The sequence below is a fragment of the Cnephaeus nilssonii genome (assembly GCF_951640355.1).
Source record: "Cnephaeus nilssonii genome assembly, chromosome: 7".
Lineage (NCBI taxonomy): Eukaryota > Metazoa > Chordata > Mammalia > Chiroptera > Vespertilionidae > Cnephaeus > Cnephaeus nilssonii.
Window position 1 is genome coordinate 101,545,349 of NC_137078.1, and position 127,500 is coordinate 101,672,848.

General features: G+C 62.8%; 6 protein-coding genes and 1 long non-coding RNA gene across 13 annotated transcripts in view; 3 read left to right on the forward strand and 4 right to left on the reverse strand.

Annotated features, from left to right (window-relative positions):
• The first annotated feature begins 42,405 nt into the window (after positions 1-42,405).
• Positions 42,406-50,111, forward strand: LOC307103203 (UPF0688 protein C1orf174). The gene is made up of 4 exons (XM_079777339.1): positions 42,406-42,525; positions 47,863-47,973; positions 48,899-49,339; positions 49,663-50,111. The coding sequence occupies exons 1-4, from the start codon at positions 42,511-42,513 to the stop codon at positions 49,768-49,770; spliced, it is 675 nt and encodes a 224-aa protein (XP_079633465.1). The 5' UTR covers positions 42,406-42,510; the 3' UTR covers positions 49,771-50,111.
• A 1,351-nt stretch (positions 50,112-51,462) lies between these two features.
• Positions 51,463-59,906, reverse strand: DFFB (DNA fragmentation factor subunit beta). Its single transcript, XM_079777337.1, has 7 exons — positions 59,661-59,906; positions 58,139-58,265; positions 55,500-55,688; positions 54,574-54,653; positions 53,912-54,082; positions 53,089-53,189; positions 51,463-52,722 (listed from the first exon to the last, which is right to left on the reverse strand). The coding sequence occupies exons 1-7, from the start codon at positions 59,778-59,780 to the stop codon at positions 52,488-52,490; spliced, it is 1,023 nt and encodes a 340-aa protein (XP_079633463.1). The 5' UTR covers positions 59,781-59,906; the 3' UTR covers positions 51,463-52,487.
• Positions 59,907-60,042: 136 nt separating this feature from the next.
• On the forward strand, positions 60,043-86,604 carry CEP104 (centrosomal protein 104). Of its 4 annotated transcripts, none has more exons than XM_079777325.1 (22): positions 60,043-60,200; positions 62,149-62,278; positions 66,633-66,806; positions 67,069-67,207; positions 68,184-68,246; positions 68,519-68,595; positions 70,772-70,940; positions 71,346-71,501; positions 72,266-72,478; positions 73,082-73,225; positions 74,439-74,606; positions 75,188-75,361; positions 76,793-76,969; positions 77,412-77,618; positions 77,942-78,058; positions 79,160-79,196; positions 79,418-79,484; positions 79,975-80,083; positions 80,768-80,906; positions 80,997-81,064; positions 81,991-82,075; positions 82,762-86,604. In XM_079777325.1, exons 2-22 carry the CDS (start codon positions 62,166-62,168, stop codon positions 82,875-82,877), a joined length of 2,712 nt encoding a protein of 903 aa, XP_079633451.1. In that variant the 5' UTR covers positions 60,043-60,200; positions 62,149-62,165; the 3' UTR covers positions 82,878-86,604. The 4 variants fall into 4 exon arrangements, with proteins under 4 accessions (XP_079633451.1, XP_079633450.1, XP_079633449.1 ...); XM_079777324.1 differs by having other exon boundaries at positions 60,044-60,200; positions 73,031-73,225; positions 77,942-78,049; positions 82,762-86,601; XM_079777323.1 differs by having other exon boundaries at positions 60,050-60,200; positions 62,152-62,278; positions 73,031-73,225.
• A 500-nt stretch (positions 86,605-87,104) lies between these two features.
• LRRC47 (leucine rich repeat containing 47) lies at positions 87,105-94,067 on the forward strand. Of its 3 annotated transcripts, none has more exons than XM_079777330.1 (7): positions 87,105-87,741; positions 90,138-90,587; positions 91,487-91,603; positions 92,219-92,334; positions 92,814-92,916; positions 93,129-93,218; positions 93,310-94,067. In XM_079777330.1, the coding sequence occupies exons 1-7, from the start codon at positions 87,124-87,126 to the stop codon at positions 93,550-93,552; spliced, it is 1,737 nt and encodes a 578-aa protein (XP_079633456.1). In that variant the 5' UTR covers positions 87,105-87,123; the 3' UTR covers positions 93,553-94,067. The 3 variants fall into 3 exon arrangements, 2 of the variants coding, with proteins under 2 accessions (XP_079633456.1, XP_079633457.1); XM_079777331.1 differs by having other exon boundaries at positions 93,299-93,483; XR_013813793.1 differs by lacking the exons at positions 93,129-93,218; positions 93,310-94,067 and having other exon boundaries at positions 92,219-92,743.
• Positions 94,068-96,744: 2,677 nt separating this feature from the next.
• LOC307103204 lies at positions 96,745-98,811 on the reverse strand. 2 transcript variants are annotated; one of them, XR_013813795.1, is made up of 4 exons: positions 98,710-98,811; positions 98,398-98,458; positions 96,982-97,166; positions 96,745-96,836 (listed from the first exon to the last, which is right to left on the reverse strand). It is a non-coding gene; the product is annotated as an uncharacterized lncRNA (long non-coding RNA). The 2 variants fall into 2 exon arrangements; XR_013813796.1 differs by lacking the exon at positions 96,745-96,836 and having other exon boundaries at positions 96,898-97,166.
• Positions 98,812-101,448: 2,637 nt separating this feature from the next.
• CCDC27 (coiled-coil domain containing 27) lies at positions 101,449-114,622 on the reverse strand (the record flags this gene model as incomplete). The annotated part of the gene is given in 12 exon segments (XM_079777890.1): positions 101,449-102,067; positions 103,449-103,553; positions 104,757-104,967; positions 104,969-105,228; positions 106,708-106,838; positions 107,357-107,687; positions 107,915-108,007; positions 108,998-109,168; positions 111,511-111,650; positions 112,128-112,238; positions 113,528-113,660; positions 114,365-114,622. Coding segments are annotated over 12 exon segments (2,070 nt in total). The 3' UTR covers positions 101,449-101,941.
• Positions 114,623-121,779: 7,157 nt separating this feature from the next.
• Positions 121,780-127,500, reverse strand: part of TP73 (tumor protein p73) — a 29,397-nt gene continuing 23,676 nt past the window's right edge. The window contains exons 6-12 of the mRNA XM_079777329.1: positions 127,161-127,303; positions 126,822-126,910; positions 126,061-126,182; positions 125,429-125,577; positions 125,059-125,197; positions 124,712-124,805; positions 121,780-122,245 (exon numbers count right to left, since the gene is read on the reverse strand). Of these exons, the coding sequence (XP_079633455.1) occupies positions 121,910-122,245; positions 124,712-124,805; positions 125,059-125,197; positions 125,429-125,577; positions 126,061-126,182; positions 126,822-126,910; positions 127,161-127,303 (1,072 nt within the window). The 3' untranslated portion in view covers positions 121,780-121,909. The remainder of the gene's footprint in view (positions 122,246-124,711; positions 124,806-125,058; positions 125,198-125,428; positions 125,578-126,060; positions 126,183-126,821; positions 126,911-127,160; positions 127,304-127,500) is intronic.

Here is a 127,500-nt window from a genome sequence, read left to right on the forward strand (position 1 = left end):
GGCTCAGAGGCCAGGAGCCGCCCAGCAGCCCGGGTCTCGGCCACAACCCCACCCTCACCAGCTCCCCACTCAGGGCACGCTCATCCACAGCGGGGTGGGCACTGGGGGCCCAGGACAGCCACCTCTGGCCCTCGGCCTGGAGTTTGGACCACCCACCAAGGCCCACGTGGCCTGGGTTCGTCTCATCGGCGCCCATCGCCGACAAGGAGGTGCCCCCGGGGTGGGCAGAGCTGCCAGCCGCACGCCGGTGGGGAGGCGGGAGCAGAGTGAGTCCGCGGCCACACGGCGAGCCCTCCCGGGCGAGGGATGAGCGCAGGTGGGAAGGGGAGCGACGGGCATTCGGCTGCCCCATCGGGAGGCGGGAACGTGTCCTTTTTCAGAAAGACCGCGGCTTCCGGGCTCGCTCAGGGCTTCTTCCGCCTTAGCCTGTCATATGTGAAAAGTCCTGGGGCCTCCAGCCGAGCTGGCCGGGCCAAGCCCTCCAACTCCAAAATGCATCTCCTACCTGCCTCGCGTTGCCGTGGCAACCATCCTGGTCCAAGCCTCCCTCCCTCTTTCCCGGGCCTGCCATGGAAGCCAGTCAAGGCTGGTCCTACTTCTCCGGCCTCCTCCCCCGCCACCACACTCCCCCCTCCATCCCTCCTGGATCCCTCCAGTGGGGTCCTTCTAAAAACAATCAGACACAGCTACTGCCCTGCGCAAAACCCTTCCTGGGTCCCATCCCACTCAGGGCAGGCTCCCCGACACGCCGTGTGGCCTCCCTCCGTCCCTGCCTCCCCCTCACTCCCTCGGCTCCCCCCACTCTGCCCCCTTCCTTCCGTAAGCTCAGTCCTGCCTCAGGACCTTTGCACGTGCTGTTCCCTCTGCCTTCGAACAACGGGCTCCTCGATCCCCTCAGCTGAAATGTCACCTCCTCGGGGAAGCCTACCTTGATCACCGACCTCCCTCCTCCTGCCTGGTCTCTCCTGTGTATTTGGGGACCCCTTTCCCGTCTCCGTTCTGTGAGAGTCAGCACGCCCCCTGCAGGCACAGACGGGCTCTGCCTTGTTCCCCGCTGCACGCCCAGCACACGGGCAACCTGCAGGGAACCCAGCAGGTGCTCGGCCGCCGGAGAGCAGGGAAGAGCCGGTGCTGCGGTTCAAGTCACAGGTGTTTGCGGCAGACCCGCCTCTTCCTCGGGGAAGGGCGTCTTTTGCTCAGCTCCGGCCTCCAGCTGGTAAGGTGAGGCCCGCCACGTCCAGGAGGGCCGTCTGCTTCATTCCCAGTGCCCAGGGTTCAGGGTTAACCATCCACAAACACCAGCACAGAAACATCCAGAGCAATGTTTGGCCACGTGCCTGGGCAGCGTGACCCGGACACACTGACAACAATCAACCATCACAAACCCCACACGGGATGAGCCCCAAGAAACCCAAGCCGACGTGTGATCGTCGACCTTCTGAAAACCCAAGACAAAGACACGCCTGGGAAGCAGCCAGAGGAAGGGCCCTTGTCCACAGGAGGAAACTCCGCAGGAGAGCAGTTTCCTTAGACGCCGCGGGGGCGGACGGACCCTGGTTCTCGTGGGCTCAGCGCAGAGAGCTGTCAGCCAGAACCTCACAGCCAGACACTGTTCCCTGGGGACAAAGGCGACGGCAGACCAGCCACGTGCCCTCGGCGTCCGGGGACCGGCTCCCGCTCCGAGTGTTGGACGGAGCCAACCCAGGGACCCCCTTCTTCCCGCCTCCCACCTCCCTCCAGCGTCTCACCCAGTCACCTTCAGAGCCACCTCACTCCATCCATTCCAAGACCAGCCGACGCCGTTTCTCCACCGTAACCCCTTATTGTGGAACAACCGCGAGCTCCCAACTCCCCCGCCTGCGTTCGCGGCCCCTGCACCTACCTCTCCTGGGCTTCTGTCTGCACCGCCGACGCCGGCCCTGGCGGAGCGGGGGTGGGGAGGGGGGCACCTCTTCCGCGAGTTGGTGGAGCAGCAGCTCGGGGCTCCCAGCGCCTCTTCCAGATGCAAACCCAGCGGGTGGCCGCTCCCTCCAGGCCGCGCAGGAGCCGCCCGGCGAGAGGGTGACACGCACAGCGCGTGGGCCGGAGGAGCCTGACCCAGCCCTTGCCGACCTGCACGCCGCGGTCCTGCCCGCGCAGACCCTCAGCTCTGTGACTTCCTGCAGAACCACTTCCGGGTGAGGAGGTGAGGCTCACGGGAAGAGGGGCCACACCTGGCTCCCCTCCGCAGGCTGCCGGCCCCCAGGCTGGGTTGGGCGAGGAGCTCTAACAAAGGTTCCCCCTCAAGCAGGACTCGGAGCCTGTGGAGCCCAAAGGCCTTTGGGGGGCCCTCTGCACCCCCTGGTGTCTGGCTTTCGCCTGAGTCTCATCCCAAAACCGCTGGAGCCCTCCCACGCGTTGGACCACGTGCGAACACGGACGCTTTGTTTCGTGGAAGGAAGAGCCGCAGCGCAGGCCCAGGTGGGAAAAACACGGAACCAGAACCCACCGGCCCCCTGCAGAAGGGCCCGAGTTCTCTAGACAGACAGACAGACAACGTGAGGAGAGGAACGGGAACGTGAGCGGCGAAGGACAGACAGACGGAGCGACAAGGGGAAGAACAGGCGGTGGTGGTTTGCAATCAGGTTCCCAGTGACATGCGAGTCCCAGCGAAGCTCCGCCCTGTGGCTGGGCACTCAGGTGTGGAGGAAACACGACCACCGACCGTTATGTCGTGAACGGGGAGGGGGGGGGGGCGGCGAAGGGGCCTCGACCAGGAAGGCCTCTACGCTTCGGCCAACTATGGAAGCGACCCCGCCGGCTGGAGTCCCTGGGGGAGCCGCCAGAACGCGCCCGTGGAGAGGTGCCCCGACAACGCAACAAACCAGCCAGGCGGCACCGGGAGCTGTTCCAGGACGGGGAGGGCGGCGGGGGGACGGCGGGGGGATGCAGAGAACGGCGGGGGGACGCGGAGGACGGCGGGATAAAGCCACACACGGGAAACAAAAGCAGGACAATCAAGCATGAAACTTAAGTCCTAACATGTAACTAACGGCAGGAGCAGAGTAAAGACAGAGATCCCAGCCCGGCCGCGTGGCTCGGCGGTTGAGCATCGACCCAAGAACCAGGTGGGCACCTCCCTCACCTGCAGGACGCGAGACCCCAGGAGGTCTGACGCATGTCCCCAAGAGCGTGCAGGACAGACAAAGTCAGCACACGCCCAGGCGTGAGTCTGCGACAGAGGCCGTGGGCAGCGCTGCCCTGGGGCCGAGGACGAGAGGGCTTCTGGTGGGTGATAGGCCACTGGGGACAGGAGCCAGCGGGGGCAGGTGGCAGCCCACTGCAGAGAGAGTCGTCGCTGGAGGGTGCCTGGAGCGGTGGCAAGTTGGGAGCGTCTGTGTGGAATGGGCGGCTGCGTGCCCTGGGGTTCTCCGCAGGAGAGCGAGGAGCAGGCTGGCCTCCATCATGGGCTCCGGGCCGAGGGCCAGAGAGCAGGACATCTCCAAGCCCATCCAGGACTCTTCGTGACAGATGTCCTTCTCTGCTAAAAGTTCACCTCAACATCTAGCCTCCAAAATGTGAGAACCCATTTCTGTTGTCTGTCACTCGTGTTTATACTTTTGGGGGACAGCCCTAGTGAACCACAGCAGGTACAGCCCCATCCCCTGATCCTTCAGGAGTGGACAGTCCAAGCATCACAGTACATGGCAGGCTGGTACTTGGTGTTTCTTAGGTGGGAGGGCAGGTAGGAGGATGGATGGATGGATGGATATATGGATGGATGGATATATAGATGGATGGATGGATGGATGGATGGATGGATGGATGGATGGATGGATATATAGATGGATGGATAGATGGATGGATATATGGATGGATGGATGGATGGATGGATGGATGGATGGATGGATGGATGGAAGAATGGATGGATGGATGGATGGATGGATGGATGGATGGATGGATGGATGGATAAATGGATGGATGGATGGATGGGTGGATGGATGGATGGATGGATAAATGGATGGATGGATGGATGGATGGATGGATGGATGGATGGATGGATAAATGGATGGATAAATGGATGGATGGATGGATGGATGGATGGATGGATGGATGGATAAGTGGGTGGATGGATGGAAGAATGGGTGGATGGGTGGATGTGGGTTAGGTAGATGAAAAGAGGAACAAATGAATAAATGAATGAATGAACACACAGGGCAGCTACAGATGCTGCGAGGATCTTGCAAAATACAGCCCCTGTCCACAGTGCCCCCCTGCCCGTCCAGCTGTGCAGCTGGAAGGACTGCCTGGCGCCCACGGGTTCCACAGAAATCAGTGCCACCTCGACTCCAGCGGAAAATAGGGAGCCTTCCCTGCAGAGCCGCAGGCACTGCCCGGCCAAGGACCGCACCACCTGGTTTACCTCACGCCCCATCTTCCTTCCTCACGCATAGCAAAGGGCCTCGGAGCAGGAGGCCGGAGCAGGGTTTGCTGCAGGGGGACTGAGTGCACCTCCGCAGGGAGGTGACCGGGCAGGTCCTTCCATGAAGAACGACGTCCTGCCGAATCCCGCCGCCAGGCAGGTGTGATGAGCAGGGAGGAGACGCCAGCCCGCAGGCACGCTGCCCTCCCTCCGAGGGAGGCACCTCCGTGGCAGGTGCTGTTCTTCCGACGTTAGAGGGTCTGACCACCAACTAGAATTAGATGGCTGCCCAGCTGGTGGGGCTCAGTGGTCGAGCGTCGACCTGGGAACCAGGAGGTCACGGTTCGATTCCCGGTCAGGGCACAGGCCCGGGCTGTGGGCTCGGAGGGGGCGTGCAGGAGGCTGCGATCAATGATTCTCTCTCATCATCGATGTTTCTGTCTCCCTCTGCCTCTCCCTTCCTCTCTGAAATCAATAACAATACAGACTGAGATGGCGGCAAGGCCCCGGGTCTGTCAAGGCACAAGTGCAGGCATTCGCGTGGTCACCAGCACACCCTCCCACCACGGCCACCTGGAGGGGCAACGGTTCAAAGGCCCGGCTTGGAGACGTGCCGCCCCGTTGGCTTGACCAGGGCCAGGGAAGCAGGTGTCCGGTGGCTCCGGGAGAAGGGGCAAGCGGGAGCAGGGCCTTGGAGGAGCCCCAGGAGCCAGCTGCCTGGAGACGGGCCTGCCCTCCTGTTTCCGGCACGAGGCCTGCATCTCATGACCCTCGGGCCCGGGTGCTGCGTGGCTGAGCCCCTGAATGAAATGAGCCAACACAGTCGGTGTCGGGCTGCCGGGAGACTCCGGGCGCTCGGCTCTGCCTGTCCCCATGGCACCTGCCCCGGGTGTCTCTCCCCAAAAAATATTAACCGGATAAAAAGAAGCCCTCGGGCCCTGAGAACTCTCCGGGAGCCGCTGCCAGAGCAGCGTGGATTAATCCACTCCTTTCTGACGCTCCGGACTCATTTGGCCCGGCTTCGGGGCGCTGGTTGCCAGGCAGCCTCGGCTGATAAGTAATTAGAAGATAATTAACATTTGTAACATACAAGGGGAAACAGCTGGACCTGCTGACTTATTAAAACCCAGGAACCTGATTAGACCATTGTGTGGCGGGTGGAAAACAGGCTCGGTTCGCGGATCCATCAGCTCTTTCCGCCCTCCCTCCCCCCACCCTCGGGTCTCTAAGTCTCTGACACTCAAGTGTGAACTCTGTCCATGCAGGGCACCCCCCCTCAGCCTCCCATGCCCGCCGCTCCCCCGCGTTGTCTTCGAAGATCAGAGGGGAGCACAGACCCAGTCCTCTCCCTCCGGCCCAAGTCCCAGGACCAAGAGAAAGGCCAGGGACCCGGGTGGGGTGGCACCCAGGTGCCCATCCATCCCCTTCCCTCCTGCTTTTCCTTCTCCAGACAGTCCCCGGGGGCTTGGGGAGAGAGGGAGCCCTCCGTGTGCCCCCCTGAGACCCACCCACACACACAGGAAGGCAGAAATAAACCAGAGCGCCCGGCCGGAGTGGCTCAGGGGTTGAGCGCCGACCTATGAACCAGGAGGTCAGGGCACATGCCTGGGTTGCAGGCTCGATCCCCAGTGGGAGGTGTGCAGGAGGCAGCCGATCCATGATTCTCTCTCATCGTTGTTTCTGTCTCTCTCTCCCTCCCCCTTCCTCTCTCTGGAATCAATAAAAATATATTTTTTAAAAAAAACACACAGCAAAGCACCCCTGCAGCCAGGACCCCGTGGGCGAAGGTGTGCGGGATTCCGCGGCAGGCAGTGCCCCGCGCTGGTCTCCGGCCTGTGGGCTGCCCCTCCCGCCCCCGCCCCCCCCCCCCCCCCCGCACCGCAGCAGCAGGGCACACGGATGTGTGGAAACATGGGCTTGAAGAGGCTGAACGCTCTCCCCGAGAGCCTTGGTTTCCAGCCAAGAACATTAGGATGTTGCTCTGCCAGCTAATCACACTCCCTCCCACAGGAGGGGCGGAAATAAACGCGGGTGTTTCTGTGAGCGTGGAGGGGAGCCACTCCAGCTGCGGCCTTGCTCGCTCGCGGGGAGCCGGCAGAGCGCGATCCCAGGCTGTGCTTCCAGGAGTCTATTCTTTGAGACACTAGGCCCCCTCCTCCCCCTCCTCCTCCCCCCCCCCCCACCTCTGCACCTCCTCTGTCCTGCCCCTGGCAGGGCCCAATCGCCCAATGTGGGTGGGGAGTGTCCCTCAGCACTTAAAACCTGAGGCCAAGTGATTGGTCACTGGGTGGGCATGTGACCTGAGCTGCCCAATGAGAGGCCTGTCCTGGGATTTTTCTCCCTCAAGCTAAGGACAGAGGCCTGGAGGGTCCCCGGATGGGAGATTGTGAGCAGCCCTGGCCCCTGACCTGGCACAAGACCAGCACCGGGAGGCACAGGTGGGGTCTGGGACGGCTCACCGCACCCCCACTTTCCTTGGACCAGCTCCGGCAGGATGCTGGTCTCCCCATCCCTCCCCCTCCCACGGGGAGCCGGCCCCGGGGCGTGCCCTGCTGGGCAGAGGCCTTGAGGAGGGGAAGCCCCACGTTCCAGTCCAGGAGCCCGTGACTCCCTTGTCCTGGCCTCAGGCAGCTTGGGGTGAGTCCCTGCAGATACCCCGAGTTGGTCCCCGTCATTCCTGGGAAACGCTTAGTCGCCGAGGAGGGATGGGCTCAGAAAGAGAAGAAAGAAAGAAAAGGAAGCAGATAGGAGGGTGACATTTAGCAAGTTCGTGTGACCCACAAATCAGCCGGGGAAAGATTTCCTCGGCAGGCGCTCCCCGACGTACAATGGTTCAACTTACAATTTGCCAACTTTACGATGGTGGTAAAGCGATAGGCGTTCATTGGAAACCATACTTCGAGACACCCCACCAACACCACCACCACCACCACCACCCCTCCCGCTAGCAGCTAGCTGTACGGCGCTCTCTCCTGGCGCTGGGCCGGGGCCACGAGCCACAGCTCCCGCCGGCCACACAATCACGGACACACACCCCACACTCTGCAATCACCGTGTGGCCGGCGTGCTGGGATACCGCTGAGCTCAATAAATCGCATGCGATAGTCAACACTTGAACACTTGGTTGTGAAATGCGTGTTGTGCCGGATGGCTGCCGGCGGGAGGCTGGGCGCGCTCCTGGCACGGCTGAGGTGGGCGGGGCTGAGCTGCGACGCTCCCGGGGCAGGTGTGTCCGTGCGTTTTCACTCCCGTTCACCTCCCTGTGGGTTTACCGGGACGGGGCCCCACCACAGGTCCGGAGCGCCCGTCCTTAGGAAAGCAGCCGTGGGAGGCTCTGACCCACGCTGTCCGCTGCAGACGGCCCAGTGCCCTCGGCGGACCCTCCTCCGTGGCCGTTTGCAGACACCTGTCCTGTCCCGGCGCCTCCGTGGCACTGGTTTCCGGCAGGTTCTATTTTTACGGCTTTTTGCCTGGCTTCCCGATAAAGCGGCTGAAACAGGCGTCTCCCTGGGGAGACACAGGCCCGTGGAGGAGGGAGAAGGTGCGCGGCCAGCGGCCCAGCCCCAGGACTCGGGGAGCGAGAAAGCCCCTCCCCTTTGGGGGGGCCAATGCCGCCCGCTGCCGGCCTAGAACCCAAGACGCAGCTGAGTGAGCCGCGCAGCCTGGGCAGACGCCATCCCGGGACCAGAGCCGCGTGTCCCGAGCCCTGCGTCTGCCCTGGACCCTTGTCGCTCCCACCAGCACCCAGAGGCGTGGGGCCCGCTAGCCGGTCACAGGTGGGGAGCTGAAGCTCGCTGCGGGGCGCGGGGCCAGGATTCGAACTCGGCCCGCCTGGCTTTCACTCCTGTGTTCCCTCTGCCACCTGCTGGGATCACTGCTGGGTCCTGGCCCCGGCCTGCAGCTCGGCATCAGGATCCCCTCCTCAAGGCCTCTGCCCAGCGGGGCACGCCCCCGGCTGGCTTCTGGCAACCAGCCTGGCAGGGCGATGCTGGGAGGCGGGGCAGCCCCACGCCAGCCCTGGGGAGCCTCTCCAGTAGAGGAAGCTCGGTGGTCACTTAGGGCGCACACGCGCCGGCAGCAATTTGCAGAGAGCTGTCCTCGCGGGTGCCCAGCGCGGTCTGCACGGCGACGCGGGTCCAGCAGCCTTTAAATGAGAGGCGCGTGTCACTCCGTCCGGGGCTCGCCGTGAGTGACAGCCCCAACAAACGCGCTCCTGCCCGGCAAGTGGCATCGCCACACGGGGTGCTCGGGAGGCATGGAACTTCAGGAGGAAATAAAATGAAAATAAAAATAAAGCGGCTCTCGCTCCGGACGCACCGTCATTATTGCAGGTGCGGTGGGAGGAGGGGGGAGTGGGGGGAAGGATGGAGTGGAGGAGGGGGGTGGGGGAGGAGGGGGGAGGGGGAGGGGTGGGAGGAGCAGGGCCCATCGAAAATAAAGATCTCATCATCCTGTCCAGCAGCGTGGCTCAGTGGTTGAGCGTCGACCTATGAACCAGGAGGGCACGGTTTGATTCCCGGTCAGGGCACATGCCCAGGTTGTCGGCTTCATTCCCAGTGGGGGGTGTGCAGGAGGCAGCCGATCCATGATTCGCTCTCATCATTGATGTTTCTCTCTCCCTCTCCTTTCCTCTCTGAAATCAGTAAAAAAAAAAAAATTTTTTTTTAAATTAACTAAATCTCACTGTACTTGGCAGAGCGGGCATGTGGCAGGCATGGGGAACCTTTGTCCCGAAAGGAACGCCCTGAGGTGCCACCTAGGGCAGCCTCCCCATTCACAGATGGGGAAACTGAGGCAGGGGTCACACACAGGTCAGGGCAGTGGGCCAGAAGGTGTTCGGCGGGCAAGCACATGACAGCACCCAAGGAGACAGCGTGCCCTGACCCAGGGGGCATTCCGGGCCTGAGCCCACCCCGGCCTGGGCACCCACCGGCTGCTGCAGGTCTGTGTACGACACGGTCCGGGCCCCGGAGAGTGGGGGGCGGGCACGGCTGTGTCCTGTCCCCTTGTCTGACGTGTGGCCCCAGGAGGAGCCGCCATCTCTCATCCTCCTCCCAAACCGCCCGCTCCAGCCTCGGAAACCCCGTGTTTATTTATTCTTTTTTTTTTAACTCTCACCCGAGGATATTTTCCGTTGATTTTTAGAAAGTGGAAGAGAGAGGGAAAGACAGAGAGAAACATCGATGTGAGAGAAACACATTGATGGGTGGCCTCCTGCAGGAGCCCCCCGCCCCCAGGGCCGGGCCGGGGAGGAGCCTGCAATTGAGGTCCGTGCCCTTGACCGGAATCGAACCCGGGGTCCTTCAGTCCTCAGGCCGATGCCCTATCCCCTGAGCCACACTGGCCAGGGCTGAAACCCCCTGTTGAAATTGCCAATTGAACCAACCGGCACTGCCCTCCCTGTGGCCAGGCCTCCGTGCCCACGACGTGATTCCGGATCGACCGCTCGGCCCTGCCCGCTGACTGGCCTCGGAGTGAAGGGAGTTAGCGTCGAGGCCCCGCCTCTGCCCCGCGGAGGGCAGGGAGCTCCGAGCAGAACAGCCCGGCCACCGGGAAGATAAGGCCCCCAAACCGCCCGGTGCCAGTTCCTGGTCTCTGGAACCTTCCACGGGGCTCCGGGGTGGCTCTCGTGACAGTGGCTAACGCCACTGAGCCACCAAGAATAAACCCGAGACGGGTGGGAAATGGACGCACATCAGCTCACGGGCCGGGCGCCCCGCTCCGGGGAGGACAGACGCAGGGGCCCGGGGCTCCCGCTCAGCCCCTGACGAAGGGGCCTTTGCCCCCGCTGGGGGGTTTTCGGTCGCTAGCACCTGACAGATGTCCCGACCGGGACGGCGCTGGGGGGAACCATCCCGGGCCCAGCGGTAAAGACTGACCGCGCCTCCCCACGTCAGGAGCCTCCCATCTGCCAGCCGGATTCACCGGCCGTGTCTCCTCAGCCCTCCTGACATGCCAACACCCCGGCTTGGCCAGGAGGGAATTTGAAGTGGGGGGCTGACTGGACCCCCCAGCTGCTTGCCGCCTGGCCCAGGTGGGAACGAGAGTGAGGCAGGTGACGGGTTTGCACAGACTCTGACGAGGGAAAGTGCACCCCCCCGGGTCTGTCCTGGCAGCCGGGTCCCCCCAGAGGAGGCGAGCTGGGGCCCGTGAGTCCCGCGGGTGAGGCCTTGGGGGCCACGCCGGCACCTGCTCTGAGCGCTTCCCTGGAGAGGGGAGGGGGCAGGGCGAGACTGCATGTGAGGACAGCACGCCACGCACGGCCCGCGCATTAATTAAAACCTGAAAATGGCGCTCAGAATTTCATTAACAAGCCGCCGAAGAGCAGCTGTTTTGTGGGTGTTGTCCTGACACGTCCACCATCCCTCATTCTCAGCCGGGACGCAGATCTCCGCACAAGCGATGAGCAATGAGGCACAGGGCCCTCCAGGGCCCGTGGGGCTGCGGTGCCGGGCCCGGAGCGGGTCCCAGCCGGGGAGCCGCGAGAGGTGCCCATCCCCACCGGCAGGACGGAGGGAATGAGGGAAATCAGTCGGCAGAGCCTCCCCAGTCCACCACGCCTGTGCTCCTCCCCGGCCTCCCCCCTCCCCCCCCACAGCGGGACGGGGCGGCGGAGGGGGGCAGAGTGGAGAGGAACGAGGTGTCCCCCTGAGGCAGGCACCGCCACTGGCGCCTCTGGGCTCCGAGCGGAGGGAGCAGGGAGAGGGCTCAGCAGGCGCCGTTCCCCCGCGGGGCCGCTCCAGGCTCCGGGCTCCGGGCTCTGGCCTCGGAGAGGCACTGGCTCCGCTCCAGGCGCCTGTTCAAGGGGCCGAGCCGCACACACCTGGAGCCTGAGAGACCGGGAGCTCCAGGCGGCGGCGGAGGCCCCTGCCGGAGCCCACCCACCCGGAAAGATCGGGGTCCCCAGCGGAAAGGCACCCCTGCCCCCGCACGCACAGCCCCTGGCGCCCAGGGCCACACCGTGGGGACCGAGATCAGGAGCCCGTGCCCCCCAGCTGTGCAGCGGGAACTGCTCCAGTCCCAGTCCCGGCCTGGGGCCCTGGGCGTGTCTCAGCTGCAGCCGCAGCCACAGCAGGGGCAGGGGGAGGCGGCCTGTTAGCCTGCAAGGAGATGGGGGGGGGGAAGAGGCGGGGGGGGGGGGACATCTCTGGCCACCCCCATTGCTGACACTCGCCCCCGGTCTCGGGCAAGAAATAAGGGCAAGCCCGGCCAGTGTGCTCCGTGGTCGAGCTTCCACCAAGAGCCAAGAGGTCAGCGGTCCGATGCCTAGTCAGAGCGCACCCCGGACTGCGGGCTTGATCCCCAGGAAGGGGCGTGCGGGAGGCAGCCGATCGGTGATGCTTCTCTTTCATGACATTTCTCTCTCTCTATCCCTCTCCCTTCCTCTCTCTCCAAAAATCAATAGAAACATTTTTTAAAAAAAGAAAGTACTAGTAAGAAGCACAGCGAGGCTTCGATCCACACTGAGCACCACCCGCTCCGACGGCGTTTCTCGGGCTGTGCCGGGACCCCTGCAGCTGACAACCACCGGGGCGGGGTTGCGGGGTTAAAAGCCAGACCAGGGGCTCCACCGCTTCCCTCCAGGGTCGCCCTCTGGGACCTGGGAGACTTCACTCCAAGCAGCGCCCGTGTCAGCTCGGAGGGTCCCCCAGTGTCTTGTGTGCACGTGCCATGGCCATGGGGGGGGGGGCGGGGGTACACGGGGCTACCGCAGACCTGCAGTGCGACGCGGAGCCCCAGCCTCTGCCGGGACAGCCCGAGCCCTGGCCCTGCCCGGCGCCCAGACGTGAGCTGGCACAGGCCCTGCCCCCACCACGGCCCATCCTGTGTTTGTTCCATTTTCTGCCGAATCCCCCCCCCCCCCCGCCTAGAAGAACGCCTGGCACACAGGAGGTGCTTGGAATTATGGGAGGAAGGGAAGGGAAGGGCAGGGAGGGGAGGGGAGGGGGGGCGGAGGCAGCGCCCGCCAGAGGGAAGAAGGGGACGGGGCAGGGGGCCAGGGCCACATGCTCTTGAGGGCGAAGACGGGTGGGGGCTCCTCAGGCAGATCCCAGGGGCCCGGACAGCCACGCCCCCCGCAGCCACCCCTCTGCGCTGTGCCCACCGGCCAGACCTTCCCCACAGGGTGGGCCTGGCAGCGGGTCCCGTGGGAGCGGGGGAGGAGGGGGTGTGAAGGAGGGGCCCGCTGAGCGTCCTGCCCATCCCGGAGAGCTGGCAGGTTAGGGTTCCGGGGGACAGGACTCGAGGCCGGGGGTCGCTGTGGAGAGGATGCGCACATCAAAGTGAACTCAGTGAACCCTGACGGGAGGAAGCAGGCTGAGCACCGGGACCAGGGCAGCAGGCGCCGACGCCCAGCCCTGCGGCCGGACAAGCTGGGAACCCTGCAGGCTCAGAGCCCTCAGGGGAGGCCCGTGGGGACCCCGCAGGCTCAGAGCCCTCAGGGGAGGCCCGTGGGGACCCCGCAGGCTCAGGGTCCTCAGGGGAGGCCCGTGGGGACCCCGCAGGCTCAGGGTGCTCAGGGGAGCCAGGGAGGCGTGTGGAGGTCCATAACCCTGGGGCTCCAGGGGATCAGGTGTGGGCTGAGCTGTCCGACCCCCCCACACACACACACACACACTAACCACAGAGATGGAAATGACAGCGCGGTTCCTCTCGGCGGGCCAGTGGAGAGGCTTTCTGAGGAAATTGCGAAGATGCTACCCGGGTGAGTCGGGGAGTCAGACTCGGCAGCACCGAGGACGGCCGCACACGGGCACGGCCATCTGGAACACAAGCTGTCGCTCCGCAGCCGCAGCCAGGCGGGGCCCGGTGTGCGCCGAGGAGCCCGGAGCCCAGCGCTCACAGCAGCCTGCGGCCCCGCCCGACCGCGCCCAGCCGGCCGGCCGCTGTGCTGGGCAGGGGGGCCTGTGCGTCCTAGCGGGGCTCACGCGGACCCAGGGCAATGGGCAGGAAGCACCTAGCACGCTGCCCCTCTGGCAGGAAAAGGGCCCGGGAGGCGTCGCCCTGGCGGGCGCTCTGGCTCTGCCATCACCTCCCGGGGCCCAGAGCGCAGTCATGGGGCGCCGTGGCTGCAGGGGAGGCCGGAGACGTCCTCGAGTTGCTGGCCAGGAGGAAAGGGGACAGTCGGTAGCCTGACTCCCCATCGCCCCGGCACTCTGAGACGACACCCTCACCCACGCACTGCGGAGCCACGTGGGACCCACCCACTTCCACCGCTGAGCTGCATGGCTGCCCCTCGAGGGCCAGGGGGGGCTGAGGGGGGACTCACTGCCTCCATGGGGGGCTGAGGGGGGACTCGCTGCTCCATGGGGGGGGCTGAGGGGGGACTCGCTCCTCCATGGGGGGTGCTGAGGGGGGACTCACTGCCTCCATGGGGGGCTGAGGGGGGACTCACTGCCTCCATGGGGGGGGGGCTGAGGGGGGACTCGCTCCTCCATGGGGGGGGCTGAGGGGGGACTCACTGCCTCCATGGGGGGGGCTGAAGGGGGACTCGCTCCTCCATGGGGGGGGCTGAGGGGGGACTCACTGCCTCCATGGGGGGGCTGAGGGGGGACTCGCTGCCTCCATGGGGGGGCTGAGGGGGGACTCGCTCCTCCATGGGGGGGGCTGAGGGGGGACTCGCTGCCTCCATGGGGGGGCTGAGGGGGGACTCGCTGCTCCATGGGGGGGGCTGAGGGGGGACTCACTGCCTCCATGGGGGGGCTGAGGGGGGACTCGCTGCTCCATGGGGGGGGCTGAGGGGGGACTCGCTGCCTCCATGGGGGGGCTGAGGGGGGGACTCGCTCCTCCATGGGGGGGGCTGAGGGGGGACTCGCTCCTCCATGGGGGGGGCTGAGGGGGGACTCACTGCCTCCATGGGGGGGGCTGAGGGGGGACCCGCTGCCTCCATGGGGGGGCTGAGGGGGGACTCGCTCCTCCATGGGGGGGGCTGAGGGGGGACTCGCTGCCTCCATGGGGGGGCTGAGGGGGGACTCGCTCCTCCATGGGGGGGGCTGAGGGGGGACTCACTGCCTCCATGGGGGGGGCTGAGGGGGGACTCACTGCCTCCATGGGGGGGGCTGAGGGGGGACCCGCTGCCTCCATGGGGGGGCTGAGTGGGGACTCGCTCCTCCATGGGGGGCTGAGGGGGGACTCGCTGCCTCCATGGGGGGGCTGAGGGGGACTCACTGCCTCCATGGGGGGGCTGAGGGGGGACCCGCTGCCTCCATGGGGGGGCTGAGGGGGGACTCGCTCCTCCATGGGGGGCTGAGGGGGGACTCGCTCCTCCATGGGGGGGCTGAGGGGGGACTCGCTCCTCCATGGGGGGCTGAGGGGGGACTCGCTCCTCCATTGGCTGGTGAGCAGCAGCACCCATGAGCCACCGGGACACCCCCAGCCCAGGTGTCCCATCCCCCAGCCTGCACCACGGCAGTGACAACAAGAGACACGCGTGTCTCTCCATGCCCAGCACTGTGTCTGTGCAGGAGGCGGGGACATTAGAAGACAGGGAGACGGGGTCTCCACTGAGCGCCTCCCGGAACCCCAACCAGATTCTCTGTCTGGGGTTCAGCTCAGGCAACTGAGACACACACAGAGACACACGGACACAGGCATGCAGAGACATGGGCACAGACACACACACGGACAGACAGACACAGAGACACAGAGACACACGGACACAGGCATGCAGAGACATGGGCACAGACACGCACACGGACAGACAGACACAGAGACACACGGACACAGGCATGCAGAGACATGGGCACAGACACACACACGGACACAGAGACACATGGACACAGGCATGCAGAGACATGGGCACAGACACACACAGAGACACACACACAGACACAAAGACACACGGACACAGGTATGCAGAGACATGGGCACAGACACGCACACGGACAGACAGACACAGAGACACACGGACACAGGCATGCAGAGACATGGGCACAGACACACACATGGACAGACACACACACAGACACAGAGACACATGGACACAGGCATGCAGAGACATGGGCACAGACACACACACGGACACACACACACAGACACACACACAGGCAGACACAGAGACACACGGACACAGGCATGCAGAGACATGGGCACAGAGACACGGGCACAGACACACACAGAGACACACAGACATAGGCATGCACAGAGACATGGGCACAGACACGCACACGGACAGACAGACACAGAGACACACGGACACAGGCATGCAGAGACATGGGCACAGACACACACATGGACAGACACACACACAGACACAGAGACACATGGACACAGGCATGCAGAGACATGGGCACAGACACACACACGGACAGACACACACAGACACACACACAGGCAGACACAGAGACACACGGACACAGGCATGCAGAGACACGGGCACAGACACACACACGGACAGACACACACAGAGACACATGGAGACAGGCATGCAGAGACATGGACACAGAGACACATGGACACAGGCATGCAGAGACATGGACACAGAGACACACGGACACAGGCATGCAGAGACATGGGCACAGAGACATACGGACACAGGCATGCAGAGACATGGGCACAGAGACATACGGACACAGGCATGCAGAGACATGGGCACAGAGACATACGGACACAGGCATGCAGAGACATGGGCACAGAGACACACGGACACAGGCATGCAGAGACATGGGCACAGAGACACGGGCACAGACACACACACAGATCTATATACAGACACACACGACCCAGGACACACAGACGCGGACACACATGCAGGCAGGGACAGACGCGCACACCCCTGTGCCGCTCCAGAGACCGCAGGGCCGGCCGCCGCCCAGCACATCAACCCCCCCCCCCGCCGCCCCCGCCTGGCTGGACGAGGGCCTGGAGGCCTTTGCTGGGGAGACCGAGGTTGCACGCAGAGACCCACCTCCCCCCACCCGGGCCGCTCTCGGGCAGCGCCTCCCCCAGGGGAGAGGGTCCCCCGCAGAGGCGACCTCGGCGTCGCATCTGGCACCCACCCTCCGCCCCCCTCCCCCAGCTGCCAGCTCCGGCCCGCGGGCGGGACCCACACAGACCCACACACGTGTGTACATTCCGGGGAAAGTCGAGGCCCCCTCCCGTTGCCATGGCAACCCACCTCGGAGCTGCGGCGAGAGCTTTAATTGGAAATGCTTATTTAGCTGAAACCCCAGGAATCGTCAACAGGAGATTAGGGACATTACACGCCGGCAGCGCCACGGGTGGCAGGAGCCACGGGCGTCCTGGCGGCAGAACCTCTGGGAACTACCGACGGGAACAGTGACCGTCACGATGCGTGGCAGCACCACGCCAGCCATGCTCAGCGCTGAGTCCTGCCATGACCCTCCACCAGCCTCCCCTTGCACAGACAGGGAAACTGAGGCTCCGACTCAGAGCCGCTCAGAACGACTCCAGAGGCCGCCAGGTCCGGAAGCACTGTCCCCAGAGCCACCAGGGTGGGGCCCAGGACCCCCAGAGCCGGCAGCTTTATCAAGGCAGCCGGTACCTCCGGCTCACAGCCGCCCAAGCCCACAGCCCGGCTGCCCAGAGGCCCGGCAGGTGGCCCTCCGCAGCCTGCAGCCCGGTTGTTGCTGGGTTCTCCCCAGGCTGCGGGCCCCCTCCACCCACCTCCGCTGGGCCCTCCACCCCCCTCCGCTGGCCCCACCACCTCCCTCCGCTGGGCCGCCAGCATCCACCCTCCAGCCCGCCGTGGGTCTGGTGACCCCTGGTGGCAGCCATGGGGCACTGCACCAAGACATGGGCTTTCTCCCAGATCCCCAACATGGCAAGTGCTGGCCCAGGAGGCCCCTTGGGACAGGAGAGGTGGGGGAGCAGATGGGGGAGAAGGGCTGTCGGGGCAGCTTAGCCAGCTCCCAGCACCTTTTCAGGGGGTCGGGAGTGAAGAGAGAGGCAGCAGCAGGCGGGAGAAGCCAATTTGCACCCAGGCATCCAGTGGGCACCTCGACGCCACCCCAGTCCACCAGTAATTGGGCTGCGGCTCAGGGTCCCTCTCAGAGGGCAGCAAGTGGCACCTCAGACACTGCCCAGGACACTGCCCAGGCCCACCCCTGGCCGGGCCCCGGGTGCCCGCAGGCAGGGGCCGGGCCTGACCTCCGGTCTCAGGCTCAGAGCTGCGCTGATGCCCGGGGCTCTGTGGCAGCGACCCCAGCACCCCGGCCACCAGCCCAGGATTCTAGAACCAGCAGAATCCACTGGCAACTCGGACCAGGAGCCTAACCAGCCAGCCAGTGTCCTCTGAGCACCCACAGCCCCAGACCTCGCTCTGCGGGGGGAGGGGGACCCAGCGGGGTTGAGGGGCTCCGTGAGAAGGATCTCCAAGGCGCTGAGAACTGGGACGCGGAGGCGCGTTCCCAGGGGAGGCAGCCCGGGCTGGGGAGCGGTTTCAAAACCAGAGCGAGTCGGAGGAGCTTCAAGCACAGGCAGTGCCGGGTCACCGAGCTGTTTATCTGGATTATTCTAAGTAGGGCCCGCGCCTGCCGCTGGGATCCGGCCGCTCCGATGGCGCGCATGTCCGTCACAGAGAAGCGGCAGGAGCTGCGGGGGCTGCGGGGGCTGGGGGAGCGTGAATATTTGCAAATTCCACGCAGATGCGACTCTTCTCCCCACAAACCAGCTACTTACAGAGCCCGGGGAGAGCGCGTTGCCATGAGAGGCGGCCGTGGCCTCCATTCCAGGGACGAGAGCTCCCCCCTCTGTCACCGGCCGGCCACAGCGGCAGCTGCACCCGAGCCCAGAGCCCAGAGCCCAGAGCCCAGGCTTCAGTGTGAGGCCACAGCGGGTGGAGGCCGGGTCCCCCAACCTCCCGGGTAGGGGAGGTCAGAGTGGGCATGTGGAGGAGCAGCGGGAGTGAGAAAAATGCCGCTGGAAACACCGCACACGGGGACCTCGCCTTCGCCACGGCTCCCACGCCCGGCCCGGCTCCCTGCGGCCCCGAGAGAAACTCCAAAGGCCACAAAGCGCAGGGACTCTCAGGGACCCCAAACCCAGCCATCTTTTTTAATGTATTTTTATTGATGTCAGAGAGGAAGGAGAGGGAGAGAGAGAGAGGGAAACATCAATGGTGAGAGAGAATCATGGACCGGCTGCCTCCTGCACGCCCCACACTGGGGATCAAGCTCACAACCCAGGCCTGTGCCCTGACAGGGAATCGAACCCTGACCTCCTGGTTCCTAGGTCGATGCTCAACCACGGAGCCAAGCCCAGCTGGGCTCAAACACAGCCATCGTTAAAGTTCCTGTTTGAACTTGCAAGTTCAGGCTCATTTTGCATTTCACTCCTCATCTATTCATACTTCTTTTTTTAAAAAATATATTTAATTGGTTTTTTACAGAGAGGAAGGGAGAGGGAGAGAGAGTTAGAAACATCGATGAGAGAGAAACATCGATCAGCTGCCTCCTGCACACCCCCTACTGGGGATGTGCCCGCAACCAAGGTACATGCCCTTGAGCGGAATCGAACCTGGGGCCCTTCAGTCCGCAGGCCGACGCTCTATCCACTGAGCCACACCGGTCAGGGCCCCTTTTCCACAGTCTTCACTGGGGCCAGCTCGCCCCCGCCCCCCTGCCCCCCACTGGTCCCCCACTTTCCGAGGGGCATTTCGGGAGATGAAGTCACTTCGCCAGCGTGACCGTGATCTCTCCCGCCAGGAACCAAGGTGGCAGCGTCTGATGTCCCCGCCGCCAGCGTCCACCCCTGGGGACAGGAAGCCGACCGGTGCGCTTTCTTCTGAGCACCCTCCGGCCTCTGTCAAAGTTTCCCAACAACAGGCTGGCCGGGGTCCCGACTCCCCCGCGCACGCTGGCCCCAGGGGAGTGGCAGGGCCGTCTGTTCCCTCAGACAAGAAACTCACTGCCAACGGGAGCAGAGGCCACGGCTCGCCTTCCCTACGGGCTCGGTCTGAGCGGCTCCACGGCGCAGCCAGCGCCAGCGCCCACAGGCACGGAAACTGCCCCGGGCGTGTTTCCACGTGTAGGAGAGGCCCCGTGGCCGGAGCGCCGGGGCTGGACCGCTGTGGGGACCCGGGGCGGTGAGCTCGACGTCTGCACATGCCCAGAGCGGGTGGCACGCCCCTGTGGACACACGTGCCCAGGGCCAAGGGAAGTTGGACTCAACTCCCAGCCGCCAGGAGGAATCGGATTCACTCAACACTCACTTATCGGATGAGGTGGGGGTGGCTGCGCCCTGAGGGTCCAGGGGTGGCCCCAGCGGTGGGCTCTGGGCGGGAGCCCTCTGAGCCAGGGAGCCACCCTCAGTGAAAGCAGGAGTTGGACTACCTTCGCGTGCCCCAGGGTCACGTGAGAGCGGGAAGTCACCACGTGCAGGATGTGCTCAGCACAGCACCCGGGGCGATGACGGAAGCCCCCCCACAGGCTGGGCCGGAAAGGGGTGCATCAGCTTCCATGATTGGGACCGACAAGGGGTGGGACTGGCCTGGAGGGCTCCAAAAAGGCCACTGTGTGTGAGTGCACGTGTGTGCGCATGTGTGCATGTGCGTGTGTGTGTGTGTGTGTGTGTGTGTGGATGTGTGTGAGTGCCTGTGTGTGCATGTGTGTGCACACGCATGTGTGTGCACCTGTGTACATGCTCACGTGCAAAGTCTCTCTCTCTCTCTCTCTCTCTCTCTCTCTCTAATTATCTCTCTCTCTCCAGCTCTCTCCAATCTCCCAGCTCCCCATTCCTCTATGTTGGCTGCATTTCCAGGCAGGTTCTCCCCACATGGCAGCAGGATGGCCACCGGCAGACTAGGAGGTCCTGGTGTTTACTGTCTTATGGCTGCTGATGAGAGAGCGAGAGAGAGAGAGAGAGCGAGAGAGAGAGAGAGAGAGAGGGAGGGAGAGAGACCAGGTCTTTCCCCCATTACTCCAGATAAGATCCCAGATCTGAATCTGATTGGCCCTGCCTAGGTCATGTGTCTTCCCCTGAGCCAATCCCGGTGACTGAGGGACCACATTCTGCCTCAGCTGAGGTCTAACCATTGGGCACCACTGCCTGGCCCTCGGTGCCTAGGTCCCGACTCCCCCCGGCACGCTGGCCCCAGAGGAGTGTCAGGAGCGCGTGGGGCTGTGAGGTTCCGGAGGGAGAGCCGGGCTGCGTGCCAGGCAAGAGGCAGCTCTCCCTTCGTGTGCGCCTCTTCTCTGCACACCAGTGGGGGAACCGGGGGAAAGAGACGGGGCCCAGGGAGCCCAGCCCCCCGTGAAGTTGCAGGAAACCCGCCCCGTCTGCCTCTGCCTCACGTGCCCCCAGCACCACCTCAAAGAGTGATCTGTGAGACGCACGCTCGACGCAAGCCGTCCCCTCAGGTTCCAAGCGGGCGTCTGGCGCCAGATCTGTGAATCGTCACAGGATCAGCGGGCTCGCGGGCGCTCCACGGCTTCGTGCCCGCAAGGCCAGCGCCCACGGGAAGGAGCCCCAGCGGCTGGAAAGCCGAGGACCTGGAAGCTCCACCGACAAGAGCATCCACCGTCCTGCTTATCGCCGGACAGACAGGTGGACGCTGTCGGGGCCGGTGGGGGAGGGGCTGCAGGAGCCCAGGCTGGGCCCCGGTGGGGATAGTGCGGACTGAGCCCTGGCTTCTCCCAGAAGGTCAGTCACTGAGGGTCAGGCCACCCATCTCTGCACACCACCCGCCTCCCACCGTCCCAGACCATCAGGGTTGTCCAGAGCCCGGGACCCAGCACCGAGCTGGACGGAAACCCTGGACAGCTTCAAGCCACGGACGCTACAGACGGGTCAGAACCAGGCGAGCCGAGGGCCTGGGTCTGGGATACAGTGACATGGTGGCCTGGACGCTACAGACGGGTCAGAACCAGGCGAGCCGAGGGACTGGGTCTGGGATACAGTGACATGGTGGCCTGGACGCTACAGACGGGTCAGAACCAGGCGAGCTGAGAGCCTGGGTCTGGGATACAGTGACATGGTGGCCTGGACGCTACAGACGGGTCAGAACCAGGCGAGCTGAGGGACTGGGTCTGGGATACAGTGACATGGTGGCCTGGACGCTACAGACGGGTCAGAACCAGGCGAGCTGAGAGCCTGGGTCTGGGATACAGTGACATGGTGGCCTGGACGCTACAGACGGGTCAGAACCAGGCGAGCTGAGGGACTGGGTCTGGGATACAGTGACATGGTGGCCTGGACGCTACAGACGGGTCAGAACCAGGCGAGCCGAGGGACTGGGTCAGGGATACAGGTGAGTATGTGCCAAGGGTTCAAGTCTCAGCTCTGCCACTGCCTCCTGGATGACAGTCAAGCATTTCATCTCTCTGGGCCTCAGCTGCATCATCTGTGAAATGGGGTGAGGGGGCTGATATGGGACCCGCATCCCGGGTCCATTGTGAGGATGGATGAGTGAGTTCGGGTCCAGCACGCAGGGCAGCGCCTGCCCAGGAAGCCCACCCGCGTGCTGGCTGCTGCGGGTACATTCTAACTCACGTCGCATCCTGTTATGTAGCACAATTGCTATGTTGTTCGTCACATTATTATCATCTAAATCATGCTATCACATTATAATTGTTATGTATTGCAGTGTTACAGCATAAATTATGTGCTTAACGATAACTGTAATACACAAAGTTATCACCACTACCATGTGGCAGACAGGAGACTAACTGTTTACACGAATCAGGATCTCACTGAGGCCTCCCTACAACTCTGAGAGGCTGGGAGCCAGAGCCCATTGCGCGGGTGCAGACTGAGGTTCTAGAAGGTCTAGGGATGTGTCCTTGGTCTCATCCACGGCTCTCGGCAGAATTAGACTCCAGGCGCAGGCCATCAGATTCCAGGCGGCTCAGCTTCACCCCGATTCCACTACGGAGAGCTGAAATCTCATAGGCATAGAGCCGGCCACTTCAATGACAGGTCAAGGCCAGATGATAACATGCAACAAACATGGGCTCCGCCTTGGGGTGCCATGGGTCAGTGACCGCATGTGAACCAGAGCGGGCGTCCAGTGGGGAGGACACAGCTGTTTCTCAGGTCAGGTAACTGGGGTCACGGGGGACACAGGCCACTGTGGCCAGACCTTCCTTTTTTTTTTTTTTTTTTTTTACAGAGAGGAAGGGAGAGGGATAGAGAGCCAGAAACATCAATGAGAGAGAAACACCAATCAGCTGCCTCCTGCACACCCCCCACTGGGGATGTGCTGGCAACCAAGGTACATGCCCCTGACCGGAATCGAACCTGGGACCTTTCCGTCCACAGGCCGACGCTCTATCCACTGAGCCAAACCAGTTTCGGCCAGACCTTCCTTTTAACAAAAATATAGACTTTGTTTTGGTTTGTAAATGCTGGAAAACTATTTGAATTTTTAAAAACACAGAATGACATATATATATATATTATACTAGAGGCCTGGTGCATGAAATTTGTGCATGGCAGGGGTGCGGGTCTCCTCAGCCCAGCCTGCACCATCTCCAATCCAGGACCCCTCGGGGGATGTCCGGGGATCGGGCCTAAACCAGCAGTCGGACATCCCTCTCACAATCCAGGACCGCTGGCTCCTAACTGCTCACCTGCCTGCCTGCCTGATTGCCCCTAATTGCCGCGCCCCCCCCCCCCCGCCAGCTTGATCACCCCTAACCACCAATGCCTGCCAGTCTGATCGCCCATAACTGCCCCCCCCCCTTGCCGGCCTAGTCACCCCACGCAGCCTGCTATTGAGTCATTTGGTCATCCTTCACTAACCCCCCTGCCAGCCTGGTTGTCCCAGGCAGCCTGCTGGTTGTTACTGTTACTGTGACGCATCCTGGACAATTTGCATATTCCTCTATTATTAGATATATACATATATGTGTGTGTATGCATATGTATGTATGTATATGTATGTATTAAAAGGCCCCTATGGGTCAGGCTTGGCACTCAGACCCATAGCCTGGGATCCCTGCAGTGGGAGAGACGCCAGGGGACCCGAATCCCCACACACAGGGCCCCCGGCTGTGCCCCCCTGGCTCTCTGAGGAACCCCTGAGAGAAGCCCAGTTTGCCTGGCGGGAGAGCCTTGAGCTGCAGCTCTAGCCTGGAGACGGGCCACGCACCCCTGAGTGCCACCCCTCGCTCCCCGCACTTCTGCAGGAGCAGCGCCTGGCCCAGCCCCGGCCCCCTGCCCCCAAGGACCACGAGTGCCCGCAGGGCAGGTGGGCAGTGGGCAGCCGTCCACCCAGAGTCGGCGAGCAGGAGGGACGGGCCATCTGCCCCAGGGCCTTGGCGCGTGCTCAGTGTGCTGGCTGAACTGCAGCTCGAAGCTCTGGAAACCTCACGGGACCCACAGAGCGGGAGTGTGAGGCCCACCGCGGCCCCGCCCGGAGCCCTTAGCTCCCAGGGTCCTGGTTTCTGGTTCCCCAGGGTCTGCTCCGGCCTCTGTGGGCACAGCTGTGTCTCAGGCATCAGGGTCCTCCCTGCCCCCCAGGCCTGGCACTGGGTCAGCACAAAGCTGAGACCCTCGGTCACCAGCCGCCCACGGCACAGATGGGGACAGGGCCAGGGAGGAAGGTCATGGCCCAAGGTCATACAGAGGCACAGCACAGAGCACCCCAGGGCCACAGAGCAGGCGGCCTGGTCTCGCCTCCTGGCTGCAGGGGACTGAGCGGCCCACACCCTCCTCCAGGAAGCCGACTGGACTCCACAGTGCCCACCCCCCACCCCCACCCCACACACACACACAGGCCAGCCGTCACCCCGCCAGGCTGCCCTGCAGACTCCAAGGAGACGCCGCTCCGTATCAAAGACCATGGCAGCGCTTTGAACATTTCCCACTTTGAAGCCGCCTCGGACTTGGTCCAGGCCCGCAAACATCTGCAGGAAAGCAGCCTCGGTTCGCCACGGCGCGTCTGACATGCGTGTGCGGTCCCTTGATCCGCCTCCGGCCGACGACAGCTCCCCGGCTTCGCTTCCAATGAGAACATCCACCAGGGCCAGGAAGAGCGGGCAACGTGGGGTCACTTCACAGAGAAAGAGCTTCCATGAACGGAGACAGATCCGCCCGGAAACGGTGCCGGTGCCCAGCCGGGTGACCGTCCACCACCCCGCGGCTCCCACAGCTGACGACAGGCCTGACGGGGCGGCGGGAAGGAGGGCGGGGCCACGGGGGCGGGGGTGGGATTGGGGCCCTTCGTGCACAGGTCACTGGTTTTCACTCGGCCCAAACGCCCCGTCACTCAGAGTCGCTCTGCCCGGCTGCTGAGGAGGGGCGGGCAGGCCGGGCGTGGCCGGGAGGTGGGGACACGGAGCTGGTCCCGTGGCCGCTGCGGGGAGGCCCACGTGCAAGAGGGTGGACCGGGGCGCCTGCCTGGAGCGGATGTCGGTGAGGGCAGGCCCGTTTCACTCTCCGTTAGCTCGCTACTGCCTCCACTCCACCTCGATGGAGTCCAGACGGGCCGGGGTCCCAGCCGCCCTCCCCTCACAGGAACCTGGGCACCTCAGCATCTGGCCTCTGCCCGTGTCTCGGGGCGCGGGGCGCTCCCAGGTCTGCCAGCCTCACTCCCCGGTGAGCCCGGCCGCGAAGCCATGCGCCCACCGGCTCAGGCTGCGGCCAGCGGCACGGCCGCTCACTCGGGTCAGTGGCTGCATCCCCCTCCTCCCCGCCCCCCCCCCCCCCCCCGCAGGATGGTGCTCGCCTTACAGAGGCGGCGGCTCCGATGCGGATACAGAGAGGTGCGCCCTGAGGACACTCTGCCCGGTGAACAAGCCAGACGCCCAAGGACAGGGTCTGCTGATGCCCCTCACCCGAGGTTCTTAGAGGCGTCAGACCCACAGAGGCGAACACAGGTGGTGGCCCGGCCCACGTGGCTCCGTGGCTGAGCAGTGACCTCTGAACCAGGTCCATTCCAGGTCAGGGCACATGCTCAGGTTGCAGGCTCGATCCCCAGTGGGGGGTGTGGGAGGCAGCCAATTGATGATTCTCTCTCATCATTGATGTTTCTATCTCCCCCCCTTCCTCTCTGAAATCAATAAAATTATATTTTTTTGAAAAGGAAATAGATGGTGGTACAGGGGCTGGGGGAGGGGGGAGCGGAGTGAATGTTCAGTGAGACCAAGTGTCCGTTGCCGATGATGGAAAAGTCCTGGGAGTGGGTGGTGGTGCTGTTCGCACAGCCGCGTGCATGTGTTTAACGCCAGAGCCGTTCACCAACAACGGTTAAAACGGCAACGTTCACATGCTGGGCATTTGCCACCATCTTAGCCGCTGCCGGCTGCTGTCACAAACATCACAGGTCCGGCTGCCGGAGCCCGCGGGCAGGTGGAGACCGCGGGACCTCTGTGCTCCGGGGCAGGGCTGGGGGCTCTCAGGGTCCCTTTCCCAAGGGCACGAACCCCATTTATAAGCACCCCGTCCTGTGACCTAACCTCCTCCCAGACACCTCACTTCCTCATGCCATCACCCTGGGCAGGAGGGGGGGACGTCAGCATATGAACTTGGGGAGACACAAACACTCAGACCACAGCAACCACACACATGGGCACGCATGGGCACGCACGCGCGCGCGCGCACACACACACACACACACACACGTGCCTTTCAGCACCTGGACCTGGGGCCTCCCTGCCCTTCATGTCCCCCAGCACTGTGTCCTTTCAGTCCGTCGCTCAGTCCTTCGTTAAACAACCGCTTCTTTTTTTAAAATATATTTTTATTCATTTCAGAGAGGAAGAGAGAGAGAGATAAAAACATAAATGATGAGAGAGGATCATGGATGGGCTGCCTCCTGCACACACCCCACTGGGGATGGAGCCCACAACCCAAGCCTGTGCCCTGACGGGGAATCAAACCGTGACCTCCTGGTTCATAGGTGGACGCTCACCCACTGAGCCACGCCAGCCGGGCAAACAACTGTTTGGTTTTTTTAAAATTCTTTATTGTTTAAAGTTTTACATAGGTCTCCTTTCCCCCCATTGACCTCTCCCCAGTCATTCCTGCCCCCCCCCCACCCCAGCACATGCCCTCACTCCCCTGGTGTCTGTGTCCATGGGTTATACTTATATCCATGCCTACAAGTCCTTTGGTTGATCTCTCACCCCCCATCCCTCCCCTCTCCGCCTTCCCTCTGAGGTTTAATGGTCTGATCGGTGTTTCTCTGTCTCTGGATCTATTTTTGTTCATCAGTTTATGTTGTTCATTATATTCCATAAATGAGTGGGATCATGTGATATTTATCTTTCTCCGACTGGCTGATTTTGTTTAGCATAACGCTCTCCAGCGCCATCCATGCTGCTGCAAATGGTCAGAGTGCCTTCCTTTGTACAGCAGCGCCGTGCTCCGTGGTGTAGATGTACCGCCGGTTTCTAATCCTCTCACCGCTGATGGGCACTCGGGCTGTTCCCAGGTCTTAGCTGCTGTCAGTGCTGCTGTGATCCTAGGGGGGCACAGCCAGCCATTTCTTAAAGCCCCACGCGTGCTGGGCGCTCTGCCGGCACCGGGGCTGGAGGTGCCGTGACTTCTGCCCAGAGAAAACCTGCCGCTCGGAGGGAATGGCCTGCAAACAGCCGCTGGCTGTGGCTGCGCCGGGGGCTGGTGGGAGAGGGCCCGGGGCCGGGGAAGGGCAGCAAGGCTCGAACATTTGAGGCTATAGACAGCTGCGGGCGTTTCTCTCCATTTTCCCCGGGGCCTCGGGGCTGCGGGGGCAGTTACAGGTGAGGCAGGCCCGCCTGCCTCCGCCGCCGGGTAAGCTGTCTTCACCTGGGACTCTGGAGCGAACCGCAGGCTCTGGGGCAGTGAGATGTGATGCTGACTCACCCCTCCCCCCCTCCTACCCCCCCCCCCCCCCCCGCCATCCCTCACGCTCCATCCACATGAACTGGCAGGAGAGACGGATGGCCGGGAGGCCACCTCCTGCGCCCTCTCCCGTGGGACCAGGACACGCACCGGAGCCTCACTCCCGCGTGGTCCAGCTCGCCCACGTATCCTGACACGTCCGTGTGCGGCTCTGTCATTCCCACCCCGGGGCGTCTTTTTACTTTTGGCAACTTGTCGAATGCGCTCTTGGTTCAGCCGAGATTTCCTTTCCGGGGCCTCAGTCCGGCTGCGATTGGAGCGCGTGACAGAGCGTCGTATGGTTGGGCCCTGGTCTGCTCGTGGACCATTTAATCCAGGACCCATTGGGGGGCCGGCCGCACCGCAGGCGACAGGGCCACGTGGATACCCTGGCACTTTTCCAAACATGCAGGGCGTGCCCTCTGGGGGGGGGGGGGGGCGGGCCCGTGTCACCCACGACCAGGGGACAGCCACCAGGTCAGAGACAAGGGGTCCCCGCACCACCTTCCAGCTCAGGAGGGTGGTGGTAACATGTCCGGCGTGGCCATGGACTTGGCCCGAGCAGACCCGCTGAAGCCAGACCCGGGACAGCTACGGCCGGGCCCATCACGGTGCACAAATACCACCTGGACTCCGAGGCTCCCGATGAGCCGGTCGGTGCTGCACGTCTGCAGACCCTGGAGGGTCTTGAGTCGAGGGGGTCACACCGAGGAGCGTCCAGACCGTGGGGGGTGGGCAGCCGACCCACCGTGAAGGAGCCCAGAGCCTCAGCCCTGAGTTGGACCGTCAGTCACTCTGAGGGTCTTGCAAACGCTCTCCCATCAATCCTGCTGCCCGAGAGGCAGGAATCATGGTCCCCTCCGGGCGTTCCCCCAGGAGCCAAATCTGGAATGATTTGAGCAGGAAAATAATGACAAGAATGGATGATAGCCCACTGAAAAAATAGGTAAGCCATGAGACCGTAACATATAAATCAATGAAAAAATAAATGAACTACATGAAAATTTTATAGATGGCATAAACAGATTTAATAACTGCTAATGTGATCATCTTAATAAACTAATGGGAGAGACAAGAGAGCTCTCTTCTTCATGGGAGAAGGCCTACTACTACGTGTAGAAGGAATGCTGGCATTAGGAAGCATCGACTCAGGCTGAAACTAGAGAGCCCTGGCCGGTGGCTCAGTGGTTAGAGTGCAGCCCATGAACCAAGGGGCCGAGGGTTCAATTCCCAGTCAAGGGCACATTCCCCAGTCAGCATGTGCAGGAGGCAACCCATCCATGTGTCTCTCTCACATCGATGTTTCTCTCTCTCCACCACCACCACCCCTGCCCCAGCCCTCGCCTTTCCTCCCTTCCACTCTAAAAATCATGGAATAGCCTCAGGTGAGGATTAACAACAACAAAAACCTAGTGGCTATAAAGCTTTGTCTGGAAGTACAATACTTACCTGTCTCAGAGTGTCTCCCCCAAATGGCCTGTGAAGTATAAAGGGGAAGGAGTCACTTACAGGAAGTAATAAAAGACCTAGTGGGTACCAAAGGATCGAGGTCAACGTCACCAAGGCTGAGGTCGTGTGCCTCCGCTGTGGGGAAGTGAGAGCCCAGCATCGACTCAGGAGTCTCGGCCCAGAAAGCATAGCCCAAATCCAAACACGAGGAAAAGGTGGGAATCCCAAATTTAGGGGCATTACATCACCACTGGCCTATTGTCTTTCAAAATGTCAAGGTCAGCATCCCTGAGAACTCAGCCAGGTGGAAGGGGACTAAACAAGACGGTGACCAAATGCACTGCATGAGTTAGACTAGACCCTGGACAATGGAAAATGAAGCGGGTCTGAAGGACATTATTGGGACAGTGGAAAGAATTTGAACATATATGTCTATATATCTAGGTAGGTAGGTAGGTAGATAGACAGATAGATGATGATGATATAGATAGATAGATAGATAGATAGATAGATAGATAGATAGATGATAGATAGATAGATAGATAGATAGATGATAGATCAATATAGATGATAGGTAGATGATAGATGATAGATAGATGATAGATAGATAGATAGATGATAGATAGATAGATAGATAGATAGATAGATAGATAGATAGATAGATAGATGATAGATAGATGATAGATCAATATAGATGATAGGTAGATGATAGATGATAGATAGATGATAGATAGATAGATAGATAGATAGATAGATAGATAGATAGATAGATATAGATGATAGATAGATGATATATAGATGATTGATAGATGATGGATAGATGATCAATAGAGGGTGATAAAGCCAAAATGGGCAACATGGGCACAAGGGTGGCTTGGGAGGGAGAATACAAGAACTCCTGACTGTGCTTGCACCTTTGGTAACGATTTGGAATGGCATCAGGATTAGACGTTACCGGAATCTCTCAAGGTTCTGCCCGCCCCCAGAGGCACGTTGCTTGCGGGGGGTCTCCGACTGACCTCAGGTTCAACGGTTTTCCAGGAGGATTCGCAGAGTTCAGAAAGGGTTCTTTCTAACGGGAGGAAGTGGTTCGGTTTCCTAACATCGCCTCCGGAAGGAAGGAGGCTCGAGAACCGAGGTCCCGCTGCGCCCAGGGATGCTCTGTGGAGAGCAGCAGGGTTCTCTTCCTGTTCCCAAGTGCACGGGGGGGGGGGGGGGGGGGGGGTTGCCGGCCGCAGGCTCGCTGCGGTTATGCTGCTGACTTGGGGACTTTTGTCGCATGCATGGGAATGCCAGGCCCAGTGCTGCATCCAGAAGACACCGGCTGGCGAGAGGAACAGGAAAAGTGCCTTTTCCAGTCATGAAAACACAACCCTCGGAGTTCCTTTGGAGCCGGCTCAGGGATTTGGAGGGCGTTTAGCTCACAGAGTGAAGCGTCCTCTTAAATTAGTAAAGGGGCATATCCAGGTTTCTCTGAACCTGAAACATGAAGTAATTATGGAACCAGAACTCACAGCAGGAGATGTTTTATGGAACCTAATTAAAGCGAGGCAGGAGGAGCGAGTTATTAGAACCATGGGAAGGAATACGCCGTGGGGCATGGGGCATGGGGCATGGGGTGCCAAGGGAGCTGAGCAGAACCAGCCAGCAGGAGGTGGCCGATCAGAGACAGGAGCCGGTCTACCCATGCAGACGGCACATGGGGCAAAGATTCCAAACCTGCCTCAGTCACTTACTAGCTGTGTAACCTCGGGTAAGTTACCTACCTTCTCTGTGCCCTAGATTCCTCATCTATAAGTTGAAAGTGATGATGATGATAATACCGATTTCACAGGGTTGTTGTGGGGATGCCTTAATATTTATAAAGTTAGAAATAAATAAATACACTCTCTATGAGTTTCTGCTTTCCCATCTATAAAAGCATAGAACTGTCCTGAGACACAAATGAAGTGAGGTATGGTGATTATTGAGCACAATCCTTGGAACACAATCCACAATAAAGAGTAACTACAACCTAACATCATCATCACCATCATCATCACCCTCCTCACCATCATCCCCCCATCATCATCATCACCATCATCATTGCCATCATCACCATCATCATCACCACCATCACCACCACCATCACCATCATCCCCCCATCATCATCATCACCATCATCATCACCCTCCTCACCATCATCCTCCCATCATCATCATCGTAGCCATCTCCCTATTCATACGCATTGGGGACAGTGGTGTCTTTCCCAAGTACCTCACAGGGCTTAAGGCCACTGAAATGAAAACCTCACAAATGCGTTGTTTTTATCATTTCTAACCCAAGAAAGTTGAGCTGTGTTTCTTTCAATCCCTTCTCAAAACACAGCTTCTCAAAAGCAGATTTTGAAATCCTGCATCACTGTTATTAGGATATTCTCCATTCAGTTCTCAGCTCCATGATCCAGAAGTCTCACATCTTCCTCAATGCAGGGTGCACTACCTCTCTGTCTTGAAGGGCTAGGGGCTCATCTGTTCCCCAGGATCCCGGCATACAGCCCCAGACCCCAATGGGCCAGAACCATTCCCCACCAAAAGAAAACACCCATTGTCGTGACTGAGCCCCTGACCGCTAAGCATTCAGTCTTCCTCCACCCCCCACCGCCGTAAACTCACACATGCATGTGCACACACACACACACACACACACACACACACACACACACACCACCCCTTTGGTCAAGGAGCTCAGGAATAATTAGAGCCATAACCTAACATTTCATGTTGTCTCTGGCCTGCCACAACCTAACGCCACCCAAGTCTCTGACCCCTCCGCAGTGAACACCTCCTGTCAGTGACATGCACGTAGACATCAGCTGGCACCACATGATACTTCTGAAAATGCCAAGGTCCTCAGGTTAGACGTGAACAGTTTAAGGGAAGCTGAGTGAGCCTATTCAGAAGCCCCCTTCTCTGCTGGAGCCTCCAATGAGCAGAGGCGGTTGCCCTCCTCAGACAGCGGTCAGTGCTTATCAGGATGCCAACAGCTGAGCCTCCTCAACCTCCGGCAAGCACTTTCTCAGAGCAAAAGAGAAATAATGAGAGGGGCAAGAGTCAAGGACGTCAGGTTTTCATAAGAACCTTGGGGTATAATACAGTTACTATAGTCCACCAAAGAAGTCATTCCTTCTTTCCACCCATCCATCCATGCATCCTTCCACCCATCATGCACCCATCCATCCATCCATCCATCCATCTATCCTTCCTTCCCTCTCAATCCATCATCATCCACCAATTCATGCATCCTTCTCCTTCAATCCATAATCCATCCATTCATCCATCCATCCATGCATTTTTCAATCTATCAACCATCCATCCATCCATTTATGCATCCTTCCTCTTCTATCCATCCACCCATCCTTTCACTCATTCATCATCTTTCCATTTCTTTGGTTCACACAGAATCTTTCCCCAAGGTTTTGCATGCAGACTGGAACTTCCCACAGCACCCCTGGTCCTTGTAGGAGATTCACCCAAATGTAGGCAGATATCAACCTGCTATCTGTACTTTAGACTTCAAGCTGCAAATGGTTCTAGAGAGCAGTTTTAAACAGTGGTAAAAAAATGCAAAACTAGACACTGGAGTTTCCTTTTGTAAAAAAAATAAAATAAAAGAGAGAGAGAAATAGAGACTATTTTTTTTTACATATCTCAACAATAAAAGAGTTGTTTGGAATAGTCCCACGTTGTTCCTATTTGACCCAGTTCTTACAAGATTAGCACTGTGTTTGGAACAGCCTGGGGGCAGGTCATTCAGCAAATGCTAAGATTTGCTCAGAAACCTCATCCTGTTTCCAGCAGCGGACCCGAAGACCTCACTCTCACTGGGGCCCCTTCCTGCCGCTCCACACACGACCTGCACCCCAGCATTGTATTCCTTCAAATGAGACCATCTAACAGCGTCAACATGGCTTCCCACCTGACCTTGGCGAGGCAGCCCATAGAGCAATTCTAGGTCGTGAGGACATTGAATAACACCCAGTCCCAGTTTTCCCCTAGGAATACAGCAATAATTTAAGCATATTAGGAAATGAGGTGTCAAATGTTTCTATGTGTAGATTTTTTAAATTCTGAGGCTAGACAACCAAGTTTTCATATATCTTTTAACCAAAAAAAAAAAATCAACATAGGTATATTTCAGGTTGCCTCTCTACATCTTGGCAGGATGAATATCAAAATAAGCAGAGCTTGGTGATGCCCCATTCCATATGTCACCTCGGAGAAAGAGAGATCAATTTTAAGAGACCAGAATTATTGAAAGAAACCCCAAAACTACCCTTATTTTTTATGATGTACACCCTCTCCCAAACTTGGCAAAATTAGCTGGCCTGAATATTTTTTTTTACTACATTCATCTGTCTTCCTGCAATTTGGATCGACTTCAGGAACCTTTCAGAATTCATTTGATGAAATGCTGCTCTGTGTCATTATTGATTTTAGTTCCCGTGTAAAACAGGAAGTTTATGTCCACATTTCGGACATAAATACAACCACGCTGTCTAAATGTTATACCTCCCTGTCACAGAGCGGCAGTGAAAACATAAACATGCTTTTAATTGACCTTCAGGCACCTGAAGTAGATGGCATGCCTGGACACGCCAGGGTTGGAGTCTCCTTCCATCGGCAATGCAACATCCTCTGGCTAGGAACGCGCTCTCAAAGCCATTCCTCTTCATTAAAAAGCAGAGACATACGGAACCCTCCCTCGACAAGAGCCACCTCCGCCTAGTCGCTCTAAGAAGCCTGGAGAGGCGCTGAGCATAAGTAGTGTGTCCTCCCACACCAAGCGCATGCGGGTTGGTCTTCACCTGCCTAGAAATCCTCGCTTCTCTCCGGTTAACAATGCTTTCAAGAGTGAAGGCCAAGCGAGTTCAGTACCGTGGACAGCGCCGAGCTTTCTAGGGGTCGTTCAGGACCACGGACAGCGCCCCAGGTTGCAAGGGCGTGCGGACAGAGCACTGGATTCCCCCAAGTTTCCTAAAAGAGAGTTTGAACTATTTCCCCCGCCCCCCACACACACACAAAAAAAAAGAGGGGGAAGTTAAATCTAAATTACACACTTTTTCTTTCAATGCTTTAAACCCGAAGGCAACAAATGTTTTCTTAAAAGACCAGATGTAAATATGTTGGCTTTGCAGACCAGACGGTCTCTGTCAAAACGACTCAACTCTGCCTTGTAGCCCAAAGCCGCCAAATTAATGGGTGTGGCTATCTTCCCCCCAAAAAAATGTAATTTACAAAAGAAGGCGGATTTGGTCTGTGGGCTATAGTTTGCTAACACCTACTTTACGTTAGAAGTGAGGTGCTGAGAAATGGGTGAGGGGCGTCAAACAGCTGGAAATCGAGGGGTGTCTCTGGTTGTGTGGTCAGATCACAGCTCCCCAGGAACTTCCCAGTAAGAAACCAGCTTTGTACGTCAATAAAGGGTGTGTGTTTTTAGTACTCCTGCGATTTGACCTTCGTAAGCTTTGCTTTACATCCTTGACAACTAGAAGAACTGAAAGAATAAAGAAGGTTCGAGATACCAGTGAGCATCTCTCTCTCCCCAGGCAGTCTTCCTGGGGCCACAGGGAGCCCCCGGAGGAATGGGAGACAATCCCCAGGGACTGACCCCTCCCTGGCATCTTGGGATGGAGCAGCTCTGACACCCCCACTCACCTCCCAATGGCCCCGGTCTAAACGGGGGGCTGGTAAGGCAAGCTGTTCTTTGGAAAACGGGACTGGGGGGGAAGACGGGAAGAGCGGGCAGGACTGAGCTGAGATGCGGCGTTCGGAAGGCTCTGCTCAATTATAGATCTGAGTGCTTCTCTCCTCCTGAACACATTAGCTGCTAATTGGCTTCAGCAATTTAAAGAAAAAAGACTAGATTCAATTTCCACTCCCTTAAAATGCAATCTAGACAATTTATGAAAAGCAACCAAATATACTGCAGAGATGAATAGACCTTTTTTTTTTTTTGGCCATAACCTTTCTTAAAAGCACTTGAAGAGGTAAAAATATTCTTAAATCAAAATGAATGCCACACTTAATAAAATGCAAGTTGGCATAATTAATCGAGCGGCTTCTTTATTAGAGAGGACAAATAAAGAGTCCTGTTTCCAGCCGTTAGGGCTCGTCCTAGACGAATCCATTTAGAACGGGCAATTATGAAATGAAGAGGATCTGGCTGCTGGAGATGTGCAGGCCCCATAGAAGCTCCCGCCACTCAGACAATGCACACGACCTTGGCAGGAAACGGCCCTGGGAGGGAGCAAGGCTGAGAGGAAGGCCTCGGGAGGAGTGGGGAGAGGCAGGGAGACAGTCACTGCGGTCCGGGAACTAAGTGCAGAGCCGAGGTGGAAGTTTCCAGAAGAGGGATAGAAGGCCTAGCCACAGGAGACGGAGGCACTGAGGGAGACGGTGAGCGGCGAGGAGCCACACACATCCCCCCGCCCCCAAGAATCCCCACGTAGATAGGAGTTCACCTGTCAGTGACTGAACATGCATGCACAAAGCTCAACCAAGGCACACACAGAGCCAGGGAAACACGGGCAGACACACACCTCACACATACACACGTACACACACACACTCCCTGAAAAAGCAATGGGAAAAAATATCCTCAGGTAACGAAAATAACAAAACCAAAGGCAAATGCCCAACACCGTCCCCTCCCCCCAGCCAGGCCTTCTTTCTCCATTTCACAACAGCTCTGTGAGGTGAGATGCTCAGATCCCCCTTCCCTCCCCCCAACTTTAGGGGCTGGCCCAAGGCTCTGAGCAAGGAGCAGACCGAAAAAGATCGAGGGGCTGTGGGCGCGCTTGGTAAACTCCCCAACACCATACAAAAGCCCTGCAGCTAAAGACGCCCCTCGCTCAGAATCTCAGCGGTTAGCCGGAAAAGCAAGCAGTTTCTAGGGGAGCAAAATCAGAGGCCGGGATCCGAAATCGGTTGAAAGAATATGTGGGAACATTTCCCTCATTCACCATGTGGCCTCCATTCTCCCACGGCCCTGAGCCACGAGAAGCTCCTTCTGAATGCGTATGAGCTCCGAGAAGAGGGCCTCCAGCAGGAAACGGGGGCCCTGGTTGCTCTGAGCGTGGACTTTGTATGGGAACCTGCTGCTCCAGGAGGGAGGGAGCCGAGACTCCGAGGGCACCTGGGGTTGGGGGACGCCGGGCCTCCTGCAGCGCAGGGTCGGGGTGAGGAGGGTGGCGAGGGGCTCACCACAAGGCCGTTCCCTCGTGATGTCCCGGGAACAGGCTTTGGAGGCCGCGTGTTAGGTCACGTGCTTCCTACTGGGGTCGCGTCCACCTCAGTGTAAGCCCTTGACCCATAGAGCGCTGGTCAGTTCCCCTCACAAGGTCCCCTCCACTTACACGTGGCCGCTCTGAACCGCCATGTGTTCCCTGGGCACTCAGGGGGCTGCAGGAGGACCTGACAGGACAGGTAGAGGGACCCCCCACCCCGGTCACCCTTCAACTTTCCCACAGGCTGACAGCGCCTTCCTTCACTTCTAAGCCAGTCCCAGGCCTGCAGCTGCTTTTCTGTGGTGGCGCCTCGATGGTCTTCCCATGCTTCACACACATGCGCGCTCTCTCTCTCTCTCTCTCTCTCTCCCCCTCTCTCTCTCACAACATAATACCATGTACCCCAGGCCCACATCTATACACACATTCTCACACTCACACTTATGCATGCTTTCACACACTTATACCCATACACACTCACATACATGCACATGTATTCTCACAGTCACATACACAACTCACTTTCACATCCACATGCACACGCTCACACACCCATATGCACACTCTCAAGCACTCACACCCATACACACTCCCACACTCTCATACCCACATGCACATTCTCTACACTCACACACATATATGCACACATACACTCACACCCATACACACTCCCACACATTTTCGTACCCACATGCACATTCTCTCACACTCACGCACACATATGCACACTCTCACACACACTCACACACCCATACACACGCTCACACACACACATGCACGCACACTCTCACACACACACACGCGCACTCTCACGTCCATAACCACACTCTCAGGTGCCAAGGCGCAGATGCCGTGCAGACGAGCCCCTCCCCCCGGAACAAGCAGCACCGCCAGGTCAGGGCTCGCCCGCCCCTCAACATGCCTGCAGGTGTTTCTGCCCGAAGAGGACTTGGCAAGGGGAGGCCTCCTTTCTCGCTGCACGGCGTGTGCACGGAATTGCCTCCTCTGGAGCGGGGCTGACCTCACATAAATCAGGCGGCCCCGCCCAGCGGGCACAGGGGCCAGTTCTGAATCTGGGGAGGAAGCAAGAACCATCTTCCTGCCATGAACACCCACTGACTGCCTGAACCCGCACCGCGAGTGTCTGTGCCAGGCGCTCCGCCGCTGCCGCCTCCCCCGGGGTCCCGGACAACAGCCCACCGGCTGGGGCCTCGGGAGCAGTGCCGCTGGCCGCTTCCCAGCCATCAACCCCTTTCCGAAAGCCAGGCTCCCTCCGGCGCGGCAGGCGCCTCTGGAATGTGCCAGGTGGCCGCTCAGAGGCGGAGCGGGGCAGGCGCCGTCAGAGCTGACACTCTACACACCATCTGCCTGCACCTGCCTGCCCGCCTGGTGGGGGTTCCACACCCATGTCCACGGGAAGGAGCCTCGGGAGGGGTGGGGTCGCTGACTGGAGCCACCCACACAGGGACTAAGACCCCATTTCCCTCCACCGGGTCAGAGGGGATAAGGACACGTTTGCACCTTTGAGTTTGGGAAGTTAACAACTTTAAGCCAGGCCCGGCCGGTGTGCCGCACGCACCAATTCCCAGTCAGGGTACATGTCGGGGCTCGATCCCCAGTAGGGGGCGTGCAGGAGGCAGCCGATCAATGTTTCTCTCTCTCATGAATGTTTCTATCTCTCTCTCCCTTCTTCCTCTCTCTCTAAAAACCAGTAAAAACATATTTTTAAAAATGTAAGTCAGGTCCACCTGAAAGGAGAAATCAGTGATGCACAGCTGTGAGCAGCACCTGACCCAGCCCCAGCCATAGTCTCACTATCACCCGGGGTCTCCCGGGGCAAACTCCGGGGGCCTGAGAACGAGGCCGTCCCATGGGAAACACCCTCGGAAGATGTTTTGGGTGGAGGTGGGACGGCGCATCGATCGCATCTGAAATTCGGCGTCATCAGCTCCCAGGACGCCAGGAAGGGGGGGCTTTCACAGGGAGCTGACGCCTCCCCTCGGAAATCCAACCTCAGGTTGGCTGAGGGCGGACTCGGGTTCCGGAATGATCCTGCCCACCCGGGGGCTGACGGTTCTCCATCAGTTGAGAAGCTATGGTGACACTTTGGACCCCAAAGTAGACGCCACATAAAATACAACAGTCTGGGTTCTCCGGGACCCTTTCCTTCAGTACCTCCTCCCCGCTCCTCCTGCCTCCGCGCAGGCCCCACCGGGCCGGCCACTGGCACTCACTGTTCTTCCCTCCAAAATGCCTCCGCGGCGCGTCCAGAGGAAACGGATGGCTATATCCGGCAGGACGGCGAGAAGGCGGGCCTTCAAGGGGGCAGGCGTGTGTCCACACCCCAGCGCCAGCTCTCTGTCTGTGTAAGCCTCACGGGGTCCTCGTGTCCTCGCCTGCAGCGTGGAGGTGTGAGCGCCACGTCTCCTCAAGTCGTCCTGGAGATTAAATAAACTGATGTGAGTGTCTCATCTAGTAAGTGCCACAGAAGCAGAGAGAGACAGCAATTTGAGAGCAAAGCCTCAATCAGCTTCCACCCTGACCCGGAACCAAATGATGCCCAACTAACACCTGCCAGCGCCACCTCCCCTGGGTCCTAGCGGGAGAGGTGACTCCCTCCCTCTGTCATCTCCTGTGGAGCCTGGTCTGGCCTCCCTGAGTAGGTCTGATGCCCGGTGGCTCCGCGGCCCGTGCTGTGACTCCTCCCATGTATGTTTGTTCCTGAGATGATTCCACCGACGCTGGTTTCTCCCCGTCACTGGACAACAGCACTGACAGGCCGGCCCGGAGTCCGGCTGGGGCTCACTGCCGCCATCACCCTGGGCCAGCTGGAGCCAGGCACATGGGGAGCTCAGCACGCGTGCTGAGTGAGTGAATGAGTAAACCTGGGAGAACAGAGCCAGCTGCTCCCATGTCCTGAAGGGAAAGTGCCGAATGGTAAGAAAGTGAAAGTGGCCCTGACCAGTTTGGCTCAGTGGATAGAGCGTCAGCCTGCGGACTGAAGGGTCCCAGGTTCAATTCCGGTCAAGGGCATGTACCTTGGTTGCGGGCACATCCCCAGTAGGGGGTGTGCAAGAGGCAGCTGATCGATGTTTCTCTATCATCGATGTTTCTAACTCTCCCTCTCCCTTCCTCTCTGTAGAAAATCAATAAAATATATTTTTAAAAAGTGAAAATGGGCAGATTTCATTCTGTGTGTGTGTGTGTGTGTGTGTGTGTGTGTGTGTGTGTGGTGGGGAGGGGGAATCTGGTAATGCCCCAAGGACACGAACTTAAAGCTGAGTTGAGGTCTGAGGAATGGATTCCCCAGCAAAATGGGGCGAGAGAGAAGGATCCCCAGGCAGAGGGAGCAGTGCATGCAGGGGCAGGGGCTCTGTGGCCGCGCGGGGCAGCGGGCACAGAGTGCAGAGAGGGAGGGAGAGGGCAGTGGGGCCAGATGCGTCAGGAACTCATGGAGCGCCTGCTGCGTGCCAGGCACCGTGCTGGGCCTTCAGGTCATGTTGCAACCACTGGCCTTGACCCTGGAGGCAGTGGGGAGGCCTAAGGAGCGTCAGCAGGGGTCAGGCCACCACCCACAAAGGACCAGCCGCCTCCACGGGCACTGGAGTGGGGGGGGGGGGAGGGGGGGAGGGGGAGAAAGCAGGGACTTTGCGGTCCAGGGTCAGCAGGGGAGGCTGCTGATTGGACACGCCCACTGACACTTCAGACCTGGTAGCGGATGCTCTTTTCTCTCAGGCTCACTCACGCACTCAGTCAACATGTTTGCTGAGCTCCCGTGTGCCCTGTACGAGCTGGGGAGACGGGGGGGGGGGGGGGGGAGAGGGGGGAGAGAGAGAGAGAGAAGGAGGAAGGAGGGAGGGAGGGAGGGAGGGAGGGAGAGAGGCCCGCAAATTTGAGTGTCAGGCCCGAGCAGCTGGAAATACACTCAGGTTCCTGGGACGGGAGGGGGAGCGTGGAGCAGAGGGTCCCTGTGGGCAGAGTCAGGAGCCGCTCAGGAGGCTGAGCTCCGGGGGCCCCGCCAGGCACACTGCGGCACAGCCGGGCACTGCCATAAACAACGTAGCGCACAGCTGCCCGCTGGCCGCCGCGCTGGTTCTGAGAACTCCGAGCTCTGGAGGGCCCCAAAGGGAAGCCACTGCGCCCAGCGGCAAGGCCAGTGCGAGCGGCGGGTGGCGTTAACACGGTTTCGCTTTGTTTTTTCTTAGCAGCCAGCAGTCGACTGGCTTCTTATCCGATGGGTTTCCTGCCGGCCACAGCTGTCTTCTCCCCCCAGGTCTGCGTGGGAAACAGCACGGAGAAGCAAGGCCCGGTAGGGAGAGGGTGCGACTGCCAGGGAGGTGACTGTGTCCATGTGCGTGTGTGCATGCACAATGTGTGTGCATGTGTGGGGATACACATGTGTCATGCCTGTGTGTGTGTGTGCATGCGGGGGGAGGGGTGTATACACGTGTCATGTCTGTGTGTGCGAGCATGTGTGTGCATGCATGTATGTGCATGCGGGTGTATACACGTGTCATGCCTGTGTGTGTGCGCACGCGCGTGTGTGCATGCATGTGTGCACACGAAGACTGCACGTGCCCTCACTCACTGCCAAGAGCGACCCCACGTGCCGTCTAATTGCAGGCTCTCTGCCGGGGGAAGAGCTGGCGGGTCCTCAGGTGCCCTCACTTGCTCTGCACTGAAGGGGCCTCAGCTGTCTCCGCCGGCTCTGAGGGAGTCATGCCACGCGAGCAGCGAACATTAAAGCTTCCAGGGAGGACGTGGCAGGAGGAAATGAGGCGCCTCGCCTCCCATTGAAACAATGCGCAGAGGGACCCTCCAGCAGCGCCCGAGGCCGGGGCACGACACAGACCATGTTCCAACCTTCACAGCTTTACCGGAAAGCTGATGCTTCTGACAAAACGGCCTGATTCAAACGTTCTCACCTGCAAGAGAAGACAGCAGCAAGGGCAGCCAGCTCTTCTGTTTGCAAAGCACGGCTGGTTCCCGGAGCAGCAGCAGCTGCCCGCGCTCAGTCAGGGCAGGGGGTCCTGCAGCCGGGACAGGCTCTGGCGCCCGCTGTGTCCCTTCCGGAGGCACGTCCCAGAGCCCAGGGGCTGGAGCTGGGGGCCTGGGGTGTGCGGGCAAGGCTGGAGGCTCCTTTGTAAAATGTCAGCGCTGAGAAGCACCGTCCCTGGGCTGACAGGAGCCAGCACATCGCCAGGGGCTGTGGAAAGGGGGCCCTGAGGGTCAGGAGGGGTGAGGAAAGGGACGTGGGCGAAGGGGTTAGGTCCCCTCCTGTAAAACATAATGAGCGGAGCCTCTTTAAAAATGGAAAAACTGCCTTGCACGTCTTGTGCCTCAAACCTTTGGGATGTTAAAACGGAGCAAAATAACCTTTGGACAGGGCTTAAGCCCGTGTCCCAGAGAACTGTGTGCAAAGATGACGACCAAACAGATATGATGACCAAGGGGGCTGGTGGCTCCAGGGCTGAGATTTAAAACATTGTCTAGAATTAGCGTCACCCCGCCAGCATGGCTCAGTGGTTGAGCGTCGACCTATGAACCAGGAGGTCATGGTTCGATTTCTGGTCAGGGCACATGCCGGATTGTGGGCTTCATCCCCAGTGTGGGGCGTGCAGGGGGGCAGCCAGTCAACGATTCTCTCTCATCACTGATGTTTCTCTCTCTCTCTCTCTCCCTCCCTTGCTCTCTGAAATCAATAAAATTGTATTTATTTTAAAAACACATTAGCATCACCGTGTCAGCTGATCTGCGCCTGCAGAAACGCCTCCCTCGGATAGATGCCATTGTCCCCCTTCCCTTCTCACAAGTGAGGGCCCCGGCCTTTGTCACTGAGCGGCCACTCAATCCGTGTCTCCCAAATGCCATTCCTTGATCTCATATAAATGCTGGTCCTCTTCCGCTTTGAAAGGTCTTTTATTTTTTTAATATATTCTTATTGATTTCAGAGAGGAAGGGAGAGGGAGAGGGAGAGGGAGAGATAGCAACGCCAAGGAGAACCGATAGGCTGCCTCCCGCACGCCCCCTACTGAGGATGGAGCCTGCAGCCCCGGGGTCAAACCGGAATCTCAGTGACCCCCTGGTTCACAGGTCCCCCTCCGCCACTGAGCGCAGGGAGGGGGAGGTCTTTTACGTTCAGGTCCACACCGGGCGGGGGGATGGCCAGGAAGGGCCGCTGCCGTCCTTTTCCCCAAAGGCAACGCCAAGGGCGGGCCTCACTCCCGCAACCACACGGGGGTCCTGGGCCGGGTCCCGCCAACAGCCCGCTCGGCCCCCCAGGACCTCGCCTGCCTGCGGGAAGCCGGGCCCGAGAGGCCGTCGCGGCCACCCCCGCCCTCCTCCAGACATGGGCCCGGGGGCCGCAGGGGGTGCCCCTCACAAGCATGGCCGCGCCCCGCTTAAACGTGGCGGCGCAGGGGCGGAAGTGACGTCACAAACACGGCCGCCGCCGCCCGCTCCGCGAAGCGCCAATTTTGCGGGGTCACGTGCCTGCGGGCCCCGGGCTGTGATTGGCCAATCCTCTGGTGACGTCAGACGTCCCCGCGCGCGCCGAGGGCTGGAGCGTGGCCGCGGCGCCGGGGAGCGTTAGGCGGGAGCGAGGGGCTTGGCGGCGGCGCCTGTCACACTCATGAGGAGCCGGAAGGTGAGGCCGAGCCGGGCGGGAGCGGGTCGGTGAGGCGGGGCCCGAGGCGGGAGCGGGTCGGTGAGGCGGGGCCCGAGGCGGGAGCGGGTCGGTGAGGCGGGGGCCGAGGCGGGAGCGGGTCGGTGAGGCGGGGGCCGAGGCGGGAGCGGGTCGGTGAGGCGGGGCCCGAGGCGGGAGCGGGTCGGTGAGGCGGGGCCCGAGGCGGGAGCGGGTCGGTGAGGCGGGGGCCGAGGCGGGGGCGCCGCCGCCGGCTGCCTGGGGAGCTGAGGAGGGACGCCTCGGGCCGAGGGGCGACCTCTGCTTGGGCCCGGTCCTCCGTGAGCTCGCGGGCCACGCACCCTGTGGGGCGGAGGGGGCTCCCAGACCACTCACCCCGGAGGGGGGCTCTCAGACCACTCACCCCGGAGGGGGGCTCTCAGGCCACTCACCCCGGAGGGGGCTCCCAGACCACTCACCCCGGAGCGGGGGGGGCTCCCAGACCACTCACCCCGGAGGGGGGCTCCCAGACCACTCACCCCGGAGGGGGGCTCCCAGACCACTCACCCCGGAGGGGGGCTCCCAGACCACTCACCCCGGAGGGGGGCTCTCAGACCACTCACCCCGGAGGGGGGCTCCCAGACCACTCACCCCGGAGGGGGGCTCCCAGACCACTCACCCCGGAGGGGGGCTCCCAGACCACTCACCCCGGAGGGGGGCTCCCAGACCACTCACCCCGGAGGGGGGCTCTCAGACCACTCACCCCGGAGGGGGGCTCCCAGACCACTCACCCCGGAGGGGGGCTCTCAGACCACTCACCCCGGAGGGGGGCTCCCAGACCACTCACCCCGGAGGGGGGCTCTCAGACCACTCACCCCGGAGGGGGGCTCCCAGACCACTCACCCCGGAGGGGGGCTCTCAGACCACTCACCCCGGAGGGGGCTCTCAGACCACTCACCCCGGAGGGGGGCCCTCAGACCACTCACCCCGGAGGGGGGCTCCCAGACCACTCACCCCGGAGGGGGCTCTCAGACCACTCACCCCGGAGGGGGGCTCCCAGACCACGCCTCCCGGAAAGGGCTTCTCAGACCACTCACAGGGTGGGGGGCCTCCCAGACTAAGCTTCCCAGAGGGGGGCTCCCAGGCCACGCCTCCGGAAAGAGGTTCGCATGCCACGCCTCCGAGAAGGGGACTTGCGGGCTCCATCCCAGAATCTGGACCCCGGGCGTTTCCGGTGCTGCCAGGCCAGGGGTTCCTGTTTTTCTGTTGCCAAGACTCAAGCCTGGGTGACCTGCAGCTTGGCCCCTATGATCCCGTGTGAAACGTGGGGTGACGTGGAATCCACCCCGAGGGGGGAGGATGGCCGATGCCAGTCCCTGGCACTCGGTGACCAGTGCGGTGTGTGAACTGAGGCGAGGGCCTGGGACACAAGTCACCCCTGACCCCGGGGACCCGATTGGGGGGCCTCCAGCGGAGGGGGCGCTGCACCTGGGCTCTCCGGGTTTGCTCAGGAGCGGATCCCAACTCCTTCCCTCCCCTCCCCCCCCCCCAGCGGCTTCGACCCTGAGGCCCCCCCTGCAGACGGCATGTGGGTGGGTCCCGTGGGCATGGCTGTGGTCTCCAGGCCGCCCTGTCTGCTCCTGGTTAAGCTGTGCAGCACGTTCACGTGTAATGTTAGTGGGGTACTTGGATGCACATGCCTATGCCATTTCACTTTGCTCTCCTTATGTGGCCTCTGTTTTGTTCCGTTCCTTATTTAAATGGGTTAAAGTGAACGTTTTTTATTTAAAAATGTTTTTATTGATGTCAGAGAGGAAGGGAGAGAGGGGGAGAGAGAGAGAAACATCAATGATGAGAGAGAATCATAGATCAGCTGCCTCCTGCATGCCCCGTCCCCACTGGGAATCAAGCCCACAAATCCCCATGTGCCCTGACAGGAATGGAAGCGTGACGTCCTGGTTCGTAGGTTCACACGAAACCGCGGAGCCCCACCAGCTGGGCAAAGTGAACGTTTTTTAATATAACTAATGATTTTTCCCCTGGTTTAAGAAATTTCTTTTCCAGTGGTCTTGTAGGTTTCATAAGTACTTCGTAACAGCAGAATCCACTTGGGATTTGTACCAGCTTCATTCCAAACACACAGAAGTGTTAGTCCTGTATAGCCCCATTCCTTGACCTGCTCTCATGGTGTGTTGTTATGAATATCACATTCCTTGTTACAAACGCAGTAGCACGATGTCATGCCTGCTTTTCCATTTGTAGCCATTTTCTTAGTCCAGTACAGCCTTGCTCCCACTCACCTCCTTTACGCTGTTATTGCAAACTAGTGACCCGGTGCATGAAATTCATGTACATTAAAAGGGAATTAATTAGAGGAAATATTTTAATATTGCTATTTGCCCTTTCTCTAGAATAGAAGTGTCAGAGATGAAAGAAAATTAGTAAAATGTATATGAAAATTTTCCTTCTGTCAGAGTCTGGGGCGCACCACGGGGACCAGAGTCAAGTCCCCGCCCACCCACGTGCTCCTCAAAATCATGGGAAACCTAGACCTGGCCGGCCCCACCCCCATTGGGCTAGATCCAGGCCCAGCCAGCCCCACTCCCATCAAGCCTTGCCGGGCAGGGGGTGCAGCCTGAGGTCCCCCATCAAGCCCTGCCGGGCAGGGGGCGCAGCCTGAGGTACCCTGCCCCAGCCCAGCGCCACGCAGCCTCAGGTCCCTGCTGATGGCTCATTAAGGCTCGTTACAGGAACTCAGCCTCCACTGTGGGCGAAACCATTTTGTGTTATGGGATCCCCACCTCCGCTGTGGGTGCAGCCATCTTGTCACAGTGGACGGTCCATTTGCATATTCCCGCTTTATTATATATGCTAGCACGTTTCTGTGTATGTTGTGTGCATGTTATTGTGTGTGATTGCTGTTTAAATCAGGTCAGAGAAGGACTGGTATTCACTTAGGACACAGGTACGGTTACTGCCTTGTTTTCCTTTGATTTGCCATCCAGATCGCTTCCTCCCAGCCAGAAGGGCTTGGTGTAGTGTTTCCTGTGCGGTGGGGGTGCTGGCAGCAGGTTCTCTCGGTGCTTGTTACCCGAAAGTGTCTATTTTGCCTTCATTTTTGGAGAATAGCTTTGCTGGATTATAGGCCTCTTGGTTGACAGTGTTTTTTTCTCTGAGAACTTTGAATATATTTGAATGTACCCACTGTGCTGTGGCCCCCCAGGTTCCTGCTGATACGTCAGCAGCTTGTTCCCTTGTAAGCCAGGTGTCATTTCCCCTTGCTGCTTTCAAGAACCCCTCCTTCTTTTTCACAGGGACGTGTGTGTGGCTCTCTTTACACTTACCCGACGTAGAACTCCATTCTTGGAGACTCCTGATGTGTAGGTGGTGGTCTTCAGTCCTGTGGGGCATTTCCAACCATCCTTTCTTTGACTAGCTTCCTGCCCCTCTCTGTCCTTTCTGGGACGCCCATTACACGTATGTTGTATGCCCAATGTTTCTCTAAGATGCTTCGTTCTTTTTTCTCTCAGGGTTGCCTATCTATCGTCAAGTCTATCGTCAAGTTTGCTTATTCTGTTCTGCCAATTCATACCCACTGTTGAGCCTCTCTAGTGAATGTTTTATTTTAGTCAGACTTTTCAACCACAGAACTTCCATTTGGTTCATTTTTGTAATTTCTATCTTTTTATTGGCATTTTGTATTTGATGCAACATTACATCAAATCTTTCTTTACTTTTTAAATCATGGTTTCTCTTATCTCTTTTTCACATGTTTATAATGGCTACTTTGAGTCTCTCTCTGATAAATGCAAGATCTGGTCACTCTCACAGGCAGTGTTGTCTGCTTTTATTCCAGGGCCTGGATCTGCTTTCTTGTTTCCTTGCATGCTTCATAATTTTTTGTTGAAACTGGGTATTTTAGATACCATATTGTAGCTCTTCTGGGTACTGATCTCCCAGCTTGCTGCTGTTAGTGTGCTGTTGGTTCAGTGACTCGGTGGGTGGTTCTGTTAGAGTCTGTCCACCCGCCCCCCCGCAGAGCAGCACTGGGATACCCACAGTCACCCCAGGAGGCCTGCTTCTAGGACTGCCTTCCTGTCCGACCACTCCCAGCTGGTAAACCGCTGATTGCTCCGTTGTTTTCACCTGTGACCTGGGGCATCCATTGCTCCTCAGACTCACCCACTCACATCTGGCTTCTCTGAGGGAATGGTTTCTAAGCGACTGTCTGATGTTTGTTCGGGCCCCAGGGGCTCTTCCAGCTGCTGCTCCCACCCCCCTGCGAGGACCCCAGCTGCCAGTGCCCTGGGAGCCCTGAGGCTGCGCTGCCCACTGTGCGCACTGAAGTCAGCTCCTCTGGGAAGAGATGATGAGCTCTGCTTGGATGCTGCCTGCCCAGGCAACGTCTCTGACCCGGGGCTCTGTTAGCCGGACACGGACAGGCCTGGGGCCGGAGCTGAGGGCTCAGGGAGGGGCGTGGCGGCAGCCGGGAGCCCTCGGGAGCCTGGGCGGGATGGATGAGAGGCCCCTGGAACAGTTTCTAAACTACCTTCTTCCTTCTGAAGCTCTTTTCCTCTTGAGTGTGTGGCCTTTCATCTGTCCCCTGTGGGCTCCCAGGGCGTGTGGTGAGGACAGCTTTCAAGCCTGCCGCCCACAGTGTCCCTGGGTTGCTCCCTTCTCTTTATCACTCACGCCCATCAGCTCCTAAGTGCCTGGGCCAGAAAAGGATTCACAGGAAAAGCTGCTGCACCCCAGGGAAGCCAGCAGCTGTGGGGACAGGTGTGCGTCAGTCAGGGCGGCTGAGGGCAGCGCACAGGAACTCCCTGTACCAAGGCCTAAACCCGCTCCTAAGTACAATTCTTTCAACTTTTCATTTTAATTAACTTCTCCTTGTTATTAGAAGGCGTCTTCAGCATTCAGAGTAAAATGGAGGCGGACCCGTTTCTTATGGTCGAGGGGTTCAGGGTCCGGGGGTGGGGGTGGGGGGCTTGTTCATGTTACCTTTCATCCAGAACTGGCACCACATGCAAGGTGGAGAACCTTCTGAGGAAGCTGTGCGCTGCTGCTTCGGAACAGTTACCTCATAAACAGAGGTTCCTAGAGACGTGTTAGGGACAAATCACCCCAAGTTTCCAAGACGGTGGGAAGAGGAGGTCTTACATCTTAAACCCAGAATCGTTTGGATTCGCACACTGAGGCCACCAGTGTCCTTCCATAGCGATGGAAAGTGGGGGGACCGTGCCCAGTGTCCTTCCATAGCGATGGAAAGTGGGGGGACCGTGCCCAGTGTCGTCCTGGTTAGGAAGCCCCCTCCGCGCCCACATTTCCGGGCACAGCCTCTGACAGCTTTGCCGCCTCCAGCTCACAGGGGCAGTGCGGTCTTCGGAGCGTCTGCGAGCCCGGAGTTGCTCAGCCAGGTTGACCTCTGCCCAGGAAGTCAGGACCGCCACGTCTGGCAGGACAGTATGTCAGGTGAGCCTCTGCCAGGGAGACACGGGGTCCGGGCTCGGGTGTCTGCGTCTACACAGCGTGCGTTCTGAGGTGTGCTGATTGGGAACCGGAGCAGGAGGTTGGGTCCAGGGAGTGTCTGGCCGTCAGCGGGCCTGTCTCAGGCCCTGTCGCCTTTGATGCAGCCTTTTTTTTTTTTTTAATCCTCACCAAGGAGCGAGGACTTTTTTCCCATTGGTTTCAGAGAGGGGGCGGGGGAAGAAACAGAAACACCAATGTGAGACACATTGGCCTGTTGCCTCCTGCACACACCCAGTGGGGAGGGAAGGGGGGATCGGACCTGCAACCCAGGTACTTGCTCTTGACCAGGAATCGAACTGGCAACTCTCCGGTGCGTAGGCCGAGGCTCTAACCACTGAGCACGCCGGCCAGGGCTCAGTGCAGCCTTTTGAGTGATGGTGGCATAGTGCCCTCCTGTCCCCCTCTAAGGCTTCGAGAGAAAGGCAGAGTGGCTGGGGAGAGGACCCACCGTGTCTGCGTGTCCGCGTTCCGTGCAGTGCGACGGCAGCACCCACAGTCTCGCTGCCCCGTGCGGCTCGTGGAAGCCGGGCTGAGCCACGTCCCTGCCCTCGGCTGCTCGCCCTCCAGCGGACACGAACGGAAAGTGGCTTCTCTTGCTGCAAGTCTGTCAGGACGGGCTTCTGAACTTGCTCAGAAGTGGGCAGCCTCGAGCACACGGCGTGTGGGGACGGGTTGGGGTTCTAGGTTCTTCCCGGCTGTCCCTTGGGTGGCGGCAGTGACCTGGGCCGTACCCAGCCGTAGAAGTGGGGCTGCAGCACGTCCAGGTTGGGGTGTGAGGAAGGGGCCTCGGGGTTACGACTGTTTTGTTTGCCGTCCGCTTCATAATCCTAGACGGGCCTGCTTTCCCGGCATTTTTCTTCCTCGACAGACTTCCTCACACAAAGCCACGGACAGGCGAACTTCCAAGAAGTTCAAGTGTGACAGAGGTCAACTTGTGAAGTCAGAATTACAGAAACTGGTCCCTAAGAGCGAGGGTGCTGCCCTGCCCCGCGCGCCGCCGGAGCCCCCCGGTGGAAATGAGCCCCTGGCGCTGGAGGAGGACGGCCCGTCTCCCCCGGGAGAGGAAGCCGGCATCTCTGCTCCACGGGGGACCGCAGGCCTTCCCTTCGGTCACGGCCGAGTCGTGAGTGACGCGTGCTCAGCAAGGACTGTCGACGGCCTGCCCCGCGCCCTCCCCGGAGGGGAGTCGGACAGCAGCTCGGCCGCGGGGGGCTCCGTGCTGCAGATGGACGGCAGCGCCCTCCTGGATGACGACAGCAACCAGCCCATGCCCGTGAGCCGGTTCTTCGGGAACGTGGAGCTCATGCAGGTGAGTGGGGCGCCGTCTCCCCTCTCAGGGGCTCCAGGGGTGCATGTGAGGACTGCCTCAGCCCAATAGCAGGTGCACCGTCACCTTTCAACCCAGGAGATGATGGGCAGTTCCTCACTGGGCACGCCCACCTGTCCCCTCCACCGTGATCCTGGCTGCTGGGCGGTGTCCCCGCAGGGCCTGCACCCCTGGGCTGGTTTCCCGCCTTTCCTCCATGTGGACTTAGTGGTCCCACTGTCTGCAGGGGGGGCTACGCTGAGGCCCACGCAGGCGCTGAGGCAGAGGGTGGGGTGACTGACGAGGGCGTGTTCTCTCCCCCCAAGGACCTGCCACCAGCGTCTTTGTCCTGTCCCTCCGTGAGCAGACGGGAGTTCAGGAAGATGCATTTCAGAGCCAAAGATGACGACGACGAGGAGGACGCAGAAATGTAGGAATAAAGTACACACGGTGACTGCCTTGCATGTTCAGTGCCCTCACAGGTGACAGGTTAGGTTACGGGACTTAGGAAAGTGACCCTCGGGAGGATGTGTCCTTAAGCAGACTCCCTGGGGGGCTCCGCTGGGAGCCAAGCTGTCCTTGCGGGGGGAAGCTGCTGCTGCTTGCATGAGGCGTCTGGTCCCCATCTGGACAGATGTGAGGTGGTTTGAGGCAGCCGCGGGCCGGGGTAAAGGAGAGAGGTTTGTGAAGGAGACGCCCCGGGAGTGTTAGCCCTTCACGGGCTGACTCGGGCGGTTCCGAGAACTCGTCTCTGTGAGGCTGAGGTTGACCTTGGACGTTCTGCAAGAGGCACGTGGGAAAATAAAATATATTTTGAAAATATTTTAAAGAAGTCTGTGTCCCTGAAGCTACTCCTTTCTGAAGTGTTTGGGACAGCGGGCCCTGCCCTACCTGGCCCCGAAGGCCGGGTCAGCCTCTTCACCCAGCCAGCCGCCCAGCCACCGGCTGCGGCCAGGCCTGCAGTGCGGCCCAGAGGCCAGGCGGCGGCCTGAGGGCTCCTCCTGCGGGAGGGCTGGGGCCTGAGGCGGGTGAGCAGCACATTCCTCACCTGTGGTGGGGAGCTGCCATCTTGTGGTTTATAAGAGCTTCATCCTGGGCTCCCGCTCACAGCTCTGCAACCCCTGGAGTTCCCTAACTGCTTGAGTGTTGTCGGTTAACCAGGTGGCTTTGGGACCCTACGGGTGGGGTGGGGCTCCGGGGAGAGGAGAGCCTGGAGGTTGAATCTGACCCAGGGGCCAGGGACTTGGCCGGTCGGGACTGTGATGAAGCCACAGTGAAACCGGAGGGCCGCCAGCTCGTAGGTCTTTTCTCGGAGACCCTCCTTGGGCGGTGAACACGCCGAGAGCCTGGTGAGCCTGGGCAGGGCCGGAAGCCCCACCCGGATCCCGCCTCCCTGGCCCTGTGCACCTCTTCCTTGAGCTGCCGGAGTCTAACCCTTACAATAAAGCAGTAGCATGTTTCTCTGCGGGGGCGGCCAGGGCCGCGCAGCAAGGGCTGCGCTATCCGAGCTGGCCTCCATGGTGTAGCGAGTTACCAGGCACAGCTGCCCCCCAAGGCTACACCTAGTCGCCTGGCCACAAGGAGCATCTTCAGATGCATTCTTGCCAGCGGAAGGAAACGCTCTAAGACTGGTCTTTGCAAAGTGATGTACAGGCACACATGGAGCCCGCTGCGGTAGGGACGCAGCCCTGTGTGTCCAGCAGCCGGGCAGGCCGCAGGGTCACTCATGCTGTGTCACAGGAGAGGCCATCCGAACACCTCTCCTAAGACCACCCGCCGCCAAGGAGGCTGCTCACACTGACACGCAGGAAACCGCACTTCTGTGACTGGAAATGGAACCGCCGCCCCCAAAACCCGACCTTCCCTCCATGCACAGGCCGGGAGGGGACGCAGGCGCCCTGTCCGCACTGCCTGACGGACAGGGGCGCTCCGGTGCGATGCGATTGCCCCTCCCCCACAGGCCTGGCTCAGCCCACGGCGCTCATAGGCGTATTCCAGTGAGGAGAGGGGGACGATTTGGGTCAGGTTTTTGAAAATCACTGACCCCTTTTTTTATCCTCATTTCTATCATTGTCAGTGAGTGCAAACGTTTTTGACATGTCTATTTGTGAAAAACCTTTATTGTTTTTCCTGGTTCTACAACAAGTGTGAAAATTCAGATGTTACAAAAGGTAAAAAACTAAATTTTAAAAATTCTGAAATAAATGCTCATTTTAAAACTTCAAGTATAGTTGTTCCTCAGTCCCCACGGGAGACTGGTCCCAGGAACCCCCACCCCAACACCAAAAATCTGAAGATGCTCAGGCCCTGATATAAATGTGGAAGACAGCCCTCCACTTCCCGAGGATTCCAATCGCGGTGCGAAGCTACGAGGGCCAACTGTTCTAAAACACGGCTTAGAACATTAGTCCTTTGTAACTGTTGCAACCCACTCTGTCCCCACTCACGGCCCGCATCATGGGCGCTTGTGCACAACGAGCTGCCTCACTAGCACGTGTGAGACACACTCATGGCCTCAGCGTAGGCCACTCACTGGTGCATTTAACAGGCAGCTCCCGTGTCGTCACAAACACCTGCGTTGCTGCACAGCGTGACCTCAGTACGCGTGGCAGGTTGAACCGTGAGATCAGCGACACCTGACCGCTTGGCCTAGAAGCCAGCGACCTCCTGGGCTGAGCGCGGTGCCACGATCACCACGCCCCCCTGACAGGCGTGGGAGGCCGCTTCCAGCCGTAATGGCACAGCAGCGAGCACCCTTATGCTCCTTGTGGGGTGTGAGCATTTCACCCCAAAAAGGTCACAATCCCAGCATTTGGAAGAATCCAGAGGACAGAGCTTCGGTGTGGGGAATGGAGACCTGGCAAAGCTGTCCCTCAGGCAAGGGTGGCGGCTTTGGCCATGACGCCGTTCAGTGTGGCAACTGTGCCACACAAGCAAGCAGGGTGGATAAAGTTCGAGAACTCCGGTCCCTGACCCGCCGACCAGGCACCAGGCCCCGGTGTCCGCAGCTCACAGGCGCAGGAAACGCGTGCTGAAACATGCCGAGACCAGAAATCTGCAGGGAGACTCTAAACGTGTTTTTTCAGAAGCTGTCACGGTGGCAAAAAAATAGCACCTGTTAAAATTCCGCACGCACCAGGCGCGGCCCGCGTCACGGGCGCTTGCGCACAGCCCGCCTTCTCGTGGGCTTGGCCCGGGGCCTGTAGATCCTGCGCGGGTCGCAGCTGAGCCGGTGGACGGTCTTCTTGTGGCAGGCGATGTGCACCAACTTGAGGTTCTCGCAGGTGAAGAGCAGGCTGTAGAAGTACTCCCAGTCCACCCGCCTCCCGTCCTGCTCGCCGACCGCCTCCGCCAGCGCGGGGATCACCGTGCGCTTCTTCTCGATTCTGCAAGGGAGGGGAGGGCCGTCGTGCCTGCTGGCGCCCCAGAGGCACAGCCTCTTCTAGCTCAGGCAGCTCCAACGGAGCAGTGCGTGGCCGCTCGCAGGAGAAGGTGATGGGAAGTGAAGATTTCAGAGGAAACCATTCGGCCGCCTCCAGGAGCTGGGCAGCAGCGCCAGGGGGGAGGCTCGGAGCTGTCGCGGGTCGAGACTCGGGGACGTCCCTTCACTGACTGGACCCTGAGCCGCACTGAGCATGGCCACAGCTGCAGGTCAGCTGCCTGGCAAGGCCTGATGGTGGCAACTTGGCTTGTGTCACTGGGTGGTGCCTGTTTTTGTAAACACTGGAGAGCCCCCTCACCCGCGGACTCACATGTGGTCCAGGTTCCATGTGCTGAAGAGGACCCGGCTCTCCCGGCTCCCGTAGGGGTTGATGGAGTGTCTGGACGCACAGTCGGCCATGTCGAAAGGACCCTGCACCGAGAGAACAAAGTGACGTGACGCCGCGGAGTGAGCCGTCCCCTCTGGTCTGGGTCAGGAGGCGCCACCTCAGTCCCCGCCCAGCTCTGCAAAGCCTAGGTGTCATCGGCACCTGAGGCCAACCACACCTGACACCCCACAGAGGTGAAGGCCAGGACGGTGGTGGGACGGAGCCCCCCGTCCTCCCGAGGGGTGGCACCTGGGGAAGCAGTGCCCCGGGCAGCCCGAGGCTCCTGCAGTGTCTGCCTGCGCAGCTCAGTGCCGGCTCCGGCCAGGGACTCGGGCTTGCCCAGTGCCCGGGATGTCCCAGTGGCCACAGACCCTGACATCCCTGCGCGCTGTCACCGAGGAAGCTGCCCAGGGCGACAAAACGCTTCCCAGAGGCTCCTGGTGTCCCTCCTCGGCCCAGCCGCCCCACCACCACCACCACCACCAAGGAACGGGGTGCTCCCAAATGCTGGCGAGAGCTCGGCTCAGCAGCTGTGACCCCCCCTCAGCGGGAGGCCCCGACCAGCAGGAGCGCCACCAGAACTTGTCAGAAATGCAGGTTCTCAGGCCCGTGCCACTGGAGCAGGCGCTCAGGGTGGGCCCAGTGGCCTTTCAGCAGCTCGGGGTGCGAGGCCTGCTGGCCGAGGCCCAGGGCGTTGTCCCGCCACCTCCCTGGGAGGGCAGCTCAGCACCCGCCGGGTGGCCCCAGGGAACGGGCTCCCACTCACCTGGCAGGAGAACCAGCCTTCGGGCGTGCAGAGCCGGCCGCCGGCCTTGGCGCTCCTGTCGAAGTAGCTGCCGTTGTACTGCGCGGCCCTGAGCTTCTGGGCCATGGCGGCCACGGCCCGCGCGTACTCCTCCCGAGCCTGCGCGCCCACCACGGACGCGTGCGAGCTCACCTGGAGGGCGGCAGGGACGCGGCTGGGGCTGGCGCGCAGTGGGTGCCCATCCCAGGCCCCGGCCCTCGGAGCTCAGACGGGCCCTCGTGTCCAACCGGGAAGTCTCCGCAGACGGAGCTTACGTCACAGGCGGGCGGACACAACTCGGGCTCCGGACACCCTGCCCACCCCCTGGTCTCGCACTGGCCGCTGCTGCCGGGGGAGGCTGAGGGGAAGAGGGCCGACCAGGAGCTACCATTGTGCTGCGGCCCCGCCCACCCGCCCGCCCGCCACCCCGCGCGCTCAAGCACAGGTGGAGACTGGCCCGGGTGCTCCAGGCTGTGCCCAGCACCAGCGCCTTCCTGAGCTGCCCCAGGCAAAGGCACCAGGCCCTGCGGGGCTGGGGTCCAGTGCTGCCCCAGGAGCTCCGGGAAGCCCGGCGCAGCCCAAGTCCTCGGCCTCACCTCCCACCGCGGAGCCCCACGTGCCCGCCCTCTCGGCGCAGGGCCCACCTCTCTCAGGTAGGTCCGGATCCTGCTCGCACAGCTGAACCTCAGGTAGGCGGACTTGTTCCTGAACCGGGACTCCAGACCTGCAGGGGGAGCCAGGCAAGGGCCTGCATCCACGCCGTCCTGGGCGGGAGGGGGGAGGTGGGGGACCCTGGATCCATGCCGTCCTGGGCGGGAGCGGGGCCGGAATGGGGGTCCGGGCTTCGTCTGAGAAATGTTCTGCCGGGCTTGAATGGGGAGTCTCTGTGCACGAGGGGATCTCAGCGGCCACCCCGGGCCCCTGCCTGGTGCCACCTTCTCAGGACGGCTAGCATCTTGGGGCTGCTCTACAGGCTAGTCCATAGGTGGGAGCCACCCAGGTGTCTGGCCACAGGCGGATGAACGGATCAAGAACACATGGTCCCCACACCGTGGAATAGGCTTCACGCCACTACGGCCACGAGGGACCTTGTAGACGGAGGCTCAGTGAAAGCAGCCAATCGCAGAGGCCAATAGTCTGACTCCACCTCTGTGAGGTCCCTGGAGGCGTCAGATCCACAGAGACTGGAAGGAAAGGGTGGGTGCCAGGGGCTGGAGCGGATGGCGGTTAGCGTTTAATGGGGACAGAGGTGCAGTGTGGGAAGATGACAAGTTCTGGAGCTGATGATGGTGAGGGCTGCACAGCAAGGGGAATGTGTGTAATGACCCTGAGCTGTGCCCTTAGCAATGGCTAGGATGGTGAGCTGTATGTCATATGTACCCCACCACCGTCCTGGGCTGCCTGGGACCAGCCCCCGTGAGCAGGAAAGCTGCAAGCCCCTATTTGGGGAGTCCCTCGTCTGAGAGCCCCTAGTTTGGGGAGCCCCTTGTTTGGGGAACTGACGTAGAACCCGGCCTCTCCCAGGGTGTCCGGCTCTGGGGAACCCTCCCACGCCCAGCTCCCCAGGCACCTTCGAACCAGGGTGGGTCCTCGGCCCTGGTCTCGGCCGCGATGTTCTCGCTGACCGTGTGCAGGAGGTCGGCCAGCAGCTTCTGCCGCAGCGGCGCCTGCTCGTCGGACAGCAGCTGCCGGGCGGCCTGGATGACCCCCACGTGCGGCCTGTGGAACACGCTGAGGAAGCGACTGATGTCACTCACGTCTGCCACCAGGAGGGGGACAAACAGAAAAGCCATCAGTCCTTGGGCACCGCCTTGGGAAGGCACAGCGCTGACCGCCTCCCACGTGATGCTTTCGAGTCAGGACTCCATTCTTCTCACGGCAGAATAACATTCCCGTTTGAACCAATGCACACGGGCTGCTTCCGCCTTCACCAAGACGCAGTAAGCTGCTGAGCACATGTGGGTATAGCCCAGGGGTTCCCAGCCTTCCTCTGGCCACGCCCCCTAAGCATCTCTAACATCCTGAGCACCGCCCCCCCCTGTGACATAGAATTCTTATTATTCAAAAAGTGGCTCCTATTCACGTGGAGGAAGCTAAAAAGGCCATGAACTTGGTCTAAACAAGCTTCTAAAGAACATGGCATCCATGAAAGAGAAAAATAAAAGAATGAAAGGGCTGTTGAAGTCCTGAGGAAGAAATCACTAAGGACTTTTAAAAAAAGAATAATAACATGAAGCAATATGAAAAAATAGCAAATAGCAAAAAAGTTTCAGAACGTAATAGAGAACTGAAATTTGTAAGTATGTCACAACACATCCTCTCTAATAAAAAGGTAACATGTAAATTAACCATCACTCCGCTACACAAGCCATGGCCACCGGCCAAGCCACGCCCACCAGCCAATCAGGGCGAGTATGCAAATTAACCCCAGCCAAGATGGCTACCATTGGGTTTCCCTGGCAACAGAAGAAGCCAAGCTTTCCACACACTCTGGCGGGCCCAGGCCTCCACTCAAGGATACAAAGTTTCAATTATAGAAATGGCGGCAGCCACGGATTAGCAAGAGGCTTGGCTCCGCCTCTGCTCCAAGCTACAAAGTTTCAATTGTAGAAGGTAAATAAATTCCAGATACCAGGGGCGTGGCTGGCCTGCAAAGCACCATAGGCCTCTCGCCCAGGCCTCTCCACACCCCAAGGGAACCCCACCCTGATCCAGGACACCCTTCAGGGCAAACCAGCTGGTCCCCACCCGTGCACCAGGCCTCTATCATCCTATCTAATAAAACAGTAATATGCAAATTAACCATCACTCCGCTACACCCACAAGCCATGCCCACCAGCCACACCCACCAGCCAATCAAGAGTGATATGCAAATTAACCCAGCCAAGATGGCAGTTAACTTGCATATCCAGGCGCAGAGCGAAGACTGAAGACAGTGGAGAAGGAAGCGAAGCACTGCAGAAGTGAGCAAAGCTGCAGAGAAGCAAGCAAGCAGGGTGGTGGAGAAAAGAGGGAAGCAGGCGGGGCAGGGGAGAAGGGAGTGAGTGAGGCAGCAGAGAAGGGAGGGAGCGAGGCAGAGGAGACGGGTGGGAGCGAGGCAGCGGAGAAGGGAGGGAGCGAGGCAGCGGAGACGGGTGGGAGCGAGGCAGCGGAGATGGGAGGGAGCGAGGCAGAGTAGACGGGAGGGAGCGAGGCAGCGGAGACGGGTGGGAGCTTCGCTCAGGCTGCAGGAAGCCCTATTCTTGCAGGACTATTCCTGCAATGGGCGGCTAGTATCTAATAAAAGAGTAATATGCAGATTGACCATCATTCCAACACACAAGATCAAGATAGCTGCCCCTATGTGGTCAAAGATCCTGCCCCCATGTGGACACAAGATGGCCACCACAAGATGGCCAGCAGGGGAGGGCAGTTGGGAGGCACCAGGCCTGCAAGGGAGGGCAGTTGGAGGCAATCAACCCTGCAGGGGATGGCAATTAGGGGTGACCAGGCTGGCAGAGGAGGGAAGTTGGGGGCAAACAGGCTGGCAGGGGAGCAGTTAGACATTAATCAGGCTGGCATGGGAGTGGTTAGGGGGTGATCAGGCTGGCAGGCAGAAGCCATTTAGGGGCAAGCAGGAAGGCAGGCAGGCGAGCAGTTGGGAGCCAGCAGTCCTGAATTGTGAGAGGGATGTCCCAGATTGGAGAGGGTGCAGGCTGGGCTGAGGGACACCCCCCCCTCCATGCATGAATTTCGTGCACCGGGCCTCTAGTATTTATATACTATCAGGTGCCTAGAACCATAAGAAATGCAAAAAATGCACTGTTAACTCATTCTGCACCCCCCTGAGGGGTGTGTGCCCCACGTGGGAACCCCTGGTATAACCTTGGTGTGGCCGCGAGCTTTCACTTTGCTTGGGTTCGCACCTGGGGGAGCACTGCCAGGTCACCTGGTGAGCGACTCATGGTTTCAGAACCACCAGCGCCCACGGGCAGAACGTGAGGGCCCACTCCCTCCCCCTCCTCCCCGTCCCTGCCATCTAGAGCTGAGGGGCAGTCTCCCCCGAGGGGGGGGGGGGCGTGCTGGCACGTCCCCGATGGCTAATGACCAAGCATCTTTCACCCGCTGGTAGACTAGTCGCACATCCTGCTGGGAGGAATGCGACCAGACCCTTTCCCTCAGCACCCAGGGCCCGCCAGCCTCCCGCACGCTCCCAGGCCCGCCACTCACAGCCCTGCCAGGCCTGGCCCTCGGAGAGCAGCACGAGCTCCGCGTTGTCGGGGACGCTCCAGAAGTAGTCGGCAGTCAGCTCCGTGCCATCCTCCCAGAGGCACAGGCGGGCGCCGGGCACGGGCACCTGCAGGAGCGGAGCGGAGAGGGCAGGACGCTCGCTTAGGGCCGCAGGCAGGCCCCCCTCCGCGCAGCAGCACGAGCTCTCCCCAGCCGCCGCACAAGGAACAAGAGTCACGCTCAGCACGCCGCCTGCACCACAGGGGCGCACACCTGAGACGGCACGCGTGTAAAAGAATCAGCGTGTCAGGACGAGGGCACCTCCTGCAGGTCGTTCTAAAGCAGTGGTCCCCGCTCTGCGGGAGGCACGACACGGACCCTTTCCAGCTGCTGCTCAGAGCACTTACAATCCAAACCCGTTTCCAAACGTGACACGTGACTGCTGCCCCTGAGCCAGCAAATGCACCCCCATCCACGAGGGGCCAGGACCACGGGGCACCGACTGATTCGGAGGACATCTCGCTGAAATGACGCCTGGCCTCTGTCCGGGATGTGACCGGCACCAGGCCGTTCCCTTGCGGAGGTTGGCGCTCTGTTGCTCCACACTGGTCGGTTTTATGAATTTTTAGGGCACCTCCTGTGTCACCCCCACCTCACATGTGTACACACCCCAGCGCTGGCCTAGGCCCAGCCCTGGAAACAGTGAGAGCAAGACAACAGCTGCACGAGCCACATTCATGCTGCAGGGCCTTGAGGGCCCCGGAGCCCAACCCCTTCATTCCACACGGGGAACCTGAGTCCCAGGGCTGCCAGTGGCTGTCCTAACCCGCGGCGAATTAGCAGGTGTGCGCTGGAAACAGGGTCCCCGAATCTTAAGCCAGAGTCAGGACGCTCAGGGTCAGAGGGAAGATGCCCCACCCCCTCCACAAGCCTGCAGCCTGCACCCTGAGGAGCTGGAGGAAGACGTGCCTTTTCGGGGCCTCAATGGACCAATGGCAGGAAATGGCTTTTCCCTGGACCCTCCCCCGTCTCCCTCCCCGCTCCCACACCCAGAACGCCGCACCTCTGATTCCCCCAAATTCCTCCCGGGCGGGTCAGTACCTGAGCAGGGCAGAGGCTTCTAACGCTGTGTGCCGAGACGTGGCACCTCTGCGCCCAGGGAGAAGTCTGAGGACCCCCCAAGTCTGAGAACCCCTAGAAATCTGCGGACTCCAATTCCACCCACTCTGCAGCAGCCCCTGCGCCCTTCCAGGCTCTGCCACCCAGCTCCTGCCCTGAAGTGAAGGCGTCAGCACAGAATCACAGGGTTTTGTCGTGGACCCCGAGACAGTTCACGTGGGGAACCCAGACGGTGCCGCCCCCGGGGGTCCTCGGGTCCCCGCCTCCCGGGGCATCTGTCAGGACTCGGGGATACACTGGGCTCCGCCGGTGCTGATGGTGACAGACGACGGGCCACACAGTCCCATCCCACCCAGAGCCTCCGGGCAAGCTCGCGTGGCCGCCCTCGCCCGCCCCGCCGCACCTGGAAGTGGAGGCACCCCTTCCGCAGCACCTCCTGGCAGCTCCTCCCCGCAATCCCAAACTTCTGCTGGCTGTGCAAGGCCCGCAGCTTGAACGTCTTGGGCTTCCGGAACCCAGACATCTTCAGGGCCTCCGGCCCCGCGGGCAGCACCTGCTTGGCCCGCTGCTCAGGGAGTCCCCAGCCGGCGGGCCGGCTACCGATGGACTCCGCGGAGAGGAAGAAGGCCTCGCGCCACCCCCCTGAACTACACTTCCCAGAAGGCGCGGTGCTGTCCTTGTGCGCATGCGCCACTCCCCGGAAACTCCGTTACCCAGAAGGCCTGGGAAAGCGTGCGCATGTGCGGCGCCGCGGGCAGGGTCGCGCAGGCGCGGAGGCCGGGCGGGCCGGGCCCGGTCTGGTTGTCATGAGAGCGGCGGCCGCGGCCCCGGCGCTGGGCGCCGCCGCTGCGAGTCGGGGCGGCGGAGGCGGCGCTACCTGAGCCCCGCCGAAGGCGCGGAGGTCGTGTGGACGCCGAGGTCCGGCGGCCCTCCATCCTGACAGGTGGGCGCTCGGTTCCTGGCGTTTCGCGTCGGATTCCGCATCCTGGTGTCCCGACCTGCCCGTGCGGGGCGCCCGGCGATGGTGACTCGCTGCCCCGCGCAGGTTCCGTTCGCGCCCTGGTCCTTACTTAGTCACTTTGGGGCCCCTCGCGTCCACATCCCGTCAGACCACCTGACCGAGAGCCACTTGGCTGTGTGACACTTAAGTTTCCTTGCGAAGCGGAGACAAGCTTTCTCCGCGGGTCTGGAGCGGAACGATCGAAGTGGCTAAGTGTGTCCAGTGCCCCTGGCGCGCACGGAAAAGGCTTCAGGAAAGGGACCTGGAGTCCCTTTTCCCGGCGGGACCAGCCTGTGGCGTGAGGGGGCCTTGGGGACACCTGCAGGCGGGCGCTGGCTGGGGGTGACCTCGGTCCTGCACGGGGCCTGTCGGGGTCCCAGAGCCACTAACTGAGCACTCCGCGGTTCTCCCCCACGTTGTCGGTGGTTTTTATAGAGAACCCTCCTGCAGCCCCGCTCAGGTCACGGCCATCGGGTCCTAACTCAGGAACCCTTCCCCGGGCTCTCTGTCCAGGTTGCAGGGCCAACTTCGTGTCCGAACCCAATGTGCTGTCCCAGCCCTGCCCGGCCAGACTTACTAGCGATCAAAGTTGCACCCCTGAGCTCGGGACCCCCAAAGCCGGCTCATCTTTAGGAGCAGGACCTGTTGCTTCCTAGCCCATCTTGAAAACAGGTGTCTTTTCCTGTTCTCGGCTGAGTGTGATGGTGGATCTTGAATCCGGACAGACTTGAAGTCCTACTCACACGGCCAACGTGTGTGCAGACTCACTCCTTCACCCAGCACTGGGGACTACGGTGGGCAAGGCCTGAGGGCCTGTCCTTCAGACCTTCATGACAACGGACACAGGTTCAGCTGTCACCCCAACTCCAGAGACAAGGAAACTGAGGCACGGCGAGGCCCAGGCCAGGGTCCCCCAGCTGTGAGCCACGCAGGCAGGGTTTGTGCCCAGCTGTCGGTGGTCAGGTTCCAACACCCTCGCTGTGGCGCTAAGGCTGGAAAACAGGACCTTTTAGGCCCACGGGGAGGGTGTGGCCACGATACCATGTTGTCTCAGTACATCCAAAACGAAGGACTGGCACTTAGGGACCAGGTAGGCGAAATGCCTGGGCACAGCAGGGGCAACCTCCCCAGGGTGTCTGAAAAGGATTCCGTTTTGGCCACCCCCTTCCAGAGCCCTTCCACCCTGTACCCTAGGTGCTAAGGGTCTTGTCCAGCATCTAGAAGGGTTCAGGAATCTGGACAAGGGGCTGCTGTAAATTATTAAAGAGTCTGGAGACAAAACATAATTTTGGGAGCCAGAGGAGCTTGGCGGTAGGAACCAAGTTCTCTGTCTCTCTGGACCCCTTGCTTTTTATTAACACAAATTGTCCTAAGGCAAAGTAGATATACAGATCAAAGGCAAGGTTTAGTACACGGAATCCATTGTGGAATCCATTGTCAGATTCGGGGGACCTGCTGCTGTTCAGGTGTTTGGCCAGGAGGAGGCAATAACAGGTAGATTAGAGTGCCCTCAGCTGTCTGGCAGCAAGCAATCATCTATGCAGATGTTCAGGTGTGGGGAAATGCCCTCAGCCATTTCCAGCAGGCAATCCTCAAGGTTCCATCCACCTTTTGATGAAACTTCTTGCATTTATGACATGCTGGAATTAGCTTCCGGCACCTGGGGTCCCCTTTATGAACCTCCAAGTGTTACGTGAGATACTGGGGCGTGGCTAAAGGATGCTACTATAAAAAGTGCTTAAGGAGAAACAAGGTTCTTTGGCAGCGGTGGGAACATTGTGAGTTACGTGGTGTGTTAGCAAGGCTGGAACTGGCCGTTTCAATAGGTAAAGCTGTGATAACATGTTACTGAGTTCCTCTGTCTTAAAGAAGCGTTTCCTGCTCTTACCAGCAGCCCCAGCGCACAGAATGCCCCACAAGATCGGATTCGTCGTTGTCAGCTCATCTGGGCACGAGGATGGCTTCAGCGCCCGGGAACTCATGATCCACGCACCCACTGTCAGCGGGTGGAGGTCGCCAAGGTGGGCTGGGCGAGGGGCCTCGGGTGGGGCAGCGGGCGCTCGAGAGCAGGCGGGCTCCTTTCTCTCACTCGTCAGAACTCAGACGTCCGAGCCGCGGGTGGCCGCCGCTGCTGCACCCCCTCCGTGTGGTGTCGTGGTCTTCCTCCTGCCGCTCAGGTTCTTACTGAGAACTTGTTGGACCTCTTCCCCATAGCGTTACCCACGGTCACTTAGGAAATGTGCAAACACGAGAGAGGAGACGGGAGACAGTGACCCGCCCGCGTGTCGAGGCGGCTCCCCGCCGTCCGCCCGCTCACGCCGTCCGCCCGCTCACGCCGTCCGCCCCGCTCACGCTGTCCGCCCGCTCACGCCGTCTCTGTGCTGCGCTGCGGTGCGGGTTTGCAGGTTTCCTGGTTTCGCCTCTGACGGCTTGGGGGTCACACCACGCTTTAACCAAGGAGGGCTCTGGCGTTTGTCCTGCTGTCTGTGCGCCTTTGCGCGCGGGTTCTGCTGGAGGGATGTGGTCCTAGGTGCTGTTTCTGACACGGGGGTGGAGGGGTGGAGGGGTGTCTTCATCACTCAGCAGAGGTCGGGGGGTGCTTGTTGAGAGCTGGGTCAGACCACGCACGGTCAGTATCGTCAGTGCCCTGGGGCGGCTGTCCCCCAGCCCCGTCACCTCCTCAGTGTCCCTGCTCCTTGTCCCAGTCTGAGTAGAAGGTACTACTTACTCCTAACTCATACACATGTAACATGCATCACAGTCCAAATTCCGTCACATACCTGCAACTCACTTGTACTCACTTGTGCTGCTGACAAGTTGAATATAGAGCCCACTTTAAATGAAAACATTGTTCCTTTTGGCGTTTTTTTGCGGGAACCCAATAAGCCAGTCTCCCGCCCCTGCCTGAGTTCTGGAGCAGCTGAGACATGAAGCGAGTCGTGCGGGGGAGGGGCGGGGCGGGAGGGATGGCTCCGTTATTGTGGGTGAGGCTGATACTGGGAAGCGAGGGCTGTGTCTGCAGGCAAGTCGGCGGGCAGGACTCAGCCTCCCACAGCCAGGCCGCCGCCCCAGGGCAGCCGCGAGGGGAGCAGGAGGGACGCCTCTGGCTGGGCCTTCCCCAGGCCCCAGTCACCCCAGTGCTGCTCTCCCTGGGCCTGGGCTGGGCCCCGTGTCCCGCAGAGGCAGCCACCCCACTCTCCTCTCCCTTCCGCAGAGTCCTTCGTGCTCGCCGCACGTGCTCAGCTCAGTATTTGTGGGGGGAAGTCGCACATAAAGTAGCGAATGCGGCGCTTCTGGGCACCGACGGGCGTGTGCTTGTCTCCGGCGTAGCCCCGGCTCATCCTACTGGTGAGGTTCATCCTCATGGTGAGGCTCGGCCTGCAGCGCAGCCGTAGACAGGGACCCGCCGCCACCACACAGGCTCGCGCTGGGCTTGGCTGGGGGGCTCCTGCCTGCAGCCCAGAGTGGGGAGGGGGCTCGGGTCCTACCCGGGCACGGGGAGCCCCTGTGGCCGGCCACCACCTCGGACCTTGAGTCTGAAAGCTTGGGGGGCGAGCGGTGGCTCTGGGCGGCGGCAGCTGGGCCTGGCGTTTTACGGATTCCAGCGGAAAGGAGCCGGAGCTGTCCCCACCGGCCGCGCCCTGGGCGGCGGCTCAGGCTGTGCTGCGTCTATGACTCTGTCACCACAGCCGGGCTCTTTCTGAGGGTTTAAAGAACACAGCCTCGACACTTTGTCAGCTGCCTTCCTTTCCTTGAAGCCGTTGTGGAGGTTTGGAGTGCGGGAGGGCTCCCCGCGGGCTGCTGAGAGGCTGAGCCCCGCCCCTTCTCACCGCAGAGTGTGTGCTGTGCCCTGCGGTGCGGGCAGCGCTGAGCTCCCTCAGTCCCGCGGCCACGCCTGACACGCACGGGGCAGGGAGTGTCTGTGTCGCAGCTGCTGGTCCCGTGTTCCCGCCGCCCTCCTTCCCACGGGCACCGCTCCGACCTTTGCTTTTGCAAAAACTCAGCGTCAGGAAACGCCAGGCAAGGTACCCGAACCAGAGCCTGTCCGATCCGCCCCCTGGTCGCCAGCCACCCCTTTCTCGTCTCACTCCCCCGCTCATCCCTCAGCGTTCAGCATGCAGCCGTACCCCCCTCCCCCTGTCCAGGGCCTCGGTTACCCGCGCGGTTCAACCACAGAGTGAAAATATTTCGTGGAAAATTCCAGAAGTAAACAGGGCACACGTTTAAAAGTGCCTGCTGTTCGGAGGCGCGTGATGAAACCCTGGGCTCCCAGGGACGTGAATCGCCCTTTGTCCAGCGCCCCGCACTGTGGACCTCCCCGCCCGCCAGGCACGGATCTCAGCGCTTGTGTCCCCGCCGCCCTGGTTTCCCTGGCAACGGGCCCTCCGCGCAGGGGCTGCTGCGGCTCAGAGGTGCCAAGGGAAGCCGGAGGTGCTCCCTGTGGGTGAGCAGGGGGTGGTCTCGCCTTCGTGAGTAAGAAAACCCTGTGCTGAGGCTGCGGAGGTCCACGGAGGACTCTCCCGTCCGTCCGCCCGCCCGGGACCTGAGGAGGGAAAAGGGATCCCTTCCTTTTTAAAAATATTTTATTGATTTTTTACAGAGAGGAAGGGAGAGGGATAGAGAGTTAGAAACATCGATGAGAGAGAAACATGGATCAGTTGCCTCCCGCACACCTCCTACTGGGGATGTGCCCGCAACCAAGGTACAAGCCCTTGACCGGAATCGAACCTGGGACCCTTCAGTCTGCAGGCCGACGCTCTATCCACTGAGCCAAACCGGTCAGGGCTTCCTATTCCTTCCTTTGCCGTCTCGCCTCAGCCAGCGAGGGTTCCGGCCACGGAGCATGACGAGCGCCTGTTGGGAGGGAAGCGGCGTGGGATTTGTGGGTGGGAGACGGAGCGGAAAGTGTGTTCTGACGGACAGCGAGGGGTTTCAGAAAGCGGAGCCCCTGCGGGGCCCTGGCAGGAGCCGGAGACAGGACCGCACTCGTCACGGCTGCCTCTCGCGGGGCAGGGGCGGGAGGACCGGCACCCGCAGGCTCAGGGCTGGCTGCGGCCACAAGGGTTTCCCAGATTCACTGTCCTCCTCTGTCCCCAAGGAGCCTGTCTCCCGCTGGCCTCAGCCTGGTGTGGGCCCGGCTTACCCAGCAGGGAGCCAAGCGGGGCCTGGAGCGTGGAGGCCTGCTCCCCATGTCAGGAGCTTAGGGTAGGCGGGGCCGCTGGGGGGTGCCGCCGCCGCCGAGGTCATGGTCCCATGATGCCGCTCAGATGTCTGCGTGGGAATGGCCAGTCACCAGCTGGATTATGGGATGGGGCTCAGGGCGAGGTTCAGTGGGGGTCCTTGATCAGAGGAGGTTTTAAAGCCATGACTGACAGGACACCCCCATGGTGATTGCCGAGAGGAGGAGGCTGGGACCCAGGGGAGGGCACAGTCAGGGTCGCGGGGAGGGCCCTGTGGTAGGAGGGCCAGGAGGGGAGGCCGGTGGGCTGAGCCCTGAGTGTGGGGCCGAAGCCGCCTGCAGGCACGGGGAGGGGCTCCCGCTCCCCAAGCTGGCTGAGGGCAGCTCAGCAATGGTGGGAACGGGAGGGGCAGGGGTCACGGGAGGCTGTTCTTTGCCTGGGGGTTTCTAGAGTCTTGGTGTCCTGATGGGAATGATGGCGGAGCGGCGGGTCTGGCCGGGCCCCCGGCTCTGTGGGGTGCGGCTGGATGCTGGGCTTCGTGAAGAGTGGCTGCTGGGAGGAGAGGTGGGGGAGGGACCGGCGGTGTGGCCAGCGGGCAGGGACGCCGAAGGCAGTGACTAGCAGCGTGTCCCCTGCTCCAGACGCCCTGCGTGCTGGCTGTGAACCCGGTGTCGCCAGCTCAGTGTACTCGTGGCCGCATCACGGTCATGGTCACGGTCACATCCCATGAGGCGGGGCTGGCGCTGTGGCTCGGCCGCCTCGCGTTCAGGGCTGCGTGTGCCGTTCACTCCCAGAGAGATGGGGCTGCAGCCTGGGCGATGCAGGCGCCGCCTCCAGGCCACTGTGCCTGCACGGGGGGGGTGGGGTGGGGGGGGCACACATTGACCACGGAATGCTGCTGGCCATGGCAGGACCTCCCTCTGAGCCAGGGCTCGGGACGTGTGGGCTCCAGCGGGAAGTCCGGAGGCTCCGTCTCGCCTGCCCGCACAGCCTCAGAGGCACGTGTCGACCTCGTGGTAAACTTCAGTTTCCCTTGGAGCCGTGTCCCCGCTGCTGTTCCCCGGCGGCAGGCAGGCAGACCCAGCCCTCGCTCCAGTGCGGTCCACTGTGAGGAGCCGCGAGGGCAGGAGAGGTGTCCCCGCCCTCGAGTCCCGTGGCCGTGGGCGCCCTCAGCAGCACGCCGCTCTGCCCTCAGGTGCTGCCAGTTCCCGCAGGAGATCGTGGTGCAGATGGTGGAGCGATGCCGCGTCCGGAAGCTGCAGCTGCTGGCGCACCAGTACATGATCCCCAGCAAGGTGGAGTTCTACATCAGCCACTGCCTGCCCGAGTACCTGGGCCCGTTCCAGGCGGAGCGCTTCCGCAGACTCGGGTGAGGTGGAAGGGCCACTTTCAGGGACCCCTTCCTGGAAGCCCGAGACTCCTGAGCGCCCCTCCTCTGAGTCCCGGGCCCCACACTCGGATCCGGGTCCCGGGTCCTGTGGCCCATCACCCCCCTTCCCCCCCGCCCCCGCCCCCCCCCCCCCCCGCTCCCTGGGGTTTCCTACGAGGCCGCACTCCCCCCCAGCCCCGCGCAGGAGGGAGGGGCTGCACTGGCCGCACTCCCCCAGCCGAGCCTGCTCTGTGCCCTGCAGCTACGTCTCCCTCTGCGACAACGAGAAGACGGGCTGCAGGGCCCGGGAGCTGAAGTCGGTCTATGTGGACACAGAGGGGCAGTTTCTGAAGCTGGTTTTTCACCAAAATCACGCCAACAAGTACAACATCTACAATCAGGTGACACGCCTCCCCGTGCCGACCCCCAGCTCTGGTTGGGTCCTGTGTCCCCTGTCTTTGCAAAGAGGCGCTTTCAGTCTCCGTGGGGTGGCACCTCTATGGCGAAGGCTAAACTCCCCTGGAGGGAGCTGCTGGCCCGGCGCGGTGCAGGCAGGGAGCCTGCTGGGCCCACCGCAGGCGGGGAGCGGAGGGGGCCCTGGGGGGACCTGGAAGGGGAGCTGAGGGGGAGTTGGAGGGGGAACTGAGGAGGAGCTGGGGGGGGAGCTAGCTGGAGGGCTCCTCACCTCGTCCTTCCTCCACACGCCTCCCCCAGTGTTTTCACCAGGGACAGGTGGGTTCCTCCTTCAGCTACAGTGATTCTCAAGAAGCGGGGTGGGGAGGGGGCTCCTCCCTTCCAATGAGAATCAGACCTACGAGCCGTGGGAACCTTGGCGTTCATTTCTTTGTCTAATTTACCAAGCGTGTTCGTGTGACCCACATGAGCCTCGAGCAGATGGTCACCTGAGAGGCTGGGTTAAAACTGGGAGGCTTGCCCTGGCCAGTGTGGCTAAGTGGATAGAGCGTCGGCCTGCGGGTTGAAGGGTCCTGGGTTCGATTCCGGTCAAGGGCATATGCCTGGGTTGTGGGCTCGATCCCCAGTAGGGGGCATGCAGGAGGCAGCCGATCCATGATTCTCTCTCATCATGGATGTTTCTATCTCTCCCTCTCCCTTCCTCTCTGTAATCAATAAGGATAATATTTATTTAAAAAAAAAACCTGGGAGGCTTTTAGCTGTTGTTCTACATCCTCTAAACGTTAAAACAGCCACTGGCTCAGCATCAGAGTGTCAGCTTATGTGACTGACAGCAGTGGTCACTGACCGCCCTGCACGCGGGCCAGCTTTCCCCCGGGGACGCGCTCCGTGCGCAGCCTCCCTTGGCGGCTGTGACAGACGATGGGTGCCCACCTGCGATGCGTGGTTTCTGTGCTCCCGCAGGTCGCCCTGGTTGCCATGAACATCATCGGGGACCCCGTGGGCTGCAGCGATGAAAGCAACATTGTGAGTTTGGAAGTTTCATTTCTAAAGAAGCGACTTTATTTCCAACAGGAGGGAAGGGTTTATTGTCGTCACAAAGGGTGTCATCGTGAAATCTGTGGAGGAGTGATGGAGGAGTAACTTAAACTTTCCTTGACGCGAGAACTGGGGCCGCCCTCCGGGAGCCTGGCCCAGGGCGCGCGCTGGCCTCGGGGCTGGCCTCGGGGCGCCCGCAGTCACGGTTCTGTGCTGTTCCTTTCTCCTCCGAGACGCTAAGCAGCCTTCTCCCCCCAAAGACCTCCAGGGAGAAGCTGGCTGACCAGTACCTGGGGCAGCGCACGGAAGACCCAGCCCTGGAAGGAACCTGCTCCGGGTAAGAGCCCCCCGTCCGTCCGCCTTGAGACTGTGTGTGAGGAAGTGAGAAACGCGTCGCGTCTGCTGTCATAGGTCCGTTTCACAGCGCCTCCCCTCACTGTCAGCTGGTGCGCGCTGCTGCGCTGCCTCCTGCTGTGGCAGGTCAGAGGGGAGGAGCTACAGAGCCCGCTCCGCACGTCGCTCTCCCTCTGCTCCGGGCCTCAGCGCCCTCCGGCCTGCCTGCGGGTTACACAGCCGGGGCCCTGCGGAGGGGCTGGTCCACAGACACGGAGCCCAGACCACCCGCCCCTCCTCCAACCGCACCCCACAGGAACAGGCAGGCCGCCGCGCAGCTGCAGGTGAAATTGCTCCTTGGCCTTGGCCACACGGAGTCAGGGCCGCACGGAGTCAGGGCCGCAGGGAGTCAGGGCCGCACGGAGTCAGGGCCGCACAGTCAGGGCCGCAGGGAGTCAGGGCCGCACGGAGTCAGGGCCGCACGGAGTCAGGGCCGCACGGAGTCAGGGCCGCACGGAGTCAGGGCCGCACAGTCAGGGCCGCACGGAGTCAGGGCCGCACGGAGTCAGGGCCGCACAGTCAGGGCCGCACGGAGTCAGGGCCGCACAGTCAGGGCCGCACAGTCAGGGCCGCACAGTCAGGGCCGCACAGTCAGGGCCGCACAGTCAGGGCCGCAGGGAGTCAGGGCCGCACGGAGTCAGGGCCGCACGGAGTCAGGGCCGCACGGAGTCAGGGCCGCACAGTCAGGGCCGCACGGAGTCAGGGCCGCACGGAGTCAGGGCCGCACAGTCAGGGCCGCACGGAGTCAGGGCCGCACAGTCAGGGCCGCACAGTCAGGGCCGCACAGTCAGGGCCGCACGGAGTCAGGGCCGCACGGAGTCAGGGCTGCGGCACGGCCCCTGGGACGCGAGCCGCCACTCCCGTTCGCACAGACACAGAGGCCGCGGCCGCTCAGGAGGCTGGGCCTCGCCCGGTGTGGCCGTGAGCCTGGGTCCGCAGAGGCCGCCCTGCCCCACGGCTGGCCTTCCTGACGACCCTCAGCCTGGGCGGCCGGGGCTGTGGGTGCTGAGGGCGAACGTCACTGACCATGACGTGCGATCCATGGCTGACCTCCAGGGGGTTCTGGGAAAGTGGAGGCGCTCTGGGACAGGACGGCCTGGAGCCTGGGCAGATGTCAAATGACCTCACTTTTCTTTGTAAGGTTTTTGTGATGAAATGAGGTCTCTGTTTCCATCTCTGGGACTTCAAGGCGGAGCGACTTAGGCTTAGCGTGGGACCTGCCTTTTGGTGAAAGCAGCTGGTGGCCTTGTGGACACAGTAGAAGGTGGCCCTGCGCAGTCACCGCTGGGCACACTGGCCGTGCTCAGGGCTGTGGGGGCCTAGAATGGGGGGCTTGGTCCTTCGGGAGGTGCTGTCTCCCGTGTCCTCTCTGAACCCATCACTATACAATTCACCAACCGATTTATTTGAGGACAAACACCATTTTAGCTAAAACGTGCCTGTATGTGAAGTCAAAGCCGACAGTGGGTTTCCTGTCGCTGGTGTCCTCCGTTACCGTTCTGCTGCGACCTTAGACGGGCATTGTCAGTGTTAGTGCCAATGTCAGCGTCAATGTCGATGTCGATGTCAGCATTAGACCCGCCTGCAGGGAACCGGAGAGAGTAGAGCGGATGCCTGGTCAGAAGCGGCTGTGCGGCGGACAGGAGTGTCCCCGAAGGGTTTCTCATCTGCGGGCGGGAGGGCTGACGGCAGCATTGGAGCCTTTGAGGTCAAAGCGCAGGAGAAGCAACGGCCCGGCTGTCAGGTTCACTGGTCACCGGGTGCTGGTGTGGAGCGGACGCCTGGCTGCCCGGCCCACCAGGCTCCGGCTCAGCGAAGGCCTGGTCAGCATTGGTCTGGGTTGGGTTCTGCCCACATCGCCGTCGTGTCCGCGAGCCTAGAGAGAGCCTGGCACGGCCAGCACGGGGGGGGGGGGGGGGGGGGGGGAGGAGGCCGCGAGGATGCCCAGTGCGGGACCTTGGATACAGGCGAGTGTGAGCTGCGCGGCCTGCACTGACTCCTCGGGCAGCGCCTCCAGGAGCTGGGCTGGGCCGTTCTCCCGGCCGTCTGGGCGCTGCGCCGGGCCCTCCACCCCCCGCCCCCGGGGACCTGGCTCTGAAGTGTCCGCCTCTTCCCTGTAGGAAGTCTGACTACATCTCCCCACTAGACGACTTAGCTTTCGATATGTACCAAGACCCGGAAGTGGCGCAGATCATACGCAAGTTAGACGAGAGGAAGCGCGACGCCGTGCAGCAGGAGCGCTACGACTACGCCAAGAAGCTGAAGCAGGCGATCGCGGACCTGCAGAAGGTACTGCTCTGAGGGGCGCCCCTGTGCCCGCGGGCCGCACTGAAGATGCCCGTCCCAGCGCGGGCGGTGCCTGGCCTGCAGGAGGGGGTGTGGGCTCAACGCTCCGGGCAAAGCAGAGGCGCCTGGATAAACCCTCATAAGCCCGTGGGTCCCTCCAGACGTCACCCCAGACGCCGGGAGGGACACATCACAGACGTGTTGGACGGCCCACACTCACGGGGTTTCTCAGGCGCTGCTGCGGCCACAGGCAGCACTCGCTTTGCAGGGCGTGGCCATGCCTCCCGCGGCTCCCGGGACCCCCGGCCCCCACAGGACACAGGGTGGTCAGCGCCTCCGTCGAGTGGGCGTGCTAACCGCTGTCTGCCTGGGGCGGGCGGAGCGCGGAGACAGCGGTGTTGTGCGCAGGTCGGGGAGCGGCTGGGGCGCTACGAGGTGGAGAAGCGCTGCGCCGTGGAGAAGGAGGACTACGACCTGGCCAAGCACAAGAAGCGGCAGATGGAGGAGTACCGCGCCCGGGTGTACGCGCAGCTGGAGCTGCACAGCCTCGTGGACACGGAGCTGGTAGGTGCGGCTCGGCCGAGGGCGGGGCGGGGCACCTGTGCGGGTCTGCCGTGCTGTCCGCAGAGCCGGCGTCTGTGCCGGGTGCCCACCGCAGTGGCTCCCGCCTCGCCCGCTCTGGCAGGCTCACTGCAGAGCGGAAAGGGGCGGGCACGTGCGCCCCGGCGCTCCTCGGGGAGGGGAGTTGCCCGCCGGGAGCTGTGGGAAAGAAGCCGCAGGGGCCTCAGCTGCCGAGAACGCGCTCCAGGGCGGCGCTGCCCCTCAGACCCGCTCGGGCCGGAGTGCGCCCGCTGCAGACGAGGAGACGGAGGCTGAGACCGAGGGGCTGGGTCCAGATCCCGCCGCGCCGCTCCAGTTGTGTGACCAGAATCCCTGCTCCACCTGTGCCTCGGTTTCCCCGGCCCATTTGCCAGGGGGCAGAGGTGGGCACGGAACGAGCTGCTCTGTCTGAAGCTCTGACCACCCGCCCAGTGCCTCGCGCTTGTTAGGACGACGCGGGGAGTGAGCAGTGCCCGGCCGGCGGCGGTCCTCAGGGCCGGCCAGGTGCCATGTGCCTCTCCGCTGGCACAGCCGCGAGGTGTGCCTCCACGCTAGTGACTCACCCCCGTGCTCGTGATGACACGGGCCCGCCGTGTGTCACCTGTGGCCCACACAGTGACCGTGCGGGCAGTGAGGGCGGCGATGGCTCGGCCTCCCGAGGCTGGTGCTCCGGGGCAGGTGCGGGGCTGGGGTGGTGGCCCTGGGGATCACGCGTCCCTTTTCGCTAGGTGCCAAGGCCGTTGGATTTGCCGCTCCAGCCCCTCGTTCACTCCAGCAGCTCTTGCCAGCTGCCGCCGCCTCAGGAAGACAGGGCGGCAGAAAACCGGCTTGGAGAGCCGTTCCCTCTGGAGCAGCCCTCCTCGCACTCCCTGGACGTTTCCTCCCAGCCCTGCTCCTCGGACCAGCAGCTGTCCCCCCCACACCCTTCCCGCAAGGCCCACGTAGGTACCTCGGCCCCATGGCGCGAGGTGCTGTCCCGTGCAGGGCCTCACTCACTCACCTGAAAGTCAGTGTCACGTGGACTTGTCTGAGTGTCCATCTCCCGGGAGATGTCAGCGGGGGGCGGGCCTCCTGCCCACTGCTCCCCGGGGGCAGCAGCCAGGGCCCGGCCGGCTCAGGAGAGCCCACGCCTGTGGGGGAGGCGGGGGAGACGTGGAGGCCGCTGGACAGCGGGCACGTGAGCTCGGGCGGGACACATACCAGCTGTGACTAGGGAAACGTGGCCTGCTTGCCCGTTGAGCTGAGCCGCTGGAGCAAAGGGTAGGAGGCAGCACCGGCATCGCTTTTCATTAGGCTGCGATGGGAGAGGGGGAGGGGGAGGAACCTGATGGCATTTTGTCGGTTGCGCCTGCTGTCGTGTAAACTGTTCTGATGTCACTGGGGTTTAGCACGGACCCTCGTCAGCCTGGGACGGCCGCGGCAGTGAGCCTGCCGTGTAGACGGGTGGCGGGCGGGTCCACACGGGAGCTCTGCAGCCCCTTCCTCCCCTGCAGCCCGAGGCCCTGCCCTATGACGAGCGCCCCCTTCCCGCTGTCCACAAGCAGCCCGGGGCGGCCGTGGAGCCGGAGAAGAGGGACCTGGACGCCAGCGAGGCTCCCCGAGCGGGTGCTGCGGGCGAGCCCGAGCCCCTCACGGAGAAGGCCCTGCGGGAAGCCAGCTCTGCCATCGAAGTGCTGGGGGAAGCCCTGGTAAGAGGATGCCAAGGGGGGTGTGCGTGCGCGCGCGTGTGTGCGCGTGTGCACCTGTGTGTGTGTGTGCACCTATGTGTGTGTGTGCGTGTGCACCTATGTGTGTGTGTGTGCACGCCCGCGTGGCAACCCCATGAGTGAATGAGTGACATCCACAGTGTCCTGTCCTCACGGCCCTGTCAGCTCCGCGGACTCCTGCCTGCGGCTTTTTATGGGCTCAGCCCATCACATATTTGGTCGCCGTCCTTCTCTGCTGCCACCCCTCTTCCCAGCATGACCCCCTTTCTCCTAGAGCCCGACCTCCTGCCGCGTCGGCGGAGGCCGCTTCGCTTGGTCATTCGCCTGCAGCGACGTTTCGGGCTCCTTTGCTGGGGACCCTCTGTGGTCTGTGGTCCAGGGTCTCCATAGAGCAGGGGTCCTCAAACTTTTTAAACAGGGGGTCAGTTCATTGTCCCTCAGACCGTTGGAGGGCCGGACTATAGTTTAAAAAAAAAACTACAAACAAATTCCTATGCACACTGCACATACCTTATTTTGAATTAAAAAAACAAAACGGCAAAAACACCCGCATGTGGCCCGCGGGCCGTAGTTTGAGGACGCCTGCCGTAGAGCCTCCTCCCACACCAGGCTTCAGGCGAACCATGGTTTTCCCAGCAGCCCCCTCGCCGTCCAGCTTCCGCACCCGCGCCGAGTACCTGGGGTCGAGGCTGTGGACGGGCTCAGCCTCGTCTCTGATGGCGGGTCTGTGCCCTCGGGGATCTGCCCGAATTCTTCCCCTGTGGGAGGGAGGGGAGAAGGGGGAGGGGAAGGGGGAGTCTTGTGCTGATTATTCAGCGAGTGAAACAAGGAAACGGAAGCGAGAGTTTCGGATCTCACGAGTGAGGACTCAACACTGTCCTGGAGCTCAGAGCTGGCCGTGAACCAGCTCCCTGTGCCACAGCCAATCCCGGAGCGACGGCAGCGGGACAGGCAGGGTGCCCTCGCACAGGGAGCCCAGCCTGTGTCCCCAGCTCCCAGCCCAGAGCACTCGCCTCGGCTCAGCAGCCTTAGGTTTTCCCACAGAAAAGCGGTTCTCCGACGCACAGTGCGCACGCGCTCTGTGGAGGGCCTGGTGTTAGAAAAGGTGTTTTTTCATTTGAAACAAAGGCTCGGATGGCACAGTGCTGGGCGGGGAGGTCGCCGACACCGGGGCGTAAGCAGGCTCCGCCCGCAGGTGGCTCAGGCCTATTCCAAGACGTGGTCGTTCCGGGAGGAAGCGCTGCTCACCCTGTACCAGCAGCTGGTGGACACGCCGGTCGGGACCCCGAAGGAGGACCTGAAGGGCCTGCTGCGCGCGGCCGTCTTTCTCATCCGGAGGTCCATCCGGGACATCGTGACCCCGGTGAGTCCCTCGGCCTCAGGGCCAGTGTCCGCCGCGTGATGAGGTGCCGCTCCCAGGAGGGAGAGGAGACAGGAAGTCCCCGGGCACGGGAATGGCCAGCTCCCTCCGCGGGGCCAGCACCGAGGCGCTAGGAGTGTCCGCACGCCGGGCACCTGTCCCTCTGACACTCGTGCTGGTCTGAACAGCCTCCCTGTGTCTTCAGAGCCGGTCAGAGGCCTGGGCCCCAGGCTCACGGGCACCCAGGCCCGGTTCACTGTTTAGGAACCCGGGGCTGGGAGTAACTGTGGAGCTTACTGACTCTGTGAGGCCGCCAGGTGAGCGCCGCCGTCTGTGCGGGAGCTTCCCCAGCTTGGCGGGGCTCTGTGCCCGGGGCACGGGGGTATCGCGTGCTTGGGGCACCAGGAAGTGAGAGCGAGGGTCTCTGCACGCGAGGCCCTATTTAGACAGTCGTTTTCAGATGCCTTTCCCAGCCCTGCAGACGGCATGGGATGGTGTTCCTGTTTATCCCTGCCGGGAAGTCCCATGTTCCCTCTTAGCGGAATTCAATCTGAACAGTTGCCTGTCTCCTCCCCTCGCCCCAGGTCTTCCAGGCTTCGCTGAAGGTGCTGAAGATGGTCATCACGCAGTACATCCCCAAGCACAAGCTGAGCAAGCTCGAGACGACGCACTGCGTGGAGAGGACCGTCCCCGTCCTGCTTGCCCGGACCGGGGACTCTTCTGCTCGCCTGCGGGTCGTGGCTTCCAATTTCATCCAGGTACGCCGTGCGCAGGTGCGCGCTGCGGGGGCACAGCCCTGCGGGGCCGGACTTGGTTCAGACGGGGCGGGTCCCTCTGCTCGGAGCGTCTGCCTCCTCCTTAGGGCCCTCCTGGACTTCCCTGGGCTCTGAAAGGCCTGTGTTGTCTTTGACGTGAACGTTGACGGAAAGGCACACTGCTTTTCTAGTGTTTCTCTAATTCAGCACACGCTGTTCACTGTTAAAATAAAAACATGTGACCAACTAAATCAGGATAGAGAACACGGGCAAACGATAGCAAATGTGTCCCTGTCCTGATGTAAACATTTCCCTCTGATGAGCGAGCGTGCGGCCTCCAGGCCAGGTGAGGGGAGCGCCGAGCTGGCGGGGGCCGCCCTGCGTGTGGCTTCAGAAAACCTGTGCGTCTCCTAAACGTTCATCCACAATGTGTGAGCCGCACGTCCTTCTCGGAAAGGGACCCAGAGCTTCCATATTTCTCCCCGGGACGCTCTCCCCTGTGAGGAGTCAGCTTCCTGTGACTCAGTCAACTTCCTGTCGGTAAACAGGAGCAGTCCTGCACGCAGGTGGGAACAGTCATCCTCCGGTGTGCAGTGCCTCCTGCGAATACTGCGGCGCTGGGGGAGGGGTCTGGGGGGACGTGTTGAGGGCGGACACGTCCACTTTGGAAGGTTAAGCCCGTTGGCTCTGAGTGTCGGGGCGCTGACACCGCTGCTGAGGCCGCTGGGGCCCAGGCACGGGCTGGCTCCGCTCTGCACGCGGCCGGGGCGGCCCTGAGCTCCCAGCCGTGGCGTCTGCCTGTCCCTGAGGCGCTGCCTGGTGGTTGAGTGGCTGCAGGCTGGGCACGAGGGAGCTGTGTTCGCGCTGGGCCTGCAGGCTCCTGAGCGCAGACTGCCCTCCGTGTGGCCTCTCACGCTCAGCGTTTCACCTCGTCTCCCGACTCCGGGGAACTCGGTGACAGTCGTGTCTCTTTCTGTAACCTCGCCTTCGGAAGCGCTTATCCGCGTAGGTGTAAATGTGGCGGTGCGTGCCTTTCCCATCTTCGCCACCAACAGCCCTCGGCGCTGTGCGTGGTTGCCCTCGGGCGGCTTTGATAAATGCTGAAATGGTCCACAAGCCAGCTGATTGCTTTCAGGGTTCGAGAAACTAGAAACCTCTTCCTCCCTTGGGGAGTTCTGAGGGAGAAGCCTGGGTCTTGGGTCAGTTTCTCTGACGCTCTCACTGAACTCCAGGCGACCGCGCCTCATTTCCTCCCGTGGGTTTTGCTGTACTTGTTCCCGTGTCTCACACACATGTGAGCCTAGGGGCCGGTGATCGCCCGCCCAGGTGTCCCTGCCATGTTTTATGCCCCTTCCTTCGTGGTGACTGGGCCCCGTCAGAGGGAACGGTGGCCTCCGGCATGTTCAGGACCAGGGCTGGCTGTGGCTCTTCCAGGAGATGGCCCTGTGCAAGGAGGTGCGGTCTCTCCAGATGGTCCCGTCCTACCTGGTGCAGCCCCTGAAGGCCAACGCGTCGGCGCACCAGGCCCTGAGCCAGGTGGCCCTGCTGGCCCGGCTGCTGCGAGACCTGGGCACCGACAGCACGGGCTTCACCGTGGACAACGTGATGAAGGTGAGCGTGGGAGCGCCTGCCTGAGGCGGGATCGATGCCCTGCGACTCGTCTGGGACAGACTCGGGGTGTGCACTGCGAGGTGAAGGCGCAGGCAGGCCCTCCGGAGCCGCCTCCGGGGAGGCCGCGGACTGTCCGGGAGGCCAGCGCTTTATTGCTGGAAGCAGGACCTGTAACCCCGGTCACCCAGATGGCGAGGCCTGGAGCTAACCCTCCTCCTCGCCTGTGTAAGCAGTTTGTGAAGCGCAGCGGCGGGTGTAGGAAAGGGTGTGCCGAACGCGATGATGAACACAGCGAGTGGACAGGAGCAGAACCAGCTCTGCGTCCGTCCCGAGGCCGCGTGCCTGTGTGAGGCCGCCGCAGGGGGCGCCGCCCTCACCGCGGGGCCCTGAGGCCTTTCCCCCCTCTGCTCTCGGGGTGACCCGGACCTGCCTCTCCGCTCAGTTCGCAGTGCGCGCCCTGGAGCACCGGGTGTTCCAGGTGCGGGAGATGGCGGTCTGCGTGATCCTGGACCTGTACCGGCAGCACCACGCCGACGTGCTCGGGTACCTGCCCCCCGACGACAGCACCTCGCGCAAGAACATCCTCTTCAAAACCATCTTCGAGGGGTTTGCTAAAATCGACGGCAAACCCACAGATGCTGAGATCAGGGTACGTGGACGTGGGAGTCCCGGTCTGGTCCTGCTGAGGAGGAGGTCAGGGCAATAAGCCGGTGGGCGTGCAGGCGCCCCACGCCGAGGCCCGCGCCTCCCTCGTGCCTGCCAGGCCCTTCCCTGCCTGGAGAGACGGTGGCGCGGACAGTGCGTCTGGGCCGCCAGGAAGCAGCTCTCACATCAGCTGGAGCTGGCGTCTCCCTCTCCCTGGGGCAGTCGTAGCGACGCCTGCAGCGTGTGAAAGGCGACTGACGTGTCATTTGTCTCCCAATTCAATGACGACTCCACAAGCTCTTCTAATGGACGCCGTGTTCACACCAGGCACAGAGGAGAGCAGCCACGGAGGAAGCAGAGAGACGGAAGAGGGAGGAAATCAAAGCTCTGCAGGGGCAGCTGGCCGCCCTGAAGGAAATGCAGGCCGGGGCCCAGGTGAGCCAGGTGAGCCAGGTTCACGTGCAGCCAGGGTCCAGGTGGGCCGGGGTTCACGTAGGCCTGAGGTCCGTGTGGGGCCCGGTTCATGCGAGGCCGGGGTTTACGAGTTGCTGGGGTCCAGGTGGACTAGGTTCACAGGGTCTCACCCTGGGCTTTGGGTTGGAGCCCTGTGACCGTGGACTTCATGACGGAGACGTGTGGCCCACTGTTAGTTTCTTGGCTTATACAAACGCACCTCTGTGCTTTATCGGGATAAACAGAAGGAGCCCTCCTCAGCTCGTTGGCATGCTCTTGTGAGCCGGGGTGGGGTGCTGCAGATGCTGGGCCTCGGTCAGGAGGGTCCACCCCCTTCAAAGAGGAGGTGAGGGCAGGGTGAGCGAGCCCCCAGGTTGCTGGTGTGTCTGATGGAGGCTCTGTGGGGGGTGGGGAGAGAAGCACCTACCTGCCCAGGTTTTGAGGCCTGAGGGACTGGACGGCTGAGGACACTGACTGAGACAGAGCCGTGCAGGGCAGGCGCGGGGAGAGCGGGAGGGCCGCTGCTGAGAGGAGGGGAGAGGACTTAGAGGCCTGGGCAGAGGCGCCGAGTGAGCAGCAGGGCCCGGCAGAAGGCTCGCCCGGGGGCTCCTGGCACAGAGACCACCCCAGGCCTGGGCCCGGTGGGAGCAGGTTGGAGGCAGACAGCGGGGGCAGGCCGGTCGGGCAGGTGCACGGGCGCCCTGGGAGCCGACTAAGGAAGGGCTGCGGAGCAGGGCCCAGGAAAGGCTGGGGAGCCTGTGCTGCTGAGAGCCCAGGTGGGGCGGGCGCTGGCGACGGGTGAGTGATTGGGGGCGGGGGATGGGGGGTAGTGGCCTTGACAAAGGCGGGTTTCCCTGGAGTCCTGGGCAGGCCCTGGAGGGAGGCCCGGGGGAGGGAGACCGCAGGGCTTGAGTAGCGGAGCCGCTTTCCCAGGGCAGTGCCCGGTGCGGGACGTGGCTGCCGGTGGGGTGCGGGCGGGGCAGCGCCGTGTTGGCAGGAACTCGAGAGCAAAACTTAGGAGCACTTTCAGGATCGAGACGCTCTGCACAGACTGGCTCTGAGCACTGGCCTGACCGCTCTGCTCTGTTTTAGGAAAAAGGAAGCGAGGCCACCAAGGCGAGGAGTCCAGGTACGTGCGTGGCGGCCTGCAGCCGTGGGAAACCTCGGCCCCCGGCAGGCGGCGCTCCCTGCTGCACCTCAGACGCGGGCGGGTTGTGAAGATCCCCTTATAACTTGTGTTTTTAAATACATTTCACACCAAACGTCACCAACTTTAAAAAACTGGCTGCTAGAACTTTGAAAGTAGTTCCCAGGAAAAGTGAGGTAAATTGCTCTCTCTTTACATCCCAGAGCCTGACAGAAGGTGCGCGGCCCCACGCAGCGCCCCCGAGGCTGCCGAGAACCCGGGCCTGGACAAGTGCGTACGCTGCCCTCGCCCCGTGGGGAGTGACGAGGGGCTCGGCCTGTACACGCTGCCCAGTAGCTGCTTTCTCCCCGTTCACGGGGGTTCGGTAGACCGGCCCCTCCTCCCAGTACCTGAAGGCTGGCACCGCCCCAGTCAGCCTCGGCTCTGTGCCAGGCAGGCGGCGGCCCGTTGGTCGCAAGTGCTGGTCCGGCTCACGGTCAGAGCCGCAGGGTCTCCCGGCGGTGCAGGCGGTCTGCCCAGAGCCAGGCAAGCCGCTGCCTCTGCTGTGACTCACGAGCCTTCCTGCTGGAGGGGGTCCCGGGGAAGCTGACACCCCAACTCTGTGGAGCCCCTTCAGGGCAGTTTAACAGAGGAGCCCCCTGCGCCCCACCCCTCGCTGGAGGCCCACCGCTGCCTCCGGCCACCTGAGGTCCGGCGCAGACAGCCACCGAGGCCGACAGCCACCGAGGCCGCCCGAGCCTCACGCCGCCTCCCGTTGCAGCCTGTGCATCTTCTGCGGGGAGCGCAGCGCAGCCTTCACAGAGGAGGGCCTGGACCTGCACTACTGGAAGCACTGCCTCATGCTGACCCGCTGCGGCTACTGCCGACAGGTCAGGTCCGGTCCGGTCAGGCGGGGCGGCTACTACAGACAGGTCCGGTCTGGTCAGGCGGGGCGGGGCGGCCACTGCAACAGGTCAGGCCAGGTCAGGCGGGGCGGGGCAGCCACTGTGACAGGTCAGGCCAGGCCAGGTGGGGCGGGGCGGCCACTGCAGACAGGTCCGGTCCGGTCCGGTCAGGCGGGGCGGGGCGGCCACTGCAACAGGTCAGGTCCGGTCCAGTCAGGCGGGGCAGCTACTACAGACAGGTCCGGTCCGGTCAGGCGGGGCGGGGCGGCCACTGCGACAGGTCAGGCCAGGCCAGGCAGGATGGGACGGCCACTGCGACAAGTCAGGCAGGGCGGGGCGGGGCGGCCACTGCAGACAGGTCAGGTCAGGTCAGGCACGACGGGCTCCCTCCATCCTGAGCGGCGGCCTGGATGCTAAGGTGGCGTGGCAATGCCCTTAAGACTAGGACTGAGCAGGACCTGGGGTCCTTAGCCGAGGAACTAAATGACGAGCTCGGCGGGGTGGGTCCCAGAGGTAACAGCACGTGCCAGCCTTCACCTTGGGCGCTGGGAACTCGGAGGACCCTGGGCACGGGCATGAGCGCGGGTGGTGCCGGCGGCCGGGAGGGACACGCACAGGGACGCACACCGGTGCCGCAGCTGCCATCTGTGTCCTGCACTTGGGCTCCAGGTGGTGGAGATCGCCAGCCTGACGGACCACCTGCTGACGGAGTGCGACAAGAGGGACGGGTTCGGGAGGTGCTACCGCTGCAGCGAGGCCGTCCCCAAAGACGAGCTGCCCCGGCACGTCAAGTCCAAGGACTGCCACCGTGAGTGCCCTCGGGGAGGCCGGCACCCCGCCCCTGCCTCCCCCACGACCCACGGGGCAACTGGGTCTTGTCTCGCTGACACCATTTCAGCTGCCAAACCAGAGAAGCTGGCCAACCGGTGCCCTCTGTGCCACGAGAACTTCGCCCCGGGAGAGGAGGTGAGGCTCCGGGGCCAGCACAGTGGGTCTGAGCAGTGTGTTTGGTGCCGTCCGGGTCCCTCCGCTGGGAGAGGCTCAGCCCGGGGACAGGTGCGCGGAGGGAGCCCGTTCCCGTCTGGGCCCTGCCCGTGGGCCCTGCCTGGAGGCGTGGCCACTCCGTCACTCTGGTCCCCTTTGACTCATGAAAGTGAGCCAGCGGGCCGGGTTTGGAGAGTCTGCTTCCTGTCCGCTGCCGAGCGCTCCTCCCTCCCCGTGCGGCCACGCTGCACAGGGAGAGTGGGTCAGGCCTCCCGCCCCTCCGAGCCTCAGACATGGCTGCAGCTCCCTGTTCCTGGACTTCGCGCCCGCACCTGTGAGCCGACGGCCTCTCAGCACAGCTCCCAGGCCATGGCTTTCTCCACGCCCATCTGTGCTGCCAGCAGTGACCTCGCTGCGCGCTTACAGGCCCCTTAGCACCCCGCAGTCTCGGCGGCTCAGGAGCCTGCACGGGACCCGCGGGTGGTGGCGGGGTGGTGGGGGCCGTGTTCTCACCGGAGGGCTCCACAGGGAAGATCCGCTTTGAGCTCCCTCCAGGGCGGGCGGGGCTGCTTGCTTTGTCATCGGGGGACAGAGGACGGATCCCCTTTCCCGGTGGCTGTCAGCCAGGGCTGCGCTGCGCTCATGCTCTCAGCTCCAGGCCACCGGGCCCCGCCCGTGCCCTCCCTGAACTGCTACCCTTCCGCACACCCTCCCAGACGTCTCACTGGGCGCTGCCTGGGGAGGGCCGTGGGAGGTGGGCTGCGCCTTGTGATTGGCTGAGCCCCGAGGGGCCGTCCACAGACCCCCACTCCACGGCGCCTCTGGCTGCCTCTTTAATGATAGACACGTGGTCTGGGACAGCAGCGGAGGCCCCGCCTCCTGGTTACACCCGCGGCCTCTCGTTCCAGGCGTGGAAAGTCCACCTGATGGGCCCCGTGGGCTGCACGATGAACCTGCGCAGGACGCGCCTGCTGTTCAAGGCTCTGCCACCGGGTGAGCACGGGCCAGCCGCCTCCCTCCCCGGCCACTCGGCCACAGCGGCTTCCCGTCGGCGCCAGTTCCTTAGGCAGCGGCTTAGGTCAGACCCGGAAAGCTTTTCATTAGAAAACTCTCTGGCCGCGAGGCCCGGCTGCACCCCTACTTCAGGGTGAGAGAGGCGAGGCCCTGAGCGAGAGGATGGGCGCAAGCGGCGGGTGTGTGTCTGTGCCCGGCGCTGAGCTGGGCTGCACCCCCTGGTCCATACCGTCCTGTAAACCAGGACACGAGGGGCGGGAGGCGGGGGGGGGGGAGGCCAAGGTCCTACTCCAGGGAGGAAGCCTCAGTCACATGACTGCTCATTCTCCGTGGCTGGAGCTGAACCGTTGAAGCCAAAAGCAGGCAACCGGCTCGGGGTCTCCTCTGACCCGCGGGCGCCGTTTCCTCGGAGCTCGTGGTCCTTCCTCTCCTGCCATCCGGTGCGTCTGCAGCAGCCACCTGAGGTCACCACCGGGTGACCGCTGTCCTCTGCCGACCCCACACGGTCAGGCCGGCTCCTGTAGACGAGTGCCGGGGTCCCACCCTCCCGCTGTCCTCCCCGTGTCTGCTGACGCCGCCTCCGTACCGGCAGGTGCTGTGCGCTCCCGCTCGGGCGTCCGTCTCCTCCTAACACGTGTCTGTGCTCTCTGTTGTGTCCACCGCAGGCAAAGGCCCAGACACGGCCAAGCCAGGGACCTCGGGGCCGAAGGCTGGAAGCAAGATCCCCACCCCAAAGGGGGGCCAGAGCAAGTGCTCCGGCAGGACCTACAGGAAGCAGTGACCCGACGGCCCGGGCCCCGGGTGCGAGCGGACCGAGCAAGTTCCTGATGGTGCTCACGTTGCCTAACAGCCGTCTGCGGCCGGCGGCCCTGCTCCACCACTGTCCTCACGCGTGTGTGGGGCTGGCCGAGGCGGCGGCCCGACAACCGGCGCTCCCTCCCGTGTCCAGCTGGCAGGTCTGACTGTCTCGGGCAGGAGCCTGACGTCGCCGTGCTCGGAAGAGACCCCGAAACCGGCGCTGAGGAGGCTCCTGGAAGCAGGTGCCGGGCCGGGCCAGCGTGTCCGGCAAGCACAGCCCCTCGTCCTTCACAGGAACCTGCTGTGGTGTCTCAGCCACGGGCTGTGTCCCTGCAGGTCACGGGGCAGGAGAGCGGAGCGGCTCGAGCCCACCACCCCCCGCCCCCCGTGCCTTCTCTCACGCCTTCTCCCGTAGGCAGCGCTGCAGAGCCTGTTTTCCTCTCTGACAGAATAAAGGTTAATTGAAGGCAATGGCGTCGCCAAGAACTGGTCCCTCCAGCACTCACGTCTGGGCTGGCCTGTCCCCGTCCCTGTCCCCGTCCCCGTCCCCGTCCCCCTCAAAGCCAGGCCGGAATTGGAGCTGAGGGCACTTTTCTCAAACATCCAGACCAGGCGTCCTCAAACTACGGCCTGCGGGCCACATGCGGGTATTTTTGCCGTTTTGTTTTTTTACTTCAAAATAAGATATGTGCAGTGTGCATAAGAATTTGTTCATAGTTTTTTTTTTAACTATAGTCCGGCCCTCCAACCGTCTGAGGGACAGTGAACTGGCCCCTGTTTAAAAAGTTTGAAGACCCCTGATCCAGATAATACTTAGACCCAAAACATCACTCCCAGTGACGCAACCAAACCCTCAAATCCAGTCTCCTCCCAGCTCCTGCCCAGCCCCTCCCCCAGGAGGTGGTTCCACCTGCCTCATCTCCAGGGCACCCTGGGGGGTGGGAGGGGTACAGGGAGCCAGTGTCTGTCTGAGGCCTGCCTGTCCAGGCGATGGCTCACGGGACCCCAGCAGCTGCCCTCTCCGTCCCCTCGTGGCAGGGGCCCGACGCCCACTGCCGAGCGCACGGCAGGCTACCGGAAAGCCGACCGGAAGGGATGGCATGTACCGCACAGCTAGTGTACCGGTATTCTAGTTCGCAGCCTGGGAAACAGGAACACGTAAATGAATAGCTGTTGGAGCGGTGTGCGCCCCGGCACGTTAGCAACCGTGGATTCGCACTAATCTACCACCATTTTTGGTAAATAACACCTTCTCGTATGGTTGACTAGAAATACTGAGCAAGTCCGACCAACAAAACAAAGTAGTTAAAAATTACTAAAGTGTGGGGAGACAAGGTAAAACTCCTCGACCAAGCGGAGTACAGCGGCCGAGATGATCACAAAATGATCCTTTTCGGCTTCAAAAAGATGTTGGCCATTTTCTAATCCATTTTTGAAATACAGATAAAACATTTTTTTTAAACAGAACGATAATGAGAAAAGTTAAGCAATTTTCTTTTCTCTCCAAACAAAACTTTTAAGAAATAGGTATAATGTTTTCTATGTAACTTTAAAATAGTTGTAAAATGTTTAGTTTTTAGTGATTGACAAAACTAGGTGCATTTAAAACAGGTTAACCTTGCCCTGGCCGGTGTGGCTCGGTTGGGTAGGCGTTGTCCCATTCACCAAAGAGTTTGCCAGTTCAATTCCCAGTGAGGACACAGGCCCAGGCAGCCGGCTCCGCCCCCAGAGGGGTGCACAGAAGGCAGCCGGCTCCGCCCCCAGAGGGGTGCACAGAAGGCAGCTGGCTCCGCCCCCAGAGGGGTGAACAGAAGGCAGCCGGCTCCGCCCCCAGAGGGGTGAACAGAAGGCAGCCGGCTCCGCCCCAAGAGGGGTGAACAGAAGGCAGTTGGCTCCGCCCCCAGAGGGGTGAACAGAAGGCACTGGCTCCGCCCCCAGAGGGGTGAACAGAAGGCAGTTGGCTCCGCCCCCAGAGGGGTGAACAGAAGGCACTGGCTCCGCCCCCAGAGGGGTGAACAGAAGGCAGTTGGCTCCGCCCCCAGAGGGGTGAACAGAAGGCACTGGCTCCGCCCCCAGAGGGGTGAACAGAAGGCAGTTGGCTCCGCCCCCAGAGGGGTGAACAGAAGGCACTGGCTCCGCCCCCAGAGGGGTGAACAGAAGGCAGCCGGCTCCGCCCCCAGAGGGGTGCACAGAAGGCAGCCGATGGACGTTCTGCTCTCACATAGATGTTTCTCTGTCCATCTCCCTCTCTAAAAATCAATAAAAATATTTTTAAATAAAAATAATAAAACAGGTTAGCCTTGCTGGTTACAGAAGCTTCATGCATTTGTGGTGAAATGATCCGTGGTAGTGGATTGTGGCCGTGAAAGCTTTACAGAGTCGTGTCCTATTGAACCAAGAATCAGGGTAAAAGTGTAAAAGGAACTGTGAGCTCTGTCGGCTGTAAGGAAGCATCTGAATTTGGAACAGTAATTAATAGTTGAATTTTTATTCATGAATATGTTGTGGGTATTTAACAATATTTGTTCTTTTCATATTTCAGAATAGCCTATCAATATAACTTAAAAGAATTATATGTATAAATTGGCATTAGAATACAAATGTAAATACTTTTCATGAAAATTTGCAATTTTTTAATGTTTTAGCAACATAGTTTTCTATTTATATTTCAGGTATCAGAATTATAAAATATCTGAGTAATATATTTTTGTTGCTATTCAGACTTAATTCACCCCAAGAATATTCATATAATAAAAAGGTCACTAAACATTTCACTTTTATTTCGATAATTTAAAAGCAATTTGTAGGTTCTATTTCCCTCTGTAAACACGCGGGGATGGCCGGCAGGCACCTCAGAGGGCAGGCCGGGCTGCTGACCGGGGGCCTGAATGGTAAGTTGCCAGGAGAGAGTTTGATCCTAAAATAAGTTATTTGTCAAAATGGATTTACTGCTGAAGAAGCGAAAAGATTTTAAACTGCAGATAAAGCAGAGGAAGTTGCTGACCACCGTTATCCTGTGCAGCAAAGCCAGGTGGCCAGGGAATGCTGGGCCGCCTGGGGGGTTCCAGCCTAGTCTCCTGTCCCTCCGACCAGTGAGGCCGTTTGCTTTTCAAGTAAGGAAAATGGCAGCACTTCCTCTGTACACGTGTGGGGTGGGTTTAAGCTTCTATCAGCTTTGGTGATGTTACAACTGTCTCTGTTTTAAGTTATGTACAGCTTTTTCCTTACACAAATAGCTACTAACTTGAACTTGGGGTATCACCGCTTAAAAGGGCAAAAATCACTTCCAAATGCCTTATCCTACTTTGGGGGGAGGTGTGCTGCGCAATGACCTCCAGGGAGGACTGGCGGACGGTGGTCCATGAGGGCGATGGAAGGAAACAGGCCTGCCTCTCTCCAGTGACGTCACAGCCTGGGTGCCCTCAGCACCTCGCATCCCTCACCCGCCGCCCTGCCCTGCCCATGACCTGGCGCCTGTGCGACTGCTCAGTTTGCTGTGCATCACCTTCTGGAGCGGACTCTTTGCGCCGCTTTTAAAGTTTCCATCAACAGCAGCCGTTACATCCCGGCAGTGGCCTCTCCACGTCCTGTTTACCCCGTTGGAGGGAAGCACCACAGGACCCCCCAAATTTGCCGGATTGGTGTGCGGGTTCTGACCGGTGGGCTCTGGGAAACCCGCCCATGCGGGGGGCGCCTTCTCGGCACCCAGCTGCCCCGAACACATCCTCCCAAAGGAGCCACTGCCACCGCCCCCTTCCCGTGTGTGCGCCCTTGTCAGGAGGGGACTAGAGGGGACAGCACCCGGCAGACTGTCACCCCTTCACTCTAAAGACCACGCCCCCCCGGCCGCCCTCCCGCCCCCACGACAGCGGCGAAGCCCGGATTCTAAGCCTCCTGGGCCCTCGCTCTCCCGGGCATCCCCGATGGGTCCGGAGGTGTCCATGCGCTGGTCACTCCGCCTTTTGTCACAGGGTCCCCGCGGCGGCCCCCGCGGCGGCGGGGCGATCCCTGCTGCTCCCCACAGTCTCTGCGAGGACGACTCCGTGGTGCGGACTCCGGCCGGGCGGGGCCAGGCGGCCCTCGGCCCGGGCTGGACTCTCCGAGCAGAAGCGCGGCCGGAACCTGGGGCGCCCAGGTGGTCCAGGCGCCGGAGCGCTGGCCCCGCGGCTCCTTCCGGTCAGCGCCGGAAGTGACGCTGCGTACGCCGGAAGCGCGGGAGCGGCAGCGCGATGGCGGCGGCGGCGGCGGTGTCGGAGGCCTGGCCCGAGCTGGAGCTGGCGGAGCAGCAGCGGCGGCGGGAGCTGCTGCTGACGGGGCCGGCGCTGGAGGAGCGGGTGCGGGCGGCGGGCGGGCGGCTGCCGCCGCGGCTCTTCTCGCTCTCGCTGCTGCACTACCTGGAGGTGAGCGGCTGCGGCAGCCTGCGCGAGCCGGGCCCGGGCCTGGCGCGGGGCCTCCCGCAGCTGCAGAGCCTCGTGCTCCGGCGCAACGCGCTGGGCCCCGGCCTCAGCCCCGAGCTCGGCCCGCTGCCCGCGCTGCGCGTGCTCGACCTGTCGGGCAACGCGCTGGAGGCGCTGCCGCCGGGCCAGGGCCTGGGCCCCGCCGAGCCGCCGGGCCTCCCGCAGCTGCAGACCCTCAACCTCAGCGGCAACCGGCTGCGCGAGCTGCCCGCCGACCTGGCGCGCTGCGCCCCGCGCCTGCAGACCCTCAACCTCACCGGCAACTGCCTGGACTCCTTCCCCGCCGAGCTCTTCCGCCCCGGCGCGCTGCCCCTGCTCAGCGAACTGGCGGCCGCCGACAACTGCCTGCGGGAGCTCAGCCCCGACATCGCCCACCTGGCCTCGCTCAAGGTCAGCAGGGCAACCGGCGGGCGGGCGGGCTGGCTGGGCGCCGGGCTGGGAAGCGATGCGTCCCCCCATGTCCCCCCACCCAAGTAACCCCGGCCTCGGCTTCTTCCACTCCCCTCCCCAGAGCGGGGAGTGCCCAGGAGGTGGCCCAGACCCAGCTCCCCACTCCAGGACCTGGGCGAGGACGCTGAGAGGCGGCGAGGTTGACCGCCTTCCCTCCCGGGCAGTGCACTCTGCCTTCGGTGCGCCTGGCTTCGCCGTCCCCGGGCCTCTGACCCATCAGCTTGGCTGCCCCGGGGGAGACCTGAGTGTGGAGTGCGCTTCCCTGCCTGGCACGGGCCCCACTGCCAGGGGTGCCGCACGCCAAGAAGGGGTGGCACCCTGGTGTCACGGGCTGCCTGCGCTTCTAGTGACTCTTACCCAGACCCGAGGTGCTGCCCCTCTGGGACTGAGGGAGGGATGGGCGGGACGGACGTACCCAAACTTCTGGCGAGGACGAGGACCACTCCGTCCAGGGTCTCCCCCTCCTGCCAGGAGCCGTGCTCACTGTCACCCAGCGTCCCTCACGTGTGGGACTCCCCACGGCAGGTTTCACAGAGAAATTAAACTTCGAAGTGAAACCCTTTGTCCGGTGATGAGGGAAATTGAAGTTAAAAAGAAAATCCTGCCTCAGTTTTTGTTTTTTCTCCTGAGTTGCTGCCGGAGGTGGGGTTCACTCACTCAGTGGGGCCCAGGTGCCCTCAGCCGGTCTGTTGGAACAAAGACCGGTCCTGCACCCCTCCAGGGTTGGGGCGCTCTCGGTGGCACTCCAGGTGCTCAGGGTCCTTCCCAGCAGCAGGTCCCGAGTGGAACGGGGCGCCGCCTAGGCTCGGACCGGCCTGCTTTGCCCCGTGGGGGTTGTTACCTGCCAGAGGGGAGCACTTTCGAGTCCCCGTGAGTCAGGTCCAGGCAGTAGCTGGGGCCACTCCCAGGCGCTCATCCCATTGGAGCCAATATGGTTTCACGTCCTCTGGTTGGAGCGCGGCTTCCCCTGGGAGGGCCTCGCTCAGCCTCCCACCCCAGCGCGTCTGCCCAGGTCCTGAGGGGCCTCCCGCCTGCCCTGCTCTCCAGGCCCCTCCCTCGCCCTCCCTCCCTGCTGGCTCTTCACCCTGAGGCAGACCCATCCCGGCCACCCCGCCAGCCTGTTGTGGAGCAGGCATGAGGGTGCCGCTGCCCCTTTGGACAGAACAGGGACTGCTAGGCCGCCCTGACCTGACACATCAGCCCCTCCCTGCTGTCCAGGCTCGCGGGCGGGGACAGCTGGGGGCCGTGTGCAGCCTGGCTCAGGGCAGCCCTGTCACCTCTGCTGAGGTCGGGGTCCTGGGCTGGGTGCAGGCCCCGCCTCTTGGTGGGAGGAGCTGCAGGTCACCTGGGGGCGGAGACAGCCTTGTCACACCCTGTCCAGCCCAGCCTGAGGGGAGAAAGGCCTGGCGTCCATGTCGGGACAGCCCGGGGCTGGTGACCAGCAGTGGCCCCACCGCTGCTTGGACCCGTGGGCACTGAAAACCGGTCTGGCTTCTGCCCCTTTTATTTGATTCCTGGGTTTTTTTGTTGTTTCTTTAAGATATTTTTATTGATTTCAGAGAGGAAGGGGGAGAAAGAAACATCAATGATGAGAGAATCATCTATTGATTGCCTCCTGGGGATCGAGCCCACACCCCAGGCATGTGCCCTTGACCAGAATTGAACCAGGGACCCTTCAGTCCACAGGCCAACGCTCTATCCACTGAGCCACACCAGCCAGGGCTTGATTCCTGTTTTTTGTTGTTGTTGTTTTTTTTAAATATATTTTATTGATTTTTTACAGAGAGGAAGGGAGAGGGATAGAGAGTTAGAAACATCGATGCGAGAGAAACATCGATCAGCTGCCTCCTGCACACCCCCTACTGGGGATGTGCCTGCAACCAAGGTGCATGCCCTTGACCGGAATCGAACCCGGGACCTTTCAGTCCGCTGGCTGATGCTCTATCCACTGAGCCGAACCGGTTTCAGTTTGATTCCTGTTTTGAGGACAGCATCTGCCCCTGCTCTTCGGGCAGACAGTGGCCCTGCCATGTTGGCCCTGTTCCCCGTGTGCCCGCGGCGTGAGTGCGTCCTGCGCTGCGTGTCAGTGTGGAGAGACCCGTTAGCTCAGCGCCATTTGGGGGGCACCTGCTGTCACTGAAGCACCACGTGTCAAACTAGATTTTGCGTTCCCCTGTCCCTCGCTGCCCTGTTCTCTGACCTAGCCATCCACCTGAGACGCGGCTGTAGCTGTGACCCCGGGAGGCCTGAGGTCAGCGCAGGTGTTTCATGGAGACCCCTGGCCGCGTCGCCGGGGCGTGGGGTGCTCCTTGCCTGACGCGCTCTCTGCCCTGCAGACGCTGGACCTCGCCAACAACCGGCTGAGCGAGGTCCCCGCGGAGCTGGCCGACTGCCCCAAGCTCAAGGAGCTGAACCTCCACGGGAACCAGCTGAAGGACAGGCGCCTGGAGAAGATGCTGGGCAGCTGCCAGACCAAGTCCATCCTGGAGTACCTGCGGGCGGGGGGCCGCGGCAGGTGCAAGGGCAGGGCCGACCCCGAGAAGGAAGAGAGCCGGCGCCAGAGGAGGGAGCGGAGGAAGAGGGAGGGCGGGGAGGGCGGGGAGGAGGAGGTGGCCGAGGCCAGCCGGCTGCTGCTCCGCGTGCTGCACGTCTCCGAGAACCCCGCCCCGCTGACCGTCACCGCGGGCCCCGAGGTCAGGGACGTGCGGCCGTTCCTCGTGGGCGCCGTCGTGAGGGGCATGGACCTGCAGACGGGCAACGCGCTCAAGCGCTTCCTCACCTCCCAGGTGGGTGCCGGCGGCCAGCGGGTGGGTGGGGGTGAGGAGACCCCGCCTCTGCGGGCCTCAGCTCCTCTCCTGGGAAATGGGAACGCAGCCACCCTGCTCTGGGCATTGGTGAGCAGGAGGGGCCTGGGCCTCAGCCCCGGGGCTCGGGCCGCCGAGTGTGCTGGGCACCTGGAGGGCGCCTCGCACACGCAGAACCAGTGTGCCTGGCGGTGCGGGTGCGGGTGGGGTTCCTCCTGCTCCTCACCCACAGCTCTCACGGTGAGCTGGTTCTGGGGGTGGCCTTGTTGCCCTGGGACCTGGTGCTCCTCCAGTTCCGGGGTTGGTGGAGCTTCTGTAACGAGTCACTTAGTTCCACGTAAGACGGTGTCAGGATCAGCAGCTCTCGCCAGCACGTTCCCACGCGAGTCGTGCGCTCTAAGTTTTAGGAGATGAATGTCCGGATGGGTTGTCTCCGTGCTGCGTGCCCCTTTTAAAGTAGCAGGCACGTCTCTGACGTGAGGAGACGCTGGGGTGGCCGCGGGGACAGGCGGCTCTCGGAGCTCGCACGGGGCAGGAGTCCTGCCGGGGAGGGCAGAGGCAGGGCAGGCGTCCAGCGCAGAGCTGGGCGTTGGGAGGAAGAGGCTGAGGGGTCGTGTTTGAGCCGTGAGTTCAGCTGTGAGTTTTCGTTCCCGTGGCTTCTCGGAAGCCTCCAGCACTGCTCTAGCGTCAGGGACGAGGAACCGCTGGTAACGGGAAGAAGCTGTCTTCCGAGGACGGTTTCACCAGGTGGCTACTGGCGGGAGGCGGCAGGCCGAGCGGGTGGGCAGCTCCCTCCCCTCCGGCGCGCACCTGCAGGCCTGGCACACCGGCACCTCGTGCCCGCGCACGCTGCTCTGACCGCCTGCGATCTCGTGTTGCAGACGAAGCTGCACGAGGACCTCTGCGAGAAGAGGACGGCGGCCACCATCGCGACCCACGACCTCCGGGCCGTCCGCGGGCCGCTGCTGTACACCGCCCGCCCGCCGCAGGACCTCAAGGTGACCGCCCCCTCCGGGGCGCGATGGGCGGTTCTGGTGCCGGCGCGCCTGGAGGTAGCCAGGCCGCTCCTCGCCCTTGCGGCTCCCGGGGCAGGGGGCCCTGTTCACGCCCGGGCACGAGCTCCTCAGGAGGGGCCGCGAAAGGGATTCCTCATTCGCTCCCTCGCTTTCAACCAGAACATCCGGTTTACAGCCCCATCGCAAAGCCCCCGCGGGGCCTGAGCTCGGCCAGCCGTCCCGGCAGGTCCGGCCTGTTCCGTTGGCCTCTCACAGGCGTGAGGTCGGGGTGGGGAGGGCCCGGGCCTGCCTGGCGGGCGCTGCTGGCCGGCCCCTCGGCCTTCAGATCCGTAGCCTTGGGAACGCAGCTGTGTGTTGGGCGGGTTCGAGGTTAAGCTCAGTTTCAGAAGTGCCGGGGTGTGTGGGTTTGGGGGCTCCTAAGTGACCTCTGAGGCACATGTGAGCACGCGTGACGCGGGGACGGAATGGCAGCTGTGGGACAGCTGGCGCTCCCGTTGTGAAGGGGGAGGAGTAGGGGGAGGTGACGGGGCGAGGGGCCGCTGGGGTGAGTGGTTCAGAGTGTTTGCACATGAGCTGACCTGAGGTTTCACCCCAAAGATCGTCCCCCTGGGGCGCAAGGAGGCCAAGGCCAAGGACCTGGTGCGGCAGCTGCAGCTGGAGGCGGAGGAGCGGCGGAAGCAGAGGAAGCGGCAGGCGGTGTCGGGCCTGCACAGGTGCCCGCCCCGCCGTCCCGGCCTCCGTCTCGGCAGCCCCCTTAGGAGGCTCCTGGAGCTGCCCGGAACGGAGACCTCCCCGAAGTCCGTCCCCCCTGCCAGGGCCTCCCTCCGGGGCGGGGTACAAGGCGGTGCTGTGTGGCGTGGCCATGGGGGTGGCCGCTTCTGAGGGAGCCTGTGTCACCTCAGGAGGGTGGCTCTTGGCACCAAGGATGCAGGTGGTGGGGGAACCGAGCCACCCACCAGCCCTAGGGAGACGAACCCCACCCCCACCCCCAGCATTTCCCAGATCTCACAGGCGGCAAATGACCGCGGGCCTTGGCCCGCCTCCTCAGCCCAGAAGCCATCCATGCTCGCGGTTCTGGACACCGTGCCTGGAGCTGTGGGGCGTGCCCCCATCTTTCTTGGGGTCAGGGCTTGGATGTGCCGGTTTAACCTGCGGGCGCTGCGGCAGCTTCACTGTTACGGCTTCTCCGCAGATACCTCCACCTGCTGGACGGGAAGGAGCAGTACCCCTGCCTCCTGGACGCCGACGGCGACGTCATATCCTTCCCGCCCATAACCAACAGCGAGAAGACGAAGGTGGGCGGGGTGCGGGCGTCCCTGTGTCTTCCACGTGACGCGGGGCTGCGCACGGCCCAGCCTGGGGGCCACACTGTCGGCGTGCGCACAGCCCTCGGTCTGTGTCTGTCGGCTTGAGTGGCACCGTGTGAGGTTTTCCCAGGTTAACGTTGCCGTTGCTGGTGTCTGCTGTGGATAACGACTCTTCTGAAATGTTCTGGTTTCTCTTTAAGATTAAGAAAACAACTTCCGACTTGTTCTTGGAAGTGACGAGTGCGACAAGCCTGCAGGTCTGCAAAGACATCATGGACGCCCTCGTGCTGGTGAGTAGCGCCGCCTCCAGGCGATGGGCGAGGACCGCGTGGGTCTCCCGGTGTCTCCCCGGGCCACCTCTGATCTCTAGGTCGTTTGCAGAAAATGGCAGAAATCAACAAGTACACCTTAGAGAACAAAGAGGAGGGCTCAGACACCGAAGCGGACGCCACTTCCGGACCCCTCTCGGAGCCCAGGAGGCACCCCAGCACGGAGCGAGACGGGAGCGCGCCCCTGGTGGTGGAGCAGGTGCGGGTGGTGGACGAGGAGGGGCACCTGAAGGTGGTGTACCCGTCCAAGACGGACCTGGACATCGCCGCTGCCCACGTGACGGTCATCCGCTGAGAACCCGCCAGACACCTGGACAGCTCCTCCCTCTGGGGGGCTTACACACGGGGGCAGAGTTATTCGTTACCTGGTCTCTGTCCAGTTTCCAGAAGATTCTGCTGTAAAGGCGTGCCATGCTGTCACGTGCTTAAACTCTCCTGCCTCTCCAGCTCTTGCTAAGGCCTTAGATGGTAGCACATTGCCCCGTGAGAACGCGCTGGGGTCGTGTAGACACAGCTGCTCCCGGGGAACACTGTGGGCGTGGCGTTCCGTCCCCGCGGAGCCTGCGCAGTGGGCATCGCCTCTCCCACCGCTGCGTGCGCTGAGCATGCAGCGAAGGTGAAGTGGTCCCCTCTCACAACTAGCGGACGCTTAGGGGCGCGATGCAGAGGAGCACCTGCGGGCCCGGGAGCCGTTGGTGAGGTGCAGGTGGCTGCCCCGGTCCCCAGGGAGACGTGCAGGTGGTGGGGCTGCAGCATCTCACACTGGAGGTGTTTCTGGTTTTAAATGTCTCGGCAGGAAACCATGTGTCTGTGTGTGTGTGTGTGTGTGTGTGTGGGCACACGCCTGTGCCCCTTCCCGGGGCCACGTGCTTGGGTCTGGGAGCGGCCGCGGGGCCGCTGCGCAGCTGACTCCTAGCTTCCACGGCTCCGCCTGCAAAGGACCGTTTGTCCATTCTGGGGGGGGGGGGGGGCGGGGGCGTTTAGCCATCAGAACCAGACGCACGCAGGGCGTGTGAGCTCAGCCAGCCTGCTCTGCGGGACGTGGTGGTGGCTGAGGCCCGACCTGGCTCTCGACCGCCAGGCCTTCCCACCGTTGTCCTTGGGCTGACTTGGGCGAGCCGGCCACAGCTCTCCCTGCTGCTCTGCCCCCTCCCCCATCCCAGCCTGCGTAGTGTCCGTGTTGGTGCCTGGCTTACACTGCAGGACCTCGGGCAGTCAGGGCTGACGCTGGCATGGGGTGCGCGGGGCAGTGGAGCATGGAGGGGGGCCACAGCCCAGCCGCCCTCCAGGCCCCGGGGTTCAGTGGCACGTGGTGTGACAGCTGCGAACTCCATGTTGACGAGCCCCCCCGCCTGCCGCTCCTGGGGCCGCTCTCCCTGTCCTGCGTCTGTGGCAACCTTTAGTGGGGGGGCCTGCTCCTGCCCGCCGCTTTCCTGGTGGGGGCGGAGGGTCTGCGAAAGCCAGCCCAGGGCCGCTGGACCACCTGCAGCCCCGCCTCCCGGGTCTGCCCCCTCCCCGGGCCTCTGTCAGGAGAGGCTGGGCAGCGGCTCAGCAGGGGCCTAAGGACTGCCGCGTGTGTGGCCCTGGGGCCAGTCCTTCGGGTGCAGCTGGGGCCTGGGGGGTCAGGTCTCAGGCCCCACGGCCTCCGGACAGGACGCTGGCTCCTGAGCGACAGGCTGCAAGCGGATGCGCGGCTCTAGCGGGCACCGTGTCGGCCTGACATCCAGTCAGCCCCGGGAGGAGGCTTTAGGAGACCCTGTGTCCCAGGCAGCGCTGGCTCCGGCACGGGTCCCCTGCTCCCCCTCCCTGCCCGGGCACCTGCCCAGGCCGCTCATCCCTGTCCGTCAGCGAGGCCTGGAGCCCGCAGTGCAGCCGGGAAGTCGGGGAGGAGTGGGCAGGGGCTACCAGCACCCCTTCTGTCCACAGCCTCGGCCACTCCTAGCACCCCCAGAGCAGACTGGCCCCACAGAGGCCCATGCCCCTGCCCACCTCCCCACGGCCTGTCCTGGGTTGGCCAGAGGGACTAGCTGGGGCACGAGGGTGAGGCTGGGAGAGGTGGGCTAGCTGCCCCCCACACACACACTCCCTCCTGATGTGGCCAAAAGGGTGCGGAGGCCAAGACCCGAGCTGGACAGGACCCTCCCTGCGGCCCGTAACCTGCTTCCCTGAGCCCCCCTATAGCAGCCCACGGGACCCGGAGCCCTGCTCCCCTCCCTCCTCGGGTCAGAGCCAGACACCTGGACGCAGCCTCCCCTGACGTCCCTGACCCAGCCACAGGTGCCTCTGGAGGCAGCTGGGCCTGACAAGGGGGACCCCACAGGGCCCGCGAGGACAGGGGCTCCTCACCCCCCTCCTCGTCCTGAGACGCCGGCCCGGGCACAGGAGCAGGGCCGGCCCTCAGGCCCTGAGCCAGGCAGCCAGCGAGGGGCAGGCCCTCGCCACAGCCCCTCACAGCTGTCCAGGTGCCCTCCAGCTGGACAGGCACCAAGTCTCACCTGGCCCGGGGACCATGGCCATCCGTGTCTTTCATTCACAACGTTTAATGACTAATACACTCATCCCCTCCTGCCGGGCCGCCCGGGAGCACAGCCCATGGAAAGAAGGGGTGGGCCTGGGGTGAGGGTCCAGGCCGCTCCCTGCTCTGCCTGGGAAGTGGCTTCCAGGACAGGTCTTGGCCCCTGGGAGGGCGGGCAGAGGGGCACACACGGCTCCTCAACGCTCTTGGGGCCTCTGTATGGGGGTGTCTGTATACAGATGCATGTGTATAGGGGAGGGTCTGTATAGGGATGTGTGTATATGGGGGTGTCAGTATATAGATGCGTGTATTAAGGGTGTCAGTATAATGCGTGTATGTCAGTCTGTATAGGATGTGTGTGTTGGGGGGTCTATAGGGATGTGTACATATGGGGGGTTTATACAGATGCATGTATGTCGGTCTGTATACAGGTGTGTGTATATGGGAGGGTCTATAGGGGGATGCATGTATATGGGGGGAGTCGATACAGATGCATGTATGGGGGAGAGGCTGTACAGGATGTGTGTTGGGGCGCCTGAGCCCGTGGCCCCAGCCGGCACTATTTGCACTTGTGGATGAAGTAGCCGGTGACGTAGCCCAAGATGAAGATGACCCAGAAGAGGGCCAGGCCTCCCAGCATCCTCAGGGTGAGGCCCAGCCTGCCCGAGCACAGCTTCCCGGAGAGCCTAGGGCGAGAGGCCGCACGTGAGCCCTGAGTGCAGGCGGGGGGCGGGGGGGGGGGGGAGAGGGGGGGAGTAGCCCCAGGGCAGGTGGGCCCCAAAGGAAGTGGGGTGCTGGGGCGCTCTGCTGGGTGTGGGCAGCAGGAGGGAGCCCGTGGGAAGGAGCAGGGGTGGAGGACCCAGGTTTGCTCAGATGCCAGGGGAGGGGGCACCAGGGGGTGTGGAGTGGAGGCTGGCAGGAGGGACAGGTGGGCTGACCCCACTCACCTCTGCCAGCAGGAGGCCTCTTCTGGGCTGGACACAACGCCCACACTGACCTCCTCCCACCTGCTGTACTGCACGCTGGGGTCCTGGGGCTCCATGCGGGTGGGGAGCTGACGCGGCCTCACTGGGTTCACTGTAGAGCAGGACCCTGCGGACAGTGAGGGGGAGGGTGCTTTCAGGGGGAGGGTCTCCCTGGGGGCGGGGAGGGTGGAGACACACTAAGGTGGGTGGCTCCTCTACCCACACCTCTGCCTTCCGAGGTGACCAGGACCTGAGTGTTAACCCACTGGCCCAGTCACGTGGGAGGGGCCGAGTGGACATTCCTGCCCCGGAGGCTGCAAGTCCAAGAACGCCGTGCACGAGTCCACCCGGCCTGGGCCTCCGGCGCCCCGGCCAGGGCCGATGACCGCTTCCTGCTGCCCATCCCTGACAGACAGGGCCCGGCCACCTCTGGCGGTCGGGAAGGAAAGGGAGGGGGCTGCGGCTGGGACTGCTCGGCCTGTGCGGGGAGGGAGCCTGGCTGGGCTCTGGCCTGTAGCTCTCTAGCCCCTCCCAGCACTGCCCACGGGAGGAGCCGGGGCTTGGGGGCGCCTGGGCCTGCTGGGAGGACTTGGCTCAGCCCCCACCAGCCTGGGAGACGCTGACCTGGGTCCCAGCTAGTCTTGGACACAGAGGGCGCCCTGGCCCGTGTGCTCAGTGGTTAGAGCCTAGGCCCCAGGACCGTAGGGTCATGGTTTCGATTGGAACCTGGTCAGGGCATGTGTGGGAGGCAACCAGTCAACATGTCTCATCCATTTTTCTCTCTCTCCCCCTCCCCCTCCCTCCCTCCCACTCTTTCTGAAAAAGCAATGAAAAACACCCTCAGGCGAGGATTAAAAAAAGCACAGAGGACCCCTTGGCTGGGAGCAGCCAGTCCTTGCAGCCCCAGGCAGGTCTTAACCCCCGGCTCGCCGGTATTCACCCTTTCTAGGGCCAGGCCCTGGGGGAGGGGGGGGAGCCTGCCCTGCCCCGAGGCCCTGGCCCTGAGGCAGCCATTCAGAGCAGCCCCAGGCTGAGAGGCCCAGCGTGTGCAGCGGGTCCGGGCGGGCGGCCAGCCCCTGCCTCACAGCCCCTTCCCTCCCGTGGGCGGGGTTACCTTCCCGCCGCTGTGCCCGCTGCCCCCAACGTGACACCGGCTAGGACCACCTCTCCCCGGCCCTGCCGTCCGGTCACCAGGTGTGGGGGGGGGGCCGCAGGGGGAGGCTTCTGCTTTCCTGGAAGGGCCGCCACCTCCTTCCTGCTGCCTGGTGTGATGGCCGGAGCGGCGGCAGCTGCCTTGTGACCTGGATGCCCTGCCACACCAGCCGGGGGGCGGGGGGCGGGGGGGGGCGCTGCCCACTGGGGCCTCGAAAGTCAGCCCCAACCTGGCCCGGCCGGCCGGTGGGTTCTGGTCCCTCGCAGCAGGCGCGTTCCAAACAGACGGGCGCCTGGCTCAGTCCTGGTTGGACGAAGCCACCGAGGCTGGCGAGGTGCTCAGAGCCGCCCACACCGTCACACCGTGTCCCCGCGCCTGGGGCCGTGCCACCTGGCAGGGACACGCCGAGCCTTGGGCACCCCGGGGTGCCACCAGCTCCTGGGAGCGAGGGCAGCTCCACACCTTGGAGCCCTTCCCCACGAAGCACCTGAGCAGCCCACAACTTACAAAGGGGCGTCCTGCAGCCTGGGGTCCGGGGAGACGGTCAGAACCTGTGGCGGAGCTCAGCCTTAAATAGAACAGAAGGTGAGGACGGGCCCTGCGGCCTCCCCGGCTCCCCGTGGGTCAGGCCAGAACCGCGGGACGGGGACAGCGCATGGCCCGACCCCCACCCCGCACTCCCGGCCTCAGGCAGCCGCTCGCAGGCCGCGGCCTCAGAGGGACGGGGGCTGCCGCCGCCAAGGCGCCCCCACACCCCTTCCAACCCCCGCCCCCCGCACCCGGACGCACAGGAGGCTGCACCCCCACCTCGCATCTCACCTGGCGCGGACGGTCCCAGTGGCGAGAGGCTCCTGAGCCGGGGGCGGGGCCAGGTCGGGAGTCGGGAGCGGGCCCGGGGGATCCCGGCCCGGGAGGGAGCTGGGGGCGGGGCCGTGGGGGAGGGAGCTGGGGGAGGGACTTGGGGGCGGGGCCGTGGGGAGGGACCGGGGGCGGGGCCGCCGGGGTGCTGGGCCTCCGGGACTGGGACGGCTGGGCGCGCGCCTCCCCAGGACCCCGCAGGGCGGGATCGGAGCCCCTCCCCACTGATGCGGCCCCGCGGGAGGGGGGCCCGGGGAAGCCGAGCTCTGGGCGGGGCTCCGGAGCCTCCGGGGCGCCTGGGTGTGAACCCAAAGGAGGCGCTGGCCTGGGTCTCCCCGCGGCCTGCGCGGTTGCGGTTGGCCATCCGGGCTGCGGGCTGCGGGGGACCGGAGGCGGGTGCCAGGGCCGGGCAGGCAGGGCGCTGAGCGGAGCGACGCCCCGGGGCCTCCCGCACCCGCCCGAGCTCAGGCTCAGGACTGGGAGCCTCTGGGACGCGCCTGCCCGCCTCCTGGAGCTTCCGCCCGCCGCCCCCGGAGAATGGGGGTTTGTTTGCGCCAAACTGACGCCAAGAAGCGGAATCTCGCCGGATGGCGTTCTCTCTGGAGCAGGCGGTCTGCCCTCACCGGTTCCTTACGGTCCCGGTGGGCTCCGCGGCACCCACGGGCCATCAGGGAGGCGGGGGGGCGGGACCCTGGGAGTGGGTGAAAGGAACGTGATGGACACGCACCTGGTCCACAGTGGGGACCGGCTCCGGCCAGCCGTGCACAGCGGGGAGAGGATTCATGGCCGCGGCCCTGGCGTGTGGGTTGTGCCCTGGGGTCTGGAGAAGTTACCTTGGCTTTTCCAAGGCTTGTTCTCTTAGATGCAAACGGCCATGACCTGGCTCAGGGAAGGTCAAGACCGACCTTTGCAGGGAAGGTTCTAGCCTCGGACCGACGCCCGGCCACGAGCAGCTTTCAGTTAACAATTGTCATTCCTCACCTCCTATGGGGCTGCTTTCCTCTCTGCGTTTGTAAGGCCGCCACGCGGGCCTCCCCTGCGCCGGAAGGGTTTAGCTGTGGCCCCTTTTCGCCCACGGCGGGAGCAGAAGTCCCCCGCCCAGTCACCTTCCTCCGAAGGGGTCGCCCTGCACGACAAGGGCCCCAGGCGGGCAGCCCCGTGGCAGGAGCAGGGAGGGAAGTGTGGTGTGCAGTTAGACAGTCCAGGACGAAGGGCCAGTCCAGAAGGTCACCAGGGGGAAAGCCCCCTGTGGTAGCCAAGGACAATGGTAGGGGGGGCCTCGCCCCTGGGTGACCTCTCCTCCCCCAGCATCTCGCTGGGCCTGAGGTTGGGACCCCCTGACCTTCCTCCCTACCGATGGCACTGTGGACGAAAGGGGCCACATGCTGACCTGACAGCTCAGGGGAGGCCTGCGTGGCGGTCTTGCAAACTCAGAGCTAAAGTCTCCACAACGGATGGACTGAAATTAAACTTTAACTAAAAAAAAACAAAAAACCTTTAACTAAAAGCAGTTACTGTGGGCAGTCACCTCCTAGGCCGGTATCTTCCCTGACAGGTCAACCTTTATCTTAACTGAGCCCACCTGTCTTTTTGCATCTGTGATAACACACCCTTGAAATGTCTGGGTAACTTATAACTTCCCTTTTTCTGGACCCCTGGGGGCACAACCTAAGGTGCTGGGCGCCAGGACAGAAACCACAGATTCCTTCACTGTTATCATGTTAATTGTCCCTGCACCCACCTAAGAATGTGTCCATCATTTTACTTTTTATCCAATCCCAGGGGTTTCCCCACTTTGGTTTCTCCTGCCTCTCAAGTCTATCACCAATGGATTTCATGTAACCCACCTGTGTCCCTCCTTTGATTGCAATGTATGTAACCCGCCATTCTCCGGAGCATGATCTTAATTCATTGAGGTTCTGCATCCAGGCATTTGTCGACAGTTTAGTTCAAATAAACTCACAAACGTTCTTTCCACGTTTGAATGGTTTTATGTGAACATCATCTAGGCCTCAGCTGTATTTCAGCTCCAGGCCCAGAAAAGCAGCAAAACCAGACCAGCGGCCCCGCAGGTCCGGCACCAGGTGTCTGACGGACCTCAGTTCCGGCTGAGAGAAGCATTCGGAGCCGAGACTCCCACGGGAGGTTTCCCGGGCGAGCAGAGAAAGGAGCCTTGGCGAGGGATCCAGCGGGCGCCCCGAGCTGCCCAGGGCGGGGGCAGGGCCCCTCCGACCCCTCGGAGCGGGAACTTTCTCCTGCAGGCTGGCCCTGGGCTCGGTCCGGTCCTTCCCTCCGGCCCCCGGTTCTCCAAGGGTGGGGGTCTGCACGGGACACCCCGTGCCGGGAGGAGAGGGCAGAAGGACCCCGGCTGCGTGGCGGGGGCGTGCCGGGGGGGGGGGGGGGGTCTGAGGGCCGGAGCTGACGAGCAGTGTCTCCGGGGCTCGCTCTCCCGTCCCCTTCCTGGGCCGGCTGTCCGGCCCGGCTGCCCTGGCGACCTTCCAACGGGCCGCTGTCCTAGCTCTGCTCCTGTCGGTCTCACCGCCGACCACAGGGAGACCTGCACCCCGGAAAGCTGCCGAGTGTCCTACTGAGACCTTCCCCAGGACCTCCCCTAACGCCACAAACCCTCAGGAGGAGGACCCCAGGCGCTCCCCCTCCCGGGAGCCCCCCCCCCCAGCCTTCCCCTTTCCCTCCTCCCACCAGGCGTTCCTTCACCATCAGCTTCCGCCCCCCAAGCTCCAGGGCCTTCCGGCGCCCGTGTCCTCCCGAGTCCCGCCCCCTCTGTCCCCAGGTGGGTGTGCTCTTGGGGTTTGCGAATGGGCTCTGACTTCTTTCCCCGCAGAACCCGACCGAGTACCGAGCTTGCTGACCCCGTCCGGGCAGACACCCCCCCCCCCCGGGGTCAGACCCCCGGCGCCGTTCCCACACCCACAACAAGGAGGGGGGGGCAGAACTGAAGAGCTGGGGCCTCCTACACCTGGGCCCCGGGAGGACCCTGCACGTGTGGGGTGTCCCCAGGACCGTGCAGGCTGCTGTGCCGACTCCCCAAGAGCGGGTTTTGGGGGGTGGGGTGGGGTGTCGCTGTAGCCCAAGCCCCCTGGGAGAAAAGGGGAGACCCTGGCCAACAACAGAGTTTAATTCTGAATCGGAGCGGAAGCGGGACCCCTCCCCGGCGGCTCCGGACTGGGCCCGGCTACTTGGAGGCCACCTTCTTGGACTTGCTGGTCGAGGTGAACACCTCAGCCATGAGCAGCGGCGGCACCTTGACGCCCTTGTGCCGCAGCTGGTTGTAGTAGTCGATCCGCTCCGAGATGATCCGCTGCGGGAGGAGGCGCCGCTGCCAGGCTGCTCCCCGCCCGCGGGGCACCGGAGGGGCTGGGGTGCCCGCCGCGCCCTCCGGACAGGGGGCGGGGGCAGCATCTGTCTATTTGGGTGGAAAACCCTCCTCCTGGCCGACGGGAGGAGAAGCCACCGCGGGCTCCGCAGCGGCCCTGGCGCTGGTCCCACAGGGACCTCCTGGCGCCTCAGGCCTGACCCCCTCGGAGGCTGCCCCACCCCCTCCCACGGCCTCCTCTGGCCCAGCGACCAAGGAAAGGCTCCCTGGCTCCTGCGTGGTGCTGATGGCCCTTCCCATCATCCCCCCTTCCCCCCCCCCGCCTCCCCCCTTCCTTCTCCCTCCCTCCCTCCATCCTCTTTCCCACCCATCCATCCCTTCCCCTCCCACTCGCTCGCTCGCTCTCTCTTCCACCCTCTCCTCTCTCCCCTCCCCCCTCCCTCTGCCCTTAGTCCAGTGGTCGGCAAACTCATCAGTCAACAGAGCCAAATATCAAGAGCACAACGATTGAAATCTCTTTGGAGAGCCAAATTTTTTAAACTTAAACTTCTTCTAACGCCACTTCTTCAAAATAGACTCGCCCAGGCCGTGGCATTTTGTGGAAGAGCCACACTCAAGGGGCCAAAGAGCCGCACGCGGCTCGCGAGCCGCAGTTTGCCGACCACGGCCTTAGTCCAAACAGTGCCCAGGCCCCACACAGGGTCTCCCTCTCCCCTGAGGACTATTGCCACCTGACAGGAGCACCATTGACCAGCGTCCCCGCACCCCCATCACCGAGGGGCGGAGCCAGGCCTCCGGGAAATGGGGTGCTAGGAGGCCGAGGGCACCGGCTCAGCCACAGAGCCTGGGGCAGCAGAGGCTCTTCCCGACCTGGCCCTGCACCTGAGGGGAGGCACACTCCCTCCAGGGCCAGGGGACCCGCCCTCAGCCCCTCCTGCAGGCAGGTGGGCGGTGACGCCCAGGCCCAGCCCCACCTCCGAGTCCTCTGGGGGGGGGGAGGAGGGAGGGGGAGGGAGGGGTGGCCCGGGCCCAAGCCATGGAAGGGGGTCCGGGTCAGGGCCCTGGCTCAGCAGATGGAGACCCCACTGAGGTGCTAAGAGGCGACCTAGGAGGCTGAGCTGGGCATGGCCTGGCGGCTCCTGCTCCCTTAGACCCAGGCCCCGAGCCGGCCCTGCCCCGCGCCCCGAGGGCTTGCTGCCCGCTCACTGCTGAGAGCAGCAACCCCTGGGAGACCTGGTCCCTTCTGCCTGCCCGACACCAAGGACAGTCCCCGTCCCAGGACGGAGACCCTGCGGGGACCATCAGGGCCGCCCAGCGCCCGGCCAGGCCTCGCCCTCCGCGCCGGCTGCAGCCGGTGCTGCCGTACCTGCAAGGCCTCCAGAATGTCGTTGTCAGAGATCTCGTTGACCAAGGACTTGATCCCGGGGGTGCTGAAGGCCGCCTGGATGATCTTGTTTCTTAGCCTTTCAAGCTGCGAGGGAGCGAAGGGACAATGGCCGCTGGCCTAAGGGGGAAGGCGGTGCCCATCGGGGTGAAGGGGCCCCCCACCGCGTGGTCGGGTGGACAGAGGCGGGACCCCCCTCCTTCCCGGCTTAGGAAGCAGAAACAGGCTGGAGGGATGGACGGCGTCTACCTGCGAGTTAGACAGTCCCAGGTCAGAACCCAGGCCCGGGGCGGCCTCACGCAAGGACCCTCTACCTTCCCAACTTTTTGTTCGTTGGTTAATCCTCACCTGAGGATATTTTTCCCATTGATTTTTCGAAAGAGTGGAAGTGGCGGGGAGAGAGAGAAACATTGATGTGAGAGATACTGACTGGTTGCCTCCTGCACGTGCCCAGACCAGGCAGGGCTGAGGACTGAACCTACAACCCAGGTACGTGCCCTTGACTGGGAATCACACTCCCAAGCCTTTGGGTGTGCTGGCTGACGCTCTAACCACTGAGCAAACCAGCTAGGGTCTCGCCAACTTTTTTTTTTTTTAAAGAAAGGGATCCCTTTTTAAAAAATATATTTTTTTTATTGATTTCAGAGAGGAAGGGAGAGGGAGAAAGAGATAGAAACATCAGTGATGAGAGAGAATCATTGATCGGCTGCCTCCTGCACACCCCACACTGGGGATCGAGCCTGCAACCCGGGCCTGTGCCCTGACCGGGATCGAATCCGGGACCCTTCAGTCGACAGGCCGACGCTCTATCCACTGAGCCAACCAGCCCCCAGGGCTTCACCAACTTTTTTAATTGAAAAAGTAAAACCTGCACATGATTAATAAAATAGAATCAGCCTGGCTGGCGGGGCTCAGTGGCTGAGCGCCGACCTCTGAACCAGGAGCTCAGGGTTCGATTTCTGGTCAGCGCACAGGCCCGGCTGCAGGCTCGGTCCCCAGAGTGGGGCGTGCAGAAGGCAGCCGATCCATGACTCTCTCTCATCATCGATGTGTCTCTCTCTCTCCCTCTCCCTTCCTCTCTGGAATCAATAAATACATGTATTTATAAATAAATAAAAATTCATGAAACTGGGAAGGACCCCCAGGCCACCTCCTTCCCCAGGGGAGCCCTCCTGGCCCCCGAGCCTCCTTCGAACTCCCTCCCTCTCACGGTGGACATCATGAAACCCTGGGGTCCCCACTGTGGACGGGGCGGGCAGGGGCCCTGCTGGCCGCGAGGGGGCGACGTACCCTGGACTGCGCGCTCTCCAGCGCCACCCGGACCTGCTGCTCCGCCTGCTGCGCCAGCTCGATCTTGCCCTGCGCCTGCTCCTGCAGCTGCCGGCGCCGCTCCAGGTGGTTCTGGCACTGGCTCACCTGCGCCTGCAGCTGGCCCACCTTGGCCTCGGCCCCGGCGATGGCGTGCTCCCGCGTGGCGAGCTCCTGCTCCAGCTCCCACACTTGCTGGGGGCGGGGCAGGGGGACCCAGGAGTAGGCCCCCCGGTCCCCCCGCTCCTCCCCCAAAGACAAATCTGGAGCCAGTGACGGCGGGGGGCCTCTGTGCACCCCTGAGTTTGTCGAGTGGGGTGCTGCCGAAAAGGAGCGGCCCGACTCCCCCGGGAGGGGCTCCCCACCCCGCGGTCACCTGTCGCAGGAGGAGGTTGTCCTTCTCGATGAGCCCCATCACCTCTTTCTGCTTCTTCTCTTCCCGGAGGTTGGAGAACTGAAAGGCAGGGGGGTGGCTCAGGGGGCTCCGGGCGGAAGGAACCCCCCACTTCTGGCTTCTCCCTCCCTGAGCCTCAGGAGCGTGAGAGCAGGGGTGTTTCTGATGAGGATGGGGAGGAGGAGGAGAAAGGAACCAAAACACGAGGGTGTTGGAAAGCGAACCCCAAAACACGGAAACCTGAGACCACGGGGGGGAGAGCCGAGCACCAGCCCCTAAAAGTCTCGGGAAGTGGGGGAGCGGGTTCCTTCGTCCCAGCTCGGAGGGAGGAGTTTCAGAAACAGCCCCAACCGTGAGCTGCAGGTGTCCGCTCCGCCCCTTTCCCGCCCGGCGGGAGCCCGGATGTGGGGTCCAGCGGGGGGCCTGGCCTGGGAGAGGCCAGGCTCGGTTAGGGGTAGAGACCCCAGCCTCCAGATGGGGGTGGAGGCGGCACCCGCCTTCCCCACTGGGCTCCCCGCGAGGCCTCACGTCCGGGCAAGAACCCCTTCCAGTCTCCGTGCTCCAGGGGCGTCGACCCAACCCCGAGGGGAGGCCCTTTCCAAAGGGGGCGCGGGAGCCGCTGAGCTGCTGATCGGAGAATCAGGAGGCCCCCCGCCCCCCCAGGTTTCCTCAGAGAAGGACTGCAGGGCCCTGGCAGGTGTGGCTCGGCAGATGGAGCATCGGCCTGCGGACTGAAGGGCCCTGGGTTTGATTCCTGTCGAGGGCACGTGCCTGGGGTTGCGGCTCGATCCCAGGAGGGGGGTGCTGGAGGCAGCCGGTCAATGATTCTCTCTCATCATGGATGTTTCTACCTCTCCCTCCCTCCCCCTTCCTCTCGGAAATCGATAAAATATACATTTTTAAAATGACAGCAGGCTGTGCCCCGGAGAAAAGAAGGGGAAATGTGGATGCAGTCGTTGTAACACAAGTTTTATGAATCACGATAACGGTTCACCAACGCGGTTCAGTTTCGTTGTGCTACCACTAACTGCCCATAGGGGTCAGCGCAGTCAACTCTGGCTGCCGGAGGGGACCCGGAGCGGCCGGGAGGACAGGGAGCCTGGGCGATGCTGAGAGGAGGACCCTGGGCCCTGGGACGTGGGGAGGGACCCCGAGACACGGGGGGTGAAGGTGGTCGCCTTGGGGGAGGGGACTTGGGAGAGGGAGGCCAGGACACTCTGCTTCTGTAACGAGACGGGAACTTGGTTCTCTGAGCGACGTGGGTGAAAAACTCCGACAGACTCAGGAGGCGAAGCTCTGAGCGCGGGCGGGGCCCTCCCCCGGGACTCGGCCCGGAGGTGCTTGAGGAAGGGCGGGGGGGCAGAGGCCAGGAGAAGGGAGGCTGCTGGGGCCGGGGGCGTCAGGGGAGGCAGGGCCTGCTGGGCGCTCCCCCCCACCCCCTGCCTCTACCCGCCCTGGGACCCCGGGAGAGTCCCATCGGCTCCCTAAGTCAGTGTCTCCCGGAGCCGCTGCCCCGGCTGTGGGGGGGGAGGCCCGCACCTTGTCCGTCATGGCCTGTAGCTGCTGCCTCCGCTCCCGCAGCTCCTTCCGCAGCAGCTCGTGCTCCATGTTGACCTTCTGCAGCTGCGACTCCAGGTGGTCCACTTGCCGTTGCAGAGAGATGCAGGCTCCTGAGCGGGGGTGGGGGGGGGTGCCCACAGGAGGGGCCCAGGTCACCAGGCCAGTGGGGAGCCTGACCCTGATCCGGGCGTCCAACTCCCCACTCCCGCCCGCCCTTCCCCACGGGGCTCCCCGCTCAGGAACTCGTGGACCAGCCCGTCCTGCCTGCGGGTGGGGGTGGGGGAGCTGAGCCCGTCCTGCCTGCGGGTGGGGGTGGGGGGCTGAGCCCGTCCTGCCTGCGGGTGGGGGTGGGGAGCTGAGCCCGTCCTGCCTGCGGGTGGGGGTGGGGGAGCTGAGCCCGTCCTGCCTGCGGGTGGGGGTGGGGGGCTGAGCCCGTCCTGCCTGCGGGTGGGGGTGGGGGGGCTGAGCCCGTCCTGCCTGCGGGTGGGGGTGGGGGGGCTGAGCCCGTTCTGCCTGCGGGTGGGGGTGGGGGGGCTGAGCCCGTCCTGCCTGCGGGTGGGGGTGGGGGGGCTGAGCCCGTCCTGCCTAAGCGTGGAGGTGGGGGGGTTGAGCCCGCCCGCACGCCCACCTGTGGCCAGGTTGTATCTGGTCCTGGCGACCCCGAGCTCCAGCTGGAACTCCTGGATCACCTGCTCGTACTCCTCCAGCTGCGCCATCAGCTCCTCCTCGAAGGACTCGTCCCCGGAGCTGAACCTCTTGAGGCCACCGCCCTCCTGGTCCTGCTGCGCCTCCCGCTCCTCGTCCAGCTCCAGCTCCTGCGGCTCCTCCTCCTCGCCCTCCTCGCCCTCAGCCTCCTTCCTGCCCTCGTCCGCCCGCTCGGCTTCCCCCTCCAGGCCCGCCTCCTCCTCGCCTCCAGACTCCAGGCCCCCGGCCCTGTCCGCCGTGAGCTCCTCCTGCAACTGGGGATGGAGGGGCCGCTAGGCAGGGCGCGGGCGCGGGCGGCCTGGCCTCACCGCCTGGGGGACCGCCAGGCACGCGCCCCGGGCGGGCGGCGGGGGCTGCCCGCCGCCCTCACCTGCTCCCTCACAGGGTGACTGAGGGCTGCACTGGGGGGGGGGTACCAGGTGGGGGCTGCAGGTGGGACCCCATGACTCTGGAGGTGAGGCCGGGGTCACGCCGCCCGCACCTGCCGCCAGCGCTGCAGCTCGTCCTCCTTGCAGAAGGTCTTCAGGATGCTGAGCCTGCCCAGGGTCCGCGGCCCGGACTCGGGGAGCCAATCCTGCGGGGCACCCCACGGGCCTCACTCACACGCCCCTCCCTCCCAGGTGATGCACCCACACCCTGCCCTCCTGGGGGCGGGCAGCAGCCCCTCCGTGTCGGGAGGAGGGGTCGTGCCAGCAGGCGGCCGCCCCGCCGGGAGCAGGACCGCAGAGTGAGCTGGGTCATTTGGGGGATCGAGGCCCAGCCTTGGTCACCTCCCCTGCGGCTCTCCGCCTCTCGCACCCCCTCCCACCCCGGGAGGCTGGGCCACGCTTTAGGCCTCCCTGGACCCCTGCGCCCCCTCCCGCCGGCCACCCCACCATCGGCGTCTGGGCAGTTTTCCCTGGCGACATCCGTGGGATTTGGCGATGGTCTGAACACCCCCTGCCCCACTCATGTGTGCCCCGGCATCCAGGGGGGCTGCAGCCTCGGGCACGAGATAAATGAGGTCTTAGAAAGGCGGGGGGCGGGGGGGGCGTGGGGACTGCTTACCCGGCCCCGCAGAGCTGCCCCCACTCCCAGCCCCACCTGGACCTGCCCTGGTCAGTCCTACGCCCCGACCTGGGGGGCGGCACCCCAAGCCCACTGGACAGGCAAGGACACGGGTGTTCCCCGTCCCACAGTCGGGACAGGTTAGGATAATCCAGGTCACGTGGCCTCAGGACACGGCCAGGCCAGTCTGGGGACCCCACCTGCAGGGCGCCCTCCCTCCTGATGAGCGGAGCTGGCCCTCACCCCCCAGGGTCGGGCCCCGAGTCCAGCGCGCACCGCGGCCTGTCCCGGGGAGAGACGGGCGGCCGGGCGCCGGGCCTGTGCAGCGCGTGGCTCTCCCTCCGCACCGTGTTCCCATCGCCTCCTCGGATTCTGGCTCGAAACCCTGAGCCCCAGGCTGAGCTCCCCCAGGGCCTGGCCACCTCCAGGGTGACCGGGTGGGCGGGGCGAGGGCCCTGAGGGTCCCCAGGCGGTCTGGACGCTTTGGAAGCAGGGTCTGCGGCCCCGCCCGGCTCACCTGGCCCACGGACATCTCCCGGCCTCTGCTCTTGAGCAGGCACTTCAGCTGCTTCTTCAGCACCTCCCGCTCGCCCTGGAGGGACAGGATCTCCTCGTCCCGCCGCTGCACCTCCACCTTCAGCTTGGAGAGGCGCTGCACCTCCGCCACCAGCGTGGACAGGCAGTGGTCCTGGGCAGACAGCGGCAGCCCTGAGCGCCCACCATCACTCTTTATTTCATTTCATTTTAAATATGTTTTTATTGCTTACAGAGAGGAAGGGAGAGGGAGGGAGGGAGAGAAACAACCATGATGAGAGAGAATCATGGGTCGGCTGCCTCCTGCATGCCCCACACTGGGGATGGAGCCCGCAACCTGGGCCTGTGCCCTTGACTAGAATCGAACCCAGGACCCTTCAGTCCGCAGGCTGACGTTCAATCCACTGAGCCAAACCGGCCAGGCCAGTGGTCGGCAAACTCATTAGTCAACAGAGCCAAATATCAACAGTACGATTGAAATTTCTTTTGAGAGCCGAAAACCGACTTCTGCGCGTGGGCCACGAAGTTTCAATCGCACTGTAGGTGCGCGCCCGCACGTGGTATTTTGTGGAAGAGCCACACTCAAGGGGCCAAAGAGTTTGCCGACCACTGGGCTAAGGCAACAATCACACTCTTTTAAAAATGTTTTAAATATATTTGTATTGATTTCAGAGAGGAAGGGAGAGGGAGAGAGAGAAACATCCACGATGAGAGAGAATCATGGATTGGCTGCCTCCCGCACGTCCCCTGCTGGGGATCGAGCCTGCAATCTGGGCTGGTGCTCGAACCCGGGATCCACAGGCCGATGCTCTATCCGCTGAGCCACACCAGCGAGGGCCACAACCACACTCTTCCTCACCGCTTCCGGCCATCGGCAGGACAGCAGCTCCAGGCCCAGGTAGAGCAGGCCCCGCTGTTCTGGGACCCAACACCCCGAGCCCAAGACGTGTGCCTCTCTACTGCAGCCGGTCCTGACCACAGCCTTTCCCGGGGAGTCCTCCTGGCTCCTGGCCAGCGCCCACTGTCACTGCGGACACGTCCTCGGTGCAGCCCACGCTGAACCAGAAACTCTCTCCAAAGGCCGCCCAGGGGTCCTCCGCCCCTCACCTCCCCCTCTCCACAGCCAGTGCCCTATATTCTTTTTTTTTTTTTTTTTAATTTACTTCTTTATTGATTTCAGAGAGGAAGGGAGAGGGAGAGAGAGATAGAAACATCAATGATGACAGAGAATCATGGATTGGCTGCCTCCTGCACGCCCCCTACTGGGGATCGAGCCCACAACCCGGGCATGTGCCCTTGGCCGGAATCGAACCTGGGACTCTTCAGTCCGCAGGCCAACGCTCTATCCACTGAGCCAAACCGGCTAGGGCCCGAGGATATTTTTCCATTGATTTTAAGGGAGAGTGGAAGAGCGAGGGAGAGACAGAGAGAAACATCCATGTGAGGGAAACACATCGATTGGTTGCCTCCTGCACGAGCCCCCACCAGGGTCTGGGCCAGGGAGGAGCCTGCAACCAAGGTACCTGCCCTTGATCAGAATCGAACCCGGGACCCTTCGATCCGCAGGCCGATGCTCTACCCACTGAGCAAAACCGGCTAGGGCGCCCTAGATTCTTCAATTGGAGACACAATCCGGGCGGGGTGTTTGGGACACCGGGAACAGAAGGAAGTAGACCCCCCCCCCCAGATGTGAAAGTGGGGACCACCGTAGCAGCGTTAGCACGTGCAAGGGAGGCACCGGAAGGCCGGCATCAGCATGGGTCCTCCCGCTGCCATGGCGATGGCTCAGGGATTTCCTGACCTGGTCGTCTACGTTGTTTACTAAACTCACTGAGCTTGACTGGCCTTCCATTCTATCGGCTCTGCCTGCTGTGTAACCAAACTGAATAGAAGCAGGCAGGACCCGGACTCGTGGGTTCCTCCTCTGGCAAGAGGCTCCCCCTGGCCTCCCATGCCTTAGAAATTCACATTTCCTGTGTAGCATCTTCATTGTCGGCCCTCCTACAGGTCATCCTGGAACCCGCGTGCAGGTCGCAGCACATGAAGATGCTTTTTGATTCTGAGATCGGATTAACGCTGCCGCCAAAATCGAGCAAAAGCATTTTGGGACAGACAAGGCCGGGCCAGCCGCCCTCCGGATGGAGGTGGGAAATGGCGACTCCGCCAGGAGCTGGGCGCAGGCCGCCTCGGCACCCCCGGCCCATGTCACGGTTTCTGAGCGCCCTCCCCCGAGCGGAGGACTGGGCCAAGGCGGGGCCAGTGCTGAGGGCCAGGGAGGCTCTGAGCTCCGGGCTGCGGAGGCGCAGGGGCCAGCGGTGTGGAGAGCCTCTGACTCCCAGATGCCAGAGGAGGGGCCTGGGGGTCGGCTGGACCACGTCCGGGACCTGCACGCACAGCCTTCTAGAAAGAACGGAGCCTGGGGCGCGGGCCGAGCAGCCTCCAGCATTGGTGACGGGCACGGAGCTGGGCGCTGCTCGGCGGGGCGCCTTCTCGTACCTTCTCGTGGATGACGGAGATGTACCAGGGCACCCGCTTCCTCAGGTGGCTCTGATCCAGCACGGGGCTGCTGGTGGCCGGGCTCGGCGGCCGCAGGTACTCCAGCTCCCCCGCGCTCTGACTGAAGGGCAGCAGGGGCCCTGCGGGGAGGCGGGGCGTCGGGCTCTTCCCGGGCGGTGGCCCCCTTTCGCGACCCCTCCGAAGCCCTTCCTGGCCCAGCTGGGCTCCCCAGGCCTCCCGGGCCCCGGCGGCTGTCCCCCCCCCCACCCCCCACCCCAGCCGTGTGTCACTGAGGGGGCGGGGGAGGCACAGAGCAGCCTGCAGACTCCCAGAGCCGGGGCCTCGGTCTCCCTGACGCTGCGGGAGTTTCACCCCTGGGGCAGTGAAATCCGCGTCTGTCTTTGTCTGTAGGAACCACGCACATGGGTCTCGGGACTCCGGGAGGGAAGCATCCCGGGGCCCTACGCCGGGGACGGGCCAGGCAGGTGGGGGCGGGGGGGAGGGCGTTCCCTGGAGCGGGTGGCGCTGGGGAGCAGGGGCCCAGCAGGTGCAGGCAGAGGCCCTGGGGGCTTGGGGACAAGGAGAGGACCCCCGTGCCCAGGAGGCGCTGCCCTCACCGTCCACCTTCAAGTCCGGGTCCTGCTGGCTGGAGACTGAGTCCTTGGTCGGCTTCCAGGCCTCGGAGCCCAGGCAGCTCTCCACGGGCAAGGTCATGGTGGAGGTCACCCCTGCAGGGTGATAAGACGCTGACGCCCTGGGCCCACGTTTTATGCCGTTTCATCTTTTGTTAATCCTCACCCGAGGGTATTTTTCCATTGATTTTTAGGGAGAGTGGAAGAGAGGGAAAGACAGAGCGAAACATCGATGTGAGAGAAACACGTCGATTGGTTGCCTCCTGCACAAGCCCTGACCAGGTCCCGGGCCGGGGAGGAGCCTGCAACCAAGGTATGTGCCCTTGACCGGAATCGAACCCGGGACACTTTGGTCTGCAGGCCAGCGCTCTGTCCACTGAGCCACACCGGCTAGGGCTTTATGCCATCTCTCTTTCTGTCTGTCTCTCTCTTTCTTTTCATCCTTTTAAAATTAATTACAGAGAGGAAGGGAGAGAGAGAGAGAGGAACATCAATGACGAGAGAGAATCATTGATCGGCTGCCTCCTGCACGCCCCCCACTGGGGATCGAGCCCACAACCTGGGCATGTGCCCCGACCGAGAATCGAACCGTGCCCTCCTGGTTCCTAGGTCGATGCTCAGCCCCTGAGCCCCGCCGGCCGGCTCTGTGCCATTCCTTGGCTGCAGGGGCCGAACCCTGGGGATCAACTCAAACGCGGTGGCGACTGCTGCCCACCCCAGGGTGTCCCCTGAAGCACGCCGGGCGCGAGGGCGTTTCTGCAAACCCGCCAAACCCCTTCTGCAGAAACGGCTCCCCGCAAGGTCCTGCCGAACCCCTGCCCCCTCCCGGGCAGAACCTGCTTCCTCTGAGCCTTCGGAGCCCTAATTGATGGGCCCTGTGAGCACCCCCCTCCCCCCCCCCCCCCGCACCCAGGACCCGGCCCCGCCCTTCCCGACACCTGCCCACAAGGCGTGCTCTCCGAGGCCCTGGCCCTGAGGGGACACCTCGAGCCGGGCCGGGCCGGTGGGGTCCTGGCTGAGACCCACCATGCCCATCGCCAGTGGCAGGATGGCACGGTGTGTGGGGAAGGGGAGCAGCCGGGCCCGGGACCTGCAGGCGGGGTGATGCCTGGTGGACCGAGGCCTTCTGTGCCTGCTGCGCGCTCAGCGGCCCCGTCTGAGCCTCAGGACCCGGGGTCGGACTAGACGGCCACCGGCAGCTCGGTGGTCTCTGCCCACAGGCTTGTTCCTCAGCATCAGCTCTTTCCGGAAGCTTCCCTCCCGAATCTTCTCCTCCCCCCGCCCCCCGCCGCACCCCTCCCCCACACACACACTCTGGTGCCCCTGGCCACCAGGAAGGCCGGCCTGGCGGGGAGGGAGCGTGTCTGGGGCCCGTGGGCTCTCACCGGAGCTGGACATGGACGTGGCCCGGGTGCAGAACTGCGGGCAGCCGGGCCTCTTGAGGAACATCTTGCGCAGCTCCTCCATTTCCGACAGGAAGGTCCTGTCCTTGGGGGTGGCATCCTGCAGGAACTCACTCTGTGGAGCGGGGACAGGGAGACAGTCACGGGAGAAAGGCCGGGTGGCCGGGGCCTGGTCCCGCCCTGCAAGCCGCACGCCTGCTGACAGCCACAGGGGCGACCTGCTCTAGAGACCGCGGGGCTGAGCCCAGGTGCCCGTCGGTGTAGAGCGCCCCCGGGGTGGCGGGGGCTCTCCAGTCGCCCTCGGAACATGGCAGCCGCCTGAACCCCACCGCCCCGTTGCCCTTCCCAAGTTCTCTTCTCCCCTTTTGCTCCTTCCCAAGATGCTCCCCGCACCCCCCCCCCCCCCCCCTCAAGGAAGGCTGGGGCCCACGCCGCATCTCCTCTCCATCAAAACCTGCTTAGAGCCCGGCCGGCGGGGCTCAGGGGCTGAGCGTCCACCTGTGAACCAGGAGGTCAGGGTTCGATTCCCGGTCAGGGCGCAGGCCCGGGTTGCCGGCTCGGTCCCCAGTGTGGGTCCCCAGTGCAGGAGGCAGCTAATCCAGGTTTCTCTCTCATCATTGGTGTTTCTCTCTCTCCCCCTCTCCTTCCTCTCTGAAACCAATAAACATGTATTTATAGAAAGTCAGGGCTCTGTGGAGAGCTGTGGGGCGGCCCGGCGGCCTGTGCGGAGGGGCGGCCGGCCCACCTTCTTCCTGTAGTACAGGCTGATGGCCTGGGCCCACCTTCTTCCTGTAGTACAGGCTGATGGCCTGGGCCCACCTTCTTCCTGTAGTACAGGTTGATGGCCTGGGCCGACTTGCTGAGGGAGTGCTGCTTGGGCCGCAGCTTCCACTCCGGCGGCTGGCAGTCCCGGCCCGCCACGCTGCGCAGCACCATCAGGCCCTGCTCCAGCGGGTTGGGCAGCAGGCTCCGTCCCGGCGGCTTCCTGGCCCCCAGCGGCGACAGTGCGGGGAGGGCCGAGGGCTGAGCCGCATTGTCTGTTGGCGGCTGACAGAGCAGCGCGTGGGAGCCTCTCATCGGAGACGGGGTGGCTAGGGGTGCGCGCCCCCCGGGGACCCGACGAACGGGAGGCCGCTTCCAAAGCTCCGCGTCCCGTGGGATCCTGGGAGCAGAGTGTGGCATCACAGATGTCTCCGTGGAAACGGCAGGTCATTGTCGTAATGTCCGGAGCCCCGTCTCAGCTCCCTATTGGGTGGGGATGGGGAAGCCGCCCCGCTGGGCCTCCGGGTGCTCAGAGCAGGGAGAAGTGGCCCCAGGCATCGGCAGCCGTTCTCCTGTTTTTGTTTGTTTGTTTGTTTTTTAATATATTTTTACTAGAGGCCCGGTGCTCGAAATTCATGCACGGGGCGGGGGGGGGGGGGGGGAAGGGCGGTCCTTCAGTCCTGCTTGCTCCCTCTAACAATCCAGGACCTCTGGCTCCTAACCACTTGCCTGCTGGCCTGCTTGATCGCCCCTAACCACTCTGCTTGCCTGCCTCATCGCCCCTAACCACTCGCCTGCCTGCCTCATCGCCCCTAACTGCCTCTTCCTGCCTGCCTGCCTGATCTCCCCAACTGCTCACCTGCCTGCCTGCCTCATTGCCTCTCATATTACACGTTTATTATTATAGATAGTTGCCTTGCTCCAAGTTGTAAGGACCTGCTTGTCATAGAGATAGAAAAGTTTAATTTTTACTCTTGATTATGGCAGTTTGCTGACACGGATGGCCACCAAAGAGGTGACTTACCGAAGGGTGTAGAGCAAACGGTGCTGTTATGTCCTCTTCCGTGAAAACGTGCGTGTCGTGTGTTGTATCTGCCTGGGTACGTGAAAGAGCGAAGTTTCTGTCTGTCTTTGCAATCCTATGAGCGAATTGTGTGAGACCCCAGCCCAGTCTGGTTTGGTGCTCACAGAATAATAGAGGCTTTTTTTTTTCTTTGCCCCATTGGTGGAGATTTCCTAGAAGTTGCAGGATCTCTTCCCTTTAATCTTTCCCCGACACTCTGACTTTACTCATGTCTCTCACCTTTGCTCTCCCTCCATCCCCCACCGCACCAGTAACCTGCTCCAGGCTCCCTTCACTCGAGTGTCTAGGGCAGTGATGGCGAACCTATGACACGCGTGTCAGCACTGACACGCATAGCCATTTCTGATGACACACGGCCGCATGCCGAGGATGAAACATTTGCTGCTCCTGAGGATGAAACATTTGCGACTAGAGTCTTGGAGTTAGTTTTTGCCTCAAAGTGACACACTACCCGAGTTGTGCTCAGTTTTTTGGCGAAGTTTGACACACCGAGCTCAGAAGGTTGCCCATCACTGGTCTAGGAGATGGCGCACCGCGTCCGCCACCAGAACCACGGTTCCCAGCATTCCTGGTGCTCCCCGCGCTCTCGGCTTCCGCTTCCAGCCCGAGGCCTCTCCCCTCCTCTCCCTCCACGCGGCCAGGGCGCAGATGCTGGGCTTGTGTTGCCGGTGCAACGCTGCCAGCATCCTGCCTCGGCCACTATGGGCGCCACCATCTTTGTCGCGGAGTGATGGTTAATTTACATATTACTCTTTAATTAGATAGGCTTGATTCCAGAGAGGAAGGCAGAGGGAGAGAGAGAGAGAAACATCAGTGATGAGAGAGAATCATGGACCAGCTGCCTCCTGCACACCCCACACTGGGGATCAAGCCTGCAACCCGGGCATGTGCCCTGACCAGGAATCGAACCCTGACCTCCTGGTTCATAGGTCGATGCTCCACCACTGAGCCCCGCCGGACGGGCTCCTGGGGTTTTTAGTTTTGTCTGTCTGTCTGTTTTTCCATCATCGACATTTCCCCTCATTTAAACCTGACACTGGCTCAGGGGCTCTGATATGGAAGTGGACGCCCTTGGCTAAAGTCCACAGTTTGGGAGCGTTCTCAGCCCCTGATGTTGTCATTCTTTTCAAAAATAGACGCCGACCCCCGGGAGGCGACTGCGGCCTAGAGAAACGCTCCCTGTGATTTCATTAAACCTCACTATCCGGCTCCTCTTTGGTTGTTGCTAACCCTCACCCAAAGGCGTGTTTCCACTGATTTTTAGGGAGAGTGGAAGGGAGAGGGAGAGCCAGAGGGAAACATCCATGTGAGAGAGGGCCAGGGATAGAGCCTGCAACCGAGGTCCGTGCCCTTGACCGGAATCACACCCGGGACTCTTCAGTCCACAGGCCGGCGCTCTATTCACTGAGTCAGACTGGCTTGGGCCACTGTCCCGGGTACTTGGACACAAGGCCTGGGGCTCACAAAGGACTTTAAGAAGTGGCCTTGGTCCTGGCTGGTGTTGCTCAGTGGTTAGAGCGTCGGCCTGCAGACTGAAGGGTCCTGGGTTCAGTTGTGGTCAAGGGCACGTGCCTAGGTTGCTGGCTCCACCCCCAGTGGGGGGCGTGCGGCTGATCAGTGATTCTTGTCATGGATGTTTCTATTCTTCTCCCTTCCTCTCTGAAATCAATAAAAACATTTTTTTTTTAAAAAGACGTGGCCTCGGTGAGTCTCTGCATCAGGATGAAGCTTCTTTATGGCCATTTCATGGTGTTAAAGCTGCAGTTAAAAAAAAAAAAAAAAACAGGCATAGAAGGCCCCATGCTGTGTGATTACATTTATGTAAAATGTCCAGGACAGGCAAACCCACAGACAGAACGCACCGCAGGGGCGGGGGCAGGGGCGTTGGCAGGGGCGTTGGCAGGGGCGGGGGCAGGGGCGGGGGTGGGGGCTGGGAGATGGAGGGTGGAGGGGCGATCATGGGGGTGGGGCTGGGAGATGGAGGGTGGAGGGGTGCTCATGGGGTGGGGGTGGGAGACGGAGGGTGGAGGGGTGCTCATGGGGTTGAGGGGGCTGGGAGGTAGAGGGTGGAGGGGTGCTCATGGGGTGGGGGTGGGAGACGGAGGGTGGAGGGGTGCTCATGGGGGGGGTGGGAGACGGAGGGTGGAGGGGTGCTCATGGGGGGGGTGGGAGACGGAGGGTGGAGGGGTGCTCATGGGGGGGGTGGGAGACGGAGGGTGGAGGGGTGCTCATGGGGGGCGCTGGGAGACGGAGGGTGGAGGGGTGCTCATGGGGGGGGCTGGGAGACGGAGGGTGGAGGGGTGCTCATGGGGGTGGGGAGCTGGGAGACAGAGGGTGGAGGGGTGCTCATGGGCGGGTTCCCTTTGGGGGGACCAAGTAGTGGCGACGGTTGCCCAGTAGGGTCAGTGTGCTGCATGCCGCCGATGCCACACTCTAAAACGGTGGCTTTTATCTGAATAAAGGAGCTGTAGTTGTCAAAGGTATCCCATCCGCCTACGATGTTGTACATTTTGCTTTTAACAGCATTTCACAGAAGTGAAGAGAAGTGGCCTTTTGTCCGTTTCCCTTCGCTGAGCTCACACCAGAGGCCTGGTGCATGAAGCTGTGCACGGGTGGGGTCCGGCCCGCCCGTTCGGCTGGTCAGGGGGCCAGCCAGGGCGAGGGGACGCGGGAGGTTGCAGGCCGGCTCCGCCCCCTGGTCAAACTCAAGTGGAACTCCCAGTTGAGGGGACAATTTGCATATTAGCCTTTTATTATATAGGAGGAGATATATATGTGTGTGTGTGTGTGTGTGTTTAAATTGCTTTCAGAGAGGAAGGGAGAGGGAGAGAGAGAAACTTCAGTGATGAGCGAGAATCATGGATCGGCTCCCTCCCGCACGCCCCTCACTCGGGATCGAGCCTGCAACCCTTGCACGTGACCGGAAATGGACCCGTGACCCCTGGTTCCCACCGGGCCACACCGGCGGCCACGGAGCACTCGTGTGGGGAGGTGGCGGCCGGCTCTCGGGGGGTCCTCCCGGCCGTGTGCCGAGTGTGCCTCGTGCGCGAAGGACGTTTGTGTGACAATGACCAGGAAAAGACGCAAGCCCGGGGAAGTGCGTGTTAGCACCGTGTTCTCCCGGATCTACGCGAGCCCGCATCCCGCTGCCTTTCCTGGACGGACGGACGGACACGTGTCTCCCCGGCCGCTCAGCACTCCCGCTGGGATGCGGGGGGAGCTCGGAGCCCGCCTCCCGGAGACGGTGCGACAGGCCGGACTCCAGCACCGGCTGCGTGGGGAGGCAGGGCTCCAGGCAGCGGTGCGAGCGCGTTGGGGGGAGGGGGGGCTGGAAAGGTGGCGGGAACGTGCACAGCCAGGTTCACGCCTCAGGATTCGCCAAGAGGTGGACGCAGCCCCGCGCCTGTGCATCGGCGGCTGAGAAACAAAATGCAGCGCACGGCCGTCCGCACGGGGCGGCGGCTCAGCCTGGGGGAAGAAACCGCCGTCGGGCAGCGGGCTCAGGGCTGAGCGCGGACCTACGAGCGAGGAGGCGAGGGCTCCGCTCCCGGTCAGGGCGCAGGCCCGGGTGGTGGGCTCGGTCCCCCGCGTGGAGCTGCGGGAGGCAGCCGACCCACGATTCTCTCTCATCACTGATGTTTCTCTCTCCCTCCCCCTTCCCCTCTGACATCCATAAAATTACATTTAAAAATGAACAAGAGGAGGGACATTGTGGCGCCTGCCACAATGCGGACGACCCTTGAGGACCCGAAAGAACACACTGACTCGCTCCCAGGAGGCCCGGCATGGCCAGGCTCGGAGACGGCACCCGTGCTGGGAGGAGAGCGGCCGAGGCACGTGACTGGCTCCCACAGCACGGAGCGGGGTGTGCTCGCCACGGGCGCCCCATGGGTCGTCCCTAAAGCCAAGACCCAGGGCCCCACGGGCTGGGAGAGCGCGGCCAGGAGGCTGGGCGGCAGGCGGAGCCCAGGTCAGCCCGGGGGGAGGGGGGGGCTGGCTTTGCTGGACCCTGGCCCGCGGACCCTCTTGTCTGGAGTCCACGCTGAGCGCCCAGCTCCGAGGAGCAGCGGGGAGGGGCCGGGGTCCATCGCCTCCCAGGGACACGGGAGAAGCCCACCCGGGGGACGGGCCTGCATGGGGCTGCGTCTCTCTGGCCCGGTGGGAGGCCGCGTGGCTCCGGGTCAGATGGACTCGGAAGAGACAGTCATGGGGACATGTGCTTTATTGTTACAGAAACGACAACCCACTGACACAGCTAACAGACCCCGCCCCTCCCCGAGAGGCACCCCGAGACGGCACCCCGCCGCGGGCCTTCGCGCTGCTCCAGGCGGCCGCACTCACGAAAGACGGCGTTTTCTCACACCGTGAGCAGGTAGGTGCCCCAACCGACCGTGGGCTGGTGTGACAAGGGACACCGAGTCCCAGATCCTCCCTGATCCGTGCGTGGGGCCCGGGGCCGCTGGGCGGGTGAAAGGCCGGCTTCCCGGCAGCACAGCCCTGGGGGCCGACGTGGGGACCCAGCCAGAGCCCGACCGGGAGCGGCCGGCACGGGTGGGGACAGAGACCGGAGGGTGGGTAGCTGACCGGAGCTCCCGGTGTGGGCCCGGAGGGGGTGGGCTGTCCCAGGCCGGCGTCCTCCAGGTCTGAGCAGCGTCCCTCCCGCTTCTTCGCTGCCTGGAGAGCCTCCTGGGCCTGTTCCTCAGCTGGGAAAGGGCAGGACAGGCGCCGGGGCCTGGTGAGGGGAGAAGGGGCGGCGCCACGCCCAGCCCCCCGAGGCCGGGAGCCCAGCGCCTTCCCAGTGACTGTGACCTTGGGCCTTCGATGGGGGTGTATTTGGGGGAGACTGCAGACCCCCAGCTGAGCACCTCCAGCTATTGGCAAAGCCTGGTGCCCGCTGGACTGAGCTGTGCTGTACCTCAGGCTCACATCCCTGCCGCCAGCCAGAGCCTCCAGGGGCCCTGACAGCCCTGACGTACATGTGGTCCAGGGGCCACGTGCGTGAGGGGGAGGGGGCGTCTGGGTCTGGGGACCACGTGCAGGGAGGGGAGGGAGAGGGAGGAGTATGGCCCAGGGGGCCCCTGCAGGGAGGGGGGTGCCGTGTGGTCCAGGGGACACCTGCAGGGAGGGGAGGGGCCACACGGCCGCAGACCCAGGCTCCAGCGGCGGCGGAGGAAGCTGCCTTTAGCCCAGCGGAGGCGGGATGCTTGCGCTCCTGTGGGGGGACGCCTGGCCTGGAGAGGGCCGCGAGGCAGGTGGGGGTGGAGGAGGCCTAGGGCCTGTTCACCCCGTCAGGACAGCGCTGAGCCGCTGAGCCGCTGGCGGTCTCCCTGCTCCCACTGACACGCCTCCCCACCCAGACTCCCCCAGAGCCTGGAAACCCAGCAAGGAAATTGGCATGTGATGGAGCCGGAGGGAGCCTCCCTGCTCCAGACCAAGGGTGTCAGCGGGGAGTTCACAGCCCCGAGCACACCCCAGGGTCCCGGGCTGTGCCCACCTGCCCGGCCTGGGCCTCCCCGCTTCTGTGGCGTCAGTGACAGGGGCACAGAGGGGAGTGACCCACAGGGACCTGCTGATTGGAAAGCGCCAGGCGCCTGCCCCAGCGGTGTCTCACCTCAGCGTGCTCACTGGTCAGGCCCCCCCGCCCCCCCTGCCTGGAACGAGGGGCTCGCATCACCCCTGCCCTGCAGCCGGGCTCCCAGCGGCCCCATCAGGCGGGCACGCAGAAGCCACCGCCCAGCCCAGGAGGGACCTTCCTGTCCCGCTCCCTCGAGGGGGTGGGGCTCCCCCTGCCCCAGCCTCCAACTTGCATGGTCAGCAAGGGGAGGGGGTGCTGTTTGACAAAAGGGCTCCCCCCCCCCCCCAGCCCCAGCGCCTCCAGGCGGCCTCTCCATCGGGCTTCATCCCCTCAAGCCAAACCAGGGCGCCACAGGGAGAGCCCCGCCCCCTCCAGCCCGGCTTGCTGCCCTGGGCCTGGGCCCCCTGGGCGGAATCCCACAGGGAATGTTACAAGCGAGGTTCTTTAAAAAAGAGGCCGACCCGCCAGGCGGAAGTATGGTTTTATCAAGCAGCGACAGCGCCTGTCCCGAGGAGCCTGCCTTCCCGTCCACTGCCGGTCCCCGAGGGAGGGGGCTGTGGCCAGCGGTGCCGCAGGGCCTGGGGGGTGCCCCCCTCCCCTGGCCAGGCTCCCTGGGCCCCCAGGAGGGACCGTGCGCTCGGCAATGCTCCCCTCCCGGCTCCGCCAAGTCCCGGCATCGCTGGCTCCGCACACCCTCCGCGCAGCAGCTCCGCGCGTCCCTCCGGGCCAGGCGCACGGTTCACGGGCGGCCTCTCCCGGGCTCTGAAGGCTGCGCCTGGCTTTGTCCCGGGCACAGCCCCAGGTCCAGCCTCCGGGGCAGATGTTGGCAAAAAGGAAGAGACAAAGCCAGGCTTCGCAGCCTCGGTCCGCAGGGGCCCCGGCGCGCTCTCCGCGGGTCCCGGGGCGCGCGCCCTGCCTCCCCGGCCGCGCGCGCCCTCGCCGGTCAGTTGGCCTCCGCCTCCGTGAGCTCCTCCTTGATGGCCTGTCTCCGCGCCTTGCAGTCCGGGAGGTCGAAGCCGAAGTCCGCCCACTCGTCGGGCGCCGCGCCCGCGCCGGAGCCGCGGTTGGGGATGGTGATGGTGTGGCGCACGCGGAAGTGCACCGCCTCCATGACGCGCTGGCGCGGCAGCTCCCCGGCGCCGCCGAGGGCGAAGGTGGCCGCGTTGCTGCTGGAGCGGATCAGCTGCTGCGCCCCGCAGTCGTGGCTCTGCTTCAGGTCCTGCAGGCCCCGCCAGATGGTCAGCCGGTACTGGTCCGGGATCTCCAGGGCGCCCAGTTCCTGCGAGAGCGGCGGGGGCGCGGCCTTGTTGGAGGCGGAGCCGCAGGCACTGCTCACCCTCTGCCTACGCGCCCTCTGCCTGGGGACCCCCTGCTCCCTGCAGGGCCCCAGGACCCGGAGGGACGAGGGACCCCCTGACCTGCAGGGCCCCAGACGCTCTGGAACTTGACAGTGGGGTGCAGTAGAGCAGCTCTGAGGGTCCCACAGGGACCGGACCGGAGTCTGGGTCCCCCTCCTCCCCTGCCGCGGGCCTGGACACGCCCTGTTTTGGGGGCCCTGACAGGGGTCAGGAGGGCTAAGGAGTGAGGATGTGCTAGGACAGAGTGTGTGTGGTCCCTGCCAGCTGTGCACGGCCTGGGGCCCCATCTACCAGCCGCGTGACCAATGCGCCGGGCCTGGAGGGCCTTCTGGCTCCCGGCCCCTGAGACCAGAGCTGAGGCCCGGACCCCCCACCCCTGCCCGCACATCCCGCTGTGAGGGGCCAACATGAGCAGGCCCAGCGCGGGGTCACAGGGACGCGAGCGGACACACAGGCGGCTGACAGGGCCCTCGGAGCGAATGGCCCGGTTCCCGCTGGCAAACCCGGTGCCTGGCCGCTGGCTCTGGCTGGGCCCCAGCCCGGCGCCTAGAGCAGGGCAGTCCTCCGCGGTTTAGGAGAAACCACGGCTGGCTGGGTGAGCCGTGTGAGCTGAGCTCAGCGTGCTGGCAGCCCGAGAGCCTGCGTCCCCGTGAGCGGGCGCCGACGTAGACCGGCTCCGAGGCCCCCCGCCTTGGCCTCTGGAACTCTGAGACTCAGACAGCCCTCTCCCGCCTGGCAGCCTGGCCGCTGGGGGCCGTGATCTCCAGTTGCACCACCCTCAGCCCACCCTGAGCCACCTCAGCCACCGCCCGTGCCACCCCAGCCCGCCCCGTGCCACCCCATCCCGCCCCGTGCCACCCCAGCCCGCCCCGTGCCACCCCAGCCCGCCCCGTGCCACCCCAGCCCGCCCCGTGCCACCCCAGCCCGCCCCGTGCCACCCTCAGCCCGCCGCCCGTGCCACCCCAGCCCGCCCCGTGCCACCCTCAGCCCGCCCCGTGCCACCCTCAGCCCGCCGCCCGTGCCACCCCAGCCCGCCCCGTGCCACCCCATCCCGCCCCGTGCCACCCCAGCCCGCCCCGTGCCACCCCAGCCCGCCCCGTGCCACCCTCAGCCCGCCGCCCGTGCCACCCCAGCCCGCCCCGTGCCACCCTCAGCCCGCCCCGTGCCACCCTCAGCCCGCCGCCCGTGCCACCCCAGCCCGCCCCGTGCCACCCCAGCCCGCCCCGTGCCACCCCAGCCCGCCCCGTGCCACCCCAGCCCGCCCCGTGCCACCCCAGCCCACCCCGTGCCACCCCAGCCCGCCCCGTGCCACCCCAGCCCGCCCCGTGCCACCCTCAGCCCGCCGCCCGTGCCACCCCAGCCCACCCTGTGCCACCCCAGCCCGCCCCGTGCCACCCTCAGCCCGCCCCGTGCCACCCCAGCCCACCCTGTGCCACCCCAGCCCGCCCCGTGCCACCCCAGCCCACCCTGTGCCACCCCAGCCCACCCCGTGCCACCCCAGCCCACCGCCTGCACGGCCAGACTTGCCTACGCTCATGCGTGGACTTCAGCCAAAGCCAGAGGTGGGGATATGGACGGGCTTGGGATAAAGGTTTCCCAAATTTCACAGCCCCCTGCCCACACTTCAAGAACAGGAACGGCCAGAGCCCACCCAGAGGGAGGGGAGAGCCCTCTGCCGGCCGGGCCTGCAAGCCAGCCAGGCGCACGGGCAGGCGGGCGGGCGTTACCTCCAGGGTCAGGTTCTGCAGCTGGTAGATGCTGTGCATGCCGTGGGTTAGGGTTAGGGTTAGGGTTAGGGTTAGGTACCTCCAGGGTCAGGTTAGGGTTAGGGTTAGGGTTAGGGTTAGGTACCTCCAGGGTCAGGTTAGGGTTAGGGTTAGGGTTAGGGTTAGGTACCTCCAGGGTCAGGTTAGGGTTAGGGTTAGGGTTAGGGTTAGGGTTAGGTACCTCCAGGGTCAGGTTAGGGTTAGGGTTAGGGTTAGGGTTAGGTACCTCCAGGGTCAGGTTAGGGTTAGGGTTAGGGTTAGGTACCTCCAGGGTCAGGTTAGGGTTAGGGTTAGGGTTAGGGTTAGGGTTAGGGTTAGGTACCTCCAGGGTCAGGTTCTGCAGCTGGTAGATGCTGTGTGCCATGTGTTGGGGTTAGGGGTAGGGTTAGGGTTAGGGATAGGGTTAGGGTTAGGGTTAGGGATAGGGTTAGGGTTAGGGTTAGGTACCTCCAGGGTCAGGTTCTGCAGCTGGTAGATGCTGTGCACGCCGTGGGTTAGGGTTAGGGTTAGGGTTAGGGTTAGGTACCTCCAGGGTCAGGTTCTGCAGCTGGTAGATGCTGTGCGCCGTGTGTTGGGGTTAGTGGTAGGGTTAGGGATAGGGTTAGGGTTAGGGTTAGGTACCTCCAGGGTCAGGTTCTGCAGCTGGTAGATGCTGTGCACGCCGTGGGAGGTGAGCCGCTCGATGCAGTTGGGGCAGCCCAGGCCTGTGAGAAAGCTGCAGAGGATCCGCCTGGCTGGGCGGGTGCTGCCCCTACAGGGCAACTCCTGGGCACCCCACCGGCCACCCTGCCATGTGGCACAGCCTCCAATGACACCCCAGCTTTTGTTGGGGATCCACTCCCTCCTCTCAGTCCTCCGCCTCTGCCTACTCTCTACAGGGCGAGGGACAGACACGCGGACAGCGGGCAGGAGCCGCGAAGGGGCTGGGGCAGTGGGTTAGCGGCAGGGCCCAGCAGCAGCCCACGTACCTGACCAGGCTGGGGTCGGCGTGGTAGGAGGGAGGCGGGGTGCAGTGGGACCCCGAGACCATGGGCTGGGAGCTGTGGCTGCCGTTCATCTCGCCGTTGGCCGGCAGGGTGTGGCCGTGGGTGTTGAGGATCCCGGGGCCTGGCGGGAGGCGGGGGGCCTGTCTGAGGCGAGACACAGCCTCCCCCCACCCCCTCCCCCGGAGCAGGACTGGGTGAGGGGTCCCCGTGGCTGTGCCTCCTGTCGTGGCCGGAGCTGCTGGGCGAGGGCCCCCGTGTGGGCCCTGAGCTGGGCGGAAGCGTCCTGTCCGGAACCGGGCCTCCCCTTGGGCCTCCCCAACCCACCTTGGGGCCCCGCTGCCCAGCAACTCACCCATGGGCCCCAGGCTGGGCCCGGCCGCAGAGCTGTGCGGGGGCGGCTGGCCCACCAGCTGGTTGACCGAGGGCAGCTTGCTGACCCCGCCGTGGGGTTTGTTCACGGGCGAGAGGACCGGCCCGTAGGACGGAGGCTGCAGGTGGCCCCTGCTTGGAGAGGGGCACCGTGTGGGCAAGCTTGCCCCTCAGTCACCTCCACCGGGCGCCCCTGCCCAGGGGGGTGGGGACGCTGACCCCTGGCCCCGAGCGGAGGTGTGAGAGCCACCTCCCTCCTCACCCAGCCTGCCCAGGACGAGGTGCTGCCCTCACGGGCCGGGCCGCGGGGGAGGGCGGTGGGCGGCTCCTGCCACTGGCGTTGCCCTGGGTGTTGGTGGGTTGGCACTGCTCCGACCACCCCTCCTCACCCTCCGGGCAGTAGGCGTTTAGGGCGCCCCTCGGTGGGAGAGAAATCGGTGCTGGCCGTGGCCATGCAGGCGGGGAAGGCCTCCTGGAGGAGGGGACGCCACACGCTGCCCGTGTGGAGGCCGCGGTTCGGAGGGATGCCTGGCCCTGGCCGCGGCCCGCCCCGGAGGCACTCACGGGGTTGGAGGGATGCCTGCCCCGGCCGCGGGCCGCCCCGGAGGCACTCACGGGCGCTGCAGGAGCTGCTGTTGCTGCCGGTAGGACTCCAGCACCTGCTGCGGCACCAGCTCCACCAGCTCCAGGCTCTCCTTCACCTTCATCAGGATCTCGAAGTTCTCCCGGCCCCGCACCTGCACGGAGGCAGCCCTCTGCCCAGGCCGCTGAGCCTCGGGACCCTCAGCCCCTCCTCCCCTCTTCCCCAGGAGGGCGGGCGGTGTCCTCTGTCCACACAGCCACGCCCACCCTTCCCTGCCCCCGAGCCTTCACCCGGCCTCTCCACCCCTCCCCAGCGCTCAGCACACGCAGGGTTCAGGGCAGAGGACTCAACGAACAGGGGGTTTTAGGAGTCGGGGCTCATTGACTCAGAAGTGCAAAGCTCGCCTAACGGAAGACCGGTCCTAGCCAAGCACGCGGTGACGTAATCCGCCAACTGGATGGTTCATGTCGCGTGATACTTGTGTAGCCGTGGGTGACAGTGATGTAGCTGCCAGACCTAGACTGGGGGGTCCTAATGCCCGCCCCCCTGGAGCTGTGTCATCCACAGCTGTGTCCAAGCTCGGAGCTGCCGACGCAGACCCTGACTTGGCGGCATCTGCTCTCCCTGCGGTCCGCCCCGTCTGGTCTGGCTCTGGGACCGGCTCTCCCCTCACGCACCTGCCACCGGCAGGGCGGGTCTCAGCTCTCAGGGTGTGACCGGCCACTCCGGGCTGCCTGGTGGCCCCACGTCTCCCCGCACCGTCCCGCCTGGGCTCGCCGATCGGGACACTCACGTGCATGTAGTACACGTCCTCGTCCCCGTGCCGCCGCTTCTTGGCGCTGGGGCCCAGGGCGGGCACGGCGGAGGGGCCCTGCTTGAAGGCTGGAGGGCCGGGCGGGAAAGGCTCTTGAGCGGCAGGGTGGAGGCGGGACAATGCAGATACAGCCAACGGGACACCCGCGCCCTCCCCGCCCCCCCCATGCCCGATGGAGCTGGACCCGGCAGCCCCGAGGGGGGCTGGCTCTCTGCCCTGAACACAGGCTCGCGACGCCCCCTGCCCGCGTTTCACCCGAGTCCCCGGGGCAGGTCCCGCACTGATGCCCCCCCCCCCCCCCGCCGGAGCCCCGCTCACCGCGCTTGCTGGCCGCCCCGCTCTTGGCGGCGCTCTCGTTCAGGGCCTGCTGCTCCCGGTAGTGGTCCTCATCGGCTTTGCGGTCTCGGCCGGGACACGCGCAGATGCGGCCCTCGAAGGACCGGCGGCCCAGCACCTGGCCACTGCGGGAGCAGCGGGACGGAGCTCAGGCCCAGCCCTGCCCACCCCCCCCCCCCCGCGCCCAGCTTGGACTGGGAGGGGCCAAGGGGTCGGGACTGAGTGACCGCTGCCCTCGGAACCCAGGTCCCTCCCAAGGCCCATCCACTCATCTATCCAGCCCCGGAGGCCCCACCCTGCCCGCGCACCCTCTGCAGGGCGC

What these genes read in the sequence shown, in the direction of transcription:
- LOC307103203 (XM_079777339.1), top strand. An exon ending in CTGGCAGGACAGTATGTCAG is followed by an intron (nt 47,974 to 48,898) that starts GTGAGCCTCTGC and finishes CTTCCTCGACAG; the next exon opens with ACTTCCTCACACAAAGCCAC. An exon ending in GGAACGTGGAGCTCATGCAG is followed by an intron (nt 49,340 to 49,662) that starts GTGAGTGGGGCG and finishes TCTCCCCCCAAG; the next exon opens with GACCTGCCACCAGCGTCTTT.
- DFFB (XM_079777337.1), bottom strand. Translation starts at nt 59,780, where the DNA reads ATGTCTGGGTTCCGGAAGCCCAAGACGTTCAAGCTGCGGGCCTTGCAC. An exon ending in GGACCCACCCTGGTTCGAAG is followed by an intron (nt 54,654 to 55,499) that starts GTGCCTGGGGAG and finishes CTCCCCCTGCAG; the next exon opens with GTCTGGAGTCCCGGTTCAGG. An exon ending in TCCGGACCTACCTGAGAGAG is followed by an intron (nt 54,083 to 54,573) that starts GTGGGCCCTGCG and finishes GCCGCCCTCCAG; the next exon opens with GTGAGCTCGCACGCGTCCGT.
- CEP104 (XM_079777323.1), top strand. Translation starts at nt 62,166, where the DNA reads ATGCCCCACAAGATCGGATTCGTCGTTGTCAGCTCATCTGGGCACGAG. An exon ending in GCAGCGATGAAAGCAACATT is followed by an intron (nt 68,247 to 68,518) that starts GTGAGTTTGGAA and finishes CTCCCCCCAAAG; the next exon opens with ACCTCCAGGGAGAAGCTGGC. An exon ending in ACTTCGCCCCGGGAGAGGAG is followed by an intron (nt 81,065 to 81,990) that starts GTGAGGCTCCGG and finishes CTCTCGTTCCAG; the next exon opens with GCGTGGAAAGTCCACCTGAT.
- LRRC47 (XM_079777330.1), top strand. Translation starts at nt 87,124, where the DNA reads ATGGCGGCGGCGGCGGCGGTGTCGGAGGCCTGGCCCGAGCTGGAGCTG. An exon ending in CCAACAGCGAGAAGACGAAG is followed by an intron (nt 92,917 to 93,128) that starts GTGGGCGGGGTG and finishes TTTCTCTTTAAG; the next exon opens with ATTAAGAAAACAACTTCCGA. An exon ending in TCATGGACGCCCTCGTGCTG is followed by an intron (nt 93,219 to 93,309) that starts GTGAGTAGCGCC and finishes GGTCGTTTGCAG; the next exon opens with AAAATGGCAGAAATCAACAA.